The 144,179-nt window shown below is 36.2% G+C and overlaps 1 protein-coding gene across 1 annotated transcript; it reads left to right on the top strand.

The window, feature by feature from the left end:
• The first annotated feature begins 58,879 nt into the window (after nt 1-58,879).
• Nucleotides 58,880-106,520, top strand: LOC118190285 (ubiquitin domain-containing protein 2). Its single transcript, XM_035360982.2, has 3 exons — nt 58,880-59,307; nt 95,296-95,532; nt 105,637-106,520. Exons 1-3 carry the CDS (start codon nt 59,226-59,228, stop codon nt 106,032-106,034), a joined length of 717 nt encoding a protein of 238 aa, XP_035216873.1. The 5' UTR covers nt 58,880-59,225; the 3' UTR covers nt 106,035-106,520.
• The last annotated feature ends 37,659 nt before the right edge of the window (nt 106,521-144,179 follow it).

Here is a 144,179-nt window from a genome sequence, read left to right as displayed (position 1 = left end):
TTCCAAAATATTTTTTCATCAGGTTCCATCCTCAACTGTAAAAACTGATTTTGACAAGATTTTATAGATAAGATAGTTCATTAAAAAAAATTTTTGAGAACTGGTTTTTATCGCTATTCCATACGCAACTGTAAAAACTAAAATTTATAGGATTTTATAGTTGAGACAATTTATTTTTTAATTAAAAAAATTTTTTTTCGAAATGGTTTTTGTATATGTTCCATACGCAACTGTAAATACTGAATTGAATCTCATTTTATACTTGTTACTATATAAAAAAAGAATCCTTTTATTTTTGTTATTAAAAAAGCAACAACATCAAACATTTTTTTCAATATATAGGAACAAAGCCCTCCTTCAAGATGAAATGGGATTCGTTTCAAAATAGAAATGAATATACTGTCACTTCTTACGATCTCGATCATGCTATTCGGTATGCTCAAGAAGCGACTCAACTCTATATTTACGAACAAGCTCTTCAAAGTCGGTACGCTTTTATTTTTAAACATACCACCTTCCAAATAAGAAAAGCCGACTCCAAACGGGATTACTACATACCTAAAACCCTCGATCCGGAACAATGTCACGTCGTCGAAAAATTTGTTTTTACGCAAACGGGATGTGACATGATTGCCTGCTTCCCTTTCCAAGAAAATTTAGAATCGTGTTCCCCGGAAGATGAACCCCGATGGATTCGACTGGAACGGGTTTCAGTTTAGCTTGCCAACCCGCCTGCGATCGTTTATATTCCAACACGCAGCAGAGTATGGACACGGAATATCGAAATGGAAAATGTGTAGCCGTAAATCTCGCCAAGAAATTATTAGCTCTCTTGCCCGAACAAGTTTTCTTTCAATCGAATCATCCTTCTCTTCCTCGTCATCACGCCGGCCTCAATCTCGTCGAGGGTCATTTACGACTCAACCAGCCTTATTGTGAAGCGTACGGTCTTGTTTTCAACGGGTCTGATTGTGTGACGACGACGGGGCAAGATATTGGCGAATTTTTCTTGGGAAGCAGTATCTATCGATCTATTTCCACTCTGCAAAAAAATCATACGTTACCACCATATCCTCCTCATCTTCCCGACTTTGTACAAAACTGGCCCAAGAAACATGTGAAACGGTCCTTGGTTCATGAATTGGCGATTGATGTAAGGATCGATATCGGATTAGAAGCCGCGCAAAAAATCCTTGAAAAACGGATGCCTAAACTCTTAACCAAATTGAGTATGCAGTCTCTTCCCATTCAATCGGCCATCCTTCAAGCCGTCGTTCGGACCCAATTAAGTACGCTCGCAACACTTTCCAGAATCGCCGCGACAGGATTCTCGGTTACTTCCAATGTGCTGACGGGTATAAGTATTCTGTCCGCCGTACTCGATATATTGGATCCGCTTCATTTCAATAAAGTGCTGACCGCTCGAACTCTTTACGATATCGACTGGCGATTAGACGTTCAGTTTTATCAATCGGAAACGGACCATGTTCTAGAAATCACACCCGATCTTCTATGGGACGTGTTAGAAGAAGATGCGAGCGATCGATACCTCTTCTTTGCCGAGAAAGTGCAAGAATATTTAGATGCTATCCATAAAGTGCCCATGACCGATCGACCCCAAACGCGAATGTCATTTCTCCAAAAATCACGAACAGACGAAAGAGCCCCGAAAAATTGGATTTATTTCACGATAATTGTTTATTTGTTAACAGGATTCACCTTCCTATTTCAACCCTACATGCATTACTTATGCGTGACCATTTTTTTCCTATTTGTGTTTTATTTTTATCGTCATTCTAAATGAAAGCTGAAGATTTTTGGAGGGAAAAAAAACGAATGACTTGGAGGGGGGAGTAACTAACCAGTGAATAAACTAAAAATCAGTTAGTACTTACAAATTACAAGAAGATGTTTCTTCTTTCACAGCACAGAGTGATCTGAAGTGAAACTTGGAGTTTAAATAGATAAGCAAGAGTCTCTTCCAGAAACAATTTTAACATGTCTGGTTTTCTGGATCAAGTCGGCTGAGAAAAAACTGTAAGAGCTGAGAAAAATTTCTAGATAAAAAAAAAAAAAAAAAAACTTTTGGTTTATTTTTATCATGTCTTTAGACATGATAAAAATTAACTACCTCCCCCTTTTGTCTGGGAATGTTGTCTCACACTTTCTAAAAATAGACCATCACTCCTTTCTAAAGAATAGAATTCCAAGAATGAGTCCTGGTTTGTTTTTTCGAATGGGTGAGACATCCTTCCCAGACAAACAGAGGGGACAGTTAATTTTTATCATTTTATCATGTCTATAAGACATAATAAAAATTAACAAAAAGGTGTTTTTTTTTTTTGTTTTTTTTTTCAGCTGTGAGAAATTTTTTCCCAGCCGACTCAATGGACAAGATGCCATTTTTTAAGAATGGACTCTCGTTTACCTATTTAAGCTTTCCAAGTTTCGTTTCAGATGAGTCCGTGCTGCGGATACTGTTCTCCTGAAGATCTTTCAATAATACCACTTTCTCGGATAAAATTCATCACCATTCGCTTTTTTAGCATAACTTAGATAGATATAGAGAAATTCCTCGTTTTTATGATCTTTCGGGTAATACTCATTTCCATTTTCGTCTCGTGCATATCGGATGTAATTCGTCTCTGGCTTTTCCCGAATTCTATCCTGTATATAATATTCTTTTCCAATGCTGGATTTAGGATAAATCTCTCCTCCCCTCGCATTGACAGCATACGTTTTCACATTTACATCCAATGAATTTAACGGGTATTCTCCTCCATTGTTTAATTTAGGATAAAACTCGTCTCCGGAATTGGATTTGGCGTACCGACGAGGAAGCGCTATATATTCATGACCCCGATATTCCACAGCGTAATATTCATTTCCATGCTCGTCTTTGGCAAAAATAGGTCGATTGTCATTATCGAAATAATACAGCTCCTGTTTAGGTTTTTCAGGATCTTTTGGATATCGTTCTTTTCCAAATTCATCTATGGTGTAAACCGAAACCATGTTTTTTTCCTTTACCGATCTTGATATTTACATGAGTCACCTCCCTAAAAAACGATTATCCAGTTATCTTTTGATATATCTTTCGAATCCAGTCTTCAATCGATTGGCCCGTCGTTTTGAGATGTTCGGAATTATGAACGGTCAAATAAGCCATGTAAGCGGCTAGACCAAACGTGAGGACTAATAAAAATAAAAAGATGAGCCGGTTCGTTAAGAGGGTGACTGCGACTAGGATGATGCTGATATAAACCGTAGAGTAAAACAATATGCCTTGACCTAAATAACGATCCATTTTTTTTTCTACTTTATTCCATTTGAATCAACGAGTCGGCCGAGACCGGATAGTCATCGGTCGTGACGGGCTTTTCGGTCATTTCACCCGTGTACAACAACGTCATGTCAGGATCGGGGAGGGCTTTTAATTTTCGGTCTTCCCAGTAAGCTGAAGGAGGATGCGTGACGAGAATTCTAAAAAACAATTTCATGTCGCGCTCGGTCCAAATTTCATAGACTGAGGTAAGGAGGGGAATACCTTCGGGATGCTGCGTCGCATCAAAGACAGCTTCTCGTCCATCTATTTTATATCGCGCTCCATGTTCCGGTACAATACGACTCAGCTCTTGAACTTCAAGTCGAAGGGTTAATCCAGCCGGCAAAATCCCTTCATAGGCTTCTTCTTTGGGTACGCATACGTGATACCCGTACAGAGTGGCTCGAATTCCTTCTGTGGAGGAATAAGGACAAAAGACAAAAGGTTGACGCCAATTACAAGTGGCGTATAATACGGAATCGGGAATAAATCGTCCCGATCGTATGCGATGGCCTTCACGACACGTTTCGGGAACGCTATAAGTCGAAGCCTGTTTCACAAATCGCTGCGACCAAATTTCAAACCTTGCCGTCGAACGCGTTTTTTTCGAATTTTTCCCTTTTCGAAAAGACACATGTGAGGAGAAGTGGGTAAATAAATAGCCGTTTTCAATTGTTTGAGGAATGGGTACGGCGTGCAGTCGGGATGAGAACAAATATTATAGCCGGGAATATAAACTTCTTCGTTGGTTTCGTCACAAGAGGCACGAGGTTCATGATCAAGAGTCGTCCAGGGCCGAATCCAATTCGCAACGATCGATAAATGATCGAATTTAAACACATCGAGATGCCGATACTGAAACGCGCCGGGGATGCGCGGTCGACATTCATTTCAGTCAAAAAATGTTTTTGGAGGACACGTTTGAATTTCCCTCCGAGCGCAATCAAAATATTGATCGCTCGTATCGCCTATCGCGAGTTTCGACGACGACGACTTATCCTCACAAGCCCATTCAACCGTATATTGATCCGACACTCGATAGCCTGGTTCTAAAACCGTACGTTTTCGGGTTGGATCACACGTGTAAGCTACAGCTCGATCCAAGGATGTTGAAAATGGATAGGACGGGAGATGTTTCGTATACTCGTGAGCGGGAACGACAGTTTCTTTCGAGGTCGGTTGAACATTTTCACAGAAAAGAGGCGGTTGACATGTTTGGGACGTTTCGTCGTACACCATCGGTAAATGGAATAAGGCATCGCCGGTCCATGTGTCCCAGGAAAGAGGACAGGATATAGTGTCGCGAACCATTCCGTTTTCACAAATCGCGTAACCCGGAGAGTACAGAAAAGATCCTTTTTGGACGATGGGGAAAGGTCGTTGCGTATTATCCGGAAATCCGTCGCAGAGATCAGACACGCATCGCCGATAATGAGTCGAATATTTTTCTCCGGGCGGACATCGAATCATTTTCGGTCGATGGCCACGACACTCGATATACGTCACCTCGTCAATCGGAAAATGTTGACCGTCTTCACAGTAAGATACGAAATGTTTTCGCGAAGTGCAAGCGTCGTAGTAGAAAAATGTCTTGGGCGGACAGGCGATTCGAATCGGTTGTTCGTTATGGCATTCGTAATAAAAACGTCGATTGGTTGGATCGGGTAAAACCGATCCGTCATGCTGATCGATGCAGGGATTGATAGGAATGCAGGTAGAAGGAGAATGTTCTTCTTGACACATGAGCACGTCTAGAACACGACCGTGCCGACATCGATAATAATAATACATCATGGACTTTTCGCGGGGTACAAAACTCTGCGATCGTAATAAAAACAGGTAGAGGTTTTTCCCCGTTGCGGGGAGCTGAGTATCATCGGGCTGTCCAAAACATTCATCTTTTTCCCAAATCCGTCCTTCCGCGAAATAATATTCGAGTGGGAGAGGAAACGTCCATGTTTTTCCCGTGGAGGTGTGAAACGAAACCTCGTTGTCGTTTGAGGTCTCGATCTGATATTGGAAACGCGTCGTTGTCGTCGGAGGAGAAGAAGGAACTTTCGGGGACGGGACCGAAAAATTATAGAAATACAAGTAGCAGTAGTATAAACCCAAAACGAATAAAAGTATGGCGAGCATCCAGCCTTTATTCATGAACGAGATGTGCCAATTATGGAAAGAGCAAAAAATTCCGAAAAAGGACGCAGCAGCGTGTTGTTCCAAACCGAATTATCGACATTTTTTAAAACAAGATCGCGCGTTGGATGAAATGCCGGCTCTGTATCGTGAATGTTTATCCTGTCAACAAAAAAGAAAGATCTTGGCGCGATAAAAAAGTAAGTCAGAATGGATTCGTATCGTCTAACCCGACGTTATTTTCGTCAATTGCAACGGCTTCACTTCCTCTCGCAAATGCGGCAACGCGATTGGTATCATCATATCGTCATCCAATACGTGATGGATCCCCAAAAAGGACGCCATTTCACACTTTTTCATCCGGCTATGGATACCCATACAGAAGAGTCGCTGGTTTTCTTTGGAAAACGTCGCTTGTTTCTTACGTTTATGTTGAAACGGATCGTTCACCAAGGTTTGAATGCCGAACAACGGTTACAACCGAACGTGTTATTACCTCTCAAATCGCTCGACGATCCCGTCTATGAAACACAACGCAAGGCTATTCAAAATATTTGGGAGGTCGATGCTTATTGGTATACTACGGAGAATAAAAACGATATTGCCGTGAAAAATACGGCTCCTTTCATCAAAACCGAACCTCAAGCTCTGTAATTTAAATATCCATCGGATGGGTGAGATGATTCGGATAAGACACGATTTCAATCGTATGAGGCCATTTTAGCATGTATTTATAATGTAAAAGATCGTGCCGTCTCAGCGTATCGAGCCGGATAGCTGAAATATAGGTTTTTTCTTCGTTGGTTTTCTCGTACAAATAACAAATACCTTGATCGACGAACACGTAAACGTCTTGAGGAAACAGTTGCAGAAGCGACTTGTCCTTGGAAAAGTGTCGAATCACAGTATAATGAGAACTCGTAGGGATCGGAACCGGTTCTAATTTATAAAGGAGGAAAGAAAGAAAAATGATACACCTGAGCGCGATCATTCTATGCATTGTATTTCTAGTGACTCTCTTGAATCTTTTTTATAAACCCGATCTCCGGATGCCTTCTATTCCTCCCTCATCATCATTAGCCTTACCAGAAATTTCAACCGAGACGTATTGCCCTTTCCAAATCTTTCAGTGTCCCGATAGCCATTGCGATTGTTCTCAGCTCTGTGAAACAAATCCCACGTTTTACGAAAAACTCACTCTTTCTGATAAAACATGGAATCATCTCGAACCGGGTACTTATTGTATTCCCCAAGGAATCCGGACCGCTTGTCTTTCTTCCTCGGAAATTCCCATTTTCTCCGCCTCGGGATGGCTCTGTGCTCCTCGTTCCTCTTTCACCCATCCCTGTCAACATCCAGAAGCCCGTGATCCTTCTCTCAATGTTTTAATAGATCGTCGAACCCAACAACCCGCTCAAGAAGTAGCCGATTATTACGAAACGTTAGAAGATGGATCGTTCCGATACCAGTGTCAATGCCATTCTTTAGATCGACGAGGTAATCGAATGATTCAAACATCTCCGTAGGTCTGTTCTGTCGATTACTGCGTTCAAGATTTGTGGAACGTGCCCGGACTAGGATGGGACGCCGAACGACACGTCTGTGAATGTGGACCCTACGTGCATCGAGTCCTGGGCGATCTATCTTCCCCCTGTGTTTTGGAATATACACACATAGACGAAAAGCATAGGTTAACGGGAAAACGAGAATGTATGACCGACCAATCTGTTGAATTCCGACCGATTTATTGTCCAGAGAATCAGTCGGTGTTACGGTTCACAAAACGGGTCTTGCGAGGCAACACAGCGTACGATTATGTCATTGTACATGGAACAAGTGTTCCTAAAATTTCGAGAGGTCAAGAATGACATCTCATTTCAAACGAATCGAGAAAAATTTTCAAACGGACCAAGAATTGAGTCGGTTTGAAAAGGAAGACGAAAGCCCCAAAGAGGAAGGATGGTCGAAGAGACAAACGTTCGCCATTCATTTACTACTGGTAACGGCAGGTCCTACGATTCTTTTTGCTTTACTGGGCAACGTATTGAAAATTCATTATTATGTGGTCTGTTTAATTCTATTATTTTACTTTGGAGCTCTGGCCTACTTGATACGATACCGATTTCAGTGGCTATTGCAAGCTTTTAAAGAAAGTCAGAAATATATTCGTTGAATATGGGACTTGAAGAGTGGATTATATAAAAAAACTTTGAAAAAAAATGAAGAGGGAGAAGAGTAATAAGAAAGGAAGAAGCAATAATTTAACCATGGCGATGGATCCTGTACTTATTCATCTATCTCCCAAAAATTCTGAAGGTAAAGAGTTAGATTTAGAAATATGGATAAACCCCGATGATACGGATGACAAGATTATAGAAATACATCGTCATGATCGCAAAGACAAAATGAAAGAATTTGAACCCTGTTGTCAAAATCCTTTTTTAACTCCCGCTATCCTCCAACGTAGAGAAAATGAAAAGAATAAGACGATAGATAAAACATTAGAATTGACCAAAGAAGCCATCCACATGTTGAAAGAAGTCTTTTCGGGAAATGGAGAATTCAGTACAATGGAATTTGATGCATCGTCCACTGAGATAAGAGCTGATTTTAGACAGCCGACCAAAGAACCTGAAGTTGAGAAAGCAACAAGTTGTCAAGGTCGTAAACATAAGAAAAGAGTTAATAAAAAGAAATAATACATTTAAAAAGACCTCCCCATCCTTCTATGAATTTCTTGAACAATGAACTGTTTTCACGAGACTCAATCCACATCTTTGCTGGATCTAAAGAGAATCTTGAGAGAGACATGGCTTAAACTGTTTCCAGGAGAGTTGAAGTGCAGGCTTTTTCAACAGCACAGAGGGATCTGAATCAAAACTTGAAATGCTGAAATATATAGAAGAGAAATTCCATTCTTAAAAAAAACTGGGATGTCTTGTCAATCGAATCAGGTGGAAAAAATTCTAAAGGCTTAAAAAAAAAAAAAAAAAAAAAAAAAAACTTTTTGTTAATTTTTATCATGTCTTTAGACATGATAAAAATTAACAAACAACAAAATTAACAATTTTTATCATGTCTTTAGACATGATAAAAATTAACTCTACCCTCCTTTTTGTTTTGAATGATGTCTCAACTTTCCTAAAAATAGATTTCTAAGAATGAATCATACTTTCCTTGAAGTCTATTGTTTACAAACATGTGTAGACAACATATTGACATCATTCAAAACGAAAAGGAGGGTAGAGTTAATTTTTATCATGTCTAAAAGACATGATAAAAATTAACAAAAAGTTTTTTTTTTTAAGGTTAAAGAATTTTTTCTCCCAGCTCTCAATCAAAAATATTTACGATGTATCGATACCTCTACCTACTTTTATTTTCCCCCTCCCCCTCTCTTAGTATATAAATGGTTGAAAAAGAGATCGGGGTTCATTCTGTTTCGTAAAAAGATAGCGAACACATGGCAACGGATAACTTAGTCATTTCATGTGAAGAAAACCCCTTTGAGGATATTCCAGATACGGAACCCACTTTCTATGGACCATTTTCACCCGTTTTTAGAGTACCGAAAAAGTCTTCTCCTTCTCCAACTCATTCTTTGGAAATACTGTCTTCTCCTCCCTCGTCATCCACTCATCAGCGCTCTAGAAAGAAGAAGAAGTCCTCACAGACCAAGCTCTACCAAAAAATTGTTGGTGTGTTGGCTGTCACCTCTGATGGATATACTCTTACGAACTGCGTCCGATTTATAGCCAGAGACCTGAAAACACATACGAAGGAATTTATTCGGCAATTGAATGCGGATCTGGAACGACTTCATATTGAAACACTCTACGTGGCGAATGAACCCACTCGAGAAAAAATTCATCAAAAGGTACATCTCAAGTTTTTATGGACTGTTATTTACAAACCTCAACATCGTCAGCCACAGCAATGTCCATCTTGTCGATCGAAATCTTGTCATCGATTTATGGCCATGCTAGCGCTCCAACAATTAGTGAAATTTGCTGTTCATAAATGTATTCATTGAGTGGATAGGTAATCAAGGAATTTTTCTCTCTTTTTCCTTTTTTCAGATGATCCAGAGAAACAAATACTCTACTTCATATGGTTTAGTGGTAAAGACCTCATCAGGACAGGTGGTGATGATTCATCGAAAAATGCCATACTGTTTTCAAAATTATTTAATTCAGCTTTTAAAAAATAAACGTATCGAACCACCCTTCGATTTGGAAAAAAATATCGGTGCTTCAAGATGAATTTGAAAACCATATTTATCCGACTCTCCATCCCAATTTACAAGACGATTATGATCGGTACAAGGCTAAATTAGCTTATGAAGATGAATGGGATTTCCCGCATGGACAAATGGATAAAAGACGCTTCAAGAAAGGTGACGACCCTCGATTCAAATGGTTCAGAGTCGCGTATCAGGAATTTGAAGAAGAGTCCGGCTACCGATTCGCCTACCAACCCTCGGACGTGGCTCAGTATCCCTTAATCAAACTAGAATTTACGGGATTAGATCAATGCATTTATACACAATATTTCTTATAGTCGAACATCCTAAACATTTACGCCGTAATACCTACTTTGATAATTATTCTCCTTTCCAATCTCAAGCTGCTTATAGAATGGCTCTCGAACGCAATATCGGGAGTATTGATGATCGGATGGTCTATCGGGGTTACTTAATTAAAATCGAAGAGGCTCTAAAGTATCTAACACGTCAACAGGAAATGAAAAAGGACGGGAAGGATCAAGTGTTGCTATATTTTTTAGACGGAGATAAATGGAATCCACCCGATTCTATTTGTTATTTAGAAAAGTAAAAAAATGGAATAAGATCCCTTAACCACCCCGCATTTCCCACTTGAAGAACCCATCCTATCTATTCTTTTTTTAAATGTCTAGGGATGTAATCCGACGCATTCTCTCCGCCAAAAAAAAACGAGTTCCTCCCACCTATCCCAAAAAAAGAAGAAGAAGAAGAAGAAATTTCCCATGAGTCTTTTCGAGAACACTCCTCCCCCTCTCCCTTCCTATATATAAAAGAAGCCGAGAGAAAAGTTGTCTTTTCTTTTTTTTCCATCTCGTCCTCAGGAGAGAGAGAGAGAGAAAACCAAATGCCATGGAGTGGTTACGGCGAGAGTCTTTTTCCCTCGCGATTCGTTTCCGTTTCGCCAAGACGATCCCCCTCACGTTTTACTTGGGGTCGGGCACGCTCTATTTTCGAGGATCGGAACTCGTGACTTGCCTTTCCCAGCAAGGGACTTGGATGAGTCCGAAAAGTCAACGGACCCTTCAGCAATGGATCTCTCGAGCCCCTTTTCGCCCTTACCGATCCTTAACGACGGATCTCTGGATTGATACGTCGGACCGCCCCAGCCGGATTCTCCGCCATACCCCTTTTATCACCTTCGATTCCCTGGAAAGACTGCTCAATGATTTGGGTCCAGACGCTCTCCTCTTTTCGACCTGGCTTCAGAGTGTGATGAGAGAACCTCTTCAAATCCAAGAAGATCCTCAGACCGGGGAAACTTATTTTAGTCCCGTGGAAAACAAGGTGATGGACTTTCAGTTTCAAAATTTATCGGAACTGTTTCAATGTGCTTTATGTTTTTATTCTTCTTAAAGAGTGGGGGGAAAGAAAAACTAAAAATTGTAGAATAATCATAAAAAATAATTTTGTTTTTCTTTAAAAAAATATTGAGATAGTCCAATCTTGGGGAGGAGGTGGAAAATTCAAAACTATTATCTAAAACAGATGTGGCGGTCAGTCCATTTCGATCCACGGAGGAGGATATGTGTGAGATTCTCTGATCCATAGAGAGTTTCAGAAAAAAAACTGCGAAAGTTTCCCCCCCCCCCATCTCCAAAAAATGGGTATCCAGGTTGAATGCACAGTACAGACTGATAGGAAGCCGAAACTCGAGTTTCTTAAATAGAAAAAAATAAGAACTCCTTCTAGAAACAATTTTAGATGTCTTGTTTGGATGAGTGAGTCGACTGGGAAAAATTTCTCAGCGCTGTAGAAAAAAATTTAGAGTTAAAAAAAAAAAAAAAAAAAAAAAAAACTTTTGATTAATTTTTATCATGTCTTATAGACATGATATGTCTGGGAATGATGTCTTATAGACATGATAAAAATTAACTCTCTCTTCTTTTTGTCTGGGAATGATGTCTCACCGTTTCGAAAAATAGAACATATCCCATTCTTGAAATTCTATTATTTTAGAAAGGATGATGAGTGATGGTCTATTTTTCGAAACGGTGAGACATCATTCCCAGACAAAAAGAAGATAGAGTTAATTTTTATCATGTCTATAAGACATGATAAAAATTAACAAAAAGTTTTTTTTTTTTTTTTTTTTTTTTTTTTTTTTTTTTTTTTTTTTTCAATTCAGAAATTTTTCTCTGAGCTTTGCCAATTTTTTTCCCAGCCAGCTCCATCCATAAAACAACACCTCTCAAAATCTTTTCTCACTTATCTATTTAAACCACTCGAATTTTGCTTCCAATGAGTCCACGCATCTTGGCCTTTCTTCCACTCTGCTCTGAGAAAGATAGGATAGATTGTTTTGGGTGAACCGTCCTGTTGACGCTTCCGATTTATATAGAGAGCTATATATAGATAGGGTCCCTCCTAACTCCCTCTATTATGACTATTAGTCTTTTCTTTTTTTTCCAAGAAATATACAAAGAATGATCCACTGTTTTTTTCCGTTAATGAAAAAAAAATGCTTCTACCTTCCGACTTGTTTTTAGTACCTCTTTAGGTGTCTCCTATCTTTTCCTTCTCCTCTCTTCCTCGCGAGCAGGGAATTGGAAATGCTGTTCAGGATGCAACGCTCGTAAAGGCTCCATTTTCTTCCTGGAGAGGGCGTCTACGGCAAACACCGTCTTGTCATGAAATTGGAGTTGGTAGTAAAGAGGTCCGTGAATAATGTACACGGAGCGAGCTCGCAGTCGATAGGGAATCATACGATACCGTGCGGCTTCTGATTCCATTTCCCATCCATAAAGACGGATAGAAGCTTCTCCGGTTTGAAGAATATGAACCCACTCGGGTGAAACGTAAAACAGTTTTAAAAAGGTTCCAGCATCGACGGCGATCACATTTTCCCATCGCAGATAAGCGTGTAAGCGAAAGGTTCCTGCCTGCATCATCGATTGGAAAGCAAAATGCTTGAAAGCTTCGATGGACGAAAAATAATGCAGGATTTTTCCATCGTAACAGGATAAATAGCACATGGTTTCTTGGACGATTTGTTCCATACGCTCCGGGTCCCGAAACCATTCTTCGAAACGGGAGAGAGGTTCCCATTGATGAGCTCGTCCGAGATGACAGACGGGCGTGATTTCCACCAGGGTAGGTAGAACTGCAACGGCATCGGTCGACATTTTAGTTTTGCTTGGTTGGGAAGGAAGAACGAGAATGAACCCTGTAGGCAGAAAAACTCGGATCTATATAAATACTAGTGGAAAAAAGGCGGGGGGAAGGGAAGTTCTTCCTTCCTCCCAAAGAAAGAAAAGTGGGTGGAAAGAAAAAAATCATTTCACTCTCAGAAAAAAAAGGAATTTTTTTCTTGTCAACATGTTGTCTAGACATGTTTCTAAAAATAGATTTCCAACAAAGGTTCATTCATTTCTTAGAAATCTATTTTTAGAAAAAAACTGACATATCCTTCACAACTAATTTCTTTTTTTTTCCTCCCTCCAGTCAACTGGATGGGCAAGCGTTTCGGGTCAGATCAGTCCGTGCTGACATTATTTTTTTTTAAATACAATGGAATTAGTATAGGAATGCACTAGAAACTGAACCAAGGTTGAAAAAAAATATCAAAATCAATACTCACTTCTTGACGATTTCTTTTTCCAAAAACCTGTCGAAGAATTCTTGATGGGTTATCCAATCTCTAGACCTGTCTGAAGGGAATCCAATCTAAGGTGAGCGCGCATTTACCTGACGCGAAACTCGGAATATCTGCATAAATAACAAAACGTCCATTCTTAAAAACTCATCGTCTAGTCCATAGAGTTGGTTGGGGAAGAAAAAAATTCTCAGAGCTCTGAAAAAATTTCTGAGAAAAAAAAAAACTTTTTGTTAATTTTTATCATGTCTTATAGACATGATAAAAATTAACTGTCCCCTCTTTTTGTCAAGGAAGGATGTCTCACCGTTTCGAAAACGAAACCATAACTCATCCTTCTCATGGCAATTATTCCAAGAATGAGTCACTGTTTGTTTTTCGAAACGGTGAGACATCCTTCCCAGACAAAAAGAAGAGAGAGTTAATTTTTATCATGTCTAGAAGACATGATAAAAATTAACAAAAAGTTTTTTTTTTTTTAATCACTCAGAAATTTTTTCCTCCCAGCCGACTCGATGATCCAAACAAGACAGATCCAAATTGTTTCTAGAAGGAACTCTCCCTTCTCTATTTAAACCACTCGTGTTTCCAACTTCAGTTCAGTCTGTGCTGTGAATTCGACCTGGATACACACTTCTCCCTCCTGGAAAGAATTTCTGTGAAGGTATGCGAACATTTTTCTCAGCTCTTAGAAAATTTTACCAGCTGACTTGATCGACGACAGACATCTCGAACATTCTGTTATCTGCGGAAGCCGTTTCATTTTCGTGCAGTCCATGCTGTGGACTCACCTGAATATCCATTGCTCCCTCCCCTTCTGGAAAGGGTCGTAGCTTTTTTAGATCCTCGTCGCTCTTTTTACGTTTCGTTGGATATCTAGGACGAACGTTTTTACCTTATTCCTTTCAAACTCTAATATTGAGGTTGGAGAGCCATCATGGAAAATCAGCCATGATCCTGACAAATCTAAACCGACTGCTTGAAAGCAGAGCTATGTCATGTTTTTTTGATGACAGATTTCCAAGCTCCGAGTGATGAGAAATTTAGAAATTTTGCAGTGTTAACGGAAAGGAGGAGACAGAAACCTGGAGAATGGAAATGAAGCTGAGAAAAAATGCTAAGAGCTCAGAAAAAAAGGCTCTTTCCAGGAGGGAGGAGAAGCGCGTATCTAGGTTGAGTGCACAGCACACACGGATCTGAAGTTGGAAACGCGAGGGGTTTAATTAGAGAAGCGAGAGTTTCTTCTAGAAACAATTTTGGATGTCTTGTTGTTTGGATCATCGAGTTGACTGGGAAAAAAAATTCTCAGAGCTCTAAAAAAAATTTTCTGAGTAAAAAAAAAAAAAAACTTTTGGTTAATTTTTATCATGTCTTCTAGACATGATAAAAATTAACTGTCCCTCCTTTTTGTCTAGGAAGGTTGTCTCACCGTTTCTAAAAATAGATCATGACTCATTCTTGAAATAATTGCCTTGAGAAAGGGTGAGTGATGGTCTATTTTTAGAAAGGGTGAGACATCCTTCCCAGACAAAAAGAAGAGAGAGTTAATTTTTATCATGTCTGTAAGACGATAAAAATTAACCAAAAGTTTTTTTTTTTTCAATCTTATCTAGAGAATTTTTCTAGCCGACTCGATCGACAAGAAATCACCATTGTTTTTTTTTAATAATGGACTTTCACCTATCCCTTTCAACCCTCCGAGTTTGGCTTTGGATCCGTGTCCTTGCTTCCACATTCAGAGCTCTTTTCTTCAACATTTCGATGCAGGGGAAGAATCAATTCTCTCACGACGTTTAGATATTTTTTCAGAATGCTAGAAAACTCATTCAAAGAAGAAGTATCTAAGGGTGCAGTTGCCGGTTGAGGAAAATTCATGAGTCTTGGAACCGGATTATGCGAATCCGTCTGTATGCCAAACTGTAAAGGAGAACCACCCGCTTTAGGAGAGCAGATAATAGTAAGATCCATCTTTTTCCAATTTTTGATTTGAATATACTTGTTTCTTCTTACTCGGAACATTTTCCTTTTTCTTCCTCCTCATCCAGGAACTGAATTCCAGGTGGAACGGAAGCATTTGTAATAAACTGTTGTTTCTTGGTTCCACACGCCTGACATTTTCCCGTGACCATCGGCCGTCGATTTTTCGACATGCGATAGTGGACGTCGACCGTATCGGTCTTGGCTCGGCATTTCACACACCAAATGGAATAAGAAACAGGTTCCGCGTCAGAATGCTCCATTGCAGTAACACACTCTTTATTATTTTCTTCTCTTTCGATAGAGAGAGAGATCTTAACCAGAAGTGTAGATATAAAATTTAGGATACGTTTCGGATCCGTCGGCTCTTTTCGCATACCCCACTTCTTCACAGAGGTATTCCGTTTGCTGATCCGCTCTTCGAGGATAAAACTCGTTTCCCCAAGCATCGCGAGCATAACGAATTCGATCGCCGGCCGTTAAACAATATTCGACTCCATCCGCCTTTTTAGGATACATTTCATGCCCCGATTCGTCTTTGGCATAAGGGAATAAAACAGACGTATAAAGCGAATACTCGTCCCCATTTTGAAATTTCGGGTAGTATTCTCGTCCAAAAGCCGTTCGGGCATACCGTCGAGGAGCTAAAATGTATTGGTTTCCGTTTAAATCTACCGCGTAATACTCATGACCGTTTTCGTCTCGAGCCAAGATAGGATTTCCTTCAGGATCCGTAGCGTATAATTCGTAATGAGGATGTTGGGGGTCGGTCGGGTATCGTTCTTTCCCCGATGCGTCTACTCGATAAACAGACATGCTTAGTTCTCGTCGCCTGCTCCTTCCTCCTCCCACTCGAGACCCGTTGAGATGAGGGTATGAGGTTGATATCTATAAAATGGGTTGACCCTTTCAAACTATTCCATTGTTTAAAGACGGGTGGGTTAGGAAAAAGAAATATTAATAAAAGCAAATATCTGAACGGTTCAACACAACGGGTGAATGGAAAAAGGAATAGTTCTCTCTATCCAGTCATAGGATGGTTTCTTCTTCTTGAACGGCTCACACTCAACTGAAGCGAAACTCGGAACTCGAAATGTTTAAATAGATCATAGAGTCCATTCCAGAAAGAATCCGGAGATGTCTTGTCCAGCCAAGTCGACTAGAAAAAAAATTCTCAGAGCTCTGAAAAAAATTTCTGAGTTAAAAAAAAAAAAAAAACTTTTGGTTAATTTTTATCATGTCTTATAGACATGATAAAAATGTCTTATAGACATGATAAAAATTAACTATCCCCTCTTTTTGTCTGGGAAGGATGTCTCACCCATTCGAAAAAAACAAACCATGACTCATTCATGGAATTGTTGCTATTAGAAAGGGTGAGTGATGGTCTATTTTTAGAAAGATTGAGACATCCTTCACAGACAAAAAGGGGGTTCATTAATTTTTATCATGTCTAGAAGACATAATAAAATTAACCAAAAGTTTTTTTTTTATTTTTATTTTTTAGAGTAACGGAAATTTTTTACAGCCGACTCGATCGACAAGACGTCCTCATTTTTATTTAAGAATGGATTCTTGTTTATTTGTGTAAGCATTCCGAGTTTCGTTTGAGATGAGTCTATGTTGTTGAAGAGGAAACATGGGTACCCTCATTTTTTTTTCCTATCTGATTTCTAAGATGAATTCAGTGAGTTCACCTTGACCTTTTCAAATTTTGTTTGTTTACTTTTAGCCCAGAGGTCGACGGATAAATCATTCTGATTTTTTATATATTTTTTTGTGTCGCTCTCTCTCTAAGAAACCTATCTCGTTCCAAGTCTTCTCGAAGTGCTATTGGTTCGTTTCGAGACGAGGTCATTTCACACCCCCCCTCCTCAAAAAGTATATATATAAATTAAAGGAAGTGATTTTCATACACACAGTTCACCTTTTTTGAGTGGTGTCACGATGAGCCTATCCAGTAGAGAACGTCTTAGGGAAAGAATGCGTGAACAGAAACGACGCTGGCGAAGCAATTCAGCTAATCGAGAGCGAGAACGAATACTTCAAAGGGAACGTTATGCTGTTCTTAAAAAGAACTTCCGACCGCGAAAGAAACATCGTCCTCCCAAGCAGAGGGAAAGCTATACGAATTTGCAGTATAAGGATATGTGGTCCGAAGAAACCTATCAAAAATGTATTCGACAATGTAATAAAGAGCAATACAATTTCCTGATCTACGTTCTCGTTCGTTTGTACACCTATTACGCGTTACCTGAATCGAAACGTCCCCCTCCTTTGGATATTATTGTGCAAGGATCTGCCGGAACGGGTAAATCTTTCCTGATCCAAGCTTTATACCAAACTCTGATTCGAACGCCTCTTTTTAGCGAAGCGTGTTCGGTTCTCAAACTCGCACTCAGTGCTCAAGGAGCGGTCTGCATTACGGGAGATACTTTGCATCATGCCCTGCGTCTTCAAATGGACGGGACTTTTGTTCGACCTCTGACCCAAGAGACTTTAGACTATTACAGACCCCTGTATGCTCCTTTACGGATGGTGATTTTGGATGACGTTTCCACGATCGGATCCAATTTATTTTCGCGCCTCGACCAGCAACTTCGACAATTGTGTCATGTGCCGGATAAACCGTTTGCGAATGTGCATATGATTAAATTCGGAGATTTGCAGCAGCTCCAACCGATTCGCAACACGCCCATTTTTTATTCTGAAGGGTGGTGGACGCCTCAATCCACGCTCTACTATGAACTAGTCGAATGTATGCGATTCTCTCTGGATTACGAGGAGAGACTCGATCGTTTAACGAGAAATCACTTTTTAGAACCGGACGATGTGGCATTTTTCCAGTCCCGCGTTCGCAGTTTCGACGAAATTCCTCGCGAAGCTATTATTCTCTGTTTTTCGAGCAAGGATGCAGAGAAATATAATATGAAACGTCTCCAATCCCGAGGGACGTACTGTTCGTGTCTGGCTCGAGACGTGATTTATTCCGAGAGCGAAAAATTGCGGAAGAGGATGATGAAACGGAGTCGACATTTACATCGATCTCAGATGGCGAATCTCGAATCCGTCCTCCATTTACAAAGAGGAGCGCGATATCAATTGACTAAAACGCTCGACAGATCCAAAGGATGGATGAATGGAGCGATTGGAACACTACACCAAATAGACCAGGATGAAGACGGAGTTGTGACGCGTGTCTGGCTGCAATTTTCGAATAGTCTAGCTCCTATCGATCGCGTCTCCATTCGTATTGACACCTGTTCGACGAAAAGACTCGCATTTTATCGCGAACAGTTTCCTTTGATGTTAGCCGAAGCGATCACGGCTCATAAAGCCCAAGGAGCCACCTTTCCATCGATCGCAATTTACATGCACGGACTTTTTAATCGATTTCAGCAATATGTCGCTTTTTCTCGAGTGACTCAACCCCAGGGATTGTATATTCTGGACCAGTTTCGTCCCCGCATGAAATTGGCGAGCAAGCAAAAATACGAGGAGGAACTGGAGCGATTGCAAAACATGTCCCGGATTCCGTATGATATATCGGCTCGAAAAGAGAACCAAGATCCGTACGAGTTTCTCATGAACCTTCTTCAATGTGGGAATCGTCTTTCCTTCCATCTTTCCAATAGAAACATCTCCCAAGAAAAAGAAGTTGTCAAACTAGAAGAAAAACCTTCTTTCCATGTAAAACCTGTTATAAAATGTCACTCTTAAATCTTTTTTTAAAAATTCAATAAAAAGAAATATTCTCCATCAAAACCCCTCCATTCTTTCAAAGCTTCACAAAACGCTCAACAATATCCACACAATGGGAAGAGAAAAATCGATCTCAATGGTCCACACAACATGTTGACTCCTCAAAATATGTCTCTCCCAAGTGACAGGATGCTTCTTCTTCAACGGCTGACACTCATCTAAAGCCAAACTGGGAATGCTTAAATAGATAAGCGAGAGTTTATTCTTAAAAAAAATGGCGCTGTCTTGTCAATGGAGAATCGAGTCGGCTGGGAAAAAATTTTGAGAGCCGGGAAAAAAAAATTCTCTAACTCTAAAAAAAAAAAAAAAAAAAAAAAAAAAAAAAAACTTTTGGTTAATTTTTATCATGTCTTCTAGACATGATAAAAATTAACTCTACCCTCCTTTTGTCTGGGAATGTTGTCTCTCCGTTTCTAAAAATAGACCAGAACCCATTCTTGGAATTTTATTCTTTTTAGAAAGGATGAGTGATGGTCTATTTTTAGAAACGGTGAGACAACATTCCCAAGCAAAAGGGGAAGGTAGTTAATTTTTATCATGTCTAAAGACATGATAAAAATTAAAAAAAGTTTTTTTTTTTTTTTTTTTTTTTTCAAAGTTAGAAAATTTTTTTCCTGGCTCTCAAAATATTTTCACAGCCGACTCGATTCTCCAATTGACGACACAGCGTCATTTTTTTAAGAATGGACTCTCGTTTATCTATTTAAACATTTCGAGTGTCACTTCAGATGAATGTCAGCCGTTTAGGAAGAAAAACGCAGATTCCCATTTTCTCATTTCCTTCAGAGAGAGAGGCCTAGATTTTCGAGACTCGATGACTTTTCAAGCATTTTTTGTTTAAGCTGTTCGACTTCATATTTGTCTGACGTTCAAGAGTATGATCTCTCGTGGATGGATCTCTTCCACCTCATTCTCTTTCCAGTCGATTTAGAAGGGGGAAGGGAGATTTTTTTCCCTCATGGAGGATGTCTCCTGAATACCGTTCAAAGAGTCTATGGAGAAATTATATGGTCAGAGTCACGGATTTCCAGGACAATCTGCTTCTCAGCTAAAAAAAAGGATCTCTCTTTCCCAGTCTGTCTTCGATTGCCTCGTTAACTGTGAAACCCATCGCTTTTCCGATTTCATGGTTCTCCCAGTATAATCAGACAGTCGGTCACAAAAGTATTCGAACACCGGTACCCTATCAGAAAATGACAAGATGGCGTTTTTTTTCTCTTTCTCTCTGTGTGTCGTGTTATTCCATCCTAGGTTTTCTTCTCCCCCCATCTTGGAAAAAACTGGAAAAAATTGGTCACGATCTCTTTTTGAATGGGGAGATGCCATTTTGAGAAAAAGCTGACGACCCTATCTTGGAGAATGAACATGACCGCTCTACACACCCTTTCACTCTCTCTCTCTCTCTTTGAATTGGGAAGCCATTTTGGGAAAAAAGCAGACGACCCTATCTTGGAGAATGGAAATGAACGCCTCTCCCTCTCTCTTTGAAATGGAAAGCCATTTTGGGACCCTCTATTCTTGGAGAGGGAGAAAACTGAAGTCTGCACTTCGCTGACTCTGAATGCGGAAAACCATTTTGGGAAAAGCGGACCCTCTTCTTCTGATCTTGGAGAACTGGAAATGAACGCTCTACACGATCTCTGTTTGAATTCAGAAGGTATTTTGGGACCTTCTAATGTTGGAAAACTGAAATGGACGCTCTACGCTTTTTCTCTCTCTCTCTCTCTCTTTGAGATGAGTAGCCATTTTGGAGGATTCTCCACCACCATCCTAACCTTGGAAAACTGAAATGAACGCTCTACACCTTCTCTCTCTCGCTCTCTCTTTCTCTCTTTCTCTGAAATGGGTAGTCATTTGAAAACTCCCTAACTTTGGAAAAACAGAAACGAACGCTCTACACCATCTCTCTTTGAAAATGGGGGGGTGTCATTTTGAGACCTCCCTCCCCTAAACTTGGAAAAAAACTGAAATGAACGCTCTACACTTTCTCTCTCTTTGGACATGGGTAGCCCTTTGGGGACCCTCTCCTCTTGGTATATAAAAAAAAGAACTGAAGTGAAGGCTCTACACAATCTCTCTTGGAATGGGATCCATATTTCGGGAAACGTGGATCACTTCATGCTGGAAAACTGAAGTGAACCACCAAGATTGGACTCTATATAATATTTTTTTTAATTGACATCATGACCCTCCTCCAATTTGTTATTAAAAAAGTTTTTTTGTTTTGGTTTTTATCCCATTTCCGATGTGATTTCAGAAATGCAATTCCATAACAGTTCAATTTCATTCGAGGTTAAATGATCTAAACAGTCTTTGACCCACCCATCCGTATGATTATTTTCTTCTCCTTCCTGTTGCATCAAATTTTGTAAGTCCATATAATCATTCCATACGGGAAGGGCTGGATCCTCACAAGGCTGTCTTGAAACACTTGGAGTCTCTTTGGGATGAGTGGAGGGATCTAGGATGTCTGGACCCGGCTGCGATTCTACCTCTACGATTTCTGGACCCGTTGGAGCTTGTGAACCCGGCTGTGATTCTACCTCCATGATTTCTGGACCCGTTGGAACTTGTGAACCCGGCTGTGATTCTGCCTCCATGATTTCTGGACCCGTTGGAACTTGTGGACCCGGCTGACATTCTACCTCTACGATGTCGGGACTTTTTGAAGTTTGTGGACCCGTCTGACATTCTACCTCTACGATGTCGGGACAGGTTGGAGGAGAAGAAGAAGAGGATACTGGAAGAGGTTCTGTCTGTGAGGAGTCCGAAAGAGGCTGCCTGTTTGAACAAGTCGGGAAAGAAGAAGAAGAAGCTTCTGGATTCTGAAGCGGATCTTGCACGCCAGGTAGGTTCCGGTAAGTCGACCGTTTTTTAAGAGGTAATTTTTTTCTTCCTCCTCATCTTCAATCGTGATGACTTCAATTTCATTCCGTTGCCGGGTCGATTTTGTTTCGGGCCATGACGGTTTGGTCCAGCTCCTCTTATCATCTAAGGAAGGGATGGGTAAAGGTGGCGGAGGGTTCTCTTCTTCTTCTTGAAACATCATCGGCGATTGGAAAGAAATCTCCTTTTTCAATTGTTTCCAAAGCGAGTACGAGCACTGATCGACGAGAAAGAGACTCTTCTGGGTCGTGACGATGAGATATTGCGTTTTCGGGGAAACGACATAGTTTTGAAAAGGTCTTAGAATATATTTCTTATATTTCATCCTGTCGCTGACTTTAAAACTTCTTTCCTTCCGATTGGGGGACGATGATTCGTAATAGGCGAGAGGAGCGGCTGTGGTCTGAACAATATGAACTTCGTCCTCAGCCGTCGTTCTCACTCCAAACGTAAAATATCGTTTCGTGAGAAAAATATTCTTCCACCGAAAACTCGAGCGCGGATCCGTATATCACCGGTCTGTTTGAATGGGCCGTCTCAAAGCTCGATCCATCCGATTCCAAGAGAAGGGAGATTCCTCTTTCGTTTGTTGCGATTCGAATAAATTTCTGTATATATTCTGAACGAGCAGGTTGGACGATTCGACATCTTGGTTGAAAGAAACGATCGCTTGATGAGGTGGTAAATGCGGAATAAATGTCGCACAATGCCACGCCAAAAAGATTTTCAAGTTGGAGATTTCCTTTAGCGTCTTCAAATCCTCCCCGTTCGAAATCCGTTGAGTTGGAAAAACGTCTAACAGCGACATGGCTCCCAATGGAAAAGAAATGATCTCGCCCAGTACTCTCGCATTTTTATATATATATAGACACACACAGACACACGTAGAGGCTCTATGACGTCCGTTTTATTTGTTTTTTTTGTTTCTCTCTCTCTTCTTTCCAAGAAATCTTATCTCCATGACCTCTTTTTCTTTTCTTAAATGATGAATGTGTGTGGGAATGAGAAAGTGAAAGTAATAATTTAATAAACAAAAAATTATCCAACCATGACCTTCTTTTTTTTTTCAAAGTCACCCTTTCCAATCCAAAGACGTCCAGAGATAGAGGAAGCAGGGAGAGAAGAGGAGGGAAGGGAAGGTTGTAAGGATCTTAAGTTTTACTAACGTTTATTTTATTTTAAATCTTTACTATCACTTCTTATTTTCTACTTCCGGCCAGAATTATAAGCGTGAAGGAGTTTATGCAAAATTGTCTGGCGAACGCCAAGTATTTGAGTGTGGCATTTTTGCCAAGCAGAAGAGAGGAAGCCGTGAGTTCGAAGCAGGCCGCTTACCTTAGAAGTTACGCAGTTGCTACTTTGCCTTCCAGGCCAGAGGTTTTAATCCTCTTGATAAATTAAACGTATTGTAGTGTTCACAGTCTCTGTGCTACATACGCTTTCTGTTATTATAAGGCCAATCTTATTCTAAAGTTAAATTAGAGTTTAGTTTTATTTTTGATATCTTTTAAGTTAGACCCCGAGTGGAGGGTCATTGTATTCCGAAGTACGGAAGTCATTGTATATAAAGAAAAAATAAAGGGTTTTGTATACCCTTCGTCTGTATCCTGTCTACTTACTACAATTAGTGAACATAGCTTTAGTAAGCTCTCTGTTCTACTCAGGTCATTGTATGTTTCCGAAGAAGGTTAGAAGAAACATTGAACCTGATAGTGGCGCCCGACGAAGAATAACCATGGCCGAGTTTCAAGAAGAACCTGTGCTGCCTGCAGAAACAGCTCAGAATCCAGAAATGCCAGCTGCCGCCCTGGAAGGATTTGGGTATATTGTCCAGACCATGCGCGCTTCGATGAAACCAGAAGCAACGTTTAATGGAAACTCACAGGTAACCAGTTTTTTGGAAAAATTGGATGACCACTTCATGCTCTACCCCGTGCACGAGTTTCAAAAAGTTACCTTAGCTACCAGCGCTTTGAGGGGCCAAGCGCTTAACTGGTTCAAACGTATCGGCAGAAGTCTCTTGGGTCAAGCAGGAAGTCCCACCTATACCTACGAAAATTTCAAGACTGCCCTACTAAAAGCCTTCCCTGTTGTAAGGGATCGTGCGAAATTAGAAACAGAACTTTTCAGTTTATATCAACAAAGAATGGAAAACATCTCGAGTTTTATTTTAAGAAAAATTCACGTTTTCAAGCTCTTGTATGGAAACCGTCCGGATCCTGAAATAATTCAAGTGATTTTGCCGAGGTTACTACCCCAAGTGCAAGACTTTATTGAATTGAGAAATCCGACTACACTGGAAAAATTATTTGAGCTAGCAATCCAGTTTGAAAGTAGAAGAACGGTGGACGTCGAAAGAAGACGCCAATATCAACAGCGAAACCAATTTGGTACGCCAAGACTACAGCAAACTCAAGCACATGGCTACGGAGAAAAAGCGAATCAGAGGGCAAGGAAACCCGAGCATTCAAAAACAGCCGGCGAACGTCGACAGTTCAATAGCAACCCAGGAAAAAAGTCTCAAGGCCAGTGGAGAAAGAAGGAAAGCACCGAAAGAAAAAATAATTTAAACTAAAACGGATTTCTGCTGACGAGAGGGTGCGGAAATCCGAAGGCCACGAAAACCCCTCTTCCTACAAGTTAAATACAGTAATGGTGAAAAATTTAACTCTTCCGAAGATTGAAGTCTTGGTAAATAATATCCCGGCCACCGCACTCCTGGATACCGGCGCGCAGTGTTCCTGTGTGGCAGAAGTCTTTTTTAGAAAGTATTTTCGCAAATACCGCATATATAATGCGGATAATACAACAGTATTAGCGGCGCAAGGAGAACAATGTAAGTGCGTAGGTAAAGTACCTTTGTACATCCGTATCAAGGACGAACAAGTAAAGGTGATGTTTTTTATAGTAAAGAATTTGCAAGCACACTTAATACTAGGAATAGACTTTCTTTCAGACGCACAAGCTACATTGGATTTTAATGAAGCGTCTCTTAAGCTGACGATGAAACCAGTGCGTGTAGAAAAGGTTGAACCGCCGAGGTTAAATCTTGACCACCTGCCTAATGACGAGCAAGATAGAATCCGACAAGTGGTAAGTGAATTTGCTTCCTTATTTAGTGATATTCCAGGATTTACCCAGGTTACTAACCATAGTATTGACACCGGAGATGCATTGCCGGTTCGTCAAAAACCATACCGGTATGATAAGAATAAGGAAAAAATTATAGAATGGCATATTACCGATATGCTACGTAAAAAGATCGTAACGCCTATCTCAAGTAGTTATGCTAGTCCGGTGGTTTTATGTAAGAAAAATAATGATTATCCTTTGGAGCATCCAAAAAGGTGGAGATTCGCTATTGATTACCGTAAATTAAATTCCATAACGAAATATTCGGTATATCCGTTACCGATTATAGAAGAAATTTTAAGGAACATAAAATCAACCAAATTTATGACAACTTTAGACTTAACGAATGGTTATTTTCAAATAGGGATCAGGCCTGAGGACGTGCCTAAGACTGCTTTTATAACCAAGTCTGGCACTTATGCATTTTTGCGAATGCCGTTTGGCCTTTCAGGCGCCCCAGCAACATTTCAGCGATGCATGGACATTGTGTTAAGACCTGTTCTCGGAAAGTCCACATTTATCTATTTAGACGATATCATTATTACTAGTGATAATCTAGACCAACATGTACAGGATTTAAGACAGGTGTTTTCTTTATTAAATGAGGCCGGTCTAAAAGTTAATGTCGAAAAATGCAAATTTGCAGCCCCTGAATTAAAATATTTAGGTTACAAAATATCGCAAAAAGGGATCGAGACAGATGAATCAAAAATAATCGCTGTACAAAAGTATCCGACTCCAAACACGGCAAAGAAGCTCTCTTCTTTTCTAGGACTTTGTTCATGTTATAGGTCCTTTATAAAAGATTTTGCGGCTATCGCTGAGCCGTTGTTAAAATTAAAAAGGAAAAAGGCAAGATTCTCGTGGACGGCCGAAGCCAATAGTGCTTTCGAAAAATTAAAACAAGCATTAACGCAAGCCCCTGTGTTGAAATTTCCTGAAAAGGATGAAAATTTAGAAATTTCAGCGGATGCTTCGGATTATGCGGTAGGAGCGGTACTTTCGCAAAATCAGCAGCCAGTAGCATTTTTTAGCCGAACTTTAAATCAAACACAAAGAAACTATTCCGCGACCGAGAGAGAGGCACTTGCAGTTCTGTTAGCAGTGCAAAAGTACCGAGTCTATTTTGGAAAGGCGCCGATAACAGTATATTCTGATCATGCGGCGGTAACTAGATTGTACTCTGGAAAAAATTTATCCCCAAAGTTAATAAGATGGGCACTCAAGCTGCAAGAATATAATCTGGTAATCAAGCATACCCCCGGAAAGGAAAATATCGTAGCAGATGCCCTGTCACGAATTAAAGTAGACGAACAGGGTAATACCGTAAAAGTTGCAATGCTGACAGCGTGTACAATAAATTCCCGAGAAACTGTAATAACCGAACTGGGTAAGGATCCTGAGTTTGGAAGTATTTATGAGTATTTGAAGGATCCTGAAAATTTTAGCCACCAAGATATTGTGGCGATAAGAAATAGGGCGGCCCATTACGAACTAATAGATGGTCTATTATTTTATACAAAAACTACGAATTCCAACAACGAATTTCGACCTGTTATCCCAGCTAGTCTTAGATTAAATATCCTGCAAGAGCTCCATGACAGCCCTTTAGCTTCTCATGCTGGTATTCGAAAAACTACTCAACGCGTACGCGAGGCAGTCTACTTTCCTGAACTGCAAAAGTTAACAAGGGCGTATGTCCAGTCCTGCCCAACATGTCAAGCCGTTAATTACATTAATTTCCGCCCGGCCGGGTTTCTAAATAGTATTAAATCCGAATTTCCAAATGAAATAATCGGCATCGATTTATTGGGCCCTTTCCCAAAAAGTCAGTTAAACAAAAGTCGCTATCTCCTTGTTATAGTTGATCATTTTAGTAAATGGACCGAAATTGTTCCCTTAAAACGAGCCTCCGCGAAATTAGTTACCGATTCTATTTTAAATAAATATATTTTAAAATACGGGGCGCCCCTAAAAGTTATATTGGATAATGGTCCTCAATTTGTAAGTAATATATTTGAAGACATGTGCCAAAAACTGGGCATACGTCATTTAAAAATGGTCCCGTATCGGCCGCAATCAAATATAGCGGAACGGGTCAACAGAAATATAGTGAAAATTATCCGTAGTTATGTTAAAAATTTTCATAAAAGCTGGGATAACTATGTCAATGAATTTGCTTTCGCCCTTAGGACCGCAAAACATGATACAACGGGCAAAACTCCTGCTGAGTTATTTCTAGGCAGAAAGGTTAAAACACCGTTAGATAAACTATTTTATGTGCAACAAAGAGCCCCAGAATTTAAAATGGGTGATATAGAAAAACTAATAAAAGAAGCAAAAAAGAATACGGAAGTAGCACAAAGAAAACAAAAATTGTATTATGACTTGAAACGACGGGGAGTAACTTATAAAGTAGGGGATGAAGTACTAAAAATTAAGCATTCACTTTCTTCAGCACCAGAAGATAAAACTGCCAAATTTTTTCCACGCTTTGAAGGACCATATGTTATAGAAAAAATAACTCACGCTGTTGTAGTGTTAAAGGCAAGAAATGGTGAAACCTGTTCCGCAAACATTGACCAGATAAAACCATTCTATGACCGTAATAAAATGCAAATCTTTTCAGATCTTTTGCAGGATCCGGTACGGCAGACACCGCAGGTACAAGTTCCAGAGGTGGGAAAACGACAAGTACAAGGGCAAGCCAATGAGAGGCAGAAGCAAGTGAAAAGAAAATTGCCCCGCGGAAAAAATTGAAGGTACAAAGAAAAAGAAGCCGTTCCACCGTCAAAAAACCTCACGAACACCCCCAGAATGAAGAAGGGAGAAGGACGACGTATGTGGAAAAGACCGGGAGAAAGGACGGCAACTATAACCCGGCTGTGAAACGGAAGATTGACTCATCCGACAGAACTCTCCGCAGCAAAAGTCGCCGAACTGCGGAAGGGCCATCAGCGGCGGAGGAAAAAGTACAAGAAAAATTTGAACGGCCAACAACGAGGTCCAAGCAGGATCACGACAGAAGTTTCCCGGTTCCACCAAGACCAGCTGCCTTCAAACGGCCAAGACCACAAGCAGAGGACAGAAGGAAGATGTTCAAGGGTGGCCGTAGTGGTGAAAAACGGAAGCTTCCAGAGGAAAGCACTGAAGGGCGAGCCCGTACAAGAAGGAGGATCAACCAAGCTACGGTCTGCAGCACCTTTAAAGACTGGGCCCAGAAAAGGATGTCTGAATATTACAAAGATAAGTAAAATTTTATGTTACTTTACAAACTTAAGTTAATCTTTCATTCTTACTGCAAGTGGCAGATTTCAAGAAGTTTTACCTCATGCGAGGTCCACCTTTATCGCCAAAAGGGCGAGAAATGAGTTGTGACCGATTTTCTTATTATGTTTTTCAATTACTCGCGCGTAAAACTAAAGTTGATGTATAATAGCGTTGTATAAAGACTTAAATATTGTAAAAAGTTATTGTATAAATTTTATTTAAAACATTCTAACAAGAAAGAAGTTTTAGTCTGAAAGACTTTTTGAAATGTAGTATTATTTCAATGTAGAAAGAATTGGCACTTGCTTTGAAAAGAATAGAAGTTAACAATGTACTACTAATGTATGTTTTCAAATGTGTAAAATTAACGGCATCTTGATATGTTCTTGTATACATGTGAACTGTTATTTTGAATGTTTAGAAATAACGTGATATGGTAAAAGTGAAAGTAATGTTAAAAAATTTTGTTATTCGTGTGACTGTAAAGATTAAATCATGGTGAATATGTGTTAAAGGTTGAATGATGTAGTTAGGCTCTCTGACGCTACACTTTAGAGTTAGCCACTTTCAGAATAGTACCTCAGGGTCTAGAGTTGAAATTAGGGTGTGTTAAGAGGTCTCGTATGTTGAATTTTAACACGTTAGTGTTTTGATTGTAGGAGGAAGTGTTGAACACATAGACAGAAACACATTCGTGTTTGGTGTTTTTACAACACATGTCAGAGAGCACGGGGAGAGATAATTAAAATAGTCATGAATGAAATAAGAATGTTAAGAAAAGTATATTCTATATGTTATTTACAATGTCATTCTGTAACATTTCATTAAACTAGTTTTCCTTCCAGATCTCTGGAAGGAACCAGAATTGAATAAAGCTCCTGTTTTGATGCAGTACAGATGAAAAAGAAAAAAGATTGTTGTATATTCCGGGAGCTGCTATTGTAACAAATTTCTTTCTTTTAAAATTTTCTAGTTTCTAGCTAAGTTATGACTGTAAAAGGTTGGCCTCGCGTTAGTTTCTAGAGCTAAAAGTTTTCAACAAGGTCGTTTTAGACCTCAGTTTCAAACTAATTAACTCTGGCGGGAAGTATGTAAGGATCTTAAGTTTTACTAACGTTTATTTTATTTTAAATCTTTACTATCACTTCTTATTTTCTACTTCCGGCCAGAATTATAAGCGTGAAGGAGTTTATGCAAATTGTCTGGCGAACGCCAAGTATTTAAGTGTGGCCTTTTTGCCAAGCAGAAGAGAGGAAGCCGTGAGTTCGAAGCAGGCCGCTTACCTTAGAAGTTACGCAGTTGCTACTTTGCCTTCCAGGCCAGAGGTTTTAATCCTTTTGATAAATTAAACGTATTGTAGTGTTCACAGTCTCTGTGCTACATACGCTTTCTGTTATTATAAGGCCAATCTTATTCTAAAGTTAAATTAGAGTTTAGTTTTATTTTTGATATCTTTTAAGTTAGACCCCGAGTGGAGGGTCATTGTATTCCGAAGTACGGAAGTCATTGTATATAAAGAAAAAATAAAGGGTTTTCTATACCCTTCGTCTGTATCCTGTCTACTTACTACAATTAGTGAACATAGCTTTAGTAAGCTCTCTGTTCTAGTCAGGTCATTGTATGTTTCCGAAGAAGGTTAGAAGAAACATTGAACCTGATAAGGTCACACTCTCTTTCTCTCTATAAATAAAAGGGGAGAGCCCCAAAGTCGTATTTTTGTCCAAGTGGATCATGAGGAGGCATCCCCAGCTCACTACGTGTATTCCTTTCAAATATAAATATGTTGATCTTTCCTTTTATATCATCCAAGGAGTCGTTTACCTGAAAGCCTCCGATTTTTCAAAATGTGCGGGTTATCATACCGTGGGGAGTTGTCAAAAGATGCGGGACGAATTTTTATCCGACGAAAACGTGTTGATGGCTCGTGACATTCCACCTTTGGATGCACAAATTTTGTTAATGAAACGAGCCAAATATTTTTACACGTCCCACTTTCTAACCGTCTCGCAAATGAATAGGATTATGGATCGTCTTGAGAAGACAAAAGGGATTCTCGTTCATTTTAGTGAATGGTTGCACAAATGTCTGCACGAACCTCTCTCGATCGAGAAGACTGGGAAGAATACCTATTATATTCTTCTCGAGGACTCTCCTCCTTCGTCTCATCTTAGAGAGGCCAGGACTTTTGAAAAAATCCTGGAGCAAGAAAAAATAGAATGGTGGAACAACTACCCCATCCCTCTCCCCGAGCATCAAGAGGAGCCTGTTCAGAAGAAAAAGAAAAAACCTTTCCAAAAGCCTATCCTCATCCTCCTCGATAATGATGGGGATGAGGAGAAGCCTGTTCAGATTCCTCTCCGTTTGTCAAAACCCGTCGAGGATGAAAAACCTCTCCCTTTCTCAAGACCCCTTGAGGAACAGAGACCCCTCGCGAAGGAGAGATCTCTCCCATTGTCAAACCTCCTCGAAGATGAAAAACCTCTCCCTTTCTCAAGACCCCTCGAGAAGGAGGGACCTCTTCCTTTATCAAACCCACTCGAAGATGAAAAACCTCTCCATTTATCAAGACCCCTCGAAAATGAGGGACCTCTCGATTTGTCAAAACCCCTCGAGGATAAGGGAACCAAAACTTCTCTCTCTTTCGAAGAGGAGGGACCTCTCAATTTGTCAAGACCCCTCGAGAATAAGGGAACCGAAAATCCTCTCCCTTTCTCAAGACTTCTCGAGGAGGAGGAGGAGGAGGAGAGACCGCTCCATGTCTCAAGACAGGACCCCCCTCTATCTCTTGAGGATCCGAGGGAAACGATTCCTATTGAAAAACCATCTATCGACGATCCCCAGAAAACGTCTTCGGAGGAGATTAGACTTCCATGTAGAAAACGAATCTGCCACAATCATCATCATCATAATAATAATAATATACCCCCTTCTCAACAACAGAATCCTACAACATTTGCAGATAAATGCATTCAAACCAATCCCTTTATAGTGACCCTTTTGATTGGAGAACCCGTGCATTAGCCTCGAAAAAAAATGAGATTCTAGACTGTTTCTATGACCAGAATGTTAAGCCAATAAATAGGTCTAGCTCAGAATTTTTCTTTTTAAAAGAAAATAAATAAATAATCCAAAGACTATTCGTAAATATAAATGGTAAAGTCTCGAGTCGGCTGGAAAAAAATTTTCAGAGCTGAGAAAAATTCTCCAACTCAAAAAAAAAAAAAAAAAAAACTTTTTGTTAATTTTTATCATGTCTTAGACATGATAAAAATTAACGACCCCCTTCCCTTTTCGTCTGGGAATGTTGTCTCACTCTTTTGAAAAACAAATCGTGATTCATTCATGGAATGATTGCCATTAGAGAAAGGATGAGTCATGGTCTATTTTTAGAAAGGGTGAGACATCCTTCCCAGACAAAAAGGGAGGGTCATTAATTTTTATCATGTCTAAGACATGATAAAAATTAACCAAAAGTTTTTTTTTTTTTTTTTTCATTAGAGAATTTTTATCTCAGCTCTGAGAAATTTTTTTCTCCCAGCCGATTCGAGACTTTACCATTTTTTTTTAAGAATGATTTTTCCCTGATCTATTATTTCAAAATTCCAAGTTTCGCTTCAGAACTATCTGTGCTGTTGAAGAAGTAACGTGATATATGTATTTTTTTAATGAGTTCCGTCAAGATTGAATTGTGCAGGATCGACCTTGCGAATTTCTTCTCTGTGTCTTTAAATAATAATGATACCGAACCGCTTTTTGTAGAGCGCAATGGAAAAAACCTTTTGTATGGTTAGGACAATTCATGTGTTCGATCCCATTGTATTTGAGAATCTCTTGCGTCGATCCCGAAATGCAATAAATGGATCTTTGCAACCATTTCTCTAAAAACCGCCGTTTCATTTCTCCTCGCACCCAAATCATGGAAAAAGGTTCCGTCAACATCGTTAACACCCATGGAAAATAACTGTACGGAATTTCTCCTTCGTACCACGACAAGCCGTGATAATAATCACTCGCCCACACAGCGGTTCGTTTTTCTTTTTCGGTGAGCATTTGCCATGGAAACGGGGGTTTAAAAACAAATACCCCTCGAGAAGTACCGTCCAATGTGACGTAAGCCAATTCTTTCACAATAAAGGCTCCTTGAGAATCGTAGAAACCTTCAAAGTCGAGCACGAGTTCCATGTTTTTTATTTCTTTTTCTTTCCAACGTGACTTTTATTATTATTATGATGGATGTGTATTGAGATGCGCACGATATTATTCAAAAACAAATATATATACGAATGTGACCTTTCCCAGAATTCATACGACCTGTCACGTGCAACCTTCTCTCTCTCTCTCTATAAAAGAGGAGACGGCGAGAGAACGCTATCCATTTTTTCCTTCAGGACACCCACAGCGAGAGAGAGAGAGAATTTTGTTTTCTTTTTTCCTCAATTGAAGAAGATGGACATTTTGAGTACCAAACCTCTCAAAGATTCCTACATTGTTCTGGACATGGAATACTTTCACTGTTATGATCCAAAGACGGGAGATATATGTTTCATCTTGAAAGAACTGGGCTACATCACTTGCGATTTAACCTTATGCGGATCCATGATTTTTCTCCCTCCTGTCCATTACGATGACTTATCGTCCCGCAATCAAGCTGTGGTCAACCAGACTACAAATAACCGACACGGCCTGCAATGGACCGAGGGTCGTCTTTCCTACGAGCATCTTCCTACAATCCTGAAAATACTGACCGAAAATGTGGAGGTGATCTACGTCAATGGATACGATAAAGCCGAATTTTTCAGCAAGCTCTGCCAGCGATCCGTTTATGAGTTTTACATCCCAGGGAAAACCGAGTGGCGGAACAAGTCGAAATGCACGCGACACCAATATTTCCAAAAGATGATTCATTGCGCCGAGAACAAGGTGAGAAATTTTCGATACCATTTGATGGAGGGTAGTTACGTTTTCCGGAAATTACATTGTTACCCCTCCGAGAGCAAAGCTGTCGAAGACGAAGAGGAGGCGGAAGAATCTCCCCAGGAGAACTCGTGCGACGATGAGGAGGAGGAGGAGGATGAACTTTCTAATAATAATAAATGTCTAAGTTGGGATGCTTTAGAGACCCAAGAATATTGGTCTCAACCCTTATCTCACCTAGACCTGAAAGAGGATCCTCAAGTGTACTCTTTGTGGTCCTCTTCTAAAATTTGGTCTTGGAGAGAACCCTTGAATGTTCATGAATGAAATGGTATGTAAATCCCTAGAGAAAAAAATAGAAAAAAAAGTTCCTTTTTTTTGTAATATGTTGATTTCTTTCCAATCCCATTTCTTTTCCATAACTCCACCCCAATCGACGAGAAGAAGAAGAATTTTCCAAGTTACACAAGACGTAGAAATATTTCACAAGGATTTATAAATTACACGCTCCCACATGATATATGTATAGAGAGAAAAAGACCCTCTGTTCTCTAGCCAATACGTCAAGACTTCCCTAAACTAAGAGAGACCATGAGTACCGAGGAAACCTTAGCAGAGCAAGTGGAAAGACTTTCAAAGAGATTAGAAGAGTTAAGACGGGATAGATTTACAGTTCCGCCGACTAAAGAGGAAACTATCATCGATTTCAACAAACCGCTGTACTTTCATCCCCTACCCCAAAGAATGAGACGAGTGGACTCGCCGTTGAACAGTTCCAATGAGAAACAAAATGTCACTTATTTGAATAGCCAATTTCAACACATGAATATTTCATAAGTATTTTTTTTTGTTTTTTTCCCTAAAGCGTAGGGAGATCGGATCAGTAGTTTTTTCCTTTCCATCGTCGAAAAAGATTGGGAGGAAATATCTTTCTGATCTCTTTCAGAAAACTGTTTTAGCCTTTAAAAAAAAAAACACTTTTTGTTAATAGACATGATAAAAATTAAATCTACCCCCTTTTGTCTGGGAATGTTGTCTCACACTTTCTAAAAATAGACCATCACTCCTCCTTTCCTAAAGAATAGAATTCCAAGAATGGGATCTGGTCTATTTTTAGAAACGGTGAGACCCTATTCCCAGACAAAAGGCGGGTAGAGTTAATTTTTATCATGTCTAAAGTTCAGGATCCATCCATCTTCTTATGTCAAACGGTGACCCTGACGAGATCGAGATAAACAAGTCCTGTGAGTTGTTTTGTAATCTTGACGCGATCCAAGAAACACGTTTTATTTTTTTTTTTGAAATAGGCGGGGGGTGGGGAGAGAAAATGTTCTCACGACACTCAGATATCTTTTCATAAATATATTTTTTATCAAAGTGTTTCTTTCATCCCGATCCTTTTAAGAGGTTGGAATGACCCTGACATTTAGATGGGGTCGCGATCCCGACACATGTCGCGCGAGTATAAAAGTGTGTGTCCTCCGCGAGATTTCTTCAGAGAACAGAAGAAGACGTGAACTGAGCTGGTAAGTCCCTTTGATCCTATGAATATGGTTATCTATAAAATCGATTTGATTCTTAATTTTTTTTAATAATCATAATAATCATAACTTCATTTAAAAAGACCTTTGAAACTTTGAAACTTCTTAACCCTTTGAAAAGAAAAATGTCTCTTTCAAGACGACGACTCTAAAACGTTTTATTGTTTTTTTTTCCCTTTCTAGATCTTCCCTGTTATACATATATACCTTTTCGATTCTTTTTTTTTCTTCCTGTTTGTGGGAGACATCACCGTATTCATCGCCATGGCGTGTTCAGAAAACTTTATCGTGCTCGATCTAGAGGTTTTCCAGTCCTACAACCACAAGAAGGGTGAATTTACCTACGTCTTAAAAGAATTGGGCTATGCGACAAAAGATTTTTTGACCGTGGGATCGTTGACGTTTGCTCCTCCTCAACCCTTCCACCAACTGAGTGACAAAAACCAAAAGACGAATGCCTGGCTGACGAGAAACCGGCACGGACTTCGTTGGAACGAGGGTCATATTCCCTACAACCATTTAGGACGCATTCTCCAATCGCTCACTCACAGCTTCTCCACGATTTATGTGGTGGGATGCCAGAAAGCTAAATTCTTTGCTAAAGCCTTGGATTATCAAAAACCCCTGACGGAAATTTATGTGCCAGATGGAATCATTTGGAAGTATCGGGGAAAATGTGCCCGACATCATCAAAGGAGGAAATATTTCCATTGTGCCGAAAACAAAGTGCGCAACTATCGATGGCATATTACGGAAGGAGATTTTCATATCAATCACGTCTATCCAGACGGAACGGAGAAAGAGGAGAGGATTCAGGAGGAAGCAGACAATCCTCTGCAAGCTTTTGATAAGGCCTACGATCAGTTAGAGAAGGATCCGTCCCCAAAAGCGTACGATAACCTCATCCAGAAATGGGATAATCTGTCCTGTTTCCAAGTGATGGAACATCCGGAAAAGCATACGCCTTTAAACTTGATGGGCTCTTCTACTTCTTCTTTGTCGTCAACTTCCTCCAATAACTCGAGGAAGACGGAGGGTTGGGGAGACATACCTGAAAATATTCCCCATTACGATCCAGCAGCCTGTTGGGACGAACCTTCCAAAGAATCTCATGAGACCCCCAAAATATCTTCAGAGGATCCAAAGACAAAATCCACTGAGTGTTGGGACGATGAAAGGACGACTCATGCTCCAAAATCCACTAAGACTATGTCCACTGAGTGTTGGGACAATGAACGGACGACTCATGCTGCAAAATCTACTGAGACTATGTCCACTGAATGTTGGGACAATGAACTGACGACCCATGCTCCAAAATCTACTGAGACTATGTCCACTGAGTGTTGGGACGATGAAACCGAAAAGACGACAGAGAATTGGGATGACCGTTCTCAAAAGTATTTGAATTGATATATACATAAACTCAGGAGAAAAAATAAAGAAAAGATTTTTAGAAATAAGTAGGGAAAGGTTCTCCGCTTTCCCTATATTTATCGAAATGGACTGAGAAAAGAGAGAGAGACGAATCAGGAGACCAAAAAAAATGGGTCTTGGAAGGAATGAGTGCAAATGCATTCAATTCCTTCCGAGACCCATTTTTTTGGGTCCCTCTTTCATCCAATCTTGGAAAAGAACTTTGTCCTATTTTTCTAGGTCCGTTCAAAAAGAAATGAATCTATCCATAAATTTTCTTAAAAAAAACAAAAAGATCCTTTACCTCTTGACGGTCCAAAGTCGAGAATCTTGGAAAAAGTCATCCACTCTCCATCCAGTCAAGCATCTCTGTAGAAAATCTAGTAGGTGCATCTGCATTCTTGAACACCCGGCAGTTATTATTGGACGCGAAACGTCGAATGCTGAAATAGTTAACAGTGAGCCCATTCTTAAAGAAACGGGGATGTTTTATTCATCCAGTCGAGTGCGGAAAAATTTCTGAGAGCCGGAGAAAAATTTCTCTGGCTGAAAAAAAAAAAAAAAAATACCCCCTTTTAGTCTGAAAATTGATGTCTTCAATTTTTCAAAAATTGAAGACATCAATTTTCAAATTTTCAGACTAAAAAGGGGGGTAATTTATTTTTCTAATTGCATCCAATGTAAGATCCAAGTCACGGTTTGTGTTTTAAAAAATTGAAGACATCAATTTTTAGACTAAAAGGGGGGTATTTTTTTTTTTTTTTTTTTTTTTTTTTTTTTTATCTAACTTTGAGCCACAGAAATTTTTTCCGGCTCTCAGAAACTTTTCCCAGCCGACTCGATGTGAATAAAACTTTACTGTTTTTTAAGAATGTTATTTAATGGATCAATTTCAACCTATCGAGTTTCGCTTGAGTTCTGGCCGTGCTGTGGGCCCACCTGGATACAAGTTTTCCCCTTTTGTAATAGAATAAAACTTTACTGTTTTTTAAGAATGTTATTTGATGGATCGATTTCAACCTATCGAGTTTCGCTTGAGTTCCGGCCCTGCTGTGGGCCCACCTGGATACAAGTTTTCCCCTTTTGGAATAGAATTTCCGTCAAGGTAGGCTACTTTTCCTCTTTTTGCATTTTTCATGTCATTTCATTTGTATTACAATATACTGAAAACGGGCGTTCGAACTGATTTCTAGGCTATTTCTATACAAATGGAGCTCGATCCAAGAAAGAAATGATGTCTTTTTTTTATTTTCTGGACTGCCAATTTGTATTGGAATATACTGAAAACGGTTGTTTGAGTCGGTTTTCAGTATATTTCAATACAAATAGAGCTCGATCCAAGAAAGAAATGATGTCTTTTTTTTTATTTTGTGGACTGCCAATTTGTATTGGAATATACTGAAAACGGTTGTTTGAGTCCGTTTTCAGTATATTTCAATACAAATGGAGCTCGATCCAAGAAAGAAATGATGTCTTTTTTTTTATTTTGTGGACTGCCAATTTGTATTGGAATATACTGAAAACGGTTGTTTGAGTCGGTTTTCAGTATATTTCAATACGAATAGAGCTCGATCCAAGAAAGAAATGATGTCTTTTTTTTTTTATTTTGTGGACTGCCAATTTGTATTGGAATATACTGAAAACGGTTGTTTGAAACGGTTTTCAGTATATTTCAATACAAATAGAGCTCGATCCAAGAAAGAAATGATGTCTTTCTTTTATTTTGTGGACTGCCAATTTGTATTGGAATATACTGAAAACGGTTGCTTGAGTCGGTTTTCAGTATATTTCAATACAAATAGAGCTCGATTCAAGAAAGAAATGATGTCTTTTTTTTTTATTTTGTGGACTGCCAATTTGTATTGGAATATACTGAAAACGGTTGTTTGAGTCGGTTTTCAGTATATTTCAATACAAATGGAGCTCGATCCAATAAAGAAATGATGTCTTTTTTTTTATTTTGTGGACTGCCAATTTGTATTGGAATATACTGAAAACGGGCGTTCACGTCGGTTTTCAGTATATTCCAATACAAGTGGAGCTCGATCCAAGAAAGAAATGATGTGTTTTTTTTATTTTGTGGACAACCAATTTTGTATTGGAATATACTGAAAACGGGCGTTCACGTCGGTTTTCAGTATATTTTAATACAAATGGAGCTCGATCGAAGAATGAAATGATGTCTTTTTTTTTATTTTTTGGACAACCAATTTTGTATTGGAATATACTGAAAACGGGCGTTCACGTCGGTTTTCAGTATATTTCAATACAAATGGAGCTCGATCCAAGAATGAAATGATGTCTTTTTTTTATTTTGTGGACAACCAATTTTGTATTGGAATATACTGAAAACGGGCGTTCACGTCGGTTTTCAGTATATTCCAATACAAGTGGAGCTCGATCCAAGAAAAAAATGTTGTCTTTTTTTTATGTTGTGGACAGCCAATTTTGTATTGGAGTATACTGAAAACGGGCGTTCACGTTGGTTTTCAGTATATTCCAATACAAATGGAGCTGCATCCAAGAAAAAAATGATGTCTTTTTTTTATGTTGTGGACAGCCAATTTTGTATTGGAATATACTGAAATCGGGCGTTCGAGTCGGTTTTCAGTATATTCTAATACAAATGGAGCTCTATCCAAGAAAAAAATGATATCTCTTTTTTTATGTTGTGGACAGCCAATTTTGTATGGAAATATACTGAAAACGGGTGTTCGAGTTCTTTTTCCGACTATTTCTATACACATTCCACTATATTAAAATGACGTCATGGTTGAGATCAAACAGAGTCGTCCCCGGACAGACTCGTCTCCGGACAAAGTCGTCCCCGGACAATTTTATACCGAATTTGTATAGAAATATACTTAAAATGGGCTTGGAGGGGGGCGCTTTCTAGTATATTCCTATATTCATTCGGTTGCATTCAGAAACAAAAAGAATGTCTTTTTGAATGGACAGGATGACCATGGAAACCGGATCTCTCTCTCTCTCTCTCCCAAGATTGGATGAGAGAGCTGCCCCTATTTGTATTGCAATATACTGAAAACGGGCTTTCGAGTCAATTTCTAGACTATTTCTATACAAATGGAGCTCTATTTACGAAAAAAATTATTTCTTTTTTATTGTGTGGACAGCCCTATTTGTATTGCAATCTACTGAAAACAGGCGTTCGAGTCGGTTTCTAAACTCTTCCTATACAAATTCCACCATCTATATAGAAATGATGTCCAAACAAAGTCGTCCCCGGACCATCTTGATGACCGAATATGTATAGAATTAGTCTGAAAATGGGCTTGAGGGCCGGTTTCTGGACGATTCCTCTACAAATTCGGCCGCATCCATAAAAACAAAAATACATAATTTCTTTTTGGGTGGACAGGAGATGATAAATTTCTTTTCTCTCTCTCTCTCCCAAGATTGGAGGAGAGAGTGGCCCAAAAAATGGGTCTCGGAAGGAATCGAATGCATCTTGAAATGCACTCATTCCTTCCAAGACCCATTTTTTTGGTCTCCTGATTCAACATTCCAGTCTATGGAATAGGGAAAGCGGAGAACGTTTCCCCTTCCTTAAGCGACTGGAGACCATAGCGCATCATCATCATCATCATCATCATCATCACCATCATCCTCTTTCTCATACTTTTCAACGAAGGCTTGATGTCTCTGGATGATTTTGGGGAGATGATGGATCCCGAATTGAGTGATGAAAAAGAGAGGACACTTTTTCCTTTCTTGTTCGTCTTGCACAGTCTCTCGGAGGGTGATATACGTTTCCCCGTCCTCCTCAATTTTCGTCAGAGGTCTCATGAATATTTTACACATCCAAGGGAAGAGCGACTTGTTATGCAGGGATTTCGAAGCGACGAAGGCCGCTTCATTTGAAGTGAGGACAATCTGGTTCGGATGACCCCATTCTTTGGAGTAGTTGTCCAAATCGCCTAGTCGAAGAAAATGGTGTCGATTAGGAAAAAAGACTTGGAGAACACTCGTCGTATGCGAGACGTTCGTAGGCAAGAGAGTCAAGATATCTTTGGCATTCCAGTACAGGAATCCTAGATCCACATACGCGTGCACGTAATAGTCATCGTTATATTCCAGTTTGAGCAGCATGGCTTTTGTTTTTTTTCCGTTCTCAAGGCGAAACACTCGTCTGATATGAACAAGAGCTCGCTGGCGATCCGTTTATATAGACTCCTCAGGGAGAGAGGGAGAGGGGAGGAGGAACAAGGTTGATGAATTCTAAAATAAAAAAATTATAAAACATGAGTGTTTGTGAAGGTCATAGAGAGATGATTATAAAGTTGTTTTATTTTTCATTTCCTCAAAAGAAAAAACCAAAAGGGTCCCATTCCATACGACATAACCTTTGAGAAGGTGACGGGGTCATGTGTCTACAAAGTTGATAAACTCTAGAATAAAAAAAAGCTTTCATCACGTAGCTCTCGAGAAGAAAATGACAGGGGTCTCTAGGAGAAGGTCATAGGTAGTATACAAAGGATGGTTGTTTTTTTTCTTTCGTTCCTCTCAATCCCATGACCTTTGAAAAGGTGACGGGGTGTCCTTTAGGAAAAAAAATAGAAGGTCATAGAGAGAGAGGTAGACAAAGTTGATTTTTTTTCTAGAAGTCAACCGTCACGTCGCCCATCACGTGGTCTTCTCGTATATATAGAGAGGCGAGTGGAAGACAGACTCTATTTCCCAGAGAGAGAGACGGCTGTGCGTAGCTGTATTTCTACTCAAGATGATGATCCGCGTCTTATATAATGAGTTTGTGAGCATTCGCTGTTATGTGGATGACGGAAGATTGTTTTGGAACGCTACGGACATTTTGCCTCTGATTCATACTTCCAGTAAAAGAACCTGGGACATTCTCTCCGTGTTTTTCGACGAAGACCACGTCTTCAGGAAAATAAAAGATCTCGAAAGTCTCGGGAGTTCTCAAGAGGGATATGTCCTCTCCAGCGAAGAAATGTTACATCTGGCCGAAAAGAATCCTAAAAAAATCAGCTTCTGGCCTGGGTGTATAGCATTTTAACTCAGCCGCTGGTTCGAGTTGTACCCAATCAACCCGTTTACCGACTGCTCTATCCGGGGGAGAGATTTCCCTTCATCACCCTCTTTAACCTGGGAGTGCGCTACATACCGCCGCATCCAGGCATGACGGACTCTTCTACTTACCCTAAACAATATGCCAGCGCTTATTGCCAGACAGACCCCCGTCAAGAAAAGGTCGTCGAGACTCAAACGGATCCTCTGGTGGTCTCTTTAAATGTCACTAAAGTTATCACCTTCTAAAAAAACCACCACCACCACCCAAAAAAAAATTTGCTCCTCCTCCAAATTTTTTTTATCTTCTCGAAAGAAAAAAAAAGAAACTTTTCCATCTAGCCTCTTTCTTTCAATCCCTCTTAAGAGAGAGAGGGAGGAGAAAAGAAAGAGAGTTCTGAGGAGGCAAAAGAAATGGGTCTGGAAGGAAACGGGTGCATTGCGAGAAAAAGAGGGTCCTCTTTTCTTTTCTCGAAATGCACTCTTTTCCTTCCAGACCCATTTTTTTTATCACTTCTTCAAGCCAATCTTGGAAAGGTGGGGACACAATAAATTGTGCGTAAAGTCCATTTCGATCAAGACTGGATTTTTTTTTGAAAAGAAAACATAATGTTATATATAGATAGCTAAATCTTTATCATGATATTCTTTAAGAACTTCTTAGCCATTTGTCAAAGAAGGGGACTATAATTGAAGAATTTATGAATTTGCGAACATGTCATCCATGGCAAATCTAAAATCTTGGAAGTGGATACTGGAAAGCCCCGCTCTGATTATAATTCTGAGTTCTAGCATGGGACATTTTTTAGATCAATAAGCTAAACTCTTTTTCAAGTCTCATATTCTCTCGTAACTAGGGTTTCAGATTTTTGTAGAGAGAGACACTGTTCTGAACAGAAACGTGGAATGCTGTTATAGAAAAGTGAAGAGTTGAAAGTGAAAGTCGAAAAACGAAATGGGATCGGCTAGGAAAAATTTCTCAGAGCTCAGAAAAAAATTCTGAGATGTAAAAAAAAAAAAACACTTTTTGTTAATTTTTATCATGTCTTCTAGACATGATAAAAATTAACTCACCCCCTTTTGTCTGGGAATGTTGTCTCCCACTTTCTAAAAATAGACCATGACTCATCCTTTTAAAGAATAGAATTCCAAGAAAAGACTGGATTCTGGTCTATTTTTAGAAACGGTGAGACAACATACCCAGACAAAAGGGGGATCAGTTAATTTTTATCATGTCTAGAAGACATGATAAAAATTATCAAAAAGTTTTTTTTTTTTTTTACATCTCAGAATTTTTTTCTGAGCTCTGAAAATATTTTGCCAGCCGATCTCATTTCGTTTTTCGACTTTCACTTTCAACTCTTCTCTTTTCTATAAAAGCATTCCACGTTTCTGTTCAGAACACTGTGGGCTGTTGAAAAGGCAACACGCCTCCCTCTCTACCCTAATCGGGAATCCTGATCCAGGTGTCCCCCGCTTCACGCTACCCATCTTCACCCATTTCTAAAGAATCTCATTAAAAACTAAAAGCGAGATTGCAAAAAAAGGAATAGCCTCCAGTGAACACAATTCCAACGACAGTGGATAGCTTTTTGGGGTCCTTCCAGATATATTACCGGTGACCGATAGGTTGTTCATGGTCTACAGCACAGACTCAATGTACCCCCTTTTGTCTGGGAATGTTGTCTCACCGTCTCTAAAAATAGACCAGAACCCATTTTTTTCTTGGAATTCTATTCTTTAGAAAGGATGAGTCATGGTCTATTTTTAGAAACGGTGAGACAACATTCCTAGACAAAAGGGGATAGTTAATTTTTATCATGTCTAGAAGACATGATAAAAATTAACAAAAAGTATTTATAATATATATTATATAATATACATATTATATAATATTTTTTTTTTGACTCAGAATTTTTTTGTCGGCTCTCAGAAATTTTTCCCAGCCGATCCCATTTTGCTTTTTGACTTTCACTTTCAATTCTTCTCTTTTATATAAACGTATTCCACGTTTTTGTTCAGAATAATGTGGGCTGTTGAAAAGGCAATATGTCTGGTCATCAAGATGGTCCGGGGACGACTTTGTTTGGACTCAACGATGACATCATTTCTATATAGATGGTGGAATTTGTATAGGAAGAGTTTAGAAACCGACTCGAACGCCTGTTTTCAATATATTGCAATACAAATAGGGCTGTCCACACAATAAAAAAGAAATAATTTTTTTCGTAAACAGAGCTCCATTTGTATAGAAATAATCTAGAAATTGACTCGAAAGCCCGTTTTCAGTATATTACAATACAAATAGGAGGCACTCTCTCATCCAATCTTGGGAGAGAGAGAGAGAGAGAGAGAGATCCGGTTTCCATAGTCGTCCTGTCCATTCAAAAAGACATTCTTTTTGTTTCTGAATGCAACCGAATGTATATAGGAATATACTAGAAAGCGCCCCCCCTCCAAGCCCATTTTAAGTATATTTCTATACAAATTCGGTATAAAATTGTCCGGGGACGACTTTGTCCGGAGACGACTCTGTCCGGAGACGACTCTGTTTGGACTCAACCATGACGTCATTTTAATATAGTGGAATGTGTATAGAAATAGTCGGAAAAAGGACTCGAACGCCCGTTTTCAGTATATTCCAATACAAAATTGATTGTCCACAACATAAAAAAAGACATCATTTTTTTCTTGGATCGAGCTCCATTTGTATTGAAATGTACTGAAAACCGACGTGAACGCCCGTTTTCAGTATATTCCAATACAAAATTGGTTGTCCACAAAATTAAAAAAGACATCATTTCTTTCTTGGATCGAGCTCCATTTGTATTGAAATGTACTGAAAACCGACGTGAACGCCCGTTTTCAGTATATTCCAATACAAAATTGGTTGTCCACAAAAAAAAAAAAAGACATCATTTCATTCTTGGATCGAGCTCCATTTGTATTGAAATATACTGAAAACCGACGTGAACGCCCGTTTTCAGTATATTCCAATACAAAATTGGTTGTCCACAAAAAAAAAAAAAGACATCATTTCATTCTTGGATCGAGCTCCATTTGTATTGAAATATACTGAAAACCGACGTGAATGCCCGTTTTCAGTATATTCCAATACAAAATTGGTTGTCCACAAAATAAAAAAAAGACATCATTTCTTTATTGGATCGAGCTCCACTTGTATTGGAATATACTGAAAACCGACGTGAACGCCCGTTTTCAGTATATTCCAATACAAATTGGCACTCCACAAAATAAAAAAAAAGACATCATTTCTTTATTGGATCGAGCTCCACTTGTATTGGAATATACTGAAAACCGACGTGAACGCCCGTTTTCAGTATATTCCAATACAAATTGGCAGTCCACAAAATAAAAAAAGACATCATTTCTTTATTGGATCGAGCTCCATTTGTATTGAAATATACTGAAAACCGACTCAAACAACCGTTTTCAGTATATTCCAATACAAATTGGCAGTCCACAAAATAAAAAAAAAGACATCATTTCTTTCTTGAATCGAGCTCTATTTGTATTGAAATATACTGATAACCGACTCAAGCAACCGTTTTCAGTATATTCCAATACAAATTGGCAGTCCACAAAATAAAAAAAAAGACATAATTTCTTTCTTGAATCGAGCTCTGTTTGTATTGAAATATACTGATAACCGACTCAAGCAACCGTTTTCAGTATATTCCAATACAGATTGGCAGTCCACAAAATAAAAAAAAAGACATCATTTCTTTCTTGGATCGAGCTCTATTTGTATTGAAATATACTGAAAACCGACTCAAACAACCGTTTTCAGTATATTCCAATACAAATTGGCAGTCCACAAAATAAAAAAAAGACATCATTTCTTTCTTGGATCGAGCTCCATTTGTATTGAAATATACTGAAAACCGACTCAAACAACCGTTTTCAGTATATTCCAATACAAATTGGCAGTCCACAAAATAAAAAAAAAGACATCATTTCTTTCTTGGATCGAGCTCTATTTGTATTGAAATATACTGAAAACCGACTCAAACAACCGTTTTCAGTATATTCCAATACAAATTGGCAGTCCACAAAATAAAAAAAAAGACATCATTTCATTCTTGGATCGAGCTCCATTTGTATTGAAATATACTGAAAACCAACGTGAACGCCCGTTTTCAGTATATTCCAATACAAAATTGGTTCTCCACAAAATAAAAAAAAGACATCATTTCTTTATTGGATCGAGCTCCACTTGTATTGGAATATACTGAAAACCGACGTGAACGCCCGTTCTCAGTATATTCCAATACAAATTGGCACTCCACAAAATAAATAAAAAGACATCATTTCTTTATTGGATCGAGCTCCACTTGTATTGGAATATACTGAAAACCGACGTGAACGCCCGTTTTCAGTATATTCCAATACAAATTGGCAGTCCACAAAATAAAAAAAGACATCATTTCTTTATTGGATCGAGCTCCATTTGTATTGAAATATACTGAAAACCGACTCAAACAACCGTTTTCAGTATATTCCAATACAAATTGGCAGTCCACAAAATAAAAAAAAAGACATCATTTTTTTCTTGAATCGAGCTCTATTTGTATTGAAATATACTGATAACCGACTCAAGCAACCGTTTTCAGTATATTCCAATACAAATTGGCAGTCCACAAAATAAAAAAAAAGACATCATTCCTTTCTTGGATCGAGCTCTATTTGTATTGAAATATACTGAAAACCGACTCAAACAACCGTTTTCAGTATATTCCAATACAAATTGGCAGTCCACAAAATAAAAAAAAGACATCATTTCTTTCTTGGATCGAGCTCCATTTGTATTGAAATATACTGAAAACCGACTCAAACAACCGTTTTCAGTATATTTCAATACAAATTGGCAGTCCACAAAATAAAAAAAGACATCATTTCTTTCTTGGATCGAGCTCTATTTGTATTGAAATATACTGAAAACCGACTCAAACAACCGTTTTCAATATATTCCAATACAAATTGGCAGTCCACAAAATAAAAAAAAAGACATCATTTCATTCTTGGATCGAGCTCCATTTGTATTGAAATATACTGAAAACCGACGTGAACGCCCGTTTTCAGTATATTCCAATACAAAATTGGTTGTCCACAAAATAAAAAAAAGACATCATTTCTTTATTGGATCGAGCTCCACTTGTATTGGAATATACTGAAAACCGACGTGAACGCCCGTTTTCAGTATATTCCAATACAAATTGGCACTCCACAAAATAAAAAAAAAGACATCATTTCTTTATTGGATCGAACTCCACTTGTATTGGAATATACTGAAAACCGACGTGAACGCCCGTTTTCAGTATATTCCAATACAAATTGGCAGTCCACAAAATAAAAAAAGACATCATTTCTTTATTGGATCGAGCTCCATTTGTATTGAAATATACTGAAAACCGACTCAAACAACCGTTTTCAGTATATTCCAATACAAATTGGCAGTCCACAAAATAAAAAACAAGACATCATTTCTTTCTTGGATCGAGCTCTATTTGTATTGAAATATACTGAAAACCGACTCAAACAACCGTTTTCAGTATATTCCAATACAAATTGGCAGTCCACAAAATAAAAAAAAAGACATCATTTCTTTCTTGGATCGAGCTCCATTTGTATTGAAATATACTGAAAACCGACTCAAACAACCGTTTTCAGTATATTCCAATACAAATTGGCAGTCCACAAAATAAAAAAAAGACATCATTTCTTTCTTGGATCGAGCTCTATTTGTATTGAAATATACTGAAAACCGACTCAAACAACCGTTTTCAGTATATTCCAATACAAATTGGCAGTCCACAAAATAAAAAAAAAGACATCATTTCATTCTTGGATCGAGCTCCATTTGTATTGAAATATACTGAAAACCGACTCAAACAACCGTTTTCAGTATATTCCAATACAAATTGGCAGTCCACAAAATAAAAAAAAAGACATCATTTCTTTCTTGGATCGAGCTCTATTTGTACTGAAATATACTGAAAACCGACTCAATCAACCGTTTTCAGTATATTCCAATACAAATTGGCAGTCCACAATATAAAAAAGAGACATCATTTCTTTCTTGGATCGAACTCCATTTGTATAGAAATAGCCTAGAAATCAGTTCGAACGCCCGTTTTCAGTATATTGTAATACAAATGAAATGACATGAAAAATGCAAAAAGAGGAAAAGTAGCCTACCTTGACGGAAATTCTATTCCAAAATGGGAAAACTTGTATCTAGGTGGGACCACAGCAGGGCCGGAACTCAAGCGAAACTCGATAGGTTGAAATCGATCCATTAAATAACATTCTTAAAAAACAGTAAAGTTTTATTCACATCTAAAACTCAAGCGAAACTCGATAGGTTGAAATCGATCCATCAAATAACATTCTTAAAAAACAGTAAAGTTTTATTCACATCGAGTCGGCTGGGAAAAGTTTCTGAGAGCCGGAAAAAATTTCTGTGGCTCAAAGTTAGATAAAAAAAAAAATACCCCCCTTTTAGTCTAAAAATTGGTGTCTTCAATTTTTTGAAAACACAAACCGTGACTTGGATCTTACATTGGATGCAATTAGAAAAATAAATTACCCCCCTTTTTAGTCTGAAAATTTGAAAATTGATGTCTTCAATTTTTGAAAAATTGAAGACATCAATTTTCAGACTAAAAGGGGGGTATTTTTTTTTTTTTTTTTTTTTTTAGCCAGAGAAATTTTTCTCCGGCTCTCAGAAATTTTTCCGCACTCAACTGGATGAATAAAACATCCCCGTTTCTTTAAGAATGGGCTCACTGTTAACTATTTCAGCATTCGACGTTTCGCGTCCAATAATAACTGCCGGGTGTTCAAGAATGCAGATGCACCTACTAGATTTTCTACAGAGAAGCTTGACTGGATGGAGGGTGGATGTCTTTTTACAAGATTCTCGACTTTGGACCGTCAAGAGGTAAAGGATCTTTTTGTTTTTTTTTAAGAAAATTTATGGATAGATTCATTTCTTTTTGAATGGACCTAGAAAAATAGGACAAAGTTCTTTTCCAAGATTGGATGAGAGAGGGACCCAAAAAAATGGGTCTCGGAAGGAATTGAATGCATTTGCACTCATTCCTTCCAAGACCCATTTTTTTTGGTCTCCTGATTCGTCTCTCTCTCTTTTCTCAGTCCATTTCGATAAATATAGGGAAAGCGGAGAACCTTTCCCTACTTATTTCTAAAAATCTTTTCTTTATTTTTTCTCCTGAGTTTATGTATATATCAATTCAAATACTTTTGAGAACGGTCATCCCAATTCTCTGTCGTCTTTTCGGTTTCATCGTCCCAACACTCAGTGGACATAGTCTCAGTAGATTTTGGAGCATGGGTCGTCAGTTCATTGTCCCAACATTCAGTGGACATAGTCTCAGTAGATTTTGCAGCATGAGTCGTCCGTTCATTGTCCCAACACTCAGTGGACATAGTCTTAGTGGATTTTGGAGCATGAGTCGTCCGTTCATCGTCCCAACACTCAGTGGATTTTGTCTTTGGATCCTCTGAAGATATTTTGGGGGTCTCATGAGATTCTTTGGAAGGTTCGTCCCAACAGGCTGCTGGATCGTAATGGGGAATATTTTCAGGTATGTCTCCCCAACCCTCCGTCTTCCTCGAGTTATTGGAGGAAGTTGACGACAAAGAAGAAGTAGGAGAGCCCATAAAGTTTAAAGGCGTATGCTCATCCGGATGTTCCATCACTTGGAAACAGGTCAGATTATCCCATTTCTGGATGAGGTTATCGTACGCTTTTGGGGACGGATCCTTCTCTAACTGATCGTAGGCCTAATCAAAAGCTTGCAGAGGATTGTCTGCTTCCTCCTGAATCCTCTCCTCTTTCTCCGTTCCGTCTGGATAGACGTGATTGATATGAAAATCTCCTTCCGTAATATGCCATCGATAGTTGCGCACTTTGTTTTCGGCACAATGGAAATATTTCCTCCTTTGATGATGTCGGGCACATTTTTCCCGATACTTCCAAATGATTCCATCTGGCACATAAATTTCCGTCACGGGTTTTTGATAATCCAAGGCTTTAGCAAAGAATTTAGCTTTCTGGCATCCCACCACATAAATCGTGGAGAAGCTGTGAGTGAGCGATTGGAGAATGCGTCCTAAATGGTTGTAGGGAATATGACCCTCGTTCCAACGAAGTCCGTGCCGGTTTCTCGTCAGCCAGGCATTCGTCTTTTGGTTTTTGTCACTCAGTTGGTGGAAGGGTTGAGGAGGAGCAAACGTCAACGATCCCACGGTCAAAAAATCTTTTGTCGCATAGCCCAATTCTTTTAAAACGTAGGTAAATTCACCCTTCTTGTGGTTGTAGGACTGGAAACCCTCTAGATCGAGCACGATAAAGTTTTCTGAACACTACATGGCGATGAATACGGTGATGTCTCCCACAAACAGGAAGAAAAAAAGAATCGAAAAGGTATATATGTATAACAGGGTAGATCTAGAAAGGGAAAAAAAAACAATAAAACGTTTTAGAGTCGCCGTCTTGAAAGAGACATTTTTCTTTTCAAAGGGTTAAGAAGTTTCAAAGTTTCAAAGGTCTTTTTAAATGAAGTTATGATTATTATGATTATTAAAAAAAAATAAGAATCAAATTGATTTTATAGATAACCATATTCATAGGACCAAAGGGACTTACCATCTCAGTTCACGTCTTCTTCTGTTCTCTGAAGAAATCTCGCGGAGGACACACACTTTTATACTCGCGCGACATTTGTCGGGATCGCGACCCCATCTAAATGTCAGGGTCATTCCAACCTCTTAAAAGGATCGGGATGAAAGAAACACTTTGATAAAAAATATATTTATGAAAAGATATCTGAGGATCGTGAGAACATTTTCTCTCCCCACCCCCCGCCTATTTCAAAAAAAATAAAAAGTCTTTCTTGGATCGCGTCAAGATTACAAAACAACTCACAGGACTTGTTTATCTCGATCTCGTCAGGGTCACCGTTTCACATAAGAAGATGGATGGACCCTGAACTTTAGACATGATAAAAATTAACTCTACCCGCCTTTTGTCTGGGAATAGGGTCTCACCGTTTCTAAAAATAGACCAGATCCCATTCTTGGAATTCTATTCTTTAGGAAAGGAGGAGTGATGGTCTATTTTTAGAAAGTGTGAGACAAAAGGGGGGTAGAGTTAATTTTTATCATGTCTAAGACATGATAAAAATTAACAAAAAGTGTTTTTTTTAAAGGCTAAAAAATTTTTCTGAAAGAGATCAGAAAGATATTTCCTCCCAATCGTTTTCGACGATGGAAAGGAAAAAACTACTGATCCGATCTCCCTACGCTTTAGGGAAAAAAACAAAAAAAAATACTTATGAAATATTCATGTGTTGAAATTGGCTATTCAAATAAGTGACATTTTGTTTCTCATTGGAACTGTTCAACGGCGAGTCCACTTGTCTCATTCTTTGGGGTAGGGGATGAAAGTACAGCGGTTTGTTGAAATCGATGATAGTTTCCTCTTTAGTCGGCGGAACTGTAAATCTATCCCGTCTTAACTCTTCTAATCTCTTTGAAACTCTTTCCACTTGCTCTGATAAAGTTTCCTCGGTACTCATGGTCTCTCTTAGTTTAGGGAAGTCTTAACGTATTGGCTAGAGAACAGAGGGTCTTTTTCTCTCTATACATATATCATGTGGGAGAGTGTGATTTATAAATCCTTGTGAAATCTTTCTACGTCTTGTGTAACTTGGAAGATTCGTCTTGTGTAACTTGGAAAATTCTTCTTCTTCCCGTCGATTGGGGTGGAGTTATGGAAAAGAAATGGGATTGGAAAGAAATCAACATATTACAAAAAAAAGGAACTTTTTTTCTATTTTTTTTCTCTAGGGATTTACGTACCATTTCATTCATGAACATTCAAGGGTTCTCTCCAAGACCAAATTTTAGAAGAGGACCACAAAGAGTACACTTGAGGATCCTCTTTCAGGTCTAGGTGAGATAAGGGTTGAGACCGATATTCTTGGGTCTCTAAAGCATCCCAACTTAGACATTTATTATTATTAGAAAGTTCATCCTCCTCCTCCTCCTCATCGTCGCACGAGTTCTCCTGGGGAGATTCTTCCGCCTCCTCTTCGTCTTCGACAGCTTTGCTCTCGGAGGGGTAACAATGTAATTTCCGGAAAACGTAACTACCCTCCATCAAATGGTATCGAAAATTTCTCACCTTGTTCTCGGCACAATGAATCATCTTTTGGAAATATTGGTGTCGCGTGCATTTCGACTTGTTCCGCCACTCGGTTTTCCCTGGGATGTAAAACTCGTAAACGGATCGCTGGCAGAGCTTGCTGAAAAATTCGACTTTATCGTATCCATTGACGTAGATCGCCTCCACATTTTCGGTCAGTATTTTCAGGATCGTAGGAAGATGCTCGTAGGAAAGACGACCCTCGGTCCATTGCAGGCCGTGTCGGTTATTTGTAGTCTGGTTGACCACAGCTTGATTGCGGGACGATAAGTCATCGTAATGGACAGGAGGGAGAAAAATCATGGATCCGCATAAGGTTAAATCGCAAGTGATGTAGCCCAGTTCTTTCAAGATGAAACATATATCTCCCGTCTTTGGATCATAACAGTGAAAGTATTCCATGTCCAGAACAATGTAGGAATCTTTGAGAGGTTTGGTACTCAAAATGTCCATCTTCTTCAATTGAGGAAAAAAGAAAACAAAATTCTCTCTCTCTCTCGCTGTGTGTGTCCTGAAGGAAAAAATGGATAGCGTTCTCTCGCCGTCTCCTCTTTTATAGAGAGAGAGAAGGTTGCACGTGACTGGTCGTATGAATTCTGGGAAAGGTCACATTCGTATATATATTTGTTTTTGAATAATATCGTGCGCATCTCAATACACATCCATCATAATAATAATAAAGGTCACCTTGGAAAGAAAAAGAAATAAAAAACATGGAACTCGTGCTCGATTTTGAAGGTTTCTACGATTCTCAAGGAGCCTTTATTGTGAAAGAATTGGCTTACGTCACATTGGACGGTACTTCTCGAGGGGTATTTGTTTTTAAACCCCCGTTTCCATGGCAAATGCTCACCGAAAAAGAAAAACGAACCGCTGTGTGGGCGAGTGATTATTATCATGGCTTGTCGTGGTACGAAGGAGAAATTCCGTACAGTTATTTTCCATGGTTGTTAACGACGTTGACGGAACCTTTTTCCATGATTTGGGTGCGAGGAGAAATGAAACGGCGGTTTTTAGAGAAATGGTTGCAAAGATCCATTTATTGCATTTCGGGATCGACGCAAGAGATTCTCAAATACAATGGGATTGAACACATGAATTGTCCTAACCATACAAAAGGTTTTTTCCATTGCGCTCTACAAAAAGCGGTTCGGTATCATTATTATTTAAAGACACAGAGAAGAAATTCGCAAGGTCGATCCTGCACAATTCAATCTTGACAGAACCCATTAAAAAAAAATACATATATCACGTTACTTCTTCAACAGCACAGATAGTTCTGAAGCGAAACTTGGAATTTAGAAATAATAGATCAGGGGAAAATCATTCTTAAAAAAAAATGGTAAAGTCTCGAATCGGCTGGGAGAAAAAAATTTCTCAGAGCTGAGATAAAAATTCTCTAATGAAAAAAAAAAAAAAAAAAACTTTTGGTTAATTTTTATCATGTCTTAGACATGATAAAAATTAATGGCCCTCCCTTTTTGTCTGGGAAGGATGTTTCACCCTTTCTAAAAATAGACCATGACTCATCCTTTCTCTAATGGCAATCATTCCATGAATGAATCACGATTTGTTTTTCAAAAGAGTGAGACAACATTCCCAGACGAAAAGGGAAGGGGGTCGTTAATTTTTATCATGTCTAAGACATGATAAAAATTAACAAAAAAATTTTTTTTTTTTTTTTTTTTTTTTTTTTTGAGTTGGAGAATTTTTCTCAGCTCTGAAAATTTTTTTCCAGCCGACTCGAGACTTTACCATTTATATTTACGAATAGTCTTTGGATTATTTATTTATTTTCTTTTAAAAAGAAAAATTCTGAGCTAGACCTATCTATTGGCTTAACATTCTGGTCAAAGAAACAGTCTAGAATCTCATTTTTTTTCGAGGCTAATGCACGGGTTCTCCAATCAAAAGGGTTACTATAAAGGGATTGGTTTGAATGCATTTATCTGCAAATGTTGTAGGATTCTGTTGTTGAGAAGGGGGTATATTATTATTATGATGATGATGATGATTGTGGCAGATTCGTTTTCTACATGGAAGTCTAATCTCCTCCGAAGACCTTTTCTGGGGATCGTCGATAGATGGTTTTTCAATAGGAATCGTTTCCCTCGGATCCTCAAGAGATAGAGGGGGGTCCTGTCTTGAGACATGGAGCGGTCTCTCCTCCTCCTCCTCCTCGAGAAGTCTTGAGAAAGGGAGAGGATTTTCGGTTCCCTTATTCTCGAGGGGTCTTGACAAATTGAGAGGTCCCTCCTCTTCGAAAGAGAGAGAAATTTTGGTTCCCTTATCCTCGAGGGGTTTTGACAAATCGAGAGGTCCCTCATTTTCGAGGGGTCTTGATAAATGGGGAGGTTTTTCATCTTCGAGGGGGTTTGATAAAGGAAGAGGTCCCTCCTTCTCGAGGGGTCTTGAGAAAGGGAGAGGTTTTTCATCTTCGAGGAGGTTTGACAATGGGAGAGATCTCTCCTTCTCGAGGGGTCTCTCTTCCTCAAGGGGTCTTGAGAAAGGGAGAGTTTTTCATCCTCGACGGGTTTTGACAAACGGAGAGGAATCTGAACAGGCTTCTCCTCATCCCCATCATTATCGAGGAGGATGAGGATAGGCTTTTGGAAAGGTTTTTTCTTTTTCTTCTGAACAGCCTCCTCTTGATGCTCGGGGAGAGGGATGGGGTAGTTGTTCCACCATTCTATTTTTTCTTGCTCGAGGATTTTTTCAAAAGTCGTGGCCTCTCTAAGATGAGACGAAGGAGGAGAGTCCTCGAGAAGAATATAATAGGTATTCTTCCCAGTCTTCTCGATCGAGAGAGGTTCGTGCAGACATTTGTGCAACCATTCACTAAAATGAACGAGAATCCCTTTTGTCTTCTCAAGACGATCCATAATCCTATTCATTTGCGAGACGGTTAGAAAGTGGGACGTGTAAAAATATTTGGCTCGTTTCATTAACAAAATTTGTGCTTCCAAAGGTGGAATGTCACGAGCCATCAAAACGTTTTCGTCGGATAAAAATTCGTCCCGCATCTTTTGACAACTCACCACGGTATGATAACCCGCATAGTTTGAAAAATCGGAGGCTTTCAGGTAAACGACTCCTTGGATGATATAAAAGGAAAGATCAACATATTTATATTTGAAAGGAATACACGTAGTGAGCTGGGGATGCCTCCTCATGATCCACTTGGACAAAAATACGACTTTGGGGCTCTACCCTTTTATTTATAGAGAGAAAGAGAGTGTGACCTTCCCTTCCCTCCTCCTCTCTCCCTGCTTCCTCTATCTCTGGACGTCCTTGGATTGGAAAGGGTGACTTTGAAAATAAAAGGAAGGTCATGGTTGGATAATTTTTAGTTTTTTAAATTATTACTTTCACTTCCTCATTCCCACACACATTCATTATTTAAGAAAAGAAAAAGAGGTCATGGAGATAAGATTTCTTGGAAAGAAGAGAGAGAGAAACAAAAAAGAAAACAAATAAAACGGACGTCATAGAGCCTCTACGTGTGTCTGTGTGTGTCTATATATATATAAAAAGGCGAGAGTACTGGGCGAGATCATTTCTTTTCCATTGGGAGCCATGTCGCTGTTAGACGGTTTTCCAACTCAACGGATTTCGAACGGGGAGGATTTGAAGACGCTAAAGCAAATCTCCAACTTGAAAATCTTTTTGGCGTGTCATTGTGCGACATTTATTCCGCATTTACCACCTCATCAAGCGATCGTTTCTTTCAACCAAGATGTCGAATCCTCCAACCTGCTCGTTCAGAATATATACAGAAATTTATTCGAATCGCAACAAACGAAAGAGGAATCTCCCTTCTCTTGGAATCGGATGGATCGAGCTTTGAGACGGCCCATTCAAACAGACCGGCGATATACGGATCCGCGCACGAGTTTTCGGTGGAAGAATATTTTTCTCACGAAACGATATTTTACGTTTGGAGTGAGAACGACGGCTGAGGACGAAGTTCATATTGTTCAGACCACAGCCGCTCCTCTCGCCTATTACGAATCATCGTCCCCCAATCGGAAGGAAAGAAGTTTTAAAGTCAGCGACAGCATGAAATATAAGAAATATATTCTAAGACCTTTTCAAAACTATGTCGTTTCCCCGAAAACGCAATATCTCATCGTCACGACCCAGAAGAGTCTCTTTCTCGTCGATCGGTGCTCGTACTCGCTTTGGAAACAATTGAAAAAGGAGATTTCTTTCCAATCGCCGATGATGTTTCAAGAAGAAGAAGAGAACCCTCCGCCACCTTTACCCATCCCTTCCTTAGATGATAAGAGGAGCTGGACCAAACAGTCATGGCCCGAAACAAAATCGACCCGGCAACGGAATGAAATCGAAGTCATCACGATTGAAGATGAGGAGGAAGAAAAAAAATTACCTCTTAAAAAACGGTCGACTTACCGGAACCTACCTGGCGTGCAAGATCCGCTTCAGAATCCAGAAGCTTCTTCTTCTTCTTTCCCGACTTGTTCAAACAGGCAGCCTCTTTCGGACTCCTCACAGACAGAACCTCTTCCAGTATCCTCTTCTTCTTCTCCTCCAACCTTTCCCGACATCGTAGAGGTAGAATGTCAGACGGGTCCACAAACTTCAAAAAGTCCCGACATCGTAGAGGTAGAATGTCAGCCGGGTCCACAAGCTCCAACGGGTCCAGAAATCGTAGAGGTAGAATCGCAGCCGGGTCCAGACATCCTAGATCCCTCCACTCATCCCAAAGAGACTCCAAGTGTTTCAAGACAGCCTTGTGAGGATCCAGCCCTTCCCGTATGGAATGATTATATGGACTTACAAAATTTGATGCAACAGGAAGGAGAAGAAAATAATCATACGGATGGGTGGGTCAAAGACTGTTTAGATCATTTAACCTCGAATGAAATTGAACTGTTATGGAATTGCATTTCTGAAATCACATCGGAAATGGGATAAAAACCAAAACAAAAAAACTTTTTTAATAACAAATTGGAGGAGGGTCATGATGTCAATTAAAAAAAAATATTATATAGAGTCCAATCTTGGTGGTTCACTTCAGTTTTCCAGCATGAGGTGATCCACGTTTCCCGAAATATGGATCCCATTCCAAGAGAGATTGTGTAGAGCCTTCACTTCAGTTCTTTTTTTTATATACCAAGAGGAGAGGGTCCCCAAAGGGCTACCCATGTCCAAAGAGAGAAAGTGTAGAGCGTTCATTTCAGTTTTTTTCCAAGTTTAGGGGAGGGAGGTCTCAAAATGACACCCCCCCCATTTTCAAAGAGAGATGGTGTAGAGCGTTCATTTCTGTTTTTTTTCCAAAGTTAGGGAGTTTTCAAATGACTACCCATTTCAGAGAAAGAGAGAAAGAGAGAGCGAGAGAGAGAAGGTGTAGAGCGTTCATTTCAGTTTTCCAAGGTTAGGATGGTGGTGGAGAATCCTCCAAAATGGCTACTCATCTCAAAGAGAGAGAGAGAGAGAAAAAGCGTAGAGCGTCCATTTCAGTTTTCCAACATTAGAAGGTCCCAAAATACCTTCTGAATTCAAAGAGAGATCGTGTAGAGCGTTCATTTCCAGTTCTCCAAGATCAGAAGAAGAGGGTCCGCTTTTCCCAAAATGGCTTTCCGCATTCAGAGACAGCGAAGTGCAGACTTCAGTTTTCTCCCTCCCCAAGAATAGAGGGTCCCAAAATGGCTTTCCATTTCAAAGAGAGAGGGAGAGGCGTTCATTTCCATTCTCCAAGATAGGGTCGTCTGCTTTTTTCCCAAAATGGCTTCCTAATTCAAAGAGAGAGAGAGAGAGAGAGAGAGTGAAAGGGTGTGTAGAGCGGTCATGTTCATTCTCCAAGATAGGGTCGTCAGCTTTTTCTCAAAATGGCATCTCCCCATTCAAAAAGAGATCGTGACCAATTTTTTCCAGTTTTTTCCAAGATGGGGGGAGAAGAAAACCTAGGATGGAATAACACGACACACAGAGAGAAAGAGAAAAAAACGCCATCTTGTCATTTTCTGATAGGGTACCGGTGTTCGAATACTTTTGTGACCGACTGTACAGATTCTAGCCAGTAGCTTCGCAGGGTTCTCTACGTCGACCGCCGGAAGGATGGGAATCAGGCTAAGGGGCAATTAATTTCACCTTCTCAGTGTCAGTGCAAGCAATCCTATTTTGTCCATTAAAGAAAAAAATCTCTGAAATCGGCTGCATTCATCGCCTATGCCTGGAGTTCACTCTGATAACATTATTGAGTGAGAAGAATGATTCTTGATCCCTTGAATTATCTGTTACATGCTTCTAAAGGACCATTTACATAAGACTTTGAGCACAAGAAGCGTAACTGTTCTGATAAAGCGAAAAACAATTGAGCAATTTTTACTATAAACAATTGAGCAAATAAAACAATTGAGCAACTTTTACCATAATGTCATTCTAAGTTTCAAGGTGAGATGTTTTCTCAGTATATAAAACTAATTCCATTAAAACCTAGTCAAGCACACCCGTGAAGTTCGAGCCTATTTCTTAGGCTTAAAATTCCTTTAGCATAAACGGCAATTTAGAAGGCATAATAACAGATATCAGTTTAGATTAGTTTTAGCGATTAAGGCAAAGTAGAAGAGGACTATTTGAAGAAAAGGAAGATACTTTAATGGAGGGCTTTCTTAGCAAAACTGGCTCATATTCAGTTACATATCGCGAAAAACATTTAAACATATCTGAAGCAAGCCTGATTTAAAACTGGGTTAGAGAGAGATTAAACTGTTTGCTGTGCCACGACATGTATGAGTGTAACAGCAATAACAGCTGCAGTAAAGTGTTGCAGAAACATGGGGTGAAAATTTAAAAAAAAATGATTGTTATACTCCCTGTTTCGATATGCAGCCTACTGTAATTCTAAAAATTTGTTATTCTAAGATAGAATTAAGGATTCAGAAGTGTTTCTTGTAAGGAAATAGCATCAGGTCTGAGTTCATTTGTAAAATCCCTGAATTCATCAATACAATTAATTTCTCAAATCATGTTTATGACTGCGAAAGTCGAAAAGGCTTGAAACATATTTCTAGATTTAATATTGGTTACATAAATACTGCTGAGTATTTCTTCTAAACAATTACAATTATAAACTTGTTTTCAACTATTTTTCTCCAAGTTTATTCTGCATAGAAATATGATCTAAAAACACTTTTATCCTTCCCTTTATTGCGATATTGCATAGTTTTCCTTTTATTTTAAAGAAGAAACTGAAATTATAAGGGATATTTAGACAGTAATTTAAAGTGGTACTGATTAGAAATGTAATTTAAACAAATAATTAAATAAAGCACGTGAACTGTTTACCATTTCTGTTCAAAATACAACAGCTTGCTATCTTAAGTTGCTTGGCCAATCAACAACATACTTATTCTTCAACCAATACCATCACAGGCTGATCTCGAAGAAGGATAATTAACATTTCATAACAATGAATATTCAGGAAAAATTAAATTTTGGATATTTTAATGGCAGTTTATACTCATTTATTGTTGTGTAAAGCTTGATCAATTTTTAAGTTCTTTGTATATACTATGAAAATTCTATCGCTATAGTTTAGGCTTATGGAATTCACTCATTCACTTTGTCCGAATGTTGGGTCGCAGCTGCCGACAGAAACATTTTAAAACTTATATACATCGTGTTAGAAAACGAGATAACGATCGAATTATGTTAAATTATCTGTGATAATGGGAGGTTGTTTTGGTACTCAACAAAGCAGACCTTCCTCAGGCATTGAATCTCTAGATGGCACAAGTTTACACCAAACAAGTAAGGAATCATATTAATTGGTTTACTACCAATAAAATTTTGTAGCCGTTCGGCTGTAGCTATAATACCATGAATAGTCATTTGTAGTAATAAGATTTGTAAAGAATGAAATTATTGACATGGAAACATTACAAAGAAAATTCATTAATCTATGTTCTACTTTTTTTGCTTGTGTTTATGTTGCATAAGTAGGTTGTATTAGTTTAATGTGGAACATATTTCTCATCATAATGCAGATTTTTTTTGTACTGCTTCAAATCCTTTAATATCCTGATTTTTAGAAAGGCCTATCTTATGAATTTGTGTCATATTCATAATTTAATGATATTCTTAAGGAGAAATCTATATGTAAATTGAGCTGTACCTTTTAGCAGCTTTTGACAGTTAGTTAATTTAAAGTAAATATGCCATTTACCTAAAGAATTAAAATTAAAGGATTGTCTTTTTTTTTTTATTTGGAAAGGGTAAAGATCTGTGCTAACATGCATTTGTTTTTATCATACAAGTACAATATTTAAGCTATATTTGATCATTTGGATTTTTAGAATAAATGGTCTTTTAGCATGCCACTATGACATTCCTTTTTAATGTTCGTGTACATTTTGGGGAGGTATTTAAGTGGATTTCATGTTTTATGTGCTTGACCTCTGTCTAACATCTGTTTTATTTACTGAAACTAAGAGCATGTTGAATATACCCTTTATAGGCATAAAGTAGTAAGATTTTGGAAATGAAGTACATCTTTTAGGTGAGTGTGGAATTTGAGTTGAAGTGCATTGCTATGTGGATTAAAATTGTTTAGTAATTGTACGTAGTATATGTGCCGATTTAAAAAAAAAAAAAAATGTCACGAACTAGACATCTGTTTATTATGCAAAATCATATGTGACTGGGCAGGCCAAGTTTGTCCTTTTAATAAACAGCATGTCTTTTATATATCTAAGACAGTTCATTTACTCATGTGTGTGGATCAAAATACGGGATGCTTTAATGGAAAGGAATAAGATTTTACTTTTCTGTAAAACTGTTATGCTTCGCAGGGCAGAACTATGTTGTATGTCTCATCAAGAAAAAAAAAAAACTAGAATATCTGTCCATGTTCATTCATGTTATCTGAATGGAAGTATTCTTCGCTATTGGATCAGTTGAAGTGTATCAATTAACTATTTGTTGTGCTTCCTACTTCCCAAATATTCAGACCTAAACTCTTTGTCATTTTTTTTTTCTAGGGATTTGGGTAACATACCATATACAGGCTTCTATATATTGAGGATAATGATGGATTTCAGCAAATCTTTCTATAACTGTTGTGCAGTGGAATGATTGTAGAATGAAATAGACTGTCAAGCTGATGTATATCGGCTTATCAGAGATGCATATTTAAAATATCGTGCATAGTTGACTTTCATCTTACCCTAGTCATGATTTATAACACTTTTCTGTAAGAAAAAAATTTTTCAAAAAAATAAAATGTTCCTTCTATTAAAAATGTTCTTTATAAAAAGAAGTTTAATTTTGTACTTTTTTTTTTTTTTTTTTTTTTGTACAGAATATTATAATGTTTTAAACTGTAAAGTCATGTTCTTGTTCACTTACAATTTTAAAAGTTACCCATCCATATAATCAGGTAACAAATAGCATTGTCTGTAGACTTAAGTTATGGAAGGAAAGTTATCTCATATTTATTACTTTCTTCAAGAGTATTTGAAAGACTATTTTACTTTAACATTAAATTATGATTAATCATATTACATGGTTTTGAAACATTTTATTGCAAGGAATGGCTTTTCTGCATATTTTTGAAATATCAAAAAGATATGAAGAAAAATTTAATTTTGTTGTTAGGATCATAAGTTACATTACACTAATAACTAGTAAATATTAATTTCTGTCATGGCTTTTCAATCGGATTAATGTGCAGTTTTTGTTGAGAGGTATTATTTTTAAAAAAGGAAAAAAGTCATGAAGTTTGTTTATATGTACTTGGAAAATAAGCCACTTGATTTCAAATTTAAATTTGGATATCATTCAACCTCAAATTGATGTTGATTTATTAAAAACTGTGTATGTTGAGAAAAATTGTTACAAAATCTGTTTCCCAAGGAGAAAAAATATTCTGTGTTGTAGGCCAGAAGTATGCCATAAAAATATGACAATAATAAAAGCAACAGTCATTTTATCATCTGAGAACCTAGTAAAAACAGAACAAAATATAATGAGATAAGATTGTATATAGACTTTAAGAAGAAATCTTTAATTGAAGTTTGTGTATGGAAAACTTGGAAATCTTCAAAGAAATATAATTCTCAACTGAAATATTTTCTGGCCTATGGCACAGACATTTTCTCCTTCATTAAGATGATGATCTTATGAGAGTGTCCATCTGAAAATTTAGAGTTTTTGTCTATATTTTTTGAAGTTAGCTTTAGCTGAAGGTGGACTTTTGCCTAATGTTAAATACTTTAGTGCTTTACTTGTTCTCTTAAATGCAAATAATATGTTTTTTGAAATATTAAATTTTTGACATATATGAAATAATAATTGCTATCAATGCTTGGATAAACTGAAGTATGTTTTTTTAATCATTTTTTTCAGCATGTCATTTTATGACTTTAGTTCTCCTACAAATTATAAAAAGTTGTAGCTTGGATATAAGACATGTGAGGATAAATTTTCAAAAGTAAATGCAGTTATTTTTAATTAATTATTGAATGAATAATCCCTTTATTATTTAAAAGAGTTTGTACCTCTTTCCAGTAGCATATCTGGAGTTTTATGTGTACATTTAATATTATGTCTGTTTATATTAACTAAGCATTATTTTTAACTTGATCCATTTTGTCTACTTAAGGGGTAATGTGTACTGTCTTCTTTCAGTATTAATATGGTGTCGAGGATCAGCCAGCATACTGAATCCAAATGTATTAATGAAGAGTACATTCTCCTTTCAAATGAGAGTCCAGTTTTATTATTCTTAACTCCAATATAGGCATACTTTTGCATAGATTTGTGTGAGAGACAAATGTTTTTATATTGGCCAGTAGGCCAAGTTTTTCAGAACTTCCTTTGAACAGTTTATCTTAACAGTTCCTGCTGTATTGGCTATGAGGACTCCAGTAAGTTGCTTTGCAGCCCTGATAAATATTGATCCCAATTAATAACTTTTTAATGATTTTTATTATTTGTTACAGTAACTTTTGCAGTGTTTTTAGAGTCTTCTGCTCAATCATGTATTATAGTGATAGCATACTGACAATATATTGTTGTATATTCAGCATTGTCGAAACTTCTTTCTATGACTGTTCCATTGTTTTGATAATTCTATTGAAAAGTTCTTTATGCCAGAGTTGACTTTAGCGTACCCCTTGTGTTATCGTGAAATTGTTGTTTTATTTATCGCCAAGTTGTTGTTTCATTTATCACCAAGATGTTGTCTCATTTTTGACAACCTGAGTAGTTGAATGTTATGGAAACCCTATTATGACGTAATTGGTTGTGGTGAATTTGAATTATGGGAAAAAATTTGGAAAGTGTGTGTTGGATTTTGGGTAAGGGCTTGTGTATGATGGATTAGTACATTGTTGATTTTGTGGTTTACACGGTAAATTGGCTGACTGTAGGATTTGGAAAGGAAGGGAAAAAAGCATTAATTGACTGGTGTGTAAATGAAGGTTTACTTAGTAGCCATTATTAAGTGTCCTGTTTGGAGGAAGGAAATATGTATGGTCGAACATCGGCTATTTTCAAATGGAAGATATTTTTTACTCGTATTTTTGTGAATTTATGTGGCTACACCAGTATACAGATTCTAGTTCAGATAATTTTAGGAAGTGTGTGGATGCTGTTAAGGAATTGTGTTTGAAGACGCATAAATAAGGTAAGTGGATATTTCCTTCGTGTAGTGCTAAGATGACTTTCTTTTTTTATGTTATTTCATTGTTTGATTTAAAGTGTGTTTATTCAGATTATATACTTTGGCTGCGCCATTGACTTTTTAAGTGAATATAGTTCGATGTGTACGTGGACGAAATCAAAGGGAGTGCGCAAAGCCTAGTTTATGTAATTCTGGGATATTTTTAAAGTGAAAATAGGTCAATGTGTACATGGATACCAAGTTTGTGCAATTCTTTCTCTTGTTATTTTGGCTTTGTGTAGCGGCAATTTTTGTGCCAAAATCGCTGCTTCGCAAGCCAAAATAACAAGTCAAAGAATTGCACAAACTCGGTATCCATGTACCACCAAAAATCGCAAAGTTTCACCAAAAGGTACCCTAAAATATACTTTTACCTACCATTTTAATGGAAATTGCAAGAAACTATACTTCACAACAAGCTAACCTGTAAACATATATAAGGCTAGAATGACCTTTTCATGGCTTTTCACCCTGTTCAAGTTATCCATATGCACCAAACTGGCAACAGGTATTCAATTTCTCCAATTCCCAGCACATTTGGCGACTTCTTGCCAAATCCAGTATATTTAAAGAACAATCTTTTTATTCTATGAAGTTGCTGTTTAAATTGCTAGTTCACTGTAGTGTAAAATGTATTGCAAGTTTTATGTCTTAATTTATATGGGTTAGAGTAGACTGGAGAGTGCCCCTTGTATTATCGCAAAGTTGTTGTTTCGTTTATTGCCAAGTTGTTGTTTCATTTATGGTAACCTGAGTATGTTCTGTAAATATACTTTTACTTAGTGTTGGGTGCTCCTTTGACATTTTAAGTGAAAATATATGGCAACCTGTTTTCCTTTCCCTTCCATTATGCAGGAGCGGAAAAAAAGTCACAGCGTTCCTAGCTTTTTACATTGTGCATGAGTCACATCATTTCTACTTTCAAATAATTTTAACAAAGTGCCTGAACCACATTTGATGCCAAATGCTTTCAACAAATATGCCAAATTTCAAAACGCCCAATATATAAATTCACATACATGTTCGTAAATTTTTGAAGGTATGCTTTGAAATTCATCTACTTTAAGATGATGGTAAACATTTTATAGATTATATTTCAAAATGTTTTCAAAAAATTTATAAAAATTATTTTAAAATCCAAATTTTAAAAATAAATCTTAAAAAAATAGGCGAATTTTATTGGGAATGAACCTAAATTTCAAAATATCAAAGGAAGAATCAAAGAAGTTTAATAAAAAAAAAGAGATATTAATAATTATATATCAAATTCAATTAACATCGAGGAGCTAAAATTTTAAAATTTTGAGAGCTAATTTTTTAAAATATACTTGTGCAATTTTTACAAAACTTGGCAGTTTGGCATAATTTGAGTCCTAGAATCGAAATATGGAAAACAATTGGCATGTCAATTCAGAGAAAGTCCAATTTTGAGTCAAAATACCTATACGAGAACAATGGTATATGTAAATCTAATACATAAAGTGCTTTCGAGACATGAAAAACGCAAGTTGAGCTTCGTTAATCAGCCCAGTAGAACAGGAGATATAGAAATGTCCCCCCCTTTTTTTGCGCTGTGTACATCTTTCAATTTATAATCTCATGATTCAGCTCTGAGAATCCGCAAATTATATTTTATGGGGTGGGGCTGTTTAAGTTAGTAAAAAACATACATGTCCTGTTAGGTATAAAATAGCAAGCATATGGAAAATCTGGCATTCTTTTCCTTGGATGGAATCATCTGCATATCAACTGTAGAGTTGCTAAAGCAACAAAACTTTGGTAGTATGCAGGAAGTGTGTTTGTAATGATTGTAAGCTCTGAATTGCATCGGAATGTCTCAGTGTATTATGTAAAAGACATCCTGTACCCTTATAAAGTCCCAATGAAGACATTTCTTCCTTTAGACAGAACCCCTTATTCCTTCTATCATAGTTAACTTAATTGACCAGTATTTCTGTATTTGTTAGGTTGTAAGATCTATCTCTATTTGTCCACATACACTAACTTAGATCCTACAATGAACCTGGCGAATTCTCACACAGGCGTCAATTAAATACCAGCACAGAAGAAGAGTGAAAAATAACCCTTTATTGAATCAAACTAATTTAACAGAAAAGCATGGACTTCGTGCGTTACAAAACACCGTCCATTTGCGCTGATAACTAAACGTAGACTAAAATACAAATCAAAATCTGAAAAAATAAACGAGTGCAAGAATGCACTTCAAAATTACTCCTAAGAGATGGACTCACAAAAATCGAACCATCATGATACTAAACAGATATGGCCAAGTGGCTTACTAGCGTGACCGCGAAATAACAACGAAATGTGCGCTTGGCTAGCAAAACGCGCTCTGAAAAAAACTGAGATAATTACACGTTTAAATAGCACCTCACTTAACTTTAAATTTACATCCTCGTGAGAGAATGTGAGGAGAAGTTGAGAACAGGAAAACTTAAAATAAATTTGTTATGCAAATTAAGAAAAACCTTACAATTTCCCTCGCCAGAATTTAACTAGCACATAACAAGGCTTTAAAAGCCTGGATAAGATAGCTAAATTCTATATCTACATGTGAGTTCACCTTTGCAGTCTTAATCTATATCTTAACTAAATTTAAGGGTTTTTTTTTTTTTTTTTTTTTTTTTTACAGATGGACAAATGTGGCACATATTTACAATATCTTCTTCCTTTAGAAATTCTTTTAGGAAAAAAGTTTAGTACGTGCTCACATACATCTTACAATTGCCACACTTTTAATATATATATATTTTAACAGTTCAACCTTTTCTACATTTACTCAATTCAGTCTTTCTAAATAACATTGAAACTCCCCCTTGCTCTCCAGCATTGTGTACCGTAAAATGAGTACAACACTTACTGACTACCCCACATTTACTTGTTAGAATTAAACCAACTAGACCTAGAAAGACACCTTACAATCAAGTCTCAGCCTGAGGTGCTAACAGTAGTGAAAATTAACTTAGTGTTGTCTGGAGAGCCTAACCTTTTAAATTTCATTCATTCTCAATTTATCTAAACTTCTTTTTAGTGCTTATCATCAGTAAGATAGACTACTCTTTCATTTGAAACACAATTTCAAGCATACAAAATACTTTTAAGTAATTCAGAATTCAAACATTTTTGCATAATTAATTTCTTACTTTACTCCACTGTGAGATAAGCAAAGATTAATTACATGCACAAATTTCTCACACTTTCAGTAACAAAGTTCGTTTTCTTGATATCATACAAACGTTGTCCTACCACAGTCTCTACGACCAAAGTTAACATTTCATTGAATTAAAGTGAAGATTATTTGATAAACTTTCTTGCTTTTTATAAACATTTAAAGCTACTTAATACAACAATTTTAAATTATTTGCATAATAACAATAATGCAAAAACAATTCTTTTTAGCTTTTTTTTTTTTTTTTTTCAAACACAAAAATTGTAAGGTTCCTGCTAAATACAAAATTGTAAACTCTTACTAAATACAAAATTGTAAGCTTTTTGCTAGATACAAAATTGTAAGCTTTTTGCTAAATACAAAATTGTAAGCTTCTTCCTAAGTGCAAAATTGTAAGCTTCTTGCTAAATATAAAATTGTAAGCTTCTTGCTAATTTAAACAAATCTTGTCCTCTTCCCGAGGTAGAACTTACATAAATATTTTCAACCAACTTCGTACTAGATTTTAAAATAAATTTAAATAGAATAATTTTGACTTATCTTTTGTTTGGCATACTCTGTCATTCGCTTTTTGATGAAGTCTTCCCATGATAGAACTTGATTGAGGCGTCTCACCCGTATCCTCTGGTGACTTTGCCCGTTTCCATTGTTGTTCTATTTCCATTCTCCGTTGTCGGCCGTTTTCTTTTGATGCCTTGGTCCCACGCTGGTTTCTTCCAGCTATGTTCTACTTGTGCGTGTGCTGGACGCTTTCCGGTTGTGACCGAGGAACATCTTTGGACTAGCTGGAGAATTTTTCGCTGGACCTCCGTAGGCTGTCCTCCTTTTCTTAGGTATTTCCTTCTATTCAATGGCTCCTCGTCTAATGGAAGTTTCCTATTTGGAAATTGAGGTGCTAACGTATTCTTGACTTCCTTCTTTAGTGGCTGGCGTCGTAAGTTCTGATGTCTCAAATGCTCTCTCCTCTCCATTTGCCTGCTTGTCGATCTTGTGCGGGGTCTAGTCTCCCCTTCCTTTCTCAGGACCTTATTTCTCTTATGGGGCTTTTCTAATTTGCGTTTGTTTATACATCTAGGTTCTTGTAGTCGCCGCTTCTTTCCATCTGGCTCCAAGACTCTGTCTTCATTCCTTTTGGTTCCTGGAAGAACGATTTGTGCTGTTGAGGGCCCTTCTCCTAAGTTTGAAGTCTTCTGCAAAAAATCTTAAAAAATAGGCAATTCGTTACGATCATGGTATTTTTTCACTTGATCAACATTGGCAGTGATCTTGCCCTCTTTACTTCCTTCTGAATATAAAACTGATCCACAAATACGTTCAATCACATAGGAACCTTCAAATCTTGGGAAAAGTTTTGACACTTTTTCGAGTGGGGCGCAAGACAATGAATGTTTTCTTTTCAGTACTTTATCCCCAGGTTTAAAATTAAACTCTTTTCTTTTCTTATTATAGCACAATGATTGTTTTTCTCTGGATACATCTGAATTTTTGATTGCATCATTAATTAACTTCTGGATATCTTTTTGTTTAAATTCTTCCTCCTTTTTTCTGGACAAAGAATAATTTATCTAAAAAGGTAATTATCTTCCTCCCCAGAAAAAGTTCACGGGGCCCTTTCCCGTGGTATCATGCTTGGCCGTTCTGAGGGCTTACGCCAATTGATCTACATTGTCATTCTAGCGTCGGTGATACATTTTTGCATAGCTCCAAATGATTTTAACTATGTTTCTGTTTACGTGCTCGGCAATATTTGACTGCGATCTGTACAGGACCATCTTAAGGTGGCGGATGCCTAGCCCTGCACATAGCTCCTTGAAAATTTGACTAACGAATTGGGGGCCTTTATCTGATTTTACCCTAATTGGTGCTCAATATTTTAAAATATATTTATTTAGAAAAGAATCGGCTACAGTTTTCGCTGAGGCTCTTTTAATGGGGACTATTTCTAACCATTTTGAGAAATGGTCTACTATCACTAGTAAAAATCTATTTCTATTACTTTCATTTTATGGAAATTGGCTCGGTAGATCTATTTCAGTTAACTCATTAGGAAAAGCAGTTCTTATACTATTTAGATATACTCGAACGGGCTATAATATACATTGTTAACTAACTGGCATGTATGGCAGGACCTGATATACTCGGTTACCACTCTTTGAAGTTGCGGGAAAAAAACCGCCTCGTGCACTCTTTGTACAGTTTTACAAATACCTTGGTGTACAGTTGTAACTGTGTTGTGCAATTCCTTTAAAATACTGAGTCGCAACCTGGCGGCTGGAATGACTGGTCTTATTTCATTATACTCATTTGTTGTTTTAATATAAAATGATAGTTTATCGGAAATAATTTTTCTCTGGAATCTAATATTTTTTATGTTAATATGGAGCATTTTATTTGTTTTCCTTCTTTGTCCAATTTTATTCGAGATAATGTGTCTGCCGTGATATTTTCCTTTCCCGGTGTGTGTGTTTAACTATTAAGTTGAATTCTTGCAACTTTAACCCCTTCGCGCCGACTGTCACGTCTACGTGCCAGCAACGAACACACTCACCTACCGGCCGACACGCAGGCGTGACAGAGCATTTTCCCGTTTACTACCTACTGTCACGTATTTGTGCCAGTGTCCTGGAACGTTTTTCAAACTATAATTTCTGACACAAGATGGCACTGTATGTCCATATGGTTTCAGGTACATGTACATTAGACCTTCTACTCGAAATCAGAGAAGCATGACTCACATACACGTGTTTTTGATTATATAAACAAACGGAGAACTAAATGTTTCCGAATGGCGTGATTTATGATGTCTCTTTAAATCGCACTTTTATTCGCACGTGGCAGTTGTTTATTGTAAGTAGAAGTTTTATATGCGCTAAAGCATTGAGTATTTCGGTTTACAGTTCAGTTTTTAGAAAATAATTATATCTTGTTAGACGTGAATTCTTTCTGTTTTTACCGTTGCAATGTCGAAGCGTCGAAAATGTTTAACAGAGCATGAAATAGCAGAAATGATGCAAAATATTTCAGATATTGATTCTGAAATTCTGATATTGATTCTGAAAGATTAACTGAAAAACATTTTCCAAAACTTTGTTCAGAAGAGACTGATAAGAAAATGAGACGACGATGCTTCGTTTGTTCACATTCCCGGAAAAATCCTCCAAAACGGCAAATGAGTTATTACGTGTTCAAGGAATGTAACGTAGGACTGTGTGTAGATCCCTGTTTTCAAATTTTTCATACGAAAAGAGAATTTTAAGTAATATATTTAGTTTTCAGATGTATAATGTTAAAAGTCATAAGATGGTGAGTAATTAAAATAAAATGTGTAAAATATGCATTTAAACAAGAAATAAGGTAATTAAAGTATATATATATAAATATCTATAAAGCATAAGACGTTTAAATACTCTATAGAGCATTATTAAACAATGCGTTGATACTTCGGAAATTTCATGGATTTAGGCTTAGTAGCAAAAAAGCCCCCGGCCCTGGAGAGACGCTCGCAGAAGACACTGCCAGCCTCCGCGATAAGCGCACGTTTTCGCTACCCAGCTCGAAGGGGTTAATGCCCGTCTTATGAGTCGTGGACTTAAGTTTTTGACAGAATATAGTTGTCCCACAGCGGCATGATCTAAATACACGACTATCAGTGCCTTAGCAAAATAAACTCTGAATTTCTGTACGGTTAAAAGTACGGCCAATGCAGTATAATTTCTTTGAGTTTGAGTCAGTGTTTTTGAAAAATAAGCCATGGGCTGCTTATTCTGTACTAAAACAGCACCTACAGCGAAATCTGAAGCATCAGCCGAAATTTCGAGATTTTCATCCCACTCTGGGAATTTTAAGACCGGCGCTTGAATTAGTGCAGCTTTTAGTCTTTCAAACGCAGTGTTTGTTTCAGCTGATCACGAAAATGTGGCTTTTTTGCTTTTCTATTGTAAGAGCAGTTCCGCTATTTGTGCGAAGTTTTTTATAAATATTCTATAATAGCTACACATGCCTAAGAAAGAAGAGAGCTTTTTGTCAGTGTGGGCAGTGGATAATTCTTTATCGCAGTTACTTTCGAGCCTTGAGTTTCAATTCCACGTTTTGAAATCTTTTATCCTAAGTATTTTAGTTCTTCTGCCGCGAACTTGCACTTACTCTCATTTATTTTTAATCCCGCGTCTCTTAATAATGTAAAAACTTCATTCAAATCTTTTACGTGTTCATCAATATTTTCACTTGAGACAATTATATCGTCAAGATAAATAAACGTTGATTTCCTGAGGACAGGTCTTAATATAATGTCCATGGTGTGTTGAAAAGTCGCCAGGGCTCCATATAAGCCAAAAAGGCATTCTCAGGAAAGCACAAGTTCCTGATTTCATGATAAAAGCTGTTTTACGCATATCCTCTGGTTTCATAGCTATAGCATATAGTTCATTTAGGATTTTTCTGTATATTCAGTTTTTAGTAAGATGACACGCAAAAATTATAAAATTAAAATAACGTGAAATAGTGATTTATAAAATAATGAAGCATTTATGACTTTAGCAGTAAAATTTACAAAAATTACATTTTAGCAGTGTGAAATTTACCAGGAAAAAAAAAGGGGGGCTCAATATTTATTTATTTCCTTTATTAAGCATTTCTTCCAATGGACGTTGTTTAATTTGCTTCATTTTCATATCAACTTTTTAATTCTATAGATAGACATAATATCTTGTTCAGTTACAAGTTCATTGTTCAAGTCCTGCATTTCCCATGTGGAGAATTCCCACTAAATTGTCAGCTGAAATTTTTTTGTTCTCTGCAACCTCTGGGTCGCTTTCTTCACCTTCAGTAACAATATTTTCTGGATTTAGAAACACACTAGAGATTTCACTTTTCCTTTACTTGATTAATGATTGGGGCATTGTCATCGCGATAAAAAACTTTTGTTATACCATCTTGATTTATTACCATTTCACGACATTTCGTCGCAAATTCCACTAATTGGAAAATTTTACCTTTTGCTCACAGTATCTGAAAATCTTCAAATTTGCAGTTAACACCATAAAGGTTGGCTAGCGTCCAATAAACACTGTTGGTAATGTTTCATGAGGCAAATAAAGATGTGTTGTTCTCCTTAATTTTATCTTGCTTCTGTTGCACAATGACAAAGGTCAAGCCTGAATTATGTTTAGTTTAGTTATTTATTATGTTGACACCTATTTCTTGCATATGCATAAGACTTATCTGGGTCCTGAGTAAATAAATTTCCACATATACTTAACTTCTCAAAACCATTGGTACAGCTGTTGTAGCACGGAAATGATTTCCTTTAAATCTGACTATGGTATCACTGTCGTACCAGCGTTTCTGTCCCTCTTTTAGAATCGCCTGTCTGCTGCTGGGCCATGCATTGTTTGCTGTTTCTTATCAAGTTGGCTATGTTTTGGCAAAGACCACAAGTGCAAATATACTTAATGAAACAGATTCTATCTCTCTTTCAAACATTTGAACGTTTTCTCATGATTTCAGTGTAACTTTGTTTACTTATGCTTTTATTCAGTTGTTGTAATGCCAGCTTGTTTCAAAAGCCCCACTCAGGACAAAATTAATAAGTTGCTGAGAGATTTAGAAGAGGAAATTGTTGCTGATACAGATTCGTACTGTTCAGATACAGAAGAAATATGTCTTAATCAATCTTTTAATGAAGATAAAGTTGGCTATGACTTTGAAAGCAACGTTAATAATTTATTTGAATGGAGACAGCCAAATGAGCTTGACACAGCTAATACAGTACAAAGTCTGAAATCCGGACGTCCATTATCCAGAATGATCTAAAATCCGCACCTCAAAACCACCAACAACGTTTTTTTTTCTCATAGGCTTTACGCATGTGCATTTGATTCTCTCCTCTGTGCATAATAAAACATCTGGAGAGTCCCAATTCTTAATTTCACTTCGACACTAAACAAAATACCTTGTTATTGAAGAAACAATCATTTTGGCATAAATTTGTACGATCAGTAATTTGGCTTCGTGCTGCGTATCTGCTTGGCACACATAACAAACCGAAACATTCCACATAGATTCGTTCATCTGATGACAACCTGACGAATCATTATTTATTATACTTTCCTTTCATCACCGCATGTTTATCAAAACATCACAACTTGAGTAATGACTCATGTAGCAATGCCTAAACAATTTTTTTATGTAAGTAAATTAAATAATAAAGGAGTGGGATAAGCTTTTATGTTGACATTACACTTGGCAATGATTACAGATTTAGGTTAAATGCGCTAAAAATGTTGACAAGGAAAAATTTACAAACAATTTCTTTCCATATGCTAAAAAAAAGATTTTGTTAACGATACTCATAGACCCAAAGATTACATTTAGGGCTATTTTAATTAAGAATAACTGATTTGTTATTCACATAAAACCAGAACCAGCGCCAGGGCTCGTATGGCCTCACTGGGCGGCAGAATTTAGGGAAGATAAAAGGAAGGCGCTTGGTAGCAGAATTTAGGATCCACAGAGACTGCATCAGGCGACAAGATATCTAGTGCCGGCACTCAATAAGCCTTAAGTATATGTGGGAATTTATTTATTCAGGACTCAGATAAGCCTTAAGCATTTGCAAGAAATAGGCATAAGAATAATAAATAACTATAAACTAATATAATTCAGGCTTAATTGTCTCAGAGCACGATAGAAGCAAGATAAAATTTAGCGGAGCAATTTGTCTTTAGTCACCAATCTCATGATACATAGTGAAATATGTATCATGAGTGTACTGTGTGTAAAGATGAGAAGTGAGGGTTTCTTACATAGAAAGATAAGGGGGCAAATTTTCTCACGCTGTTTGGTGTCTTGTTGATAGGGGACCAGATGACAGCAGCTTTATTTCGATTGATGTTAAGGGAAATTTTGACGCTGCGTTGGTCAAGCATAACTTTAGGTTACTTCCAACTTGTAATATTTCGATGGGCATGCAAAGTAAGTTTTCCTCAAATATTGGACGAGTATAGAAATCAGATTTGGCTTAATTTTTAATTCGAGAAGAAATTAGAAGCAGAGAGCCTTGCCTGTCGTTAGCAAGCTTGCCTGTTCCGACAGAAGCCATGACTCCCACGTTTCTCACTGAGTGTTTGCCTCGACAGTGGGCCTTTGGTCCCATTTTTAGCGGAAAGATGTGACTATAAATGCTGAACATTGCTCAATGCAGCCATGTGCCATTCAAGGCACTTTCTGAATCTGTCGTAGCCCTCTTTGATGGAAACACATTAATAGAAAGCTAGCAATTTGAGTAGAGGCAAATACTTTCTGAGGTATCCCCATAATCACTGCCTTTGAAGAATTAATTATGCATTTTTTTATGTCAAATCCTTTGCATACTAGATCATGGAAAGAGTAGGTGCTTTGAAAGAATGAGCTGGAACTGTGCAAATGGGTTAGCTAGCTAATGAAAAGCAACCAAAGGAGGGAGAGAAACAAAACAAACAAAAAAAAAAAAAAAAAAAAAAAACACTTCTGTCAAGATTTGCAAACATCTGTCAGGATTCTCGTGGACTGTGCAGTTGGGCCTATGACCTGTGCAGTTCTGTGTGAGTGATTTAGATAATTTGAGTTCCCCCAGTGACTGATTATTTTCTTTTGCACTTCTTTTTATTATTTTATTATCAGGAGTTTTGAAGGCTAATTTCTGAATAATGGTCAATCATTTTGAATGTTTAAATGTAGTTGAGTATGTGACTTCAAGTAATTATTGAGATGTAGAATTTTCATTGCTCTAAGTTCTGCCATAAATTAAGTTAATAGATGAGGAAAGCTTCAGTGTATCATGAGAGAAAATATCACTGAATTAATGATTATAAAATATGTTATTAAGGAATTTAACAAATTGCTAAGTGTTTAAAGATAAATTAGTTTTTGAATTACTTGAGATGATGATTTGTATTTCACTGGATATAAAATGTGAGTACTTTTAAGAGAATGTTAGGAACTGGTCTGGACTTGGGCAATGAGATCCCTATAATCTATATGACCAAAGATGCAATTACTAAAACAATAGTTTCAGATAAACTATTCTCGACTTATATACCAAAAAGGAATGAGATAGAATCTCTAATTGACCTAATTCTAACAGGATCAATTGAATGTTACACAGATGGATCAAAATCGAACTTCACTGGAGCTGGAGCTATTATAAGAACCAAGGAATCTGGAGAAGATTTCATTTGATTTCATTTATACCTTGGTAAACTAACCACTGTTTTTCAAGCCAAGGTTCTGGCGATCAATATGGTTGCCAGGGAGCTCTTAGCTAAAAATATGATTGATAAGAATATATATATTCTCTCTGACAGCCAATCAGCCATCTTTGCCCTGGCTAATCATGTCAGTTACAAAACTGTGTTTTGAACTGTACTCAAGATCTCAATTCTCTGGCTCAGGCCCATAACACCATTAGCTTAGTCTGGGTCCCAGGTCATTGTGATTTTGCTGGAAATGAACTAGCTGATAAAGTAGCTAAAGATGCTTCGCAACTACCCATGTCTGGCACAGAACCATTTTACCCAGTTTCATATCAAACTGTTAAAAAAGAAGTAAGAAGCTGGATAAAGAACAAACATGATAATATATGGTCTAAACTACTAGATTGTGCTCATTCTAAATTGGTGCTCAGTACACTTAACTTATCAGGTAAACTCATACACCTCAGTAGAACTAACTTACGCCATGTAATTCAAATTGTTAACGGACATGCTTATCTGGCCAAGCATCTCCACAAATATGGTCTTGTCGAATCTCCTCTCTGCCCAGCTTGTGGAGAAGAAGAGGAAACACCTTTTCACTTTCTGGGACGATCTCCGATGTTTTCTGTCCCTAGAAACAAATTCCTTGGGTTTCCCTATATTAGCTTTGATCAAGCCCTTCTATACAAAGGACTCTGGCATAATAGGGTTTCTGATGTATACTAAACACCTACAGGTAAGGTGAATTTGAAACCACAAGAAACAAGCATTGAGTCGCCCTGTGAGTTCTTTTTTTTTTCTTTGCAAAAGAAACTATGCAGGGATTTCCCTCTCATAGCTGTGTTTTGGAATATAATTTGGAAATAGGTATCAAATCTTTATACACTACCTGGCCATTTGGCTTGAGAAAGCACCTCTGCCCTCCTTATTTAATTAATTAATTTTTTTTTTTTTTTTTAGACTCACCATCACACCCTTGTTTGGTCAAGAGTTTGCGTTTGGTGGGGATTGAATTGGCTCTTCATCCAGTTGGGAAGTTTTCACGATTTAACCAACACCCTGAATTTAGAGATGGGATCTTTTGCTGATGCTATATATTTGGTGTCAGTTTGGGATCTTATCTATTTATTTATTATTTACCTTTCATGGGAGTTACCATTTAAATCCTTTGATTTAAATCATCAAATGGCGGAAGAGCAATGGGCAACATTGCCTAAGCTCCTTTCCTTCTTTTCATAAGAAGGAAGCGCCACTAATGTTATATGTTACAGGAACTGGTCATTTATCCCAGCCACATGAATTATAATCAAGAAAATTAATAAATTTGTTTTATTGTTAAAACGTGAATGCATTTTTATTTAGTGGTCTATTGTGGTCACTCCATTTGTTTGACTGAAGGTTTTACAAATATGGATGTGTATGTGCATGTGGGCTTATTTGTAAAAACTCTAGACAATATATATATATGTAAGGTATAAGAAAATTTGATAGCTGCTTTAAAAATAATTGGCTACCTCAAAATTATCGATTCTCAAAAGCCTATGTCATTTCTTGTTAAAAACCAATATGCATAGAAATTTAGCATATTATGATTGAATAAATGTTTGCCAAATTGATTGGATATGTGTGAAAATAAAGATTGGTGATATGTCGGAATCTAGTGGTGATATGTCAGAATCTAGTTTTATCATCTTTGTCTCTGCTAGCTACTTTGCCAGCACGAAGACGCATCAAAATTATTACATACTTACAAAGTCGTCCAGGATATGTACACTGCTCAAAAAAAAAAAAAAAAAAAAATGGGACAGTCCTATATCTCCCGATCTACTGGGCCGATTGACAAAATTCAAACTGCGTTCTTCATGTCTCGAAAGCGCGACTTAGGATATATATTAGATTTATATATAGCACTATTCTAACATAGGTGTTTTGACACAAAATCGGACTTTTTCTGAAATAACATACCAATTTTTTTACATATTTCGATGTTACGATTCAAATTACGCCTAAATATAAAATTTTGTAAAATTTGGAGCAAAATTTACGGAGAAATTCACAAATTTATGTTGGCACTATTTTGTCAGTTTGTGCCAAGAATAGTTCACTTGGCAAACTTCTTAATATATGGCAACCTAGTTTCCTTTCCCGTGAGAAGAAAAAAAGTCACCATCGTTCCTTTTCTCCAAATAATATTCTTTATATTGTATTTTTAATTATAACTTATTATTTTAAGTAATTTTTTCTTTTTCGAATTTCATTTTAATTGTTTAAGTTGCATGGTTTTTTTCGAATAACTGTTTTAAAAATTTCTATTTACCTATTCGAACTGCGTAAATAAAGGTGCAGCGTTTATTTTTTTTCAAATAGTTTTCTTTATGAAAAATTTTTGTCATAGTTATTATTTTAGGTAATTTTTAAATTCTTATACTTTTATTTTAATTGTTTGTGTTGCATTGTCTCTTCAGATAATTGTTTTAAAATTTCCAATTTATTCCTTCGAACTGAGCATTTTAAATAAATTTTCCAGAATTTGATTTTATTTATTTGAATTGCGTTTCTTTCGGAGGAATACTTTATAACCCAGATTACGATGCGTTTGAAAACTGCATATATTAAAAGAGCAAATACAGTAAAGCATAGTTAACACGCCTTTCAATGTTCCGTTCAGAAAAGATATATATATAAATAAGAGAGATGTATAACCGACATTTTAACTTAAGATGACTTGCATTCACTGCTTTAATCAGTTTTATCATTGTGCCCATTGCTTTACACAATTTTATCCTACATTTGGTTTCTTAAATGTTATTCATATTTTAGTCAAATATTTTATTTTTGAAATCGTAAGAATCAAATATCATAAGATTAAAAAGTTTTAAATTTAAAAAAAATACAAATACTAAATTTTACCCAAAAATTTATTTTTTCTTCTCTTTTTCTTCAGGCATTCTACTTTATTCTTGCTCTTTTTCTTTAGGCATTCCGCAAGTATATTAAAAAGCATCCAACTTTTCGAAATATCTTGATATTTCTGACAATCATTTTAAATAAAGTTATCGCCTTCCACTTCATAAAGGCCCACAAACGGCCGAGCGGTAAAGTCGCTGAACACTGGTAGTTCACTCCGGGGTTTGAATCCCGGTAAACGGGCTGGTTGCATGGGTGTTATCGTGGATTTTTCTCATGTGTACCGTGTATGCCAGCTGGTTTTCCTTTGAAAGTTCTTCACAAAGGCATCCTTCCTTTTAGGCAGATAACCCTGCTTTGATGTAACTTAATAATCCATTTCAATCCATTTCATCAATATTTGGTCAGAGCCTTTATCAGTCTTTAGAGGCTAAACATTTTGAAGGTATGAGATGAAAGAAAGACTGGTTTCATCAAGAGGTTTTGGTTTATTTAATTATGACAAAGCACACTGGGGCTATCTGCCTAAGGGGAGGGATGCCTACCTAAAGGACTTTCTAAGGAAAACTGGCTCGCATACACGTTACACATGGGGAAAACCACGAAAACGCCCATGCAGGCAGCCCGTTCGCGGGATTTGAACCTCGGACCGAACTACCAGATTTCAGCGACTTTACCGCTCGGCCGCTGTTTCATCAGGAGGTAAAAAAAACGCCTTTAGGTGACATTCACATACAATACTGGATAAACTCCTGAATCTTCAAATAATTCGACTGAGAAAATAATAGGATTCTCCATTTATGGTACGATATGATGTTCTGTAACGTAATTTAAATTTATACAACCATATAGTCTAAAACCAGTCGCTCTTCACTTTAATCTGCAATGATATCGTTTTTGTCTTTTCTGATAACACAAGCTCAATTGATGGTATTTGCTGGTGTACACGCCCAAGTGTTTTCTCTTTGAACGCCTAAATTCTTTGAAGTAACGTGAAAGTGTATTCAAAAGCGTCCAACTTTTTTAAACATCTTGGTATGTCTAAGAACCAAATTTTCCCTGCAAATTTTGCTTGCTTTTCTCCCTAATTTTCTTCTTTCCTTCTACAGTTATTTTAAGTGCTCACACAAGAAAATTAAGATTTTTCGATTGCTAGATTTTCATAAATTTTGCATTCTTGTCAATTTTTTAAAATATCAATTGCATCAACTGTTTTCAGCTGAAGACAGCTTTTCATTTTCTAGACAATTTAACTATAAACAAAGTATAGAGCAAAGTCCAAAGGATAAATATTTTAATTAAAAGATTTTTTGCTAAATGACAAAGAAATAAAACAGTCCAGTAGTGTTTATTCTTCACCACCGAGTGACCCGATTCTTATATCGGCTGAAACAATCTAAATCATATTAAAGATCATATTTTTTTATACAATCTATAACGCGAGGGAAAAATTAGCTTCTTAAAACATTTTTTCTAAGAAGATTAATATAAAAGATTATATTTATATATATATTTTTAAAGCTGGGACTTGAACCAAACTGTCAAACTTTTAAAGTTTAATTTACATGGTGGTTATAATTAAAGTTCCAATTTGAAATGATCATAAAAGGAAAACTACCGGACCAAATGTTATCAAACTTGGGAATCGTGTAAAGGAGGTTATGGGAATTTATTTTCCGCGGAAAGTTCAAAAACTCACCACCAGGGGGAAAATGGCGCTGTATACAATATTGTTATATGAAATAAGACACGAAAACATCTGTTTAAAATGCGTTTAATATTTTCCGAAACGTGTTACAAAGCAGGTTCAATGTAGCGTCCAGCGTTTTCCGAAAGTAAGTTAAATCCTGTTACTGCATTATCGACAGCAGCTCTTAGCATATCAGGAGGAATGTTACGGACATGTCAGTGTATCACATTTTTCATTTCTGCCAAATTGTTTAGATTATCACCATAAACAGTGCTTTTGAGATAACCCCATAGCCAAGAGTCACAGAGGTTGAGGTCTGGTGGGAAGAGGGGAAGTGTTGGCTTATAAGACTTTCATTCGTGAAATGTTGCCTAAGTAACTGTGCGACACACGTGAGGTGGGGCCCAGCCCTGCATAAAAATCGTAGTATCTAAAATGCCACGTTACTGCAGTTCATGTATCACGAAACATTTTAACATTGACTCTAAGTGAGCTGCAATCACAGTGGTTCAGCTGTCGACTGCTCTTCAGAGAAAAATGGTTCAGTTATAATACTAACTGTCATTCAACACTAAACGGTGTGGAATGACTGCTATGCAATCGAATGCAGTAGGAGAATGCAATGGAACTAGATAGATAACATGAGAGATTTCTTTGGCCCAAATCGATTAAAAGCGTTTTAAATCAGTATCTTCATGTTTTAGTGCCGAATTCAGACTTCAAAAATTACTAATTAGCGATCTGTAAGAAAACGATTTCCAGATTGTATGCACTTGTGCGAGTGATTTGTGATATCACATTTTCTAATCGCTAATTCGTGGTTTTCATGGACGAATTTCTCACTTACACGGATGGCGCGCTCGACTTTTATCGAATTTAACGCCTTTAAATGATAATTTGCCTACTTCAAAGTTTCTTAAGGGTATACAACATATTAAACCCGTGTAACAAAAGGTTAAGTTAGATTCTGACCCATATTTTGTTTAACAATATTGCATACAGTGCCATTTTCCCTGGTGGTGAGGTTTCCAACTTTCTTATTTTCACGAAAAATAAATTCCTATGACATCCTTTACACGGTTACAAAGTTTGATAACATTTGATCCAGTAGTTTTCCTTTTATGACCGTTTCAAAGTGAAATTTTAATTATAACCACCCTGTATATTATTAAATTTTAATTTGAAGCTATGCGTTATATGTATACCATGCGTAAGATTTTCGCTTTTATGGAAAAAACAAAGAATCGAAGCAAATATACTTAGGATATTAGACCAAAACTGAAAAAATTCCCCTCCCTCCGAAAATAAAATATTGAAACTTCGACCATGAATTTATTGAATTATCGAAATATTCAATTTGACTTATCTTCTAAGTCCTAGTTCCGACAACAATTCCGTCAAAAATTTCGAATTACTGAAGCTGAAGTAAAAGGTTTAGTATACATTCACTGTATGTTAATAAAGTAATAAGAGTGTAACAAAAAATAGATTATAGAATTTACGCTGATGCAACTATTTGTTTGAATGCACAACATGTAATGGAAGAGAAGGCTTGTAGAGATCTGTTTTTGACATGCCTCTAAAAGTAGATGTCATACTCCTTTTGTCTCTTCAATGTCAAAAAACTTTCCTTTGAGAGGCCTTTAGTTTTGGGGAGGAAAAAATCATAAGAAGACAAATTTGAAGAACATGCAGGACAATTGAGTACACATACTTATTTTCGGAGCACAAGCGGTTCTCCGATTGGTTATTGAATAATGAAAAGATGCATTATCATGCAATACAAAACATTTGGAATACGTTTTCTGACTGAAAACGTAAGATTAAAAGTCATTGGCTTAATTCACAGTCGTTTACAAGTCAACTACTCGGGCAATTGCAGAATCGTTTTGATCCTAAGCTTGTAAGACAAACGTAATATCACTGGATTTAAACACTTCTTTAATCTTCCGAGAATGTTCCTTCTGTAGCTCATATTCCAAGAATATTAAGTGAATACAATTATTGCAAAAGAAATTGAATATTCATTTGCACTACGGCTTGGTAGTTTACTAACGAGTTAACAAAACTTAAATTCTGCTTTTTGTGTCTAACAATACAACAATATTTTAAATATTTAAAAATAAAATATTAAATTGGAGATTTAATTGGAGCCTCACCAGTTGCCTAGCATTTGAAGATTATTAAATACTAATTGTTTGTTGCGAAGTCTAACCCAGGCTGCATGGTTGGTTTCGTAGTTTTCTAGGTTCTCTTTACAAAGGTTCTCTATGAAAGCATCTTAATCAAATAGCTCCCATGTTCTTTCTATGTTCAAATAACCAACTAACCTAGTTTAAGCGCGATTTCCAAGGGAAGTTACTAGCAAAACCCGAATACACATTAAAAATCATGTAGCTTGCCAATCGGGAGTAACATGAAAGATACAGCGCCAATAATTGAATTGCTGTTACGGTACACTGTTTCTAAACTTAGATGGTCATTCCTTAATTAAATAGCCCACCAGCGGCCGAGCGGTAAAAACGCTGATCATTGGTAGTTCGGTCCGAGGTTCGAATCTCGCGAATGGGCTGGCCGCATCGGCGTTTTCGTGGTTTTCCCCATGTATAACGTGTATACGAGCCAGTTTACCTTAGAAAGTCCTCCACGAAGGCATCCCTCCCTTTAGGCAGATAGCCCTCGTGTGCTTTGCCATAATTAAATAATCCAATCCAATCCTTAATTAAATATAATTGATTTGTAACTTCTACTGGAACTGACGGTAAGAATTGAAGTGCAAATAAATAATATCGTGTGCAATCTTGATTAATATAAAATTTAAAATATTTGCATAGAAAAATATTTGCATTCAGACAGAAAGTTTTTTGAAATATTTGCAATTACATTATAAGAAGGATTTATTAATAACCGTAATAATTACTTATTATATTACTGATGATTAGGATTCAGTTCTTGACAATTACATTCTAAATTAGACTTTTAAGGATATAATGAAAATATGCTACGCACAAAAATACATTTTAGGATAAAAATGAGTTGGTTTTTTATGTTTTAAAATTTCTTAAATTCATTTAATAAAAATCGTATCCTCGTTGTTAATTGAATCCTGAATGTTGGGCGGCGTTTATAGAATTATTCTTACTTGTCCACAGAATCTGCTGACTTATCCAGCCATTAAGTAGCTGTAGATCATTTCTACATAACTATTGAACTTCCATTAATTCAGTCTCTAGAGGGCTGTATGTTTATATCATAATTTGACTTTTATAAAAATGATTATTCTAAATATTATGTTTCTATAAAAATATACTGTGCTTTAAAAATGTGGATGATAGTATCAGCCGCTCTTTCAGCCACTTCAAAAGCAACAGTTTGTTTAGAAATAAATTATGCAGTTAATGTCATAAAATTCAAATAAATATCAAACGAAAATTCTCAGTTTTAGACAATTCGATTTAAACGAAGTAAAGTAGCAGACGATAAAACGCCGAAGGTAAAAATTTACTCTTATTTTTTTTAAAAAAGGAAGATAGAGAGAAATTTTAAAAAAATAGTTAAAAATTTAAATAATATCATTTATAATTAAAAAAAATAGCTTTTCATATAGTATTAATAAATATTTATTACGCTTCATTGAGGGAAAAAATGTCATATAATTAATTCTCCGTAAAATATTACTTGAAATTTAAGTTTAAAAATAGCTGTGGCAATTCACTGTAACAAAAATCCATAGACCACATTTCGCGTTATTATCGCTCAAAAAAAAGATGCCAAATTTCAAAACTCGAAAATATGTAAATTCATGTATATCTTAGGAAATTTTGAATAAAAAAGTCTAATTTTTTGCAGATATGCTTAAAAATACACCTACTTTAAGATGATGGTAAAAATTTTATAGGTTATAATTCAAAATTTTTTTCGAAAAATTTATAAAAATTATTTAAAAATAGAAATTTAAAAAATAAAACAGAAAAAATGGATAAATTTTATTTGGAATGAACCTAAATTTCGAAATTTGAGAGGAAAAATCAAAAAAGTTTAATAAAAAAAGCGATATTAATAAATATTTGCAAAATTCAATTAACATTGAGGAGCTAAAATTTTGAGAGCTAATATTTTAAAAACTACTCGTACGATTTTTTACAAAACATGGTATTCTGGCATAATTTGAGACGTAGAATCAAAATATCTAAAAAAAATTAGTATGTTATTTCAGAAAAAGTCCGATTTTGTGTCAAAATACCTATGTTAGAATAGTGCTATATATAAATCTAATATGTATCCTAAGTCGCACTTTCGAGACATGAAAAACGCAATTTGAATTTTGTCAATCGGCCCAGTAGAACGGGAGATATAGCACTGTCCCATTTTTTTTTTTTTTTTTTTTTTTTTTTTTTTTTTTTTTTTTGAGCAGTGTACCTGCTGCCACAACCCCGTGTGTTTTAGTTCAAAGTGATTAACTTTTTTTTTAAGTGATTAGTGTTTTTTTTTTTTTTCTGCATCTTCGCTAAAGTGTGATGTTTACCCAATTGGAATTCCAGTTTCTTTGGAAGAAAACATTAGAAAAGAGTGATTAATGCATGTATGTTCCTTCGATCCCCAGTGACTGGACTGCGAAAAAAAAATTAAAAAAGTGATTTAATGCCGTGTGTTGAAAGTTCATCGATCTTTACAACGTGGTGAGTGCTATGATACTGTGTTGGTTGCTTCTGTGTCAAGGCCATGTTTATAATGAAAAATGTGTCATCGAGTGTCCTGTCAAGTTTTCAAATACAGTCAAAAGTCGTTAATCCGGACTCGTCAGGACTTCGGCGATTCCGGATTATAGATCATCAGTTTAAATCTGGTAAGATGCCATGCAGAAATTACAAAATTAAAAATATGAAACCGTAATTTATGAAATAAAGAACAATTATGATCTAAAAGGTATCAAAATTTACAAAAAGAAAAAGCTTAATATTTATTTGTTTACTTTATTAAACATTTCTTTCAATGTAATTTGTTTAAGTTGCTTCGTTTCATGTGATAATATTTTCTCTTTAATTCTATTAAACAGATATAATTTCTTGTTTAGTTACAAAGTTCCGCTGTTCAAGTCCTGTAATTGCTGTGTCGAGAATACCAACTAATTTGTCAATAGAAATTTTTTCATTTTCAATAACCTCTGTGTCTCTTTCTTTACTATCGGAAGCGAATTATAATGACGGGGAACTTGTTTTAAATCATATCAAAGACGGAGCATATCGAGATGAAATACTACATTTGGTAAGGAATTATAAGCCAAATAAAATAAAAACATCTGCCCTGAAGATAAGGATAGTGCTGACAGATCAACTTCCAATTAATTGCATGCTGCAGCATCCCCCCCCCCCTGAGCAGCGTGAAATTGATAAACAGATTTCGGATTTCGAAACATACTTTCACTTTAGATCCTTTACATATTAGCAAATATATATCGGAAATTCTATTTGATATAATCGAAAGTTCAAGCTTACTTTTATAAAATTGCTCTAACAGTCTGCAAAAAATAATAAGCCGGATCCAATTCGAAGACTAAGGAACAACGCAATCTGCAACATTAACTGAATTAGATAATTTTAGCTTAGCTTATACCGTCCGTTATACATTAAACGCGCATGCGTAAACGTTTTATGCGCACACGCACATTCGCAGCCGCGAAAATCTTACGCGCACACGTAAACGCCTATGCCGCATGCGCAGAAAGTTTGTAGCTTTGAGGTCCGGATTATGGGTGTCCGAATTAACGACTTTGGACTGTATAGTATCTCGTGATCAGTGAAATGTGAAAAAATTCTAGTGATGTATATGTGTATCAAGTGCTTTGTGAAACATGTCATCATTATTTAATGTAAATTCTTCAGAAAAAATGTGTATCAATCGTTCTGTAAATTTTTCCGAAATTTCAGTGCAAAGTGTAAAGTTTCATGTTTTGGTGTAATGTGAAATGCAAACACGATCGCAAATAAAAATGTCTACCGAGAAAGGTGAAATCGCGACTGTTACTATCGATAAATTTCGGTGTGCAATATTCGATGGATCAGATAGCAACGTACCAATTGATAAATATTTTTTATTATTTGGAAAAAAGTGTCAAAACAAAAATCTTGCACATAAAGATAAATCGATATTATTTTTAGAACGCCTCAATGGTGAAGCTTTATCATTTTATTTAAGAGAATGTGTCGAACTAGACTGGTGTTATGTTGATAATAGGGTGAATTTTCCTTATGAAAAGGATTGAGTTTATTATTTTCCTTATTTAAGAAAAATCTTAAGTTTTATTTAATTCCTTGAATTTTTAATTTAATGCTTTATTATTTATAATTGATTCAATATTTGGTTATGTAATTTTTTTAATTTTTTTGGGGGGGAACAAATACTTCAATAATTTTTTTTTCTTTTATTTAAATTTAATCAAGATTTCTGTGTCCTTGTGAAGGATCAACTTGTTCGCGACGAGCATCTCTGTTACTGAAGCATTCTCTTGGGACGGCGCTTTAACCGGATGCGCCGTCCTGTGAGGACGGGCAATTTACGCTACTAACTTTGTAAAAAAATTCGTATAAAGGAAATTTGTCATCCAATTTTTTCAATTGTGGGTACATTATGAGAAGAACATCCAGGTAGTTGTCAGAATTAATTTTAAGCCTTTATTATTATATTTTCCTTAAAAATTTTATAAAATACTAATTCTAGAATAATTTGATGCACTGGGCAAACGGTGTAGCACCAGGGTGCCTGGGTCAAGGACCCTACCCCTTGTAGAACAGATATGTTATTTCGAATAGTGTCATGAGTAACTAGTACAGTCAAAAGTCTTTAATCCGGACTCGTAGGAACTTCGGCGATTCCGGATTATCGATTTTTCCGGATTATAGATCATCAGTTTAAATCTCGTAAGATGGCATGCAGAAATTCTAAAATTAAAAATATGAAACCATAATTTATGAAATAAAGAACAATTATGATCTAAAGGATATCAAAATTTACAAAAAAAAATGCTTAATATTTATTTGTTTACTTTATTAAACATTTCTTTCAATGTAAGTTGTTTAAGTTGCTTCATTTTATGTGATAATACTTTCTCTTTAATTCTATAAACAGACATAATTTCTTGTTCAGTTACAAAGTTCTGCTGTTCAAGTCCCGTAATTGCTGTGCCGAGAATACCGCTTAACTTGTCAATCGAAATTTTTTCGTTTTCACTAACCTCTCTGTCACCTTCTTCATGTCTTTATCCAATTTTGCAGCAATTCCACTTTTTGTTTGACGGACATCGAAACATACTTTCGTTTTGTAGATCCTTTGGGAGCTCCAGCATGGCAAATTCTATTTGACATAATCGAAAGTTCAAGTTTACTTTTATAAAATTGCTCTTACAGTCTGCAAAAAATAATAAGCCGCATCCAATTCAAAGATTAAAGAACAACGCAATCATCAACATTAACTGAAATAGATAATTAGATAATTTAATTTATACCGTCCGTTATACATTAAACGCGCATGCGAAAACGTATTCTGCACTTGCGCACACGCAAATGCGCAGTCGTAAGAGGTCTTACGCGGCGCATGCGCAGAAAGTTTTTAGCTTTGAGGTGCGGATTATTAGCACCAGGGTGCCTGGGTCAAGGACCCTACCCCTTGTAGAACAGATATGTTATTTCGAATAGTGTCATGAGTAACTAGTACAGTCAAAAGTCTTTAATCCGGACTCGTAGGAACTTCGGCGATTCCGGATTATCGATTTTTCCGGATTATAGATCATCAGTTTAAATCTCGTAAGATGGCATGCAGAAATTCTAAAATTAAAAATATGAAACCATAATTTATGAAATAAAGAACAATTATGATCTAAAGGATATCAAAATTTACAAAAAAAAATGCTTAATATTTATTTGTTTACTTTATTAAACATTTCTTTCAATGTAAGTTGTTTAAGTTGCTTCATTTTATGTGATAATACTTTCTCTTTAATTCTATAAACAGACATAATTTCTTGTTCAGTTACAAAGTTCTGCTGTTCAAGTCCCGTAATTGCTGTGCCGAGAATACCGCTTAACTTGTCAATCGAAATTTTTTCGTTTTCACTAACCTCTCTGTCACCTTCTTCATGTCTTTATCCAATTTTGCAGCAATTCCACTTTTTGTTTGACGGACATCGAAACATACTTTCGTTTTGTAGATCCTTTGGGAGCTCCAGCATGGCAAATTCTATTTGACATAATCGAAAGTTCAAGTTTACTTTTATAAAATTGCTCTTACAGTCTGCAAAAAATAATAAGCCGCATCCAATTCAAAGATTAAAGAACAACGCAATCATCAACATTAACTGAAATAGATAATTAGATAATTTAATTTATACCGTCCGTTATACATTAAACGCGCATGCGAAAACGTATTCTGCACTTGCGCACACGCAAATGCGCAGTCGTAAGAGGTCTTACGCAGCGCATGCGCAGAAAGTTTTTAGCTTTGAGGTGCGGATTATAGATCATTCCGGATTATGGGTGTCCGAATTAACGACTTTTGACTGTATAACTCTTTAGTTTTTTTTTTAACAAAATCAGAAAATTTTTCAGCAGGTTTTACCATAATAGGTTTAATTCTCGGGGGCTCAATTTCAATAATTTTAGGCTCACCTGGTCCATATTATCATTTCCATTGTCATTTGCATTTAATCCATTAAATTTATTGCTTATGGGAATATCTACGTTGCACTTAATTAACTGAGAAGGCCGGGTCGGGTTTTTCGGCTGAGTAAAGCCAGTATTAGTGATTTCAGTAGCTGACCTCTTATTCTTTTTTGATGGCCGCTTGGGCTTAGCATTAATATTACCAGAATCATTAACATTTGAAACAAGATTAATAACATTTACATCAGATCCATTTTCAGCATAAACATCAACATTTTCACAAGTATTAGATTTAACAATTTTCAGTTTGCTAGCTATTACTTTTTTGGCAATATCAGTAACACTTAAATTAATAGAATCAGGATCGTGTCCACCAAAAAACTCACACCTACCTTTATGTATCTGTAATAATTCTTCGGCAAAACCACACTGCCTGGTAAATACAGTCCGAACTAATTGCAGTTTCTGATTAGATTTAGCATTGGCATTCAATGTTTCCAAATCCATGTCGATCAACGTAATCCTAGATTTTAGCTTTTTAATGCTTTGTAATACACACAGGTAGTCCTCTAACATAAACGATTCTGCATTTATTAAAGCACTCCAATTGCCTCCTAAATATTTATCTGCAAAACGATGCATTTCGTCCGTCAGCTCTAGCACGTGGTTCCGAACCGTAGATGTATCCATTTTAGCAGGCGCAGAGAGTTCGTTCCCCACCAGTGCACATGGTCGCTAATCCTTGGTGGAAAAAAATCACTATTCACAGCACACGAAAAAGATCACACAATTTCGAAGTAATCCACACACGAAAAATTTCAAGATGCTGAGAAAAGAGCATCGAATAACTCCTATTGCTCAAAACAACACTCGTCGCACATAAGAAAAACGGTAGAAACGCTCCCGCGATCGAACTAGCACAGCGTCTTTCTAGAATAATATAATTTTCCCCTTATCCCACAAATAAATATATATGGAAAAATATCCAAACAATCGCAGATTTTATTTAACACAATACAAAATTAAAATTAAAAAATATTAAAACTCTCTTTAATAAAACTTCAACGAGCAAACAACAAAAAGTAAGCAATGTTCCAAAATGAGACAGTCTACGATATTCTTTGAAACTTGGGTGTATGCAAAGTCCAACGTTGCATTAGTCACAGGAATATAATATCTACTGCTATTTTTACTCAGAAAATTTGACTCATTTAACATTTGTATATGTTCTACGGTCAGATAGTGCTTTCATTTTGCCATTAAAAAAAAAAAAAAAAACACTTTTCTCTAAGTGATACAAAATATTCATCTCAATGCCGGAAAACACAGAGTAATAAAAAAGTCTCTAATGATAGAACATCTACTCCACTATAACCGATAAAAAAATAAAATAAAAAATAAGAAAAATTAATAAATTAAAAGTATTGCAGAGCATGAGAACATGTTCTTTTGTTTATATAAATTGACGCAGTAAGAGCCATTACATTACTCAACAGTAACAAATTAGCGATGGTGTATATTCTACGTTTAGATACTGTTTTTGTTTGCCATTAAAAAAAGATATGTTTCACTGACGATTAAAAATATTCATCTCAAAGCACGAAAAATCTAAGAGTGTTAAAAAAAAGATAAAAGTAATAAAAAATATAAAAGTAATAAAAAAAATCTCTAATGATAGAACGTCTATCCAACTATATCGCAGAAATAAAAATAAAAAATACCTCAATACAGCGAGAGCACATGCATTTGTTTATATCAAATGTCGCAGTTAGAGACATTACATTGCTCAACGCCCCCCCACGAATCTCTCTCATTCCGAAACAAAATACCAAAAATAAAAATCATTGCATAGGAATGAAGGTAAACATACTTACATTTCGATATATTTCCCCATAACAGGCATACAGCTACATCTAGTGGCAACAAAAAATATTAATTAAATGTTCTATCTAAAAAGTTAAATGTGGTACTCCCGGTAGAAAGAAATTGCTTTGTTTCGGTTGCCCTTTAGGACAACTAGTACTAGAGCTACACCCGCATTGTGCAAAATTACTTGTATGTTAAGGATTAATGGTGTAGTCTACGAAGAACATAGTACTACCGTTTCCGATTGTGCAGCCACAAGGCCTGGTACTCGACAGAACCGTGGCCGAGTCTATAGCATTGCCACTGACTCGATTGACACCATACGATGGTAATGAGAGGAACAGGCCAGATGAGGGCACTTGGGACGGACACCTGAGCATGACAAACTGAGTATTATATTTCTACATGAAAATTGGCAGCTCAGTCTGCATTATAATGGAAATATTTTCATCAACAAAAATTTGAAAGACGTTTCAGTGAACATTTACTTTATGGAAACTTTTGAACATTTACCTGGTAGAACGTTTTTCATCAAGAGAGTTTAGAAAAAATTTTCATTGGACATTCAAAAGATGTTGGACATTTTACTAATTTGGGAACTTTAAAAATTATATTTGTATTAATTTATTATTTAGTTTCTTTAGAAATTACATTACTTGTAAATTATATGTTAAGTATTTCGTAATATGTATATGAGAGAGGTCATGAATCATGAAGGGGCATAGGAAAACCTGCCTGCTATGTCCTTGATGCTTCCTCATGTTTTTTCTCATATAATAAACTTTCTCCTGCTACACTAATTCACTAATGCTTTTCTGCCACCCTGCTTCCCCGACCTTTTCTTTTAAAATTGGGAATATGTGAGATATAAGAACATATGATAGCTGCTTTAAAAATAATTGGCAACTTGAAAATTAACGATTCCGGATTTGGTGCTCTTCCCCTAAATTCATCTGTTCTCCCAAATTCAAGATCCTTCCATGATTATATAACGACCTGAAATTAACCAGTCATAGCTTGTCTCTATAATTACATCAGACTTAGTACAGTCAAAAGTCGTTAATCCGGACTCGTCGGGACTTCGGCGATTCCGGATTATTGATTTTTCTGGATTATAGATCATCAGTTTAAATCTGGTAAGATGGCATGTAGAAATTATAAAATTAAAAATATGAAACCGTAATTTATGAAATAAAGAACAATTATGATCTAAAGGGTATCAAAATATACAAAAAAAAAAAAAAAAAAAAAAAAAAGCTTAACATTTATTTGTTTACTTTATTAAACATTTCTTTTAATGTAAGTTGTTTAAGTTGCTTCGTTTTATGTGATAATACTTTCTCTTTAATTCTATAAACAGACATAATTTCTTGTTCAGTTACAAAGTGCTTCGTTTTATGTGATAATACTTTCTCTTTAATTCTATAAACAGACATAATTTCTTGTTCAGTTACAAAGTTCCGCTGTTCAAGTCCTATAATTGCTGTGTAGAGAATACCGACTAATTTGTCAATCGAAATTTTTTCGTTTTCAATAACCTCTGCGTCACTTTCTTCACTTTCGGAAGTGAATTATAATGACGAGGAATTTGATTTAAATCATATCAAAGACGGAATACATCGAGATGAAATACTACATTTAGTAAGGAATTATAAGCCAAATAAAATAAAAACATCTGCCCTGAAGATAAGGATGGTGCTGACAGATCAACTTCCAATTCATTGCATGCCGCGGCGTTCCCCCCCCCTACACCGGTTGCAGAGCAGCGTGAAATTGATAAACAGATTTCGGAATGGTCAGAGAAACGATGGATATGCCTTTATCCATTTTTTGCAGCAATTCCACTTTTTGTTTAATGGACTTCGAAACATACTTTCGCTTTGTAGATCCTTTACATATTAGTAAATATATATCGGAAATTCTAATTGACATAATCGAAAGCTCAAGCTTACTTTTATAAAATTGCTCTAACAGTCTGCAAAAAATAATAAGCTGGATCCAATTCGAAGATTAAGGAACGCAATCTGCAACATTAATTGAATTAGATAATTTTAGCTTAGCTTATACCGTCCGTTATACATTAACCGTGCATGCGTAAACGTATTATGCGCATGCGCACACGCATATACGCAGCCGTAAAGGTCTTGCGCAGAAAGTTTGTAGCTTTGAGGTCCAGATTATAGATCATTCCGGATTATGGGTGTCCGAATTAACGACTTTTGACTGTATAAATACCGTTGGCAAATTAATTACGTCATTCCATTACTTTCCCCTAAGTGGTGCTCTGTCATCTTCGTGGCACATTGCTTCTCAAATGTCTATGTAATTTCTTGTTAAAACCAATGTACCTAGACATTTATCATATTCAATTATGATTGAATAAGTGTCTGCCAAATGAATTGGATATGTGAAAATAAAGATTGGTGATTTGTAGGAATCTAGTTTCGTCATCTTCATCTCTTCTGCCACTCTCTGCTAACATGGCTATGCATCAAAATTATTACATGTATATATATATATATATTCTCTAGTGTTTTTACTTATTTTTTTATTACTGACTACTTATTCAGATGATTTATTGAGAAATTTTTATTGTTAGAGTGTGCTGATGAAATAATTAAACTATAAAGTTATTGAGTTGTACTTTATAGAGATGTGACTGATAGTTATGTATTAATACTTCTTCCCTGGTGTTTTGTGAAGTTGTGTATTAATGCATTAAATTTGTAGCTATCTATAGATTTTTAGGAATTATTTTGTATATAGTTTGTGGTGATTTAAAGTTGTAGTATTTTTAACCCTTGTAGAATTTGGTAATGAATTGGTATTACATTATTTTGGAAACAAGGTATATTCCTCTTGGTTTTCAGGTTTTGGATTTAATATGTCTGAATCTTAAATGAATTTATTTACTTTTAAAGATATGTATATATATTATTTTTTGTTTACTTTATTAATTAATTTGTGTGATTAATTTGTATTCAAGATCAGTCATCCAGTTCCTAACAGAATAAGTGTTGTATATCCTGTTATTTGTCTGGCATTATTAGTAGTTAATTAATATAACATGATGAATAAAATTTGTTTATTTTTCCCACATAAGCATTTCCAGTAGCCTAATTTACTGAAGCTGAGGCAAGTTGTATGTTGAATTCATTAGGCTTATTCTGGTTGTATATTGGCTTCTAAAGCCCATTAATAAATTTTAAAAAAATCCAATTGTCCTGATATTTTTGAGGTCTAAAGTTGTATTTCCTGTGTTATTTTAGGAAGTATTTATTTGATTCACATCATGTGAAATGATTCTTGTTGGCTGTTTTTATTTAAAGTCTTCTTCTGGCCGTTGTTATAAGTTCAAAGTTTTGCCAGAATTCTTTCAATCGTGGTACACTGTTGAAAGGAAAACCCAGACTTTGCATCTGCTTTCTGAATGCCATATGTATCTCATGAGCTCTTTTTGTTAGACATTATTAAAAATTGCTAAAATTGTTAAAAATTTGCTGCTCTCAGGCTGAAACAGCTCTAGAAATTTTCATAAATGTCTGTCCTTTATATATGTACTGGTGGATGCCACCAGTGATGTGCAAAGGCTCATCTGTACCATTTCTTTCATGCTTTGACATATATATGTACAAGGCTGGCATCAAAGTTATTGCAACTGGTATGGTCATGAAGAGTTGTAAAATTTAGAAAAGAGGGAGATTATACCAGGCAGCAAAAAATCTAATGCTCATCCTCCATATATATGTGAAAGATTTAAAATGTGAAAGAAAACTGTTAACTTTAATTTAGCCATGGTATTTTTAATTTCATTTGACTACATCCCCTTCATGTCCTAAAACTGATATATGAATCTAAAGTGCATCATCTCAAAATTAAACCCCATTTATGGCATCTTATTAATTTTGCAATGTAACATTTCTTATCCTATCACTGATCAAAATTTAAACAAAGAAACCAACTCTAAAAATATCGCCGTTCTAAAATGTACACTTACTTTCCTGCCTTCCTCTCGCTGTGCAAGCACTTGATGCTGTTGTGGGGTGCATATCACACTCATAATGATGATGTGTAAAAAAGAATATGTGCCTTAAAAACAAGTTGCCCAGCAGTGACCGAGTGTTAAAATCACTGAACACTTGTAGTTCTGACCTGGGTTTCATTCCAGGTGAATGGGCCAGTTGTATTGGCATTTTAGTGGTTTTCCCTAGGTGTAATGAGCCAGTTTTTCTTGACAAACGTATCTTTCTCCTTGGGCAGGTAGCTGTTGCGTGCTTTGCCATAATCTCTATAAAACATACTTAGAAATGAGTTGTCAAAGGAATAAAAATTATGTGTTGAATCTAGGGCCACGTCTGCTGAGTCTTTCCTTCACTGTTATGCATCTTATGTATCTGCACAGCTCTGTCATTCTGTATTTGCAATAGAGAACCTTAAGTTATCTACAGAATATATTACACATAAACACACATATATATTTAATAATAATTGAGAGGGGATGTGACATAGAAAGAAGACCGGTGCACAGGCATTTTATCCTTGGTAAGAAGTAACATAAATTTTATTGAAGTATCTCTTTGTTTTAGGCCTAGCCTAATTTAAAAACTGATGTGAAAATGAAGATGCAATCTAGGCATATATGAAACAGGTCAAGCATATTGAAAAATAATAAATATATCTGTGATAATAGGTCTGTAAAGGGAAATGCATGCCTGTTGCTTCTCTTACTAGCATACTTTTCTTATCTGTGTTGAGCTGTGAAGAGACAAGCATTAGAAATGAGAAATTTCAGTTCAGAATTTTGCATGTGAATAACAAAAGAAAAAAATTCAGTTACAGAATGTGTGGAAAATAATTTTCTCCAAAAAAATATGAGGTGCATTTATTTATTTAACTTCAAAATGAGGCATTAACAATCAGACAAGTGACAGGAGGTGTGTATGCACTTTGGTTGACTAACCATAACCTCTGCCACTATTGAAAATGGATAGATTACTAATGTAATTTGTCCTTAGAATTTTTATTACGAACTTATTCTTTAAAACCAAATTAATTCTAAGCATAAACAGTGATGTCAGTTGCACCAAAAAATTATTTGATTACACTTATTGCCAGATTTGCTTTGTGGCTGCCTAAAGGGGGGGTAATTATGTGACAGCCACTGCCAGTGCTGTTTCGCAAATTTGAGCAGAGCTGTACTCATCTTTTGTGAGAGGCAAAACACTAGTTGTAAGACAGCAGCTCAAGTGGCAAATGGATAGGCTGACTAAGGTTACTAATTTCATTTTTTATGTGAAGCAACATACGAGTCAATTTTTCTTTCATAAAAACATCCTTCCTCTGAAACCATTTGACTATGTATTCTTTACCAATAATCAAGTAACCTAATCAAATCGTATTTTGTGAAGTTTAGTATATTCATATGTAAATTGCATTTTGTTAACTAAATTAATTGATTGCTTGTAGAGGTTTTCTATAATATTTTAGATTTTTTAAATTTTGCTGAAACTTATTTTTATCCATATTCTGTCTTATAGTTACAATAGGAAAAAATCAACCTCTGAAACATGAAAAACCAAAGTGGAAAAGTGATGTGCCTTTGACTGGTGGCCAATTACATAGCAAACGGGATGAATTTTGGGATACTGCACCTGCTTTTGAAGGAAGGAAAGAAATATGGGATGCTTTAAAAGCTGCTGCTTATGCTGCAGAAACCAATGATTATGCTCTTGCTCAGGCAATTATTGATGGTGCCAATATATCATTGCCCACTGGTAAGTTAAAGGTGCAGACTTTCTTCTAAGATTGAGTTATTGTAAAAATATCAATGTAATATAAACATAGGAACTGGTACCTTAGCATATTATATAAAATTTAAATATTTTTGTGTGTATAAGATGGTGACAGTGGTGACGGTGTTAAATTGCCAGCTGTAGCAGATGACACAGACTGCAGATTGACTGATTTGAGTTAGGCCTAGGGAATTGCAGTGGACAAGAATAAGAGCAATAAGAGGTAGCAAGATTGAAGATGCAGAGAAGTAGAAATGAAGATACAGTTCAACAATCACAAATGCCACTGTGGTTGGCATTCTGCTTAGAGTCGTTTGGAAGGGGTCTTATATGCTGCAGGACGAGGGGTCACATGAGGGTCTTCTCTTCGCTGGAGATAGGGGAATTTACTACTGAAAGCAGGGAAAGTCCCTGTGTCGTGAAGGATCGTGTCATCACACGGTTTTCACACCTTTGATTCATATGAGCAGAAATTAAGATTCGTATTGTCCTGGAACCTAGAAAGAAAACATGTTGAAGTTTTTTTCCCATAATTTATGAATTTTATATAAACAGTGCAGTTTCAATTGTTTATTTTAAAAAATGTCTGAAAATCATGGAACTACAGTTTTTAGCAGAAGTATACTTTTTGTAGTATAGGGAAAAGGTGATCAGCAGATTTTCGCCTTATTTGAATGGAATATGTCCAGATTGTTATTGATTTAACTTGACATTTGTCAGTATTACAAGAATATATTTCATATTTTTCCTAAAATAAATTTCATGCTTTTTTTCCCAGCCAATGTCAATGATAATGTGTATAGATTTTATCTTAAAAATCGAAAAAGAAATATAATTGTATCTAATTATTAAGAAATTTCTTTTTTTCTTCATTGCGCAACAATGTTCATACTTTTAAGTTCAAAGATAAAAAATATATATACTATTTATTAATTATAATTATTTACCGTAATTTCGCGCGTATAGTCCACGGACTATCTGTGTTTAAAATGCGAATTTTTGAAGCTGCGGACTATCCACCAGTGCGAATAATACGCTGGTTGTTCACGGTTAAAACCGTTGAAATTAAAAAAAACACGCTGTCATGAACTGCCGATGATCAAATATAAAAAAAGCGCGAGATTCCAAGAAAACATTCGTATGTATCGTATCGATAGTAAACCATGGAGCATAGTGCAGAACAAATGAGTAGTAGCAAGTAGAGCTCCTAAAATCCAGGCTGGCGCATCAAGCGATGCTGGGATATGAGCCAAAGAAAGTCTTGTATGAGCACTCACTTCACAGCCAACTCTATAATGGCCTTGAAGCGCAAAAGTCACGTGATCCAGATGGTCGATCTGTGTGGTTGTGAAGATGTGTTGTAGTGTGTGTTCGTGGATTTTTTGGATGTTAATTTTGCTATTCTACGTGATTTTAAATCACTTAAACTAAGGTAAATAATATTTTTATTTATATTTCGTTTTATACCTTTTTAATTTTTAGATTTATTTGGGAAAATTTGTAGCTGTTTACAATCGTATTGAAGTATTTCGTTTTAACATAACATCGAATACATTTACTCTAGTTTGAACATTTTGCATAGTATTGTTTTGAATATTTGTTTGGTATAGTACATTAGGAATTCTTTATTTTGATTATTTCTTTCTAATAGAATATTTGACAGTCTATCCCGATAAAAGAAACTTTATCACCACAAACATTTCAGGCATTAATAATAATTACATAATGCATTCATTCAATTGATTCCACATTTGTTTCAAAAGTATGAAGCTGAATACATATTGTTAGGAAAATTTCAAACTGATGTTACGGAATCTCGTTTTTTGGAATCTATCGGCAAATGTCAGGTTCAAATTATTAAATAAATGACCTACACTTATTAGAAAGTGAGAAGAAGCTTCATTTTAGAAACAATATTATAACTTCATCATCAAATATGAAAGTCCCTTTTACCAGATTATGATAAGGATTCTATTTTTACTTTTGCGAATATTAATGATTATTCAAATTTGCTAATTAATGATTTCTTTATAGAAAATGTTTCTACTGATATTTTAACAGTGCTAGTTTAGGTTACAGATTATGATGCCATGAAAAAATTAAGGGTGATAAAATGCAATATTTGCAGGACTGGTTGCAAAGTATTCATCCAAGAGATGATATTTTTGGTTTTCTTAAAGAATTAGATAGGGGTAAATTAAAACTTTTCAATCTAAGGTTACTTTATTAACATCTTCAATTGTATATTTCTTATTTGGTGAAATTCTTAAAAACATGAAAGATAATTTCTTATGTAAGGAAAGCAAATGGATATTTTACATAATTTATCTTGCATACACTTAGGTCGAATTAACTTTAATTTAACAGATTCTTGCACTTGTGAAATGAGAAACTCGGTTAGAAAATATCTTTGATAATTTTTTAAATAATTATACAAAATATAAAAATGACAAAATTAATATAAAATGCTCATATAAAAAGGTTAAAAAATTTAACAATTAATTTCAGTTAATAAATCACAATTTTTTATTTTATGCTTTGTTTCTGCATAGATTATGTATAATATGTAGCATGTATGTATATGCTACAGCTCCAAGTTTTATGAATTTATTTAATAGTGGAATAGGCCTGTAATTTGGGGAAATTAAAAAAAAACCAAGACTAATCACTTACTTCTTGGTTGGTTTGGAAAAAGTGATTCAACATAAAATTAGAGCTGGTACAAATAGATGGCTGTCTTTTTTATGAAAGTAATTAGCATTTAGTTCTTTGAAATTTCCTTGAAAGATTTATTTATAGTATAACATTGCATGTAAGTTCATACTCAAATTTGCTAGCATTTAAGGAATTTTTAATTCGTTTCCCCTTTTTGACAAAATTGAGATATCTAGTTTTTATTAGTGAATGGAGTGAAGAGAGATGACTTTGGGTATTTGCCTTCTGAAAATTTATATAGCTGATGCAATGGTAATTTACATGGAGTTTTACAAAATATTCTGCCCTTAATATTTATTTTATTAGTATGAAAATCTAAATAAAATTTACATCCATAAATCTATTGAATTCGCCCCTTATGTGGATTTTATATTGTTTTGGGAATAAATTTGATTCAGATAACATATATAAATGGATTCCATTTTTATCAAAATTACGTAAATAAAGTTTGCATGTGGTGATTCTCAGTAACATTTTTAGTTATATAAACAAAGTACAAATTGTTTTAAAAGCTATTGAAGATATACATTTTTAACGCCTGTAACAATATTGCACTGTGAAAAAATTTAATGTTAATCATGCGATCTACTCACGTTTATTAATTTTACTTATATTTATTTTAAGACAAAACTATTATTTGCAGCAAAGTTGAACTCCGGGATTATAGTGAAGAGAAAGAGATCGACTATTTCGATCACGTGACCTTCCGAAACTGATTTCGCTTCAAGGCCATGATACAGTCGGCTGTGACTCACTTAGCGCAACCAGAGTCTTGTATCCCAGTATCCTTCGCACTGCTTTAGCGCAACTGCCGGGAGGGGGAAAAGTAATTGATGCGTCAGCTCGGTTTTTAGGAGCCATAGTAGCAAGTACCTGGAGTACAAAAAAAAAGCGTGATTCGTTTACTTATAGCGTGGTTTGGCAACACCGAGTGAGTGGGGTCGAAGGTCACATTTCATTACCACTTATCACGAGTATAGCACGTTGCACAGTATTTTGTCTTTCATCTTCGATAACGTTGATGAAACATCGCCGGGAAAAAGATGGAAATAGAGAAGCGGGCCGTTATTGGTTTAATCCTAGTATTCGGTGCACACGGGATTTGGCTACTTTTGACAACTTTATGATGAGTAGTTAACGGATCATTCAAAGAAAATATATAGTTAAACATAGTATATACTATGTATATAGTATATATACTATGTGTGTATAGTATATATATAGACATTCTTTGGATAATTTTTGGTGTTGGCGATAATTTTCGAAGTCGCGCCAAGGCTGCACCGTATACTAGGATTTTACCCCGTTATTTTGAAGTGGACGAGAAAGCGGTGAGAAATTGGCGCAAACAAAGGATGTGTTTAAAAATCATGGGAATATTGCCGTATTAAAAAAACGTAATTTCGGACGTATAGTCCACAGACTATCCGGTGGTGTGGACTATCTGACGATTTTTGAAATTTTTTTTATATAAAATGTTGTGTGTGGACTATATGTGCGAAATTAGGGTACTATTGTAAAATTTTTATAGTCAATTTTAATAATATCATAATTCATTGTCTTAATAATAGAATGAAAATTATACAATGAAATATAACAGTTAAGTAACAATAACAAAAATTGTTATGCAATAACAGTTATTTATTACAATTATTACATTATGTAATGATTCAATTAATTTATCATTGCATTATGTATATAGAGCAAAATAAAGTTTTGGAAACTCATATATTTACCAATAAATAAATAAATGCACAAAATTAAACAAAATGTGATGAAACATTTGGTTTTAAATGATGATCATACTTTAGTATGTATCAGTAATCCGATCTGAGCGTAAATTACTTAAAAGTAATTTTAGACTTAATTCTGTTGCCTTTGAATTCTGGGAAAGTAGAGAGGAAAAATAAGAACAAGAAGAATCCCTCCTACCTGGTTCATGTCCATCTTCCATATTTCACGAATAAATTGATCCAAATGGTGCATGTTTGCATTCATGGTCGTATTTGTGGCAGTCAGTCTATATCATATCAGCAATTGTAATATTGATATTACAATGCATTCTTGTTAGAATGTTTTGAATGAAAATATTGTGATGGTTATGGTATTTAATATAGGAATAATCTTAATTTATGTTTACTGTGACCACATCCTTCAGAAATTTAAGTTATTCACATAATTTAATTGCTTCACGCAGCAAACTGAACAGCAATGAAATTCAGCAAGAAAAGCAACTTGCAGGGTGCAAAAATGAGCATTTTTCAGAGTTTTTAATTATTATCTCGGCTGAAGTCGTACAAGGATGAGAATGGTCAAAATGGCTTCCCATGAATTTTTGGAATCCAGGGGTACCTCTCTCAAAACTCAAATCTGTGATGTTCTGGAGGAGATGATGTTGCAAACAGACAGACCTGCACACGTTTTCATAATATTAAATATTTGTTGCTGCAATCAGAATTTCTCGTTTGTCTATTAATCTCATTCTGGCACTTTAACCCTTTGTGGCGCACTATACGTTAACGTCATAATTTCAACAAAAACAGTTGTATGCAGTCTATTTAATCCTAAAGGAGTATACAGGTAAAATTTTGTAAAAATTGCACTGAACGTTTTAATTCTGTGGGTGTTCCACACTGCGCCGCCAGAGCTTCTAAAAGTGCAACTAAGCGAGCATTGCAGTGAAGCACAAAAATGAGTAGAAGCGTTTGTATAAGAATGAAAAAACTCTGTATTATGGCTGTATACATGGTTTCCTGGATATACACAATATTCTTGAATATATACTGATAAATGAGATAAATATCTATGTACACAAGTCCTATATACAAGGTGTGTTCGAAAAGTTCAGTGATTGGTCTCATAATTAAAAAACCGCGCTGGTTAGGATCTTGCACTCACGCAGACGCAGTGAGAGAAATGTCATCTAGAGCCATCGAATGGCCATTTTACGACAGATAAGAGGAAGCGCACGCTATGAGCAGTTTAACACAGTCAGTGTGAGAAAGATTGTCAGTGTGACATGGAGCTACGCATAAACATAAAGTTTTGGTTCAAGTTAGGCAAAACTGCGATGGAGACACGACATGTTAGTGAAAGTTTATGGTCAGGAAGCAGTGAGTAAAAAGTTTGTTTATGAGTGGTTTAAACGCTTTACAGACGGAAAGGAGGATGTCAAAGATGAACCGCGGTCGGGGCGCCCTACAGCAAGCACAACTCCAGACAATGTGGAACGAGTTCGACGGATGCTTACTGCAGATCGACGACTATCTTTGAGAATGATAGCTGGCGAATTGCAGATAAGCCTAGACAGTGTGAGCACCATTGTGCACAAACATTTGCATAAACGTAAGATATGCGCCCGGCAAAAGCAATACCGGATGGAAACCTCTGGAGATTTTATCGACATGTGTGACCAGAATCCGCAATTCTTGGAAACAATAATTACAGGGAATGAGTCAAGGTGCTATCAATACGATCCGGAGACCCAACGGCAATCCATGGCATGGTGTTCAACATCGTCACCTCCTCCCAAAAAAGTCGTTTGACACAATCCAGGATCAACACGTTGTTGATCATCTTTTTTGACAGTAAGGGTTTGATCCATCATGAATTTGTACCCGCGGCTACAACCGTCAATGCAGAATACTACGAGGGGGTTTTGAAACGGCTGCTGCTACGCATATGCCAGATTCGGCCACAGTACCGGAATGGACAGTGGAATCTGTTCCACGACAACGCCCGGCCGCACACTGCGATCCATGTAACCCAATTCCTCGACAGGCACCAGGTTCCAGTTTTAGATCATTCTCCATATTCTCCAGATCTGGCTCCCGTGGACTTCTTTCTGTTTCCCGGCCTCAAAGGAGTTCTGGAAGGCCGACATTACTGAGATCCATCAACGTGTGACAACGGTGCTTCGAGCCATACCGAAAGAAGCGTTTGCCGACAGTTTCCAACAATTGTACACCCGATGTCAAAAGTGTATTGTTGCTAATGGTGAATACTTTGAAGGCCAGTAAAGCTATTTTGCTTGTTTCTCTTGTTTCCTTTTTTTTATAGTAAAATTCACCGAACTTTTCGAACACACCTTGTACAAAAATATTTACAAATTTTCCTATTTCTTAGCTTCGTGAAATTGTTCAAAGCAAGTCACACCTTTTTGATGGAAGACAAACCAACTTTGCAGGTTTTGCACATAAAACTTGTTTTGTGCAGCTTCTGCTTCCTGCTACAATGTGCACATCGTCTACACGTACTCTTCACCGGTATGTGTTCAACACTACTGTAGCATTTTTCCCCCAGAAACCTTTACTTTATGCCTGGGAGTATCTTCAGGTCTTGAAGGAAGTCGGCTCTTGAAAGTTATCTCTGGCGCTTTCATGGTACAGAGGGAACACAGCAAATTTAAACGGAAATCTGTGGGCTGTAATCCGAGGGTAATTCATGAAACATTTTTAGTGCTTCGGAAAGAGTTAGACCTCTCCGCGCCATTTATAGAAAATTAATAATAAAAAAATAACTACGATTAATATTAACAATGAAGAAAAATAAGCCTAAAATATATACATACACGAAAAATATCTACGCAATTATTGAAAATAAACGGGAATGAGACTAAAAAGCGACAGCAAAAAATTCGCACAGGTCTAAGTAAAGATGAATCAAGCTACTAATAAAATTCCTGCCTAAAAACTACTCCCAAAAAATTCGAGATGCCAATATTAGGCTTTCATAACACAAAACAGACCTCACCCCTCAATACTGCTTTGTCCCCCCCCCCAAAAAAAACAGCGGAAACAGAAAACAAAAACAACGGATGTTCTGATTCGTAACAGCATGATATCGCTAAAGGCGCAGTGTTCCCGCTAATGGAACACCCGGTTTTATTCTATTATTCTGCATATGGTTTTTGTATGAAAGATTTAAAAAAAATATAGAACAAATAATTTGGAGTACAGCCAGCAAAATTATGCTTAATTTTTTTTCCTAATAAAATTTTTTATATCATTAAAAAATAGAGAAAATTACTTGAAAAAAAGTGGATTTTAATAACACATAATAAATGAAAATTCTATGTCTCCTTGTGATATGCTGCTATCTACTGTTTAAAAAGAAAAGTTCCGAGTATATTATAAAAGTATTTTTATCTATTTACGGTTGAATTTAAAGGTTTCAGAAACGATTCAATTTGATTGTTCCATGTAGTGGAACACTGAGCCGCAAAGGGTTAAGAAGAGTGTTAGCTTGCTCAACCATACTTTTGTTTAGAAAATTGTGTGGTAAATTTATCTCAGTTAATTTTTTGCTGTTTGAAATTTAGTAATATTTAGTCACCTTATTATTATTTTTTTTTTTTTTTCTGTTTCATGATTTCTTCATTCATTTCTGTATAGATTATTCTCATAAATTTCACTTTCAGAACTGTGATCATATTTTTTCAAACTATATTCTAATTTTTGTTCTTTTTGTTCTCACATTTTTTTATGATGCAGTACATTTTGAATTAAAATCAGAATTCCTAGAGTGCACTTTTTCAAATATGTGAAAAGCATATACATATAAAATAATGCATAATTGGTGAAAGCACCGCATAGGATCGTAGAGAGCATGCTGAGTTTTTAAAGGACTAAATCAGTTGCATTGCTTCAGTAAATAACTGCATTACAGGCCAAGACCATGGTTTTTAAAAGGAACTGAGATTAGTAGTATTATTTACCAATAATAAAATTTCTATCAAATAAGGAAATATCAGTGTCTGTAACACCACAACGTGGTGATTAAGAATCAGTACTTTGTTATTTTGAAAGTTAACTTACTTTGTTAGTTAGTACTTTGTATTATAAAAATTTGTTTGTGCCTTGTTATTGTTTTACAATACCACATATTCTCAATTTTTTTTTTTTTTATGCTTCCATAAAAGTTGCCTAAGAAATAAATATGCTTAGATGCTTTTTAATAAATAAAATTTAGCTAAACTTGAAATGATTTTAATGAAATACTTGAACTATATGCACAATTACACTGAAGTGCCACTGAATTAAGGGATAGACATGGCTGTGCAAGTTTTGTAGTGCTGTACCACATTTATGCTCATGTGAGTGCATTGTGGTAACTGCATATATACCTAATACTGTGGTTGTTGTAAATCAGTTGTTTCAATTATCAGTATACTTAAAGCTTCTGATTTAGACATCTTCAATTGCAGAAAAATAGTAGGCGCTTGACTCGTGACCCATTTGATTTCTGAAATCATCAGAGGGCTAGGATTTTCAATATGTTCAAGGTTGAGTGTCAAGAGTACTATACGAATGGTTGGGGAGAAACTAACAATAGGGCAAATTGCAAAGGGCAATTAACCTTGAAGGAATGTGGTTTGAGACAGATCAACTGTATTATTACATAGCCAATGAAGCCAAACTATAGCTCAAATTACCACTATCTGAATCAGGGAACTGGTTATAGTCAGTAAACGGATTGTGCAATGCTGCCATGTGAGCTTCAAGAGGTATAGACCCACAAGAGTACCATTGCGCAATACATGCCATTGAGCTGCACGACTTGCCTGGGCAGAAAACACAGAATGCACTCTAGAAGATTGGAAACAAGTAACATGGAGTGACGAGGCTTGATTCCAAGTACTTAGCACTGATGGGAGGCTGAAAATATGGCAACGGGCTTATGAAGCCATGGATCCTGCATGCCAGGTTGGACCTGAACAAGGTCATGGTACCTCAGTCATGGTCTGGGGTGTTTTCTGTTTTCGGTGTTTGGAATCTGGCACTTGTACCATTCTCCTTCAGTATGATTTGATATATAACATTGTCTGGCGATCATCTCCATCCATTAATGTTGTTCTATCATTCACATGGAAATGGAGTATTCCAGCAAGATAACTGCACCTCTCACAGGTTCCATTTGGCTACTGCCTTCTCAGCACTCCTCTGACTTCTCTGTCATGAATTGTTTATCTAGAAGTGCTAACTTAAATCCTACTGAGCACCTTTCATGTGTTTTGGAGGAATGGTGTGAAACCACATCACACAACACTAGCGACTCCTGCTGAATTGTGGACAGTTCTATCTGTTGTTTAGCAAGCCATTCCCGTAGAATGCTTCCGCAAACTTACTTAATCTATGCCTCGTTGTGTAGCAACCATTATCAAGGCCAAAGGAAGCCCAACTCATTATTGACTTCAGTGGTGGCTCTTCAGTGTAGTTGCTTACTTTAAATTTGAAGTAAATGTGATATGTTGTTAATGTCAGTAAAAATCCATTTAGATTAGTTATTCAAAAAATTTTTTGTTCATTCTGCTGAAAGAAATCTGTGTTTCGAAATTTAAATCTCCTAAATACACATTCATTTATTATTTAGGTACTCTGATGGACTGTTATGATGAGCTAGGAAACAGGTACCAGTTGCCAGTTTATTGTTTAAGTGTTCCAATTAATTTAGTGGAGGAAACCAATGAATCTGAATCTCCAGCTGCTGAAAGTGAACCTTGGAGTGAAGGTGGGGAAGAAATAACTCTGAAATTTCGTCTTTCTACATGTGGCAAAGACACAAAATTAGCTATTAGAACTGGTGAGACTGTATTAACTTGTAAAAAGCGTTTACAAGCTGTTGAATTAATTGATCCATCTAGACAGCGCTGGTATTTTGGTGGTCGTCTTTTACATGACAAAATGAAAATAGAGGAAGCTAAATTACAATCTGGATTTGTGGTTCAAGTTGTGGTAACTCCATTAAATATGCCTGTTGGGGAAAACTAAGTAGGAAATATTTAACTATGAGAGTTGTTTGTACACACACATACATTGAATGCAGGTGTTTGTGAATTCATTTACACTCTCAAGATAGAAAATCATTTTAGCTCAGCTTTTGTCTGCTTATGAAGATTTACATGCAATCCGTACCAGCCAATAATGGAATTTTAATCTTTTTCCTCCTCCATTGCGCAATGTATATTTTAAATTGAGAAGCTGAGTGAGCTGCGTAAAGGTCACTTAAAATTATCAAATCTCTTACAAAAGAGTGCCTGATTGTCATATTCCTATTTTATTCAGATTGTTAAATATTTTCAATCAAAGCGTATGTTTAGCAGTGCTTTTTATTTTAAGTTAAATGTTTTATTCCCTTGTATATAGATTTATGTTGTGATGTTTTTGGACTCAATTATGATATCCCCTCCCTTGAATCTTAAGCTCTGCAGTGATCATATAATGAAATATGAATAAAGTTCTATTTTTTAACTGTGATGAATTTTATTTTCTTATTCACAGTTTTAATTTGTATTTTGTAGAATATATTTCCCATTTTGAATGCATTTATTTGTTATGAATCTTTATTATAAATGTGATAATTTTATATATTTATGTTATATTCGTCACTGATAAGTATATCTATTTATAAGGAAAACATTAACTAGTTTCTTTAATATGATGTAAAGATAATTTTATTCAGCATGAAAATAAAGCACAGAAAATTTTTTTAAATATTCTAATTTTGTAGCATTAGTGTCTTAAAAATTCCTGTTCCAATAGATAGGCATTTTCACAGAAATTTGTTTGCAGAAACATTACAAAGGTAATCAGTGTTCTGAATTGTATTACCAGCATTTAATTTTTCAGCTCAATTCATGAGAAAATTGCTTTTCGTGATGATTAATAACTGTGTTGTGATGAACTGGTTATTTTGCAAGATTTAAACTTCATGGATGCACATGAAAACACTGTATCAACTGGATTCAAGTTTAGAATATTTCAAAAGCGCTTTGTGAATATATTTAAATAATTTTAATATCAGTTCTCAGTGACCATAAAATAAATCTTCTAAGTGTACAGTAATGTTTAAAATCACATTGAATAAGAATCCTCTAAAATATAATATACAGTCTTAAAACTGTGGCACTAAATTTTTGCCGTACACATAGGTACTAAATGAGAAAATTTAGCAAAGTTTGAAATGCACATTTACTATTTTTGGATTATGGATTTAATATAGAATTATGTATAGAACAGATACATTGAACAAAGCATTAAAAGAAATTGAAATGTTATCATCATTCTACCCCCTAAATTTTTGTGTAAAATTTGAATAAATTTGTCTCAACCTTCAAATTATTTCATTTTGAAATGTTTTTCAGTTTGCAGACTTAACATGGGCTGTAACAGCTATAGATGTGCAATCTGATTTTCATAAAAGTTTAATAGTGTGATATGCAAAATTCAAATGTTTTATTTTTTTTACTACTTCATTTTAGGTAATTTTTAAATATCATTAAATTTCTGTATTGCTTGCATAAAGAGAAATGTAATATGCATCCACAGAAACTTCCATGATTGTAAGTAGAAAGTATGTAGTAATGTTTATGTAAAATTGTACATAAAAGTGCAGTTCAACAAAAGTTACCAAGACTTTGAGTAGTAAACTCTGCCTATTCTAATGAAAGAAATTGATTGAAATTTGCAGTTCAAGATATTCTACACTTTTAAATTTCTTGATTTTTTTTTTCTTTTTATACCTTAGTAACATTTTTGTGTGTTTGCTAAGTACTCCTATTCATTGCATTATTTTGTAGACTGTTATTGTTGTACTGCTGCATTTCAGAAATGTACACAATATATATAACATCCTTCAAAATTCATTGCCAAAGAATTTTTTTTTTTTTTTTTTAACTTTTCAAATTCCGTTTTAATGTTTGCTAGTACAGTAAACCCTTGCCAAACGGGGTTTTACAGAATCCTATTTCGCACATACACATTGTCTTGATTGTTTTCATTTCATTGTTCAACGTTCATTCATCAGTACCGAATGCTGTTTGGCATCAGCTCTTCCAGAGTTATCAAAAATTTTAAAGAATTTCCATCGATTGAAAATGAAGCCAAAGAAAGCATACAAATTGCAAAAGCAATTGACATTTAGGGATTTTTAGATATAGAAGAATAAGAAGTCACATTATTAATCAAGAAATGATGAATGAAGAACTGGATGATCTTGCAACATCAACAGATTGTGAAAGCAGTGAAAATGAAGAAGGCAAAGCACCTTTAATTTACAAGAAGTTAAGCAAAATGTTAAAATAGGTGTAACGAAAGTTCTAGATCAAAGTCGAATCACTCATAATCCAAAAAATGAGATGCATGGCCTGGAGGGTTTTCCATAAATTTTAATTAAACTTAATATTTACATATATACAATGTAGGCTAAAATGCCTGAATCGAATATTTAATGCTCAAAAGGCAAGAACTGAATAGTTCCAGCTAAAATCTAAATCAAATTCTATTGCGTAGTGCATCGAAATTCTACCTTCAAGAAGAAGAATATTTTTTCGAGTCACGTGTTCAGAAGGGGAAAGGTTAAGTAAGCTAATAGAAAAGCAGAAGACACTTTATATGAGAAGCAATGAAAGCCTCTTTGCTTTTTACCATGAAACTTTTGAAGAGTTGTGCTAATCATTGTCTCTAGCAAAAATCACCAGCTTTTTAAAAAAAATAATTTTATTTTGTACTTCATTAAGAATTAAAATACTTTCAATTAATATTTGTTTTGTTTTTTTTGTCTAATTACAACAATGTATAGGATTGTTTAAATTATACATGCTTTCTTAATCTGAATTATACCTAAATCACTTTTCTCATGGAAAGTAAACTTCGAGGAATGTAATTATGCCGTATGTGCAATGTATTAATGATTTAGCTGTCTCGTTTGGCAAGTGTTTACTGTAAATTTAATGCATCTGGTAATATATTTCAAATATAAGTAACTTATCTAAGTGCATAATCTTAAATGCATGCATTTTTATATTGGTTATATTATGAATGAAGGCCTAGGGAACTTTTTAAGCAGACATAACATTTTATGAATACTAGCAATTTAAAACATTTTCAAAAACAAATTGTCTTTGTTTCTATGCAAAAAATAAAGTTTTTCCATTGTAATTAAAAATAGTGAAGTTGCTAACATCATATGGATGAAGTAACTTTTCTACAAACAAACTGCAAGAGGAAATGTATACAAGTTATTTTTGTTTAAGTGATGTACTCTGAAATTTAGACATCTAAAGATAAAAGAATTTACATCTGATACAGTAGAAAGAAACTTTGTGTACAGTACATATATGGTTTTATTTCCAATATGTAAATCTTTCTTTTTGCTGATATATTTGTCTTTAAAAACATTTTAAAAAGAAAAGCCACTGTTATATATCGAAGTAATTATCTTAAAAACTTTTTGTTAAAAATCTCTGTTTCACTGTGTATGTGCACCCTAAAGTATTGAAGTGCATTATGTATGCTCTTGGATGAATTTTTTTAAATGCAGTCAGACTCTGAGCTGAAACTGAAGAAAGCACATTGCTGAAAGAAGTTATTAATTTTGAGTACCATAGTTCATAATCAAAGGAAGTGAGTGTTTGTATAGCAGACACACACAGAAAAAGGAAAATGAACCATGAAGGAAATACCCCCCCCTCCCCGAAAAAATCAGTGTGACCAAAAATTTTGTTTGCTGAGATATTTATTAATTTTGATTCTACATGTCAGCATTCTGTTAAAAAATTTGAATTTCTGAAATTTGAGAATAGAAGCTCCGCATTTATCGTTTTAATGATATGGAACACCAAATGAAAACGTTTTGCATGACCAAAAGGGAAAATGTTATGAGAAATGAAAAAGGTAAGCTAATTAAATGAACAGTTGCTCGAAGTTACAAATTGTGACCTTAAAAATTAGTTTCTTTCAAATTGTTCTTTTGATCACTTTCAAAGCCGTTCATAATTTTTTTTAATATCATGTTGGTATGTTTTTGCAAAAGATAGCAGTTAATATGAAAGAAGTTCATTTAAGAGGAGCTTGTATAGTTTCTACTCAGATCAAGAAATATGCTTTAATGTACTTTGAGCTGTAATATTTATACAGATTTCTCTGCTATATAATTTCATAATTATGAGGATAATAATAGGTTATGTAACAAATTAGGCAGCTAGTATGTTCAAGATGAATGCGATGTTTTTAACAGATCTGCAGCTATAGTCTGACAACTTTGAAAATAACCTTAGTATGTAGAAGGAACTAATAACTGAAAAAGAGAAGCATTTTAATTTTTGAAGTCAAATGCTGCCAATAAAGAAAATTGAAAAAATTGTGTTTTTTTCAAACATATATTTTCTATATAGAGCTTATGCTTCGGGTTAACAAGACTAATTCTGTGAAATTGGTAGCAGTTGGCGGCTAGTAATCACTTCTGAAAATTGCATTTTATGCAGGTCCATTTTTTAAAGATGTCAGACTATAATTTCTTAAAAAAGCATTTTTAAAATTCTGTGTATTTTTAATAATTTAAAATATACTGTGTGTTATTGCTTAAATGAGTCCTGTTTAGTGATTTAATATAAGGTGAGATTGCTATAAAATTATATATTTTCTTGTGTAAAAGATTAAATCTGAATAAATATATAATATTTTTGGCATTTTTGCAAAGTTTTTCCAGCCACATTGGTCAAACTGTGTAAGTATGATGCTGCGTGTAAAAATATGGTAACCTGATTTCATTGCTTGTGTTTATAAATTCAGTTTCAATTCTGCCTCTTACACCTTTCATCTGTTTTATGGACAAGGGCATTATGGAACTGAAATAGAGTTGTTACGCCCAGTTGCCTGTATAAATTCCAAAAACTGATGCTTTAAAAATTATTCAAAAAACTATTACTACTGAAATTCTTATATGTTTATTTATAGTGAGGAATGTATAGGTATTTCTCCTGTTTTTGACAGTCTGCTGTTTTGAGTTTTTATAAACAAAGCAGCTCGTTGATTCGATTTAGTAATCCTTATACTCATTCACTTTCGTCATGCGTTTCAAATTTAAAAATAAGTTTTGTGCGTGTAGGATAAATTTTTTATAGCTTTCTTATGTATTCACTTTATAGTGGTGTGTTTGTTTCTGAGCTATGCAAAATGCCTTTGCTGGTGGCAGGGACATCTGTTTTGACAAAGGCGTGAGATCGCCACCTCATTTTCTTAACATGTTCAGTAAGTTCAAGGTACTTGTACAGAAACATCATTAGAATGTTATTAAGACCTTTCCAGTAGTATGCTGAACCTTCCTTAGCACAAATGATGACATGTACACACTTAGACTTTCCACACCTCATCAGATGTTAGGGGGAATTTTAAGCAGCATCTATTTAATGCAGTCCTGAACTCTTCTATTGACATTGGTAGCAATTTCATGAATTTAATTTTCCATCAACTGCATCCTAAAGAAATTCAGCAGGAGCAAATGTTTGGAAGTCACTGTATACTGTGGAACTGTGTTGTTTACTCAGCTGCACATTGACGGTAGTAGCCTGGTTGCCCTCAACCTCAAAGGAATGTTATGAATGACCAGTGATCAAACAGTGCTCTCTGGCAATATACCATTGCAGAGTTGCCAACTCTCCCGATTTTCGACCGCTCTCCCGCCAACCCGATTTACAATATATTTCTCCCGACTTTTTTTTAATTCTTAAAATTTCTCACGATTTTTATGCAACTTGGCTTAATACTTTGTTATATGAATAAAAAAAAGTGCTTTTGGACGTCTGAAAGCAATTGAATTTTCTCTACATTATATCTAAAACAAAACCTTGCGAATCAGATAGCTTCTGCTTTGTGAGTGAGAGCATTATACGTATTCAGAAACGTCGTTTTCCAGTTCTCCAATGGGCTTCGAGCTCCACTGCGTTTCAGCTGGCATATATTAGCTAATGAGGACAAAGCAAGTTGTTATTTGGACGTTCTTTTAGTTATTTCGTTCATTTTGTCCTGAGTTGTGTGAGTACACGTGCCTTAGGGAAATAGTTTTAGAAATTATCATCTTTTGTTACGTCTGCGAGAAAGGTGAAATACTCGTGTACGTTTCAAAAATCGTACACAGTTGACTTTCCTTCCATTATTTCCTCAAGGAAATGTAATAAATTTGCGATGTGTACCGCCTGTCGTTGCGATTTTTCGATTTCGTATGTTGGAAGTGCGGATGTTCTCAAACATGTGCGTACACAAAAACACAAGGATAACACGAGTTGTTTTGAAAAAAACGAAAAATTAAATTTTTCTTCGGAAACAAAGGACCAAAAAGTTATTAATGCAGAATATCTGTTCTCTGCCTTTTTACTGGAGCACAACCTGCCACTGAATGCATCGGATCACGCTGCAGCTTTATTTAGAAAAATGTTTCCCGATAGTGAAATCGCTAAGAAATACTCAAGGTGCAAGAATCAAAACAGGTGCAATTGTTAAAGAAATGGGTTTGAAAAATAAATCTTCAGTTATTGATTGCATTAAAACAGCTCCGGTCTGCCTCTCTACTGATGGAAGCAATAATACCGATTCAAAACTGTATCCAATTGTTTCTTTTTTTTGATCCAGAGTCTTCAGAAATTGAGTGCAGTTTACTTTATGTTCCCACTTTAGAAGGACATTTGACAGGCTTTAATATAGCACAGCTAATTATTAAAACTTTAAAAGAAAACTGCAGGCACTCTGGATAATTGCTTAGCACTTGGTGCCGATAATGCACCAGTATTGGAAGGCTGGTGTTGCAGGCATCTTAAGAAAGGAAAATTCAGATTTTCAGATTATGAGGTGCACCTGTCACCTCTTAAATTTAGCAGCTGAAAAAGGGGCAGCTTCTTTACCAATAAATGTGGATGAACACATTGTTGATATTTATTATTATCTTGAAAGGAGTTCTAAAAGGAAGGGAAAATTGAAACAGTTCCAACAGCTGTTTACAATTAGAAAACTTGGATGAAGTTATAAAATCAGCTACGATTGACACCCAGTGGAGTTTAATTGCAAAACTGAAAGGTGCTGATGGAATTTTAAAATATAGTGAACTGTCTAGAATTGTGTTGGCCATCTTGACAGTTCCCTATAGTAATGCAGAGTGTGAGAGGATTCTCAGTGTTGTTGCGAAAATGAGGACTAAATTTAGATCTAATATTAGAGATGGCACATTAGAGAAACTTTTATTAGCGAAAGCAGGCCTACGTGGCAACAGAACCACACTGACAGGATGGTTCATAGTTTCGTGTTAAAATCTGTGCTAGCTAGGACCATCTATAGTAATTCCACTCAGTGGTTCATTGATGGGCCATCATTTAGAGTATTTGGCCTTTTTTGCAGCCCACATACAGAATTATCCTTTTCATCTTTATAAATCAGTATGTCAATACAGATTAATAATTCATATGATCAAACATTAAAAATACGTATTCTAATACAGCATCAGCTTCTGTAACCCAGGGTAGAATTTTAAACTTCCAAGCATCTGCTTCATGAGAAATTCTGCTTAAAAAACATTTGGCAACAAAATTGGCGATATACCATGGACGATTGGAGAACCTTCTGGAACGAAATCTTACCGGTTTAGCCCAGATTGTTCTCGAACACAAGCCGAAAGCTATATAAACCCTGCTGGTCCGCAGTCAGTGAGTGTGCGTCTCTCATCGAGTGTGTGTGTGCCTCGTCTAGCGAGCTGATAGTCAGTCATTGAGCGAGTGCATCGAGAGAGTATTTTAGTGCATCGTCGAGTTTTGTCTGAGACTGTGCTGAGTCGAGAGCTATACTCTTGTGTATCGTCGAGTACATCGTGTGGAGAGTCTTGAGAGTACGTGGAGTTCCGACAACAACCAAGCAGAGTTGGGAGCTGTATTCGGGTGCTTTGCAGTGAAGCTGTCTCCACCGTTATTGCCTGACAGTGTGAAGGCTGTGTCACTGATTGTTCCAACATGTTTATAGTAGATCTCCGACGACTGTAAAAAGTGTTATTAGAGCTGTTCTGATTAACATTGGCTAAATAAAGTGTGTTTCGATACTTCATTAAGTGTCGTCGTTATTTACTCCAAATCATGAACCCCGTACGAACGTGAACGAAGAAAATAACGCAACAACTGGTGTCAGAAAAGAAAAAAACGCAACAAATGGTGTCAGAAGTGGGATTTGCGAGTGAATGCCAGTGACCCGCCTGCAGAGGAAAGCCATGGCGGAAGAAACGAAGACTTTTATGGACTTCTTAGCTGAGATAAAAACCGGATATGCTGAGATAAAAGCCGGATACGATGAGAGAAAAGCTGGATATAAAGAGATGACAGCTGAGATCAAACTCACTGACTGAGATCAAAGCCGGACTAGAAGAGAAGAAAGGCCGACGAGAAGAGATAAATGGCGGCCAAGAAAAGATGCGAGAGCAACTCCAACAGGCGAAAGTGGAGCTTACAGAAGAAACTGGAGCCATAAAAGACGATGTGGATATGAGAGAAGTGGCATCTGAAGAATCAAAGGATGAAGAAATAGCTAACGAACGAAATAGCTAACGAACTGCCTGAGAAAGATCAAGACATGATGGATGAAACATCTAATGGGATTAAAGGAAAAAACGAAAACATGAAGAAATAAAAGACGGGAGAGAAGCTTTTGATTCACAAGTGCCTGAAGTGGAAGAAAGTGAAAATACGACTGTTAAGTTCGACAAAAATGATAGTGAGGTTACGAAGTCGCAGTTATCAAGTATTGAACCATCTGAAAGTTCATGTGATGCAGAGATGGAGGAAGCCTATGTGCAGCTTTAGCAGTGTGCTCCAGTACTGCAAGGAAATTCACCCACCTCACAAACTGGGTGTATGCCTCATAGTGCAGGTTTTGCAGACAAGGACTTGATTTTAATTCTAAACCAGGATATTTGAGTTTGTAAAGTATCGGATTCTGTTCATGACTCTGATGCAGAATTTGGAGCTGGTTATCAGGAAATGGAGGAAAATTTGCATGTACCAGCTGCTGAAAATACCGATGTGAACTTTACACATGATGCGAACAAACTTCAGAGTGGTGAACAAACTGTTTCACAACTTCCTGTGGATGACAAGTCTGAAAGGACTGAATCTTCAGACTGTGGTATGCAAAACAGAAATACATGAGAACTGCAGTAGAAAGGTATTTGACCCGGGTATATTTTAATGAAAAGACAAACTGAAATTCATTCTGAACTTTAATTTGTATAATTTAAAATTGTGATGTGTTTAATTTGTGTATATGACTTATACATACTGTAAATATCTGTTTCTTTAGTTATGTTATTTATTTATACCTTATGTTTGTTTCATTACGTTTTGTTTGTATCGAATTTGGCTTCTGACCAAGGGTTGTACTGCCTGGGACGTGCAGTCCTTGGGAGGGGGCAGTGTTACGAAATGTACAGGCGCGGCAGGATGGCTTCCACGTTTGGCGATAATCGCCAAATGTGGCAACCCTGCTTCCCTTGCCATTTTATGGCAACCCTAAAACTGCTTTGCTGGAAAGCCATCCTGCCGCGCCTGTACATTTCGTAACAATAGGACCGATAACATAAACTTTTTCACCAAATTAGATAGAAGCAAAACTGAGCAAATAACAATTGCTATCGGCACACAGATGAAGTCCGAAGGTATAGGAGAAGGCTACTTATACTGTACAGACGACGAAGATAATGAAATAGAAGTGAGACTCGTGGATGTCTTGTACGTTCCTGACCTAGAAGGAGGATTGATATCCGTACGAAAAATTACAAAGGATTTACAGTTGAATTTGAAGAAGATATTTGCAGAATAAAGAATAAAAATAAAACCATAGGAATTGATAAAGCAAGGAAATTTATATACCATAGTTGAATCGCAAAGAAGAAAAGCCAAAATTGCAGCTGCAGAAAGAAGTGAAAATATAGATCTTTGGCATAGAAAACTAGGACACAGAAATTATGAAGCAATCAAGAGGCTAAAGAATGATGACTTGGCAATAGGAATAAAGTTTGACGGAGAAGCCAAAAAGGGAAAAGAATGCGAATGCTGTATCAGAAGCAAAATGACTGAATTGCCATATCCCAAACTAAACAACTATAGAGCAAAATCAGTTCTAGACTTGATACATTCAGACATTTGTGGACCAGTCGGTACATCACTAGGAGGAAAGAAATACTTCATAACATTCATCGACGATCATTCGAGATACACAACGATCTATCTGCTAGCTACAAAAGGTGAAGCTATCTCCAAAATACAGTCATGTCCATAAATTAAGGATTATTCAAAATCAGGCAAAGGAAGAGTTAGAAGCAAAACAAATTTGACTTATTTGTAAAGCTTATTTATTAAACAAAAGGTAAAGAGCAAAAAAAGATGCTATATGTTTGATATTATTAAAAAAATAGCGATTTTTTCTCCCTGGAGCAAATTACAAAAAAAAAAAAACTATTTACAAAAAACCAAAATTACATGGTTGGTACGATTTTTAATACATTGCATGTCTCCCAGACGATGCAATACAGTCCGTATAACGCCTAGGCATGCTGAGTATCAAATTATAGATCTGATCTTGGGGGATATTACACCACTCAAAAAGCAATGCTCTCCGAAGTTCCGGTAGACATGTTGGAGGAGGTTGACGGGCTGCAACTCGTCGGCCAAGCATGTCCCACACGTGCTGTACTGGATTCAAGTCCGGTGAGAATGCTGGCCAGTCCATACGGGTGATATCCTCCGATTGAAGGCATTCGCTTACGATGTTTGCACGGTGAGGACAGGCGTTGTCATCCATAAACACAAATTGTGCGTCCATGGCGCCCCGAAACAAACATACTTGTTGTTCCAGAATGACGTCCCGATAGATTTGGCTTGTCATGGTTCCAATTTGAACATGCAGGTCAGTTCTGGAACCCAGAATAATTCCACCCAAAACGAGCACTCCTGCACCACCGTAACGGTGTCGTTCAATGATGTTTTCTTGGTGGTAACGGGTACCTGGAGCTCTCCATATGAAAGTCCGGCGAGAATCAGACTGCAAGCTAAACCTGGACTCGTCGGAGAACATCACATAAGTCCACTGTTGCGGTGTCCACAGTGCATGCTCTCTACTCAAGGCTAACCGCAGGCGACAGTGAGTTGCAGTAAGTGGAACGCATCTGATAGGTCTACGAGCATATAGACCAATCTGCCCTAAGCGTCTGTACATGGTCTGCCTTGAAATTGTCGTACCAGTGGCTGAAAAGACAGGTCTGAGGCTGTGCTCCGCCTATTTCTTTTGGCAGTAACTGCCAAATACCGGTCCTCATTCGGCGTTGTAACTCTGGGGCGACCTGTGCTGTAACGTCTACTCACATTACCATCATCTTGGAATCGTTGCCAAAGCCTGGAGATGACACTCTTGGCAATTCCAAGTTCGTCTGATACTTCCAGTTGGGTACGCCCCCATTCCAGACGACCGATAATTCTACCACGTAAAAAATCATCCAAATGCGTCCTTTGTGTCATAACTATTCGGTTATTGCACTGAAATGCTTATAAAGCGCCTGCGAACAATTTTACTTCTTTGCCAGTATTCCTTATATATCACTCTCTTACACTCTCGTCATTGTGACGTACCATCGGTGTCATCTGGTTACTTCCTGAAATTTGCATATTATTCTTGAAGATGTGTGTAGTGATTTTACAGGTGATATATTTATTTTAGAGTTCGATTTCCGCGTGACTCCGAATTATCCTTAATTTATGGACATAAGTGTAAAACAGCTATGACGAAGAACAAATTTGGAAAGAAGCCAAAAGTCTTAAGAACAGACAATGGAGGTGAATATACAAGCAAAGAGATTGAAGACTATCTAAAGGAAGAGGGAATCGAACATCAAACCTCCGTAGCATATTCACCGCAGGAGAACGGTAGAGCAGTAAGAAAAAATCAATACTTAATGGAAATGAGAAGATGCCTGCTACTCTATTTAGGACTCAAAAGAGAATTTTGGTGTGAAGCCCTAATGACAGCCAAATATCTACAAAACAGGCTACCATCAAGATCAGTTGAAAAAACACCGCACGAGCTATGGAATAATAAGAAGCTGAATCTAAGCCATATGAGAGTTTTCGGCAGCACAGCTTATTGCTTAGTTCCAAAGCAGAAAAGAAGCAAACTAGACAAAAGAGCAGAAAAGGAATTCTTGTTGGATATAGTGACCGTACTAAAGGATATAGGATTTACATGCCACATGCAAACAACGTCGTGATCAAAAGGAGCGTAATATTCGATGAAAACAAAGAAGAAGAAATGTCTCGTCAATTAAATGATCAGCATAAGGAAATAGAATGGCCTTTTAAAGAAAAAAAATTGACAGAACCATGTCCAAATTAAGCGGAAGGAATTGAAACAGAAGAAATTCCCCTATTCCCGAGAAGATCCCAGGGAACGACTAAAGGAATCCCACCAAACAGATTCTCATACATGGCTAAGAATGAAGAAATCAAAGTTCCTAAAGACTGGAAAGAACTGCAAACTTTTCCTACCAAAGAAAAAAACTGTGGTTAAAATCCACGAAAGAAGAATTGGAAGCACTAAAGAGAAACAAAACATGGGACCTAGTCGATCTTCCAAAAGGAAAGAAGGCAATTGGAAACAAATGGACATTTAAAACAAAATCTGACGCTTCAGGAAATGTTATCAGATATGAAGCTTGTTTAGTAGCTAAAGGATATTGCCAAAAATTTGGGCACGACTACGACGAAACATTCGCAGCAGTTGTAAAGTATACCACAATAAGGACTATCTTGGCAATAGGGGCAGCTCAAAAGAAGATGCACGTAAATCACTTCGATGTAAAAACAAATTTTCTATATGGAGATCTGGAAGAAGATATATATATGAAGCAACCAGAAGGTTACATCTCTGCTTCAGAAGCAAACAAAGTCTGTAAACTAAATAAAAGTATCTACGGACTAAAACAGGCAGCCAGAAACTGGAATCACAAGATAGCTGAAATCCTGCGCAAACAAGGATACGTTCAAGGAAAGGCTGATCCATGTTTTTTCACACTAATCCAGAACAATGCAAGAACTTACTTAATCGTTTATGTTGATGACATATTAGTCGCGAGCGACAAGCATGAATCAATTCAAGAAGTTGAAGGAATTCTCAAAGAATATTTTGACTTTCGAAATCTTGGGGAAGTATCTACATATCTAGGAATTGAAATCGAAAGAGAAGAAGACGGAAGCTTTAAACTTCATCAAGCTAACAAGATTAGGAGTATGATCGAAAAATTCGACGGAGAGTCACCAAAGAAACTAAGCTATACACCCATGACTACGAATTTTACGAAGAACCAAAACAACTAAGATGATATTTTCCCCGATAATCGGAAATATAGGGAAGCAGTGGGAGCACTTTTATATTTAGCAACAGTATCAAGACCTGACATAGCAAATTCTGTTGGAATACTTAGCAGAAAAGTAGAAAATCCATCAACATCGGACTGGAACGGTATAATTAAAATCATACGATATTTGAGAGCTACAATTAATTACAAATTACATCTAAAATCAAATGGTGTACCAGTCATCAAAGCTTACAGTGGCGCTGATTGGGCAGGAGATACCTCTAACAGAAAATCCACATCCGGATATATATTTCAAATAGGAAACAGTATGGACAAGCAAGAAACAAAATTGTGTCGCCCTATCCTCGACAGAAGCCGAATACATCGCTCTAGCCTTAACCTTGCAGGAGCTACAATGTATTAGACAACTGATGGAAGATTTAGGTTTCGCTCAACAGGAAGCTAACATCGTATTCGAGAACAATATATCATGCATAAATCTTTCCAGAAAAGAAAAAGGAAGCAGTTACACCAAACACATCGATGTGAAATACCACTACGTATGTGATCTACAAAATCAAGGGATTGTTAAATTACAACACTGCAGCAGTAAAATGATGTATGTAGACATGTTCGCGAAACCTCTGCCCAGACAACAGCTGGAATTTTTGTTAAACGGATTGGGCCAGACTCTGGACGCAACAGCTCATCGAGTGGGAGATTGTGGAGCAATTCATAACAACAACTATGAAGCTGTGCACTCTGACGTTAATTTCTCCCTCACCCCCGCTAACTGTAATTGGACTTGATCCAAAAAGAAGGAGAAACATTCTCTCCTTGTATGACTCACTTCTCGCGTTATGCAATGGACAGTAAACTACGCTTGTAATCATCGCTAGATATTTTTTCCTTCTTATACCTAATAAATATGCTATTTTGTGTGTGCTAATATTGATCGTATTCCTTACATCGGCAGCTTGGATTACACTTTGTTAAGGTAAGAACTTTAATTCTGTTTTATTCATCTGCTCGTCTCGATTTAGCGAATGAAATAAATAAACAAAATGAACCACGAATACGTTCAACAGTGTAACACCATAATAACTGAGCTTGTGAGACCATATTGCCCTAAGGTTGATAAGATCTTTCTCCCGCCTTAGCATACTTTGGTGGTGTAATGGCCTGCACACTCGGCGCGTATTCGAGAGGTTCGAGTTTCGGGGAGGGCATAGCTCAATTTTCCGTGTCTCTTGCTTAAAACAACCTAATGTCTGTACAGTAGCGCCCGAACTAAAAATAGGTGTTGAAAGATGATTCTCCATCACAAGGGTTTGGCGACTGGGTTCTCTAATCCCCAGTCGCCCTTTATAAAGGGAAATATAAGGTATTTCTCCAGCTTTCTTAGCATGCCTTCGTGGTCAGCATGCTCGGCGCGTATTCGAGAGGCCCGAGGTTCGTGTCCCGGCGAGGGCATTTTTCATGTCTCCTGCTTCGAAATAACCTAATGTCTCTACGAGTTGAGTTTTTGAGATTCATAATGGCCTAAACAATTTCAGTTCTGGAGAAAGGTCCATTAAAGCTGCTGGAATAATCCTCACTGAAATCCAAGGGCAGGAATTTGCTGTTAGAGGTCTTAGTATGATGCTTAGCAAACATATTACATTCTTCAGCGATCCAAACACGTCCAAGCCGTTTTAGAATGTTGTGCGAAGTCTAAATTTTGATATCCTCTTTGCGAAGGTGTAGGGTTTTTCTTAATTTGCATAACAAAATTATTTTAAGTTTACCTGTTCTCAACTTCTCAAACTTCCCCTCACATTCTCTCGCCAGGATGTACATTTTGAAAGTTAAGTGAAGTGCTATTTAAACGTTTGATTATCTCAGTTTATTCAGAGCGTGTTTCGCTAGCCTAGCGCACGTTTCGTTGTTATTTCGCGGTCACGCTAGTAAGCCTCTTGGCTTTATCAGTTTAGTATCACGCCGGTTAGATTTCTGTGAGTCCATCTCTTAGAAATAATTTTGAAGTGCGTTCTTGCACTCGTTTATTTTTCCAGATTTGATTTATATTATAGTCTACGTTTAGTTACCGCCGCAAGTGAACGGTGTTTTTGTAACGCACGAAGTCCGTGCTTTTCTGTTAAATTAGTTTGATTCAATAAAGGGTTATTTTGCACCCTTCTTCTGTGCTGGTATTTAATTGACGCCTGTGCGAGAATTCGCCAGGTTCATTGTAGGATCTAAGTTAGTATATGTGGACAAGTGGAGATAGATCTTACAAAAGTTTCTTAGTATTTTGAAGATATTGCTATTGTTACTGGCGTGCTTACACATTTGCTCTCAATGCTGCCTTTTTTTAACATTTATGACTCTTTTTAGATTAGCAATCCACTTCTCATAGGACAGCCAAAATTTCTTAGTGAGGTACGTTTTAACAAGTCTAAGATGTTTACCCTTTTGCCCTAAAGTAAAGTTGCACTCAGCCTCCGACCATGGGCAATTACCGCTTTGTTTACCAGCCCTAGTCAGGTTCCAGCTTTTCACTTTACTCAAGATATTATTAGTGTTTTCCAAATTTCCTTCTTTTGGGAACAAAGATCTGATATTGTTACTGTTTTCTGTACAATATTTCTTGCAATCGCAAAACTTGATGTTTCTCCTCATTGCCAGCTTCTGAGACATTACTGTTATTTCTAAGACAGATCTTTATTGGGTAATGGTCACTGCTAACCTGGTCTATGGTAACCTTTCAATTCTCTGAACCATACAACTCAGCTGGAAATAGAGCAAGATCATGCTTGGATTCCGCACCACTCGGACTCACGAGGGTAGGGCTCCCATTGTTTAGTATGCATAGGTTATTATTATTGTACCACCTCAGCAGAGCTTTACTCCATTTAGAAAGTTTGTGAGAACACCAAACTGGGTTATGGCAGTTGAAGTTACCTAAAATTATAAACCTATCTGGCTCCTAAAATTATAAACCTATTTAGCAGCACTCTATCCCAGTCTTGCTTACGGAACTGCCCGTTAGGGAGATAGACATTTACAATAAATAAAATGTATCCGCTTGCATGGAAGTCCACCCTCATTATTTCTCTTTCTACAATTTCATAGCTACTATCTTGTACTAGCAAGCTAGCCCAGTCTTTCCTGATAGCGATTTTCAGAGAATTGCTTTGGTGAGAATTTTATCTGGCAAACAAGAAACGTCTAACATTGAAAGCCAGGTCTCTTGAAGTACTATGACATAACAGTGAAATTATTCTGCGAACAATGAAATTTGTCTTGTTGTCTTGTCCTCGCATTCCAAGAACAAATGATCGTCCCATAGTGCTGGATGAGAAAACAAAACTACGTAAAAAGGGGGGGAAATTAGTTTTAACCTTTACCAGTTTCTTATTTTATTTTACCAGTTTCTTATTTCTTATTTTATTTATGACTCAAGAGTCATACTTGCTTAGATAGCATGCATCTAGAACTGCAGTGGGTTGCTTTAGAATAAGATTTCACTCTTTTGCTTCTCAGAGGTTCTGATTCTGTATTTGACATATCTAAGTCCTCTGCGCTAATTCAAATGTTCGTTTTCCACTATGCTTGCCTTTAACCCGACGGCTCATTCAGCAATATCCAACTTTTCATGCATTTTTGTAATCATGGCTCATATTTTTGGTTTCTCTAGCAATACCTTTCAAAGCTTTCCGCTTGCTGTTTTAACGCGGCTTTGAATGTACACTGCTCAAAAAAAAAAAAAAAAAAAAAAAAAAATGGGACAGTGCTATATCTCCCGTTCTACTGGGCCGATTGACAAAATTCAACCTGCGTTTTTCATGTCTCGAAAGCGCGACTTAGGATATATATTAGATTTATATATAGCACTAATCTAACATAGGTATTTTAACACAAAATCGGACTTTTTCTGAAATAACATACCAATTTTTTTACATATTTCGATTCTACGACTCAAATTATGCCAGAATACCAAGTTTTGTAAAAATCGTACGAGTAGTTTTTAAAATATTAGCTGTCAAATTTTTAGCTCCTCAATGTTAATAGAATTTGGCAAATATTTATTAATATCTCTTTTTTTATTAAACTTTTTTCATTTTTTCTCTCACATTTCGAAATTTAGGTTCATTCCAAATAAAATTTACCCATTTTTTGTGTTTTATTTTTAAAATTTCTATTTTAAAATAATTTTTATAAATTTTTCGAAAAAATTTTTGAATTATAACCTATAAAAATTTTACCATCATCTTAAAGTAGGTGTATTTTTAAGCATATCTGCAAAAAATTAGGCTTTTTTATTCAAAATTTTCTAAGATATACACGAATTTACATATTTTCGCGTTTTGAAATTTGGCATCTTTTTTTGAGCGATAATAACGCCAAATGTGGTCTATGGATTTTTGTTACACTGAATTGCCACAGCTATTTTTAACCTTAAATTTCAAGTAAAATTTTACGGAGAATTAATTACATGACATTTTTTTCCCTCAATGATGCGTAATAAATATTTATTAATACTATATTTAAAGCTATTTTTTTAAAAATTATATATGATATTATTCAAATTTTTAACTATTTTTTTTTAATTTCTCTATATCTTAAAAAAAAAAAGAGTAAATTTTTGTATGAGTAAATTTTTACCTTCGGCGTTTTATCGTCTGCTGCTTTACTTCGTTTAAATCGAATTGTCTAAAACTGAGAATTTTTGTTTGATGTTTATTTGAATTTTATGACAGTAACTGCATAATTTATTTCTAAAAACAAACTGTTGCTTTTGAAGTGGCTGAAAGAGCGGCTGATACATATTTTTAAAGCACAGTATATTTTTATAGAAACATAATATTTAGAATAATCATTTTTATAAAAGTCAAATTATGATATAAACATACAGCCCTCTAGAGACTGAATTAATGGAAGTTCAATAGTTATGTAGAAATGATCTGCAGCTACTTAATGGCTGGATAAGTCAGCAGATTCTGTGGACAAGTAAGAATAATTCTATAAACGCCGCCCAACATTCAGGATTCAATTAACAACGAGGATACGATTTTTATTAAATGAATTTAAGAAATTTTAAAACATAAAAAATCAACTCATTTTTTATCTTAAAATGTATTTTTGTGCGTAGCGTATTTTCATTATATTCTTAAAATTCTAATTTAGAATGTAATTGTCAAGAACTGAATCCTAATCATTAGTAATATAATAAGTAATTATTACGGTTATTAATAAATCCTTCTTATAAATTGCAAATATTGCACATGATATTATTTATTTACACTTCAATTCTAGCCGTCAGCTCTAGTTACAAATCAATTACATTTAATTAAGGATTGGATTGGATTGGATTATTTAATTATCGCAAAGCACACGAGGGTTATCTGCCTAAAGGGAGGGATTCCTTCGTGGAGGACTTTCTAAGGGAAACTGGCTCGTATACACGTTACACATGGGGAAAACCATGAAAACGCCCATGCAGCCAGCCCGTTCGCGGGATTCGAACCTCGGACCGAACTACCAGTGTTCAGCATCTTTACCGCTCGGCCGCTGGTGAGCTATTTAATTAAGGAACGACCATCTAAGTTTAAAAACAGCGTACCGTAGCAGGCATTCAATTATTGGCGCCACATCTTTCATGTTACTCCCGATTGGCAAGCTACATGATTTTTAATGCGTATTCGGGTTTTGCTAGTAACTTCACTTGGAAATCGCACTTAAACTAGGTTAGTTGGTTATTTGAACATAGAAAGAACATGGGAGCTATTTGATTAAGATGCTTTCATAGAGAACCTTTGTAAAGAGAACCTAGAAAACTACGAAAACCAACCATGCAGCCTGGGTTAGACTTCGCAACAAACAATTAGTATTTAACAATCTTCAAATGCTAGGTAACTGGTGAGGCTCCAATTTAATATTTTATTTCTAAATATTTAAAATATTGTTGTATTGTTAGACACAAAAAGCAGAATTTAAGTTTTGTTAACTCGTTAGTAAACTACCAAGCCGTAGTGCAAATGAATATTCAATTGTTTTTGCAATAATTGTATTCACTTAATATTCTTGGAATATGAGCTAAAGAAGGAACGTTCTCGGAAGATTAAAGAAGTGTTTAAATCCAGTGATATTAGGTTTATCTTACAAGCTCAGGATCAAAACGATTCTGCAATTGCCCGAGTAGTTGACTTGTAAATGACTGTGAATTAAGCAGATGACTTTTAATCTTACGTTTTCAGTCAGAAAACCTATTCCGAATGTTTTGTATTGCATGACAATGCATCTTTTCATTATTCAATAACCAGTCGGAGAACCGCTTGTGTTCGGAAAATAAGCATGTGTAGTCAACCGTCCTGCATGTTCTTCAAATTTGTCTTCTTGTGATTTTTTTCTTTCCCAAAAACTAAAGTTGCCTCTCAAAGGAAAGTTTTTTGACATTGAAGAGACAAAAGGAGTATGACATCTACTTTTAGAGGCATGTCAAAAACAGATCTCTACAAGCCTTCTCTTCCATTACATGTTGTGCAGTCAGACAAAAAGTTGCATCAGCGTAAATTTTATAATCTATTTTTATTCCACTCTGATTACTTTACAGATTTATATACAGTGAATATATACTAAATCTTTTACTTTAGCTTAAGTAATTCGGAAGTTTTGACGGAATTGTTGTTGGAACTAGGACTTAGAAGATAAGTCAAATTAAATATTTCGATAATCCAATAAATTCAAGGTCGAAGTTTCAATATTTTATTTTCGGGGGGGGGAAGGGAAATTTTTTCAGTTTTGGTCCATTATCCTAAGTATATTTTCTTTGATTCTTTATTTTTTCCATAAAAGCGAAAAATTTACGCTTGGTATACATATAACGCATAGCTTCAAATTAAAATTTAATAATATACAGAGTGGTTATAATTAAAGTTCCACACTGAAACGGTCATAAAAGAAAAACTACTGGATCAAATGTTATCCAACTTGGTAATCGTGTAAAGGAAGTCATGGGAATTTATTTTCCGCGAAAAAAAGGAAGTTGGAAACCTCACTACCAGGGGGAAAATGGCGCTGTATGCAATACTGTTAAACGAAATATGGGTCGGAATCTAACTTAACCTTTTGTTACACCGGTTTAACATGTTGCATACCCTTAAGAAACTTTGAAGTAGGCAAATTACCATTTAAAAGCGTTGAATTCGATAAAAGTCGAGTGCGCCATCCGTGTAAGTGAGAAATTCGTCCGTGAAAGCCACGAATTAGCGATTAGAAAATGTGAGATCGCAAATCACTCGCACAAGTGCGTATAATCTGGAAATCGTTTTCTTACAAATCGCTAATTTGTAATTTTTGAAGCCTGAATTCGGCTCTAAAACATGAAAATACTGATTCAAAACGCTTTTAATCGATTTGGGCCAAAGAAATCCCTTATGTTATCTATCTAGTTCCATTGCATTCTACTACTGCATTCGATTGCATAGTAGTCATTTCACACCGTTTAGTGTTGAATGACAGCTAGTTTTATAAGTGAACCATTTTTCTCTGAAGAGCAGGCGACAGCTGGACCAATGTGATTGCAGCTCACTTAGAGTCAATGTTAAAATGTTTCGTAATACATGAAATGCATGGAACTGCAGTAACATGGCATTTTAGATACTACGATTTTTATGCAGGGCTGGGCCTCACCTCACGTGTGTCGCACAGTTACTTAGCAAACATTTCACGACTGAACGTCTTATAGGCCGACAATTCCCCTCTTCCCACCAGACCTCAATCTCTGTGACTTTTGGCTATGGGGTTATCTCAAAAGCACTGTTTATGGTGATATTCTAAACAATTTGGCAGAAATGAAAAATGTCCGTAACATTCCTCCTGATATGCTAAGAACTGCTGTTAAGAATGCAGTAACAGGATTTAACTTGCTCTCGGAAAATGCTGGACGCTACATTGAACATGCTTTGTAACACATTTCGGAAACTATTAAACACATTTTAAACAGATGTTTTCATGTCTTATTTCATTTACCAATATTGTATACAGCGACATTTTTCCACTGGTGGTGAGTTTTTGAACTCTTTTTTTTTCCCCGTGGAAAATAAATTCCCATAACCTCCTTTACACGATTCCCAAGTTTGATAACATTTGGTCCAGTAGTTTTCCTTTTATGACCATTTCAAATTGGAACTTTAATTATAACCACCATGTAAATTAAACTTTAAAAGTCTGACAGTTTGATTCAAGTCCCAGCTTTAAAAATATATATATTTAAATATAATATTTTATATTAATCCTCTTAGAAAGAATGTTTTAAGAAGCTAATTTTTCTCTCGCGTTATAGATTGTATAAAAAAACATGATCTTAAATATGATTTAGATAGTTTCAGCCGATATAAGAATCGGGTTACTCGGTGGTACAGAATATGCCCTGCTGGACTGTTATTTCTTTGTCATTTAGCAAAAATATTTTAATTAAAATATTTATGCTTTGGACTTTGCTCTATACTTTGTTTATAGTTAAAATGTCTAGAAAATGAAAAGCTGTCTTCAGCTGAAACGCAGTTGATGCAATTGATATTTTAAAAAAATTGACAAGAATGCAAAATTTATGGAAGTCTAGGAATCGAAAAATCTTATTTTTTTTTTTTTTTTTTTTTTTGTGTGAGCACTGAAAATAACTGTAGAAGGAAAGAAGAAAATTAGGGAGAAAAGTAAGCAAAAATTTGCAGGGAAATTTGGCTGTCAGACATACCAATATGTTTCAAAAAGTTGGACGCTTTTGAATATACCTTCAGGATACTTCAAAGAATTTAGGTGTTCAAAGAGAAAACACTTGGACGTGTACACCACCACCACCAAATACCATCAATTGAGCTTGTGTTAACAGAAAAGACAAAAACGATATCATTACAGATTAAAGTGAAGAGCGACTGGTTGTAGACTATATGGTTGTATAAATTTAAATTACGTTATAGAACATCATATCGTATCATAAATGGAGAATCCCATGATTTTCTCAGTCGAATTATTAAGATTCAGGAGTTTATCCAGTGATGTATGTGGATGTCACCTAAAGACGTTTTTTTTTCCTCCTGATGAAACAGCGGCTGAGCGGTAAATCGCTGAACACTGGTAGTTCGGTCCGAGGTTCGAATCCCGCGAACGGGCTGTCTGCATGGGCGTTTTCGTGGTTTTCCCCATATGTAACGTGTATGCGAGCCATTTTCCCTTAGAAAGTCCTCCCACGAAGGCATCCCTTCCCTTAGGCATAATTAAATAAACCAAAACCTCTTGATGAAACCAGACTTTCCTTTCATCTCATACCTTCAAAATGTTTAGCCTCTAAAGACTGATAAAGGCTCTGACCAAATACTTCGTGATGAACGTTCTAAGAGAAACCAGCTAGCATACACGGTACACATGAGAAAATCCACGAAAACGCCCGTGTAACCAGCCCGTTTACCGGGATTCGAACCCCGGAGTGAACTACCAGTTTTCAACGATTCTCTACCGCTCGGCCGTGTGTGCGCCTTTATGAAATGGAAGGCGATAACTTTATTTAAAATGATTGTGAAATACCAAGATTATTTCGAAAAGTTGGATACTTTTTAATATACTTGCAGAATGCCTAAAGAAAAAGAGCAAGAATAAAGTAGAATGCCTGAAGAAAAAGAAAAGAAAAAATAAATTTTTGCGTAAAATTTAATATTTCTACTTTTTTTTTAATTTAAAACTTTTTAATCTTATGATATTTGATTCTTGCGATTTCAAAAATAAAATATTTGACTAAAATATGAATAACATTTTAAGAAACCAAATGTAGGATAAAGCTGTGTAAAGCAATGGGCACAATGATTAAACTGTTTAAAGCAGTGTATGCAAGTCATCCTATGTTAAAATGTCCGTTATACATCTCTCTTATTTATATATTTCTTTTCTGAACGGAACATTGAAAGGCGTGTTAACTGTGCTTTACTGTAATTTCTCTTTTAATATATGCAGTTTTCAAATGCATCATAGTCGGGGTTACAAAATATTCTTCGGAAAGAAACGCAATTTAAATAAATAAAATCAAATTCTAGAAAATTTATATTAATGAATATATTTAAAATGCTCAGTTCGAAGGAATAAATAGAAAATTTTAAAACAATTATCTGAAGAGGCAATGCAACACAAACAATTAAAATAAAAGTATAAAAATTTAAAAATTTCCTAAAATAATAACTATGACAAATAAATATATATAAAGAAAACTATTTGAAAAAAAAAATAAATAAATAAACGCTGCACCGTTATTGACGCAGTTTGAATAGGTAAATAGAAATTTTTAAAACAGTTATTCGAAGAAAAAAATGCAACTTAAACAATTAAAATGAAATTCGAAAAAGAAAAAATTACTTAAAATAATAACAGTTATAATAAAAAATATATGAAGAATATTATTTGGAAAAAAGAATGATGGTGACTTTTTTTCCTCTCACGGGAAAAGAAACAAGGTTGCCATATATTAAGACGTTCGCCAAGTGAACTATTCTTAGCGCAAACTGAACAAAAAGTGCCAACATAAATTTGTGAATTTCTCCGTAAATTTCGCTCCAAATTTTACAAAATTTCATATTTAGGCGTAATTTGAGTCGTAGAATCGAAATATGTAAAAAAATTGGTATGTTATTTCAGAAAAAGTCCAATTTTGTGTCAAAATACCTATGTTAGAATAGTGCTATATATAAATCTAATATATATCCTAAGTCGCGCTTTCGAGACATGAAGAACGCAATTTGAATTTTGTCAATCGGCCCAGTAGAACGGGAGATATAGCACTGTCCCATTTTTTTTTTTTTTTTTTTTTTTTTTTTTTTTTTTTTTTTTGAGCAGTGTACCTTGGAGAGCAGCCATTAACGGTGCTGCCACCGTCAGGATTTTCTTCCTCCTTTGCTAAAGTTGACGACGAAAACTCCTCCTTTGCCAAACTTCATTAGCTAATTCGGCGCTTTGGCATAGGCCACTTTGCTTTCGATGATTCTTCTTGTTTCTGCAATGGGGACATAAGAACTAAGTATTTAAGAACTTTGCTTTCTTCTAAATACTTAGGAAATCCTTTAGGGTAGCTTCATGGAGATTACTGCATAAGACATACTTGACTAGCTGGCTTTGACATTGCGCTTTTTTTACTATTATCGCAACACTTGCCATATTTAATTTGGCCTCCACAAATTTTTATTCCATTCTCAAACCTCAGACACTGAGAGCACTATCTCGGGTTATTATAAAATCTCGTTGTTCTCTGTCTGTTCATCCACACTTTTACATGTTCTGGGATACTGTGTCCGATAATTGTGACCAGAATTTTCTCTGACCTTTTCATCATAAATCTTCGTAAAATTTATTACGTCTATAACATTATTACAGGTGAGTTCATTAGCTAATTCGGACAATTCAACGTCCACCGGTATATCTGATCGAAGAAATTTACTTGTAAAATCGTTCATGGCGAGCGACTCGTTGATATTAAGCAGCTCCGTTAAGCTTTGTACTTGCCAGGTACATTCGGCCAACAAGGTAGTAATCAGAAGACTACCAACCCTTATGCGCTTAATAAAATCTATATGTTTTACTGAAGGCACTTTTCCCACAATTTCATCTTTTAAGCGTTTTTGATTATTCACTTTGAAATTCTTTCCTACTCCCGTAATAAATATAATATAATTTGTAATTCCTCTTTTTCTGGCATGCTTTTTTTATAAAGAGTTCGGCCCACCAGCGGCCGAGCGGTAAAGTCGCTGAACACTGGTAGTTCGGTCCGAGGTTCGAATCCCGCGAACGGGCTGGCTGCATGGGCGTTTTCGTGGTTTTCCCCATGTGTAACGTGTATACGAGCCAGTTTCCCTTAGAAAGTCCTCCACGAAAGGCATCCCTCCCCTTAGGCAGATAGCCCTCGTGTGCTTTGCCATAATTAAATACACACACACATTTATAAAGAGTTCTGGTGACAAGGTCGACCTGAACAATTGTTCTGGCCTTGCACAATTTCACTGCTCCACTACATCATGAAAGCATCGCTAATCCCGAATAAGCGAATGGCAGCTCTCCAAATGAGCTCTCGGTACTTTAATAATAAATGTTAAACAACACAGAATTGAATAATACAAACCTTACTTGAAAAGCACATAAAACAGAGACATACCAATTCACCTAGCAACAGAAGACATACCACTTCCGCGCTCAATTCTCAATTCTCGTTCTTCCTGGTAATTTTATTCTATTTTAATTTAAGCACTCACAAGTGGTGAGCTAGAATAAACTTAAAGCGTTTCGGTTCTATTAATCTGTTTGCTTGATGGTTAGCTGTTTTGGTGGTGGTAATTCACTGCACAGATCAGACTAACTCTTTACTGAGGCTGTAATTGTACTAGGTAAGTGATTGCACACCACGCAGGTTTTACTATTAGCGCCTATGTGGTAAGTTAAAGAAAAGTTGCTGCAATTTTTTTAGTTTTGTGTAAAGTAATTTTATGGTATAGAGAGTTGTGCACGGTAAAGTGGTAATGGCGCAAAGGCCGGGTGTTTGTACAATATTAGATACAAGTGTGTGGCCCCAGGGAAGGAAGTGGTACAATAGAATGATTTGCTCAGTTAAACAAAATAGGCGCGTTCAGGGCGACGTTCAAGCCCTGAACGCACGTCATGCCCTCTCAGGACCCCCCGCGCGTTCAGAGCGCTTCACGTCCATTGTATTTGTGGAAAGAGGGTTGCTATTACAATTTTTAGAAAAAACTGAGAAGCATTTTGTGTTGTGCGCTTTGTCGGAGTCGCAGACGTTAGTGGTAGTTCTATGAGTCTTAAGAGGGCAAGCTTTGAGCTGGTATACATTTATTGGTAAGGCGTAATTAAGTACACCCAGTTATTTGTATGAAGGTTTTAAACAAGCTCTGTTGAATGCATTCCCGACAGTGAAGAGCAGGGTGAAGGTGGAAATAATTATATAGTCGATTTCAAATGAAGGACCAGCAGTTAACGAAATTTATATTACTTATTATATATTATTAAACGAAATTTATATACATTATTATTATTATTTTCTATTATTATATTTCTATGTAAATTATTGTATGGGAATGAACAAGAGAGAAGAACTTGGAGACACTAGTCCCGCGATTGTTTCCAAAAGTGCAAAACTTGATCGAATTAAGAAGCCCAGAAACATTAAATGACATGTTTCAACTAGAATTAAATATAAAAGTAGATGCACAGTGTGGTGGAATATCGTCAGACACGATAGTCAATAACAAATTCTCTCACATAGCATTGAATACTATTGTACTTAAAAACGCTGGAGCTACCTTATTTACAGCTCGAACTGAATAGTATACCAAAGAAAGCAATGCTGGATAATGTAGTGCAAGAAGGTTTTTTGTCTGTCAGATTTTTTTGCGAATACTTCCGGAAATTGAGATTATTTGAAGCACAGGAATAGTTTGAAGTTATAGCTGCACAAGATGACGATGTTCAGTGTAGGTAGCATAACATTAAACATTAAGGTTAAAAATGAAAGTCAAAAGATGTTGTTCTTGGTTCTTAAAGGATTACAAATTGACGTGTCATGACGCTACACCACATAAAATTTGATCCCTTTATTTTTATATTTTAATTTATACATATATGTATACATTTTATTTATTTGGTACTATTCGGTTTTGAGGGCCGTAAAAAATCGCCAAACTATTGTTGATGCCAGTGCTGCCAAAAATAATTGCGGCAATCCTAACGCAAGAAAGGAAGTATAATAGTAAATAACTATCTAAGATTGATGTTTTAATTTAGATGAAAAGTTAATTTCATATAATACTTTATTATTATTATAATTTATATAAAAATTGCTAAACATAACTGAATGGATGCCTGCATAGCTATTTCGCTACCGAGTTATCGCTAAAGCATAGTTTCATCTCGTTGGTTGTTCAAACATAATTTTCCATAATGAATCATGCCTTTTCTTTGAAAAAATTCTCGGTAAAGTGCAGAATCGCTACTTTATTTGTTTGCCGCTTTTTACAAGGGTAAAAACAATTGCACTTTTGTCAATTTTCTTTCAAGTGAAAATAGGTCGATGTGTACATAGATAAAGTCAAGGGTGTGCGCAGTGAAATTTTTGTGCAATTCTGGGATTTTTTTTAAGTGAAGATAAGTCGATGTGCACATGGATACGGAGTATATGCAATTCTTAAAAACGCGTCAAGCAGTGGGTGATTCTGCACTTTACCCAAAATTCTATTCCCGACTTTTCGTCATGGGCAATTCCCAAATTGTTAAATCCATAGGAAATGGATTTAAAATCATAAAAGGATTTAAAAATTAAACTAGTATTTCAATGGCGTCTTAAGAAATATAGAACTATATAAACTTACGCAATCTGAAATCAGGCGTACGCTAGATTTGGCGCTTTTGCTCATACATTTTCGCTGCAAGTTTTCACGGTCCTCAAAACGGAATAGTACCATTTATTTTCTTATATTACTTTATTTTAGTCTTGTCCTTGGAGCTACATATAACTAGCTCAAATATACTAGATTTCTCCGTAGCCCCACATTGCTGATCAGAGATTTTCCAGCTGCGTTTTCTCTTCTGCTTAGTAACAAATGTATAGGAGTGCACAAACCTTCGAAATGGAAAATTAGTATCTCCATCTTTTTTTTTTTTTTTTTTTCAATTTCTTTAACATGGACCTTTACCTTTTAATTTTTTGTCCTATTTTTTTCGCTTTAATCTGGAATAAGATGACAAAATCTTATATATGTTAAAATAACCTTTTTATTGAAATCATTAAATTGACAGAAGGCACTATTCGTGCTATAGAATATAACTCCGCTACTTGAGAGCATTTAAAATAACATAAGCTGAAGATAAATTCAAGTAAAATAGTCAGAGATTACGCGAAATAGACTACTGAATCTGGCTCAAGTAATTAAAGGCGCGTACCTAAACGTCGGCTAACAAAGTAGCAAACTAAAACTTTCGTAGATCTGACGATATTACGTAACTGGAATGCAAAGCTTCCAGAGGTTCTAAGTCTAAGACTTTCAACCCTCAGCTTAAATACACGACAAATAATTTGCATTCTGGTAAGGACTACTGAAAGAAGAAGTTAAAGGTTCAAATTATAATAATAGGTTAATTAACATAAAAACCTACAAACATTAAGCTGAATTAAAACATATAAAAACACTGTTATTTCTATTATTGTGATTAACTGTTGTTTATAATAAACGTTTGCAGTTTTATCACCCGTTCCCCCTCGTTCTAACCAATTTGCATATGTTGCAGCTTTTTACTACGTGCTGGAGGTAAACAGCGGTTTCACTGTCAGGCTTCACAAAAGTATTTTGTAGAATGAAGTACCGGGAGACAGTAGTTGGGGCTTAAGTATTTTACAGCTGTTCCTTAACGCTCAGTATGTATATTTACAGTACAATTATGCCTGCAGGCGTGTTGTGCTTGGGTGGCTTTTAGTACAGTCACTTCTCCGACTATAATACCCATACAGTAAAGGCCTGCAAATTAGTCAACATGCAATATTTCCTACTCATTTATCACAATAACCCTTTTTTTATCGGTACTTAAGGATAATTTTAATGCAATTCCTTCTTCTTGTATCCACATTTAGTGTATTTGTCAATTCCTGCATGTAAATATAACCTGCGGGAACTTATGCGGCAATATATTGGCTTCAATTCTTGCAAGCTTAGGTAAATCTCTTCTTAAATCTAGAGAAGGGGTGGTCTTTTTTGCGTTGGGTTCCTTAATAAACCATCGCATATCTTCTCACCGGAACTTTTCGCAAGCGTCTCTAAAGAGTTTTTTTTATCATTTCTAGCTTCGTATATAAATGCTCCCTTTTTGTGAGAATTTCCTTCACTAAAATGACCTGTACTCTTGCATCTACTGATTTATCTAATTTTTCTCCTTTATCTTCTTCAAACATGCAACAAAGGGAAATTACTGTAATAAACGACTTGTAGGGTTTTACTTTAATTTTTAATAGTTATTTTTATTTTGGAAGATTATTATAATAGTTATTTACATACATTCTAATTTATCACCTACGTTTCCTGCCAAAATGAGTTTTCAGGATTATGTTTTATGGTAACGAGGTAGAAACGAGTATTTAAGCAGAAATCTGGGTCCCTTCAGTAGGACAGCGTGTTCTGCCTTTCGGCCACGTTATTGCTATGAGCCTACGTTTATTATTATACGGCTGTACCTAATACGTGCCCGTTAGTATACATCGGTGGTCCTTCAAGAAGGTCCAACTCTGCTAGTTGATTCTGTGTAGCTTTGGCCGATTAATTTTATTTAGTATTAGCTTTGTTTATATTTCCTATTTTGAGTCAAAGCCCAAGTGGAGGCTAATTTTACGCCCGAGAGGGGCCATCTGCCAAATTATTTTGATTTGGACTGCTGTGAATCCGAGCGCGTTGGACGCACTTTGATTTTCTGCTCATTTTTCTACGAACTGACCCAGTTCCCTAGGCGATCAGTGAGTTTACTTTTAGTTTACTGAGTGTTTACTTTTAGTTACTTTTAGTTACTTTTAGTCTACTTTGTGGATTACGAGTGTGAGACCTTCGGGTTTCACTGATAATTATGTCCTTTTATAGGATAGTTAATACTGATGATAAAATTAGCGACTGTACGGACTCGAAACGATCTACATTATCATTGCCAACTACTTCAAGACGTGAGGAATTTTTGAAAGATCCCCGACTCAGGAAAAAAGGCAAAAGCAAGAAGGAGAATGCAAATTCAGAGAGGGAAACGATGACCGCCGAAAGAGCCCGAGAAGAGAAAATAGAGAAACTTATCCACGAATGTGGAGTTAATTATATGACGCATCACTTGGAGTTCGAAAAAAGACTGAAGGAAGCCAAAACCCCAGAGGAACAGAATACTCACATTTACTCATACAAGGAAAACCGCTAAACGTTTTCTTAAGAGACCATGAACGGAGCAAGTTTCTAATAATCCTGATACGGAAGGAGAATGGACTGCTCTAAAGAAGACGGAAAATTCAAGAAAACCGATACCGATGTAAATCCCTCAAGAGAACCGCTTCCAAATTCTCAGAAAAATCGCTCAGGAGAAACTCGAGCAGCCAAACGCTGACATCCCGCCCCACCTATTATATTTTCACAAGATGAATGCGATTGGATGATACTGGACGAACTGTTGAAACAAAACTGCGCCGAGCCCTACGAAATCCAAATGAGAGTAAAATCTATCTTCGTTTACACCAAGACTCTTGACGATTACAGTAAAATGAATGAGCTTCTACTTGAAAAGAAAATTTCCTCCCATTCCTACCAGTTAGATTGTGAAAACCCGACCCAGGTCATTATGAAGATCCTCCCCGCTACTGTGAAAGAAGAGGCAATACGGCAAGACCTTAAATGCAGGAATTATCCCATCGAGAAAGTAAAACAGTTTTCCAGACGCCGTGACGGAGAAATAATTAAACTTGCCATCTTTCTACTGTAGCTAAAAAGAACTCCAGAATGTCACAAGATCCATCAGCTTAACAATATCTACAGTTTCAATATTACTTTAGAAAAGTTTAACCCAGAAAAAGACCAGTACAATGTTTCCGCTGCCAGCAATTCGGACACTTCAATTTTGTTGCAGTAACCCAGTAAGATGCGTTAAATGTGGGAATCAACACCGAAGCAATCAATGCACTATGAAGCCCGAAGACTAAGCCGAAATGTATTTTCTATCGACTTTGTCACGTAAGCAGCTACAGAGGTTGCAGTGAGTACAAGAAAAAGTTTGAAACGAAAGCAGCCCACCTCAGCCTAAAGCACCCGAATTCACGGAGGAAAATTTTCCTAGTACAAAAACTACTACGATTTCAGCGCAGAAAAATCTCCCTCAAGTCAAATACAGTGAGTAACTGAAAGGTAAAATGACCCCTACCACGAAGGATCTTGTAAGATTCTCACTAGTGTGTTTCTCAGTTACTGTAGAAAGTGACGAATCTTAAAAACCAATTAGCGAATAATCGCTTAAGTTCGTGTAACAAGAAACAACAAAATGGAAGGGTAACTAACCCTTTATTATTCCAATAAGATTTAACAAAACTCCGTCTTGGAGTGTACAATAAAAGCCGACACTTGGGCTTGAACTTAAGAGACTAAGAAATAAACTAAAGATTAACTAAAGAGATATAGCCGAAGCTATGAAGATTCTAGTCGAGTTGGCCCTTTAACTGTATTTGACTACTAAGCTTATCAAGGGCCTTAGTACGGCCGAGCGTAATAACAGCCTTGAGAGAGAGTAGCCAAAAGGAAGACGCGCGCAAATCAGAAACTCTGATTCTCTGTAACTCAGCATGTAAAACTTCGCGGTCTAAATACCGCTCCTCCTCATTAAGTATTCAGAGTGATTCCAAAACTACGTTCTGACCGGAAGTAGTAAGTAGAAGTTATGAATTTGACTGGAAAGGAACTTGAAATTTAACTGTTAATAAAATTAACATAATTCTTACAACCTAAATGACGCAGTCGCTTGGATTCAAGATGTAAAAAATCAACGCTTTCCTTACATCGATCATTTCATGCATTGGAAATGTCAAATCCCGCAAAAAAAAAAAAAAAAAAAAAAAAAAAAAAAAAACTCAACCGAAAAAGTTCAAACTGGATTCCAAGCAGCAATGCTAGTCATTCAATTCGCTGAAACAGAGGATTAGAAAAGTCACTACCTGCGATCAGCAGTGGACCAGTAGGAATTAGACAGCATCTCTCAGCTAAATTTTCGGACTTCATTTCACACATTTTCTATCTTTTCTCTTTTAGTTCAGCAGCAGTCTGACAATCATCCCTTCCGGAGTAGCTTTGTTTGTCTATGCGGAAAGTTCATCAACGCATCATCGAGAATTTCTTTTAATTCTCAATCAACATCCCTTCATGATATGGTAGGAACGATATGTCTTTTCCAAACGCGTTATACACAGAATGCGCTTATGCCCAGGGGCCTGTTTGCACGTGCGTCGCACCTGAGATTCGTCGTCCTGACTTGGAATAAAGGGTAATTTAAACCTTCTCCGGAGCTGTTACTTACATTACAAGAACTCAGCGAATAGTCGCTTTTGCATTTATGTCCCCATCTTATATGCGAGCATGTCTTCTGTATCTTTACATTTCCCCATCTAATATGTGAGCTAGAGTATAAACATAATCTTGTAATTTTAATTATGTTTCAGTTACGTTTTAGTGGTAACATATCGAATTCTTCTTTTTTTTTTCCGTTACTTGAAAGTATTTTAGAACGGTGTTTCGTTTTGGTTTAGAGTTGCGTGAGTAATATTTATCGAGAGCAAGAGAGCCTTATTTTAAAGTAAGTTTTGAGATGCACAGCCTTGTTTATGTGATTTTATGATGATTTCTAGAAATGTTATATATTCGTTTGAGAAAATGTAAATGATTCTCCTTCGTGTTCGTCTTCAAATAAACGTTTGTGAATTTCGTGAATGAAATGTTCCTTCTGATTTGATGTCTTTACACCATTTTCGGACAACTGGCGTCCCTCGACAGGATTCGTCTGCATTTTTAAGTTGAATAAGTGAATATTTTCTTCCTTTCTGAGTTCACTGCATATTGTGCTAGATTTTTGTTGATTATGGAAGCTCAAAGAAATCTTTTCTTTATATTTAAAAAGGCTAGAACAGCAGACCGTTGCATCGGAGGGTATTTTCAAAGGCGTGTAACGAATACAATAATGCGGAAGATGCATTGTATCTATCTGCTAAGATAGCAAAATTAAAATTAATTGAAAAAACGCTTTAATTACGGTTCACTTCGAGGAAAAAATTAAACAAATGCTTTTTTCTGAAGATGTTGCTGAAAGAGGCTTGATTTAGAAATAGGGGGATCGGAAGCGTACATAGATCGATCGCCTTCGGTACAACTAAATATAAAATCTTTAGAAATACTTTTATCAGGTAACGTAAATTCTGCTGAAATTGGGAACGTATCACACAAAATTCGCTATTGCGTTACCTAAAATACAACTGTCTTCATTTAATGGAGACGTAAGAAATTGGTTACAGTTTTGGAGGCAGTTCCAAAAATTCCAATAAGGATCCCAATTAGGATTTGCATGACAAATCTGACTATTTATCTCAGTCTATGGAAAAGGGCAGCGTTGCAGAGGTGTTGGTAAAAAGCTTTAGCCAACTGGTAAAAATTATGAAAGAGCTTTAAAACATTTAGAAAACCGTTTTAGGAAACAGCAAATTCTTATTTAAGTATCTGTTAGGAAATTATTAGCGCTGGTTTTAAAGAAACGAATGTGAAGGGAAACCTTTAAGAACGTTATATGATCAATCGGAAACTAAATTTTCGGACTTCATTTCACACATTTTCTATCTTTTCTCTTTTAGTTCAGCAGCAGTCTGACAATCATCCCTTCCGGAGTAGCTTTGTTTGTCTATGCGGAAAGTTCATCAACGCATCATCGAGAATTTCTTTTAATTCTCAATCAACATCCCTTCATGATATGGTAGGAACGATATGTCTTTTCCAAACGCGTTATACACAGAATGCGCTTATGCCCAGGGGCCTGTTTGCACGTGCGTCGCACCTGAGATTCGTCGTCCTGATTTGGAATAAAGGGTAATTTAAACCTTCTCCGGAGCTGTTACTTACATTACAAGAACTCAGCGAATAGTCGCTTTTGCATTTATGTCCCCATCTTATATGCGAGCATGTCTTCTGTATCTTTACATTTCCCCATCTAATATGTGAGCTAGAGTATAAACATAATCTTGTAATTTTAATTATGTTTCAGTTACGTTTTAGTGGTAACATATCGAATTCTTCTTTTTTTTTTCCGTTACTTGAAAGTATTTTAGAACGGTGTTTCGTTTTGGTTTAGAGTTGCGTGAGTAATATTTATCGAGAGCAAGAGAGCCTTATTTTAAAGTAAGTTTTGAGATGCACAGCCTTGTTTATGTGATTTTATGATGATTTCTAGAAATGTTATATATTCGTTTGAGAAAATGTAAATGATTCTCCTTCGTGTTCGTCTTCAAATAAACGTTTGTGAATTTCGTGAATGAAATGTTCCTTCTGATTTGATGTCTTTACACCATTTTCGGACAACTGGCGTCCCTCGACAGGATTCGTCTGCATTTTTAAGTTGAATAAGTGAATATTTTCTTCCTTTCTGAGTTCACTGCATATTGTGCTAGATTTTTGTTGATTATGGAAGCTCAAAGAAATCTTTTCTTTATATTTAAAAAGGCTAGAACAGCAGACCGTTGCATCGGAGGGTATTTTCAAAGGCGTGTAACGAATACAATAATGCGGAAGATGCATTGTATCTATCTGCTAAGATAGCAAAATTAAAATTAATTGAAAAAACGCTTTAATTACGGTTCACTTCGAGGAAAAAATTAAACAAATGCTTTTTTCTGAAGATGTTGCTGAAAGAGGCTTGATTTGAAACTTTGTGTTCTTAAAGTTCTTGAGGTAAGACGAGAAAAATATGCTGCAATATTTTTTCCACTCGTGAAATCAGCATTGCCAGATGGAACTTTAAAAACGTGGGAGCGTTTTCGGACAGCTCACCATAGAAGTAGAGATTTAGATGAAAATGTGCAGACCGTTGCTAAAACGATGCTTGCTTAGATTTGTTACTAGAATTTCTCCAAGATGAGGTTGGTGGAGAGAAAAGAATATATCTTGCTTCGAAAAATAAACCGAATCAAGGAAGACGTGATAACAGAAATAATTTCGAAATCCAGATTCCTAATATTAAATCAAAATTTCGTAATAATTTCAATCGAGTATCAACTGCTGCATAGCTCTTTACTTCAGTACGGGAACAAATTTCATGCATATTTTGCGAAGCCTCATAATTCGTCGAAGCTAGAATGTTTGTTTTAAAGCTAGAAAGATGACTTTAAAGGAGAGAGAAAATTTTATTGAAAAATCTGGCTGTTGCTCTCTGTGCATAAAATTTGGTCATCAAGTACGAAAATGTAAGGTAAAAGATGGTTACCTGAGCTGCGGAAAGAAACACCCTATTTAATTATGTAGAGATTTAAATAAGCGTACCTCTACGCCCACCAACGAAAAGGCCGGGAAGTTAGAAAATCTTGTCGAGAAAGGTCATTTGTCTAACCCCCCCTAATGTAATGTTACAAATCTTGACTGTAATTGTGAGAGGGAGTGGGATAAGGCATAAGCAAAGGGCAGTTATTTATACTGTTTCTTAGCGTTCATATTTGTTAAAAAGTACTGCCGAAGAGATGGGATTATCAAGTTGGAAGCTATGACTATCTCCGATATTCTCTTTCCGAAGGAAGCAACACAGGGGTGTGTAAACATGACGTGTGTACATTATATTTATCGAGTATTGATGGAACTAAATGCAATTCAAAGTATTAAACCAAGAAAAGATTTGCGAGACCTTTCCACTTGTAGTTCCTGAGCTTTGTGCAAAAGAACTATCAGACAGTGATATATACATTGCTGCTGATGATCGGGGCCGATTGAAATTTTAATTAGAGCCGACGTAGCTGAAAAGTTAATTAATGGTTGTCTTAGAATGTAATCCTGTGGTTTGACTGCCATTGAGATCCATGTCGGATATCCTGTGATGAGTGATGATACCGAATTCTTCAAAAAATATGACGTATACCGAATTCTTCAATTAAGCATGCATTTGCATGCTTAATTGTCTCTTCCATGTTATCAATTAATAACGAAGTTGTGGTCACTGAACTCGCTTGAAATTACTGATCCATATCCACAACAGACCAAAGTTGAACTCTAGGAAGCTGCGAGAGAGTACTTTATAGAGATAGTTAACGTGGAAGACGATCGTTATGTTCTGCACTTACCTTGGACAGAAAATCATCCTCCACCTCCTGATAATTATGATTTAGCACTGAAAAGCTTGAATGTTACTGTGTAACGTCTGAAATTCCAATCATAATATAAAGAATATAAAAATAATTTTCTTTTCCTATTGGATCAAAGAGCAGATTACAGAATTGAAAGATCAAGACACCCGTGCGATACACTATTTACCGCATCCTCCCGTTGTGAAGGAAGATAATGCTACTAGAATAATACCGGTCTTTGATGCTTCTGCCAAACTGAAAGGGTCATCGAGCCTCAACAGAAGAGAGAAAATTTTATCGTGTTACTTCCAAACATTTTAATTCGTTTCCGTACAGATAAAGTAGATGTTATTGCAGATATACGAAAGGCTTTAATCCAGATAAGTGTCTTGCCTACCGACAGAGATTTTCTACGTTTTTTTATGACTTGACAGCAATAGCGAGTTGAAACAGTATCGACATTGTCGAATTGTATGTGAAGTGTCTTCAAGTCCTTTCCTTTTGGGTTTTGTGATACAGCATTCTCTTCAAGCTGTTATAGAAGATATAAATTCTGGAAATTCATCATACCCATTAGAGGTCATGCAAAAGCTGAGCAGAAGTTTCTATCCTTAGAACTGTGTTTCCAGCGTAGAAAATGAGGCAGACCTCCACATATATATTTGAAGATATATACTGAAGTGATGGTGAAGTGTTCACTACTGATATTCAAACTGAATTATAACTAAGAACAGCAAGAATCACTAACGAATAGTTAAGTTTACTGTTTTTATTTTTCAGCTATCAAAATGAGCTGCAACTTGAACAACGATCACAATAGAATCCATATTCGAAAAACAGAAAAAAATTACGAATCACTACTAGTTTTCTTTCAGCGTAAAAGAAATATAAATATAAACATGAATAACTACTTCTTGTCATTCAGAATAAAAGAAATATAAATATAAATATTAACACATCGTGAAAGTTAATTTTACGAAATAATTAAACATACGCATGAATATAAAATACTTGAAATAAAAAATAATTATTACTCATGCATTAACTGGGCCACTACACTACTCTCCCACCAGTAACTTACGTTACGAAGGTGCAGAAATAGGTAGTAACTAGCATTGCATAGTTGACCACTGTCAGAAGAATTTAGATTAATCATTGAGTCTAACAGGTAAACGTACAGTTCTACCTGTGCGAGAATGTTTTTGATCCACATCTGAATTTGAGTCCGGTCTCTGCAATTAGCTGTTGTCAGGTTTTGTTAACTGAGAATTTTTTTGAGCTAAAATGCTGGTTTCAAACGATCCAAGGATACATTAAGATATTTTCCTCTCATGCTAATAGTGAAATCTTTATCTTTGCGTTCAGTGACAGGAAATGGTCCTTCAAAAGGAGGTTACAAAGGTAATTTTTTTTAATTATTATTTTTTTACCTAATCTATTCGCTGAAACAGATGAGAATAGTTTTTTAAGTCTTTATGTACAAATATCCGTTTAGATGAATTTTTACGAAGTTGTCTGGGTCCAATGATTTCCGTATGTTTCTGGAGGTTATTAACAAAAGTCTCCGATGCTGTCTGATACTTGGTTTGCTGAAAAACTCTCCAGGCAGTCTGAGATTCTGGCCATAAACTACTTATGCGATAGAATGATTTGTATCTTCTTGAATAGCAGTAAGCAAGCCCAAAATTACTATTGGTAATGTGTCAGCCCAAGACATGTTGTGAGCTTTTATTGCTATTTTTAATATTCTATAAAGACTCTCAATTTTGCCCTTACACGAGGGGTGGTAGGCAGTAGTGTGTTGTAAATTGATGTTAGAGATTTTGGACAAACCTCGTAATGTGTCACATTCAAATTGGGATCCACGATCACTGGTGAG

This window comes from Stegodyphus dumicola, chromosome X2, assembly GCF_044657685.1.
Source record: "Stegodyphus dumicola isolate Sdum_Otavi_A_Nest chromosome X2, ASM4465768v1".
NCBI lineage: Eukaryota > Metazoa > Arthropoda > Arachnida > Araneae > Eresidae > Stegodyphus > Stegodyphus dumicola.
This window is presented reverse-complemented; position numbering and strand designations above follow the sequence as displayed.

Coding starts and splice junctions, on each gene's coding strand:
- LOC118190285 (XM_035360982.2), top strand. CDS start 59,226: ATGGGAGGTTGTTTTGGTACTCAACAAAGCAGACCTTCCTCAGGCATT. Junction 59,308..95,295: donor CACAAGTTTACACCAAACAA/GTAAGGAATCAT, acceptor TCTGTCTTATAG/TTACAATAGGAAAAAATCAA. Junction 95,533..105,636: donor CAATATATCATTGCCCACTG/GTAAGTTAAAGG, acceptor TTTATTATTTAG/GTACTCTGATGGACTGTTAT.